This window comes from Schistocerca serialis, chromosome 5 (assembly GCF_023864345.2).
Source record: "Schistocerca serialis cubense isolate TAMUIC-IGC-003099 chromosome 5, iqSchSeri2.2, whole genome shotgun sequence".
Lineage (NCBI taxonomy): Eukaryota > Metazoa > Arthropoda > Insecta > Orthoptera > Acrididae > Schistocerca > Schistocerca serialis.
The window spans coordinates 694,360,067-694,504,245 of NC_064642.1; the positions used below are offsets into that span (position 1 = coordinate 694,360,067).

The following is a 144,179-nucleotide window of genomic DNA, read 5'->3' on the forward strand; positions in this document are numbered from 1 at the left end:
TTCCACGCCAGTCAACACGGATTTGGCAAACATCGGTCACCCAATCTGCACTTTTCTCACATCACACCCTTAAATCCGTGGGTGATGGCATAATGTGGCTACAGTATTCCTTGATTTCCGAAAACCAGGGGCAGCTTATGCTCGGAGATACTGACCCGTTTATACCATCCTAGTTAAGTTCTTGCTACTATTGCTGAATATTTCAGGCATATCCACTCTCGGCAGACAGCGAACTGTGACATGGTGTATTCTCAACAATAAAGAAGTCCATGCAACAGCCCACACCGTTGCTTAGCATCAGTATGGGTCAAGGCGAACGGTGAGCGTCACGAATGTTTTCGTCTCCATTCCGTCTACATTCGGGAAAATATCCGCGAAATGCAGTATCAGCACGAAGAGGATGAAGGCAATAAGAAAGTAAGTCAAAAACAAGCATCTGAGTCCTGATAATCGGTGCCATCAAAAATACGGACGTCATACCAGTTGTACACATCTGCTGGCGCATAAAATAAATTCTCAAAGTCATGTATGGTTAATGAATATGTATATCTTTGATACAGGTAGTACATTTAGAGTCCTTCGATTCTGCAAACCAGTCACATCAGTACTGTGGATAGTCTGAATTGTGTTGTGCTGGATAAATAAGAGTTATTTACATCCTGCAACAGCAAGAAAATCGTAATACTGCAAACTGTAAACTCATTTACGAAATTCGATGTCAAGTGTTCTCTGCATTACCTTGTGTACATAATGTTCGACAATTGAGTGCATCAACATTGTATCTTAAAATTCACGTTTCCCGTGAACATACCACAGATAGCAACATATCTGTGTTAGAATTTATGATAAATTACTGATGGTTTCCGTACGATAAGCTGCACTTTTAAACACATATCTATAGCTACATTACTGGCCTTTAAATTGCTACACCACGAAGATGACGTGCTACAGACGCGAAATTTAACCGACAGGAAGCAGATGCTGTGATATGCAAATGATTAGCTTTTCAGAGCATCCACACAAGGTTGGCTCCGGTGGCAACACCTACAACGTGCTGACAAGAGGAATCTTTCCAATAGATTTCTCATACACAAACAGCAGTTGACCGGCGTTGCTGGTGAAACGTTGTTGTGATGCCTCGTGTAAGGAGAATAAATGCGTACCATCACGTTTCCGACTTTGATAAAAGTTGGATTGTAGCCTACCGCGATTGCGGTTTATCGTATCGCGCCATTGCTGCTCGAGTTGGTCGAGATCCAATGACTGTTAGCAGAATATGGAATTGGTGGGTCCAGGAGGGTAATACGGAACGCCGTGCTGGATCCCAATGGCCTCGTATTACTAGCAGTCGAAATGACAGGCATCTTATCCGCATGGCTGTAACGGATCGTGCAGCCACGTCTCTATGCCTGATTCAACAGATGGAGACATTTGCAAGACAACAACCACCTGCACGAACCGTTCGAAAACGTTTGCAGCAGCATGGACTATCAGCTCGGAGACCATGGCTGCGGTTACCCTTGACGCTGCATCCCACACAGGAGCGCCTGCGATGGTGTACTCAACGACGAACCGGGGTACACGAATGGCAAAACGTCATACTTTCGGATGAATCCAAGTTCTGTTTACAGCATCATGATGGTCGCATCAGTGTTTGGCGACATCCCGGTAAACGCACATTGGCGTATCACCTGGCGTGATGGTATGGGGTGCCATTGGTTACACGTCTCGGTCACATCTTGTTCGCATTGGCGGCACTTTCAACAGTGGACGTTACATTTCGGATGTGTTACGACCCGTGGCTCTACCTTTCATTCGATCCCTGCGAAACCCTACATTTCAGCAGGATAATGAACGACCGCATGTTGCAGGTCCTGTACTGGCCTCTCTGGATACAGAAAATGTTCGACTGCTGCCCTGGTCAGCACATTCTCCAGATCTCTCACCAATTGAAAACGTCTGGTCAATGGTGGCCGAGCAACTGGCTCGTGACAATACGCCAGTCGCTACTCTTGATGAACTGTGGTGTCGTGTTAAAGCTGCATGGGCAGCTGTACCTGTACACGCCATCCAAGCTCTATATAACTCAATGCCCAGGCGTATCACGGCTGTTATTACGGCCAGAGGTGGTTGTTCTGGGTACTGACTTTTCAGGATCTATGCACCCAAATTGCGTGAAAATGTAATCACATGTCAGTTCTAGTATAATATATTTGTCCAATGAATACCCGTTTATCATTTGCATTTTTTCTTGGTGTAGCAATTTTAATGGCCAGTAGTGTATAAGGCAATGGAAACCACTGCATTAAAGACACGTGACGTGTATCCACAGGACATGTGGCATGTAATTGAAGAAGTATCAAGAAGTGTCATGATGATCTCTCCATTGGCAAAAGATTCCGGAATAGTCCCCCATTCGGATCTCCGGGAGGGGACTGCCAAGGGGGAGGTTACCATTAGAAAAAGATTGAATAATCAACGCAAGGAAAACGTTCTACGAGTCGGGGCGTGGAATGTCAGAAGCTTGAACGTAGTAGGGAAACTAGAAAATCTGAAAAGGGAAATGCAAAGGCTCAATCTCGATATAGTAGGGGTCAGTGGAGTGAAGTGGAAGGAAGACAAGGATTTCTGGTCAGATGAGTATCGAGTAATATCAACAGCAGCAGAAAATTGTATGACAGGTATAGGATTCGTTATGAATACGAAGGTAGGACAGAGGGTGTGTTACTGTGAACAGTTCAGTGACCGGGTTGTGCTAATCAGAATCGACAGCAGACCAACACCGACAACGATAGTTCAGGTATACATGCCGACGTCGCAAGCTGAAGATGAACAGATAGAGAAAGTGTATGAGGATATTGAAAGGGTAATGCAGTATGTAAAGGGGGACGAAAATCTAATAGTCATGGGCGACTGGAATGCAGTTGTAGGGGAAGGAGTAGAAGAAAAGGTTACAGGAGAATATGGGCTTGGGACAGGGAATGAAAGAGGAGAAAGACTAATTGAGTTCTGTAACAAGTTTCAGCTAGTAATAGCGAATACCCTGTTCAAGAATCACAAGAGGAGGAGGTATACTTGGAAAAGGTCGGGAGATACGGGAAGATTTCAATTAGATTCATCATGGTCAGACAGAGATTCCGAAATCAGATACTGGATTGTAAGGCGTACCCAGGAGCAGATATAGAATCAGATCCCAATATAGTAGTGATGAAGAGTAGGCTGAAGTTCAAGACATTAGTTAGGAAGAATCAATACGCAAAGAAGTGGGATACGGAAGCACTAAGGAATGACGAGATACGTTTGAGGTTCTCTAACGCTATAGATACAGCAATAAGGAATAGCGCAGTAGGCAGTACAGTTGAAGAGGAATGGACATCTCTAAAAAGGGCCATTACAGAAGTTGGGAAGGAAAAGATAGGTACAAAGAATGTAGCTGCGAAGAAACCACGGGTAACAGAAGAAATACTTCAGTTGATTGATGAAAGGAGGAAGTACAAACATGTTCCGGGAAAGTCAGGAATACAGAGATATAAGTCACCAAGGAATGAAATAAATAGGAAGTGCAGGGAAGCTAAGACGAAATGGCTGCAGGAAAAATGTGAAGACATCGAAAAAGATATGATTGTCGGAAGGACAGACTCAGCATACAGGAAAGTCAAAACAACCTTTGGTGACATTAAAAGCAACGGTCGTACCACTAAGAGTGCAACAGGAATTCCACTGTTAAATGCAGAGGAGAGAGCAGATAGGTGGAAAGAATACATTGAAAGCCTCTATGAGGGTGAAGATTTGTCTGATGTGATAGAAGAAGAAACAGGAGTCGATTTAGAAGAGGTAGGGGATCCAGTATTAGAATCGGAATTTAAAAGAGCTTTGGAGGACTTACGGTCAAATAAGGCAGAAGGGATAGATAACATTTCATCAGAATTTCTAAAATCATTGGGGCAAGTGGCAACAAAACGACTGTTCACGTTGGTGTGTAGAATATATGAGTCTGGCGACACACCATCTGACTTTCGGAAAAGCATCATCCACACAATTCCGAAGACGGCAAGAGCTGACAAGTGCGAGAATTATCGCACAATCAGCTTAACATCTCATGCATCGAAGCAGATTATAAGAATAATACACAGAAGAATGGAAAAGAAAATTGAGAATGCGCTAGGTGACGATCAGTTTGGCTTTAGGAAAAGTAAAGGGACGAGAGAGGCAATTCTGACGTTACGGCTAATAATGGAAGCAAGGCTAAAGAAAAATCAAGACACTTTCATAGGATTTGTCGACCTGGAAAAAGCGTTCGACAATATAAAATGGTGCAAGGTGTTCGAGAATCTGAAAAATGTAGGGGTAAGCTATAGGGAGAGACGGGTCATATACAATATGTTCAACAACCAAGAGGGAATAATAAGAGTGGACGATCAAGAACGAAGTGCTTGTATTAAGAAGGGTGTAAGACAAGGCTGTAGCCTTTCGCCCCCACTCTTCAATCTGTACATCGAGGAAGCAATGATGGAAATAAAAGAAAGGTTCAGGAGTGGATTTAAAATACAAGGTGAAAGGATATCAATGATACGATTCGCTGATGACATTGCTATCCTGAGTGAAAGTGAAGAAGAATTAAATGATCTGCTGAACGGAATGAACAGTCTAATGAGTACACAGTATGGTTTGAGAGTAAATCGGAGAAAGACGAAGGTAATGAGAAGTAGTAGAAATGAGAACAGCGAGAAACTTAACATCAGGATTGATGGTCACGAAGTCAATGAAGTTAAGGAATTCTGCTACCTAGGCAGTAAAATAACCAATGACGGACGGAGCAAGGAGGACATCAAAAGCAGACTCGCTATGGCAGAAAAGGCATTTCTGGCCAAGAGAAGTCTACTAATATCAAATGCCGGCCTTAATTTGAGGAAGAAATTTCTGAGGATGTACGTCTGGAGTACAGCATTGTATGGTAGTGAAACATGGACTGTGGGAAAACCGGAACAGAAGAGAATCGAAGCATTTGAGATGTGGTGCTATAGACGAATGTTGAAAATTAGGTGGACTGATAAGGTAAGGAATGAGGAGGTTCTACGCAGAAACGGAGAGGAAAGGAATATGTAGAAAATACTGATAAGGAGAAGGGACAGGATGATAGGACATCTGCTAAGACATGAGGGAATGACTTCCATGGTACTAGAGGGAGCTGTAGAGGGCAAAAACTGTAGAGGAAGTCAGAGATTTGAATACGTCAAGCAAATAATTGAGGACGTAGGTTGCAAGTGCTACTCTGAGATGAAAAGGTTAGCACAGGACAGGAATTCGTGGCGGGCCGCATCAAACCAGTCAGTAGACTGATGATGAAAAAAATAAGTGTATAAACAAACGATTACTGTTTCAGAAATTTGGATGGTTTATTCAAGAGAAAAATCTCCACAAACTGAGCAAGGTAATAACAATTTAATCCACCTCTGACCGTTACACCAGCAGTTATTCATCTTTACATTGATTGATAGAGTTGTTGAATATCCTTACGAGTGATATTGTCCCAAATTATGTCATACGGACGCGTTAGACCGTCAAATTTTTGAGGTGTTTTGATAACCCTGCTTATAATGCTCCAAACGTTCTCAGTTGGAGACAGTTCCGGCGACCTTTCTGGTCATGGTAAGATTTGGCAAGCATGTGCGGGTAGGCATAATTTTACTGGAATGTAAGCCCTTGCCGTGAAGGCCAAGAAAACGGGAAGCAAAATATCGTCGACGTACCCCTGTGCGGTAAGTATTCTGCGGATGACAACCAAAGGGGTCCTGTTATGAAAGTGCTTGGCACCCCAGACCATCACTCCTGGTTCTCGAGCAGTATGGCGTGCGACAGACGGGTTGGTGTCCCACCACTGTCCAGAGCGCTCCAGACACGTCTTCCGCCTGGAATCTCATGGACTGGCGTAATATTGTCTTCAGTGATAGGTTCTGCTCTGAAGTGATGACTTTGTGGGCGGGTCTGAGTCACGTGTCCACTTCGACCAGAATATCCATACATTCTATTACCCATTAGTGAGGTTTATCTCGTATTCTCTTTCCAAGATTCTGTCCACCCATGTAATGCTTTTCCAGGTACTGTCACTGCCTCTGATAGAGTTAAAAAGTCTTGGTCAAACCTCAAGAATTCTGTTTCATCTCCAATAATTTCTTATCTAAATATATCTTTGGTTTCCTTCACATCTTACTCGTTGTACAAATCGAATTACATTGAAGAGAGACTGCATCCATTTCTCACTGTCCGCTAAACTACTCTTTCTTTTGGAGTCCTTCAACTCTCACTAATACTCTAAGACTCCTCTATTGTTTGTAAATAATCTTCCGCTCCAATTATTTTACTCTAACCTTCGCTAAGTTCAAAATTATGGAGAATCTATTCCAATTAACTTTGCCAAAAGCTTGCTCTAAATCCACATATGCCATATACCCAAATCTCCCCCCTTCCTCTTATCTTCTAAATTAAGTCGTAGGGTAACCACTGGCTCATGTGATCCTACATTTCTGGGGAACCCAATCTGATCGTCCACAAGACTGGCCTCTTAACAGTATTCCATTCTACTGTAAAGACGTCGTGCGATTATTTGAATACCATGATTTATTAAACTGACAGTTCGATATTATTAATAATTGTCAACATGTGCCCTCCTTGTAATTGGCATTATCAGTTTCTTCGAAATATCTGACGGTATTTCGTCTACTTATGTACCTTGCGTAACAGGTATTGTGGCTAGCTGTCAGGAAGGTCTGAGTAGCCCTGAGGGAATAATATCGTTTGGTCCAAGGCACTTATCGTCGTCTAGTCCATGTGACTTGTGTCGTACTTTGTTAAATTCTCCTTGCGCCATCAAATCTCCATTCTCATTTTCCCATGTTCGTCTTCCCTTCTATGATATGCTCTACAAGTTCATTTGCTTTGTGTAACCCTTCTGTATGTTTCTTCCAAAGTTTGGTCTCCTTTTCTTTGGTATGTACTTACTAGTCATCTGTGTTTCTTAATATTGACACGTATTTCTCTTTCTAACAAGACTTAGTAGAGCTGAAGTCGAGGTTTCGTGACGTACAGTAAGTTCCACAAGAAAGTGTACGCCATAATTTTAAATGTAACTTCCCCAGCTGGTAGTTGTCTCGAATCTGCAATCAATGCGATTTTGCACAATGTACAGACAGACAGTGTAAGAGTTGAATGTTCTGTTTTGTCGGTTACATTTTAAAATGAGTGCAAAGTACCTGAAGCGTCAGGGGGCAGTGTTCCTTGTAAATCATCATTTTGGGCATGGTCTCCCCCTTTAAAATCATCGTGTACGAAGCATGAAAGTTTTATTCAGCTGTCAAACATTCGGTAAAGAAAGTGCTGGAATGGGGATGTTTCTCTAAATGCGGTTTTGGCTATTTGTACTAATTTACAGCCAATTTAAACGCCGAAAAAATGTGCAATATTTATCAGAAGTAGCTTCCGAGGTCGGTTAAGAAGCTGTTTGATTCGAACGAGGCAAACTGGGTGCGTCGAGGCGATAATGATTCAAAACATTGCAACAATCTCTGTACAGCGTGGAAACAAGATGATGGGGTGTCCGTGATGGACTGCCCTGTAATGTCTTCGGATGAAAACCGATCGCAAATGTTTTGTCTATGTTGAGATGAAGCTTAAAGGAAAGCCAATATATGCTTTGAAGCAGCTGTCATATAAAATCAGGACGATATGGAGATCGTTACCGAAATACCTGCAGAAAACCTCGTAAAAAGATTGCCAAAAAGGTGCGAACCTACAATTGATAATGGTGAGAGTTGAATTAAGTATCAGGTAATTGTGCAATTAGTAATAACATTTAGTGGATTTTGTTTCATACAGATACCGGCGTACACTTTCTTGTGGAACTGACTGTACGTTCAACCACCTTGAAGGATCTTATAGAACCTGTAGCTGTCGCAAACCCGAGCGTTCTTTTTACGACCTGAGTGTATTAGAGTTCAGCGTATATCAAAAATAATAATCCGATTTAGCATGTCTATATTTCTGAAACTAGTAAACATATACAATGAATTTTGTTTTTTGATGAACGTGAAACTCAAAAAAAGATTATTTTCGCGCATTTCCGTAAGTGTTCAATATGCCCCCCTGGAGATTCACTGCATATGTCAATGTGGTATTCAAATTGTTCTCATACTGCAGCGAGCATGTCTTGAGTTACAGCTTCCACGGATGCTGTTCAGTTTATTCATTGTTGTTGGTAACGGAGGCACATAAACAGAGTCTTTTATAAACCCCCACAAGAAATAATCATACACTGTCAGGTCCAGTGACCTTGACGGCCGGTAATGTAAGGCTGAATCATTTGGTCTAACGCGACCGATCAATCGTTCAGTAATCCTTTGATTTAAATATTCCCACACTTTATGATGACAGTGTTGCGGTTCCCCATCCTGTTAGTATATGAGATCGTTCGAATCAGTCTCCAACTGTAGGAAAAGAAAGTTCTCAAGCATTTCGAGATATGTGCATCTGGTAACAGGGATCTCGACAAAGAAAAATGGACCACACAGCTTTTCTTGTGAAACTGCACAAAACACATTAATTTTTCGTGAGTCCATCTCATGTTGTACAACTTCATGTGGTTGATATGTACCCCATATCCTTACATTATGGCGGTTCACCTTTCCATCTGAATGGGACGTTGCCTCGTCACTAAACACTAAGCGTGGAAGAAAATTGTCATCCTCCATCTTGCCAACCACAAAATTACAGGAATCCACACATTGTTGTTTGGCACCTTCAAGCAGGGCTTGCAGTAGCTGTATTTTGTATGGTTTCATGTGTAAATGTCGACGCAACAGACGCCAGATGGACATCAAGGGGCATGTTGAGCCGTCGAGCTGCACGGCGAATGGATTTCTGCGGACTTATTGTGAAACTATAGTGGATGCGTTCAACGTCTGTGTCAGACACTCGGGGATAGCCCGGTGATTTGCCTTTACACAAATAACCTGTTTCTCGGAATTTTTCATGGCTTCGTCGAATGCCCTGTGCTGATGGAGGATCCACACTTTACCGAGCACGGAAGTCACGCTGAACAGTTATTACTGATGCACACTGCGCAAAACGTAGAACACAAAACGCTCTCTGTTGTCCCGCCACCGTTTTTATTAGAACTGCTGCTGTCCAGCGGCAAACACGTAAAACTCTAGAGTTAGCTCTTTCCAACAGTACACTGTTCACACGCATGTCTCAAATAACATAATAGTTACGATTTTTTTAAAATCAGATAATTCATTTTGACACACCCTGTACTTACTCTCTACACATAATCGCAAGTGGTCATCCAGTTTTGCGATACTCGTAATTCGAGAATGGCGGTGTGAATAGTAACAGGATTGTTCGGCTGCTGAGGAGAGTAACAGAAATGTTGTAAAATTGTAACTAGCAAATACTCGAAGAAAGACATCATGTATCTCGTAGAGTGTGCTCTGAATACTTGAAAACCTGTTTTTCAGCGCACAAGCGACGAATGATTCTCAGACACACAAGTTTCTATGCGATGAGGACTGTGCCAGCAACGGGGACACACGGTGTAGATGATGCTGTAGTTGTATCGTTGAAAACTGGGGCGTGAAATTTTAAAAACGATACTGCGTTATCACGTCCGGTAGTTCACCTGACGTTGACCGGCCACTGGGTCCTCCTTTACCGTCTGGCATTATGCGGATGCGGTAAACAGAGGGGCGTGGCGTAGGCATACTTCCTCCCGGGCGTTAAGGACTTCCCAGACGCTGCGTACACACCGTTCTAGTCCTGACATGAAGGAAAAGTCGGTGGCAGTACCTGGAATTTATCTCGGGTTTTTCGCATGAGAGACAGACTTTCTGACCGCTACCGAGATGGAGCTAAGGAAATACTGACTTTTCTAAGATAAAGAACAGTTTGGCATACGCAGGAACGAGTAGAAACTGATTAAACACGACAATAATTTAGAACACTAAGCGAAAGCATCTAATTAGCAGTTTATATTTTTACATGCATATTTACACTTAAGTATTTCTTTGAGATTCATCAACTCATTCCGTGTATATCTTGGAATACGGTATCAGATACTTTTTTATTTTGAGACGTTATTCCATGTTTCACTTTGTAAATTTTCGTGTTCTTTTGATGGACGTAAGAAGAAAATGGCGTTACTAGTTAACCACAAATACTCGTTAGAAAGAGTTTGCGTTGCATTTAATTAAAAACGCAACTTTGGTCGTTTGCTGATTCCTTATTTGTAGTGATGTTGGGGTGAGTAGCTGTTTAACTTACTGATAAATTAAGAAAAAAATGTTACGAATCTATTTCGCTTCACTAAAGTATTAAAAATAATATATTGTTAATTTTTGTGTATTTTTAGGGTTCTGTATACCAATTGGAAATAACGGCATCACTATAGGATCACTTTACTGTTCGTAATATTTGGCAGTAACCGCGGTTTCACAGTATAAGTAAACCAAAGGTGTCAAAAATGTTAATTTGTGATTATATCACGAGACCCTTTTTTCTCAGGAACGGATAGGTATGAATTTACGTCAAATACTACGTTCTACGATCCCTTGGCGGTGTGAAATTGTTAACCTTTCAATTAATGTAGTCAAAAGGCACGGCCATTTATTTCACATATTTTGATACTCGCAAACTCATCAAAACCTGCACATGAACTGTCTACAGATAATTAAGTTTATACGAAACCTTCAGAGTGCGAGGTTTTTCGCTACCAAAACCATTTTCCAGCACAAGTCTGATGAGACCGATGAGAGCAGTCACGTTTATGGCGTAGTGCACTCGTGGCATGTACGTATGTCAGTGGATCTGGGAAGGTGACCGCAGCTGCTGGCTGTGAAAACAATTTGTGGGTTTTCTGTTGGGCTTAATTCACGCATGGAAGAGATGATGGGGGGCCCCACTTTATGAACTTACCACAGGGCCTCCATCGCTGTACTTATAGCTCTGAGGTAAGTGTTTAGAGGAGATTAAAGGAATCAAGTTTTATATTAATAAAAGTCATAGTTGCACCGTTTCCTCACGAGGATTGCGTTAAAGTTTTGACGGCTAGTGGTGTTCAGAGATGGTGTTCGAACTAATGTGTCGTAATTATTGTTTTATAGACATTGCTGAAAAGGTCGTCCAGATAATAGAATGGGACGTTTTGGTCGAGACTAATCACGATATGGAATGTTTTGTTTCGTAGGGGAGGTTCTGGTCTAAAGTTTTGGCAAAATGGATTTCTTTTCCACATAAACAGCTCGCAGAAGGATTTTTTTGATTGTGAAAGTACTTTAGAATAAAATTTCAAATAAAACAACTGTCTCAGTCACTTGTTTTATTGTATCCCACGATGGGTTTCGAGAGTTTACACTCTCATCTTCAGGTGGAACAACGATATTGTATTACGTATTTGCTAGCCGAAGATGAGAGTGTAAACTACCGAAGCACATCGTGGGATAAAACAAAAAAAGGCGCTGAAAGAGATTATTGTTTCATTTGAGCTTTTACTGTCACAAACAGTTGCAGTTTTTTGCAACAGTCCAGCATGGAGGACATTGGTAAGTACATTAGAAGTTGCAGCACGTTGAGTGGAACCGTGCGCCGACCGACATGTAGACAACTATACGTGATCGCTGAATTAATTCAAGAAAAGTTTCGACCAGTATACGAATTTTTGTGCAATGAAGATTTGCTTAAAAGATGTAAGGGTCCCAGTCAGCAATATGACAACGAGCGCTTCAAGGGATGCATTTAGAAACTGGTGCCGAACTATCAACACTGTGAGCTGAAAACTGTTGAAACAGCAACATATATAGCCGCAGGTATATCTAGCGAAGGCTGTTAATCTATTCTGAAAACCATGAACGTTTTAGGAATCGTCATGGGAACGATCACCAAGCCACAGCACCAGATTCAGAACCAGAGTATGTTTGAGGAAGTGGAAAGAAGCCTCTGTGTTCCTGGGATCTCATGTTTACAGTATGTTTCAAACAACGTTTCTTTGTTACTCCAAACTTTAAATACGTTTTCTCGAAACAATATTTTTCACCCCGTGAAGCGCTCTGGGCCTCGACAGATTGACCGATTAATTTGATTATTTTTATGAAAGGTAATTGTACTTAGGGGGCCTTAGCGGGAGCTTTTTTGGAATTTTAATTGTTTTTCAGACATTTGAAATTAGAAAAACATGCCAAAAAAGTGACATATTTATAAAATAACAGACATTTTTTCGGAGGAATTTTTCAAATTCCCATCGTGATGGTCCCGAATTCATTTAAATCTAAGAAGTTTTTGTTTTTACCGGTTTCAAAAATAGCCACGTGTCTGTACAATGCTTCGCACAAACCAGTGTGTACTTTGACAGTGAGATTAAAAAAAGTTTTTCATTCAAAAATGTATGTGTAATAAAGTGGCAAAACCCTCAGTTTAATTAAGACAATTCAAGTATGGAAAAATTTCGAAACGCCAACCGTTTTTCGTGCCTCTCGACCAAAACCTCCCCTTGATACCCAACTGTACTCTGCGTGGCAATGATTTGCTACAGCCGTAAGTTTCACAAATAATGTCTCTAGCTTCGATGAAAGGGATGTTTACAGTTTGCGGTAGATAGCATTGGCAGATTTACACGCACTGTGGAAAGACATCAGCTGATAGATGGTGTCCCTCCTGATACAAAAAAATAGCTCTGAGCACTACGGGACTGAACTTCTGAGGTCATCAGTCCCCTACAACTTAGAACTACTTTAACCTAACTAACACATCCCTGCCCGAGGCAGAACTGGAACCTGTGACCGTAGCGGTCAAACGGTTCCAGACATTAGCGTCTAGAACCGCTCGTCCACCGGCTGTTTCGTTTCCTCCAGGACACATCGGTGTTGTGGGTTTCAACAATTTAAGGAATCGAATAAACTTGTTAAATCACATGTTGGATGTGAGCGCTGACACCAGAATTATATCACGCTGCAGAGTTTTGACGCTTTGTCGATGTATAGGGTAAGAGTTCAAGTTTACAAGAAGAGTATGTAGAAAAAGAAAATAAATTTCACGTTGTTACACGCGGCTCCCGTGTCCCCATCCCAGTTTGCTACTTATTTGTCAATACTCGGTCGTACTAGATACCGTATTAGCTCCGAGACCCGGTAGATTAACGGGAGCGTAGCACCGAACAATTTTTGTCTTTCATGGCATACAGGAATATAGACATTTCCCGAGGGACTAAAAAACCTAAAAATACTGTACATATTTATTATCTGAATGACGGCAGCATAGAATCTGTGCAACCGAAGCACATGAAAGTTTTATTGGCGCGTCACGGTCGTATGATAAAGATCATCTCGTGTACTTAAAAAGAGTATTCGATATTGATGAGTTTAAAGTATTGGCATCATACCGTACATTACACAGGCAAAGTAACAACCACAGCATTTTCATATGTTTCATTCTTTTTTTGAAAATGAGTTTCATTAAAGTTCGTCGCTTAGTAATTAGACGTTCAGAAGCTGAAATTATATTCACCATCCCAGCAGGAACCTTTAGTGCTACAACTGTCGCCACCAGTTAGGCTCGTCATTAATTTTGAGTGCTGTATAGAGCATAAACATATGGGAGTATTATTTTGCTATGTATCGTCGGCAGGGAAATAAACGCAGCGTATTTTAATACCTGAGGACTACACGCTTATGACAAAAATATGAGACTTAAGACGAGCCATGTTATCTTGAAAATTTTCTTAAAGTCACAGGAGAGTGCCACTTGTCGTTTACAACTGCTAAATAATTTACATGCAAATAAATAAATGAAATTATCATAAACTTTTTGATCCTTTATTATTTACTGCAACATGTTTGTGTAATTTCAAATAACTTGCCCTATTTACATATTTCACACGTTTTGCTGCAACTGCAGACTGCTGCACCATCATCTGCAAGATAGTCCCAAAAAACTGAAGACGTCTGAGGCAGGAATTTAAAACAGACGTATTCCACATGTTATAACTAGCTGCACTACACTCCTGAGGGAGTAATAGGAGTCCTTTTATCCTTATTTTTCACTGTGAAGTACACAACTACTCGGCGCTCTTGTACATTCTAGTTCCTCAGGCTGTTGGGATGCGGCACAAATTATGAGTTCTGTACGCACAGTTCTCATCGGCAACTAGCACAATAATAAGTTGCTCAAACTACAGCTCTTTGTACAGACAGAAAATCCCGACTTTGTTTCATAGTATACAGTGTACATTAAGACGAAAATCTTGATTGACGCACTACAATGCCAGGTAACATTTTCTGTCATAATGTGTTTGCTTGATGTGTTGTTTTGATTTGTTTTTCTTTAAGTACCGTCTTTTCCAGCTATTCAATGAATCCTCTTATCATTAATGCGTTTATTTCAGTGAATCACTTAATTTTTTTTTTTAATACTGTATGCTACGACAGCAAATAAACAACGAAGAGATTGAAAGTGCGAAAAAATTATGCTAAAAGTAGGTGAATATCAAAACGATAAGCAAACATTAGATGACAAATGATAAGCTGCAAGACCGAAGAATGGCATCCGATTATATCTAAATCTTAAGTGGCATACGCCATACGTAAAATATTGAAATCTAAACACAATGAGATGTCATTGTTAGAAACTTAGTACTCCTGTCTTTAACTTACATATAAATCTGGAATGAGTGAGGATACTCGCAGTCAGCTTACTAAGACGTATCTTAAAATTAAAAGGCCAAACAACAGTTCATCACTTCATTGAATAGACTACACCAGTACTTATGGAGAGGACTGGTGGAAGAATATTATGGAGGGATATTATGGCATTTAATTCTGCCCAGACGACAATCTCATTAGAGATGGAGCTTAGTCGTGGATTGGACAGGTTCAAACTTGGCGAAAAGAAAGTAAAAAAGCAAATTTGAGAGAATAAATTTATGGTATTAAAATATTGATGGAAAATTTCGATTAGTGTAACAACAGAAACGAGAGAACATTTGCTTTAAATACGTTTGCAAGTTTTAATTTAATTAATAATCTTTCACTATGTGTTTTGCGATTTTTGGGTAACCAGATAGACCTAATTTACAGTGAAAAGTTATAATATGCTATAATGCCATATGCTATGTTAAAAAGGGCATAATTCTAGCGAAATATGACTTATATTTGCGGAACTGAAAAGTCGTAAAATCGAAGAGACCGAAAATGTGTTTAATACTCCCAACAAAATAAACTGAAATATATAACTGTGTGTGAAATCTTATGGGACTTAACTGCTAAGGTCATCAGTCTCTAAGCTTACACACTACCTAACCTAAATTATCCTAGGGACAAACACACACACCCATGCCCGAGGAAGGACTCCAACCTCCGCCGGGACCAGCCGCACAGTCCATGACTGCAGCGCCTCAGACCGCTTGTCTAAGCCCGCGCGGCGAAATATATAACTGTATGACAGGAAAACTCTAAATGTAAATCATTGTGATATTTTTATATAACTATTGTCAGTTTGTCTTTGAAACAGCATTTTCTTACATAATATCGTGGCACAACAGAACAAACAGGAGGAATATAGAACTGTATACATTTATCAAGCCCAATGATGTGTTATGTGTAAACTTCATTCCTTACTGAGTATTTGAAGCTATCACTGCCTGATTTTAAGCATAAAAATGTATATTATGTGTATTATACTTTTAATAATAGCATTATGGTTGGTTTATTCAACATAACTGCAGCTACTCACATATATTACAGGGGAATACGTACAGAAATAATTTATATGGTTAGAAATAGCTAGATGGTACGAGAGCACGAGAACAAAACATTCTGTTCCTGGTAGTTGTTGTGTTCACTTCTTCTTGCGTAGGATGAACGTTGCTTACAAAAACAGTACTACATTTCCAGACTTGTGTAAAACTACTAAATATCTTTCCTAATTGGTAGAGTTCCGAAGCAGGTGTGGAAAATTTTTCTGGGCTTTTCATCTCAATATATATTAAATAGAGACAGCATGATCAACGTTTTACACCTTTCATTTTGGTTCTCAGACCAAAAGCTGTAGCAAAATACTTTCTCCTTTCTATTAAGGGCTACTTGAGCTTCATTATACCCTACACAATATGTGGACATAAATGAAATTAAACGTGGTATACTATTAAAGCGGTTCCTATTTATGCACTCACTGTGTGGGGCTGCTGTTTTCTGCCGAAAGATACACCAGTATCTTACTCTGACACAAGTTTTATTGAATTTTTTGTCACTTGACGCACGTATGATGTTGTCGTATTAAAAAATGAAATAAAGGAAGAGAGGAAGAAGCATTGTGGTTCAGTGCAGAATCGACGACAATGTATTTTCAGATAATGTTTATTTAAAAAAAGTTTCACGTATAGAATACCAAACACAAAATAAACCGAACGGGCTAATTTTATGAAATCCTTCACAAGTGGCAAACCCTCTGCAATAATAATAAAAGCAGTTTAAACTAGTTTTCAGTTCTTACTTTAATTTAATGGGAGTTCGCGTACCTTATCATTTGCAATAATAAAACTGTTATTATTGGAACCTATTAATTTACAATACAGTATCCGCGAAATTCTAAATACGAGAAAGTGAGTTTAATAGCACGGTGTGTATATTTTAGACGATATGATTCCTTGCCATACGTATTTGCAAAAATATATGTAATAAATGCGGGCATTACGCCAAATGTCACATTTCTGCAGTAAGTCGTGAACTCAATATCCCATTGGAATAACTGTGAAATAAATTGTAAACACAAAAACACTAAACAACAGAAATGCTTCGAGATACTTTAATATTTATTTTTCACTTTTTTTATTTACACTGTGTAGCGAGAAAGGAAAATGAAATTCAGAACAAGCATGGAACTTTTGACACAAGACAAAGTTAGTTAGTACTAAGCAGCACTTTAACGTAATTTATCGACCAAAGCGAGGACCGAACCACAATCCAGGATGCTTAGCAGCCCTCTGGTCCCGCGTTGCGACTCCATCGTCGTACACATCCCCAGTCTGCTCCTGCTTGTCCATATCTACACTTCGCCCGGGACGGGGTCCGAACCATAGCATGTCGTCCACTTGGGCGTCACTGCGCCGACCAACCCGGGGTCCGAACCACAGACCGGGTGGCTGGGCACGCCTGTCTTGGCGCTGCGATCCACTGTCCTTGAACTCCCTCTCGTCGTTCGTCCAGACCGCGTCTTCACCTTTTGGCTCTCCGTCCGAACTGCGGCCCACCCGCGGTCCGAACCACAGTGCTGGGGACTTGGCCGCCCGCTTTTCCACTTGGGGCCGCCACTTCAGGGGAGCGTCAACACCACAGCTGCTTCGTCGTCCGTACCGTGGACCGAACCACACCCCAGGGTTTTCGTGTATCGTAGCTTCTCGCTGGACCATTTCTCGCGCCGACCCTGCAGGGATGTAACTCCCCTCTAGCATTGCCAACCACGGACCTTCATCTTTTCTCGATTCGTCACCGATCCCATTCCGTCCATCGACACGAGAATCGAACCCCGCCGCCTCTCTTCCTCTGCGAAACGACGCATTCGGGGCCTCACCATCGGGACGATCTTCCACGGTATCTTCATTTCTGTCGTGCGAAGCCACTCTGCTGTCCTGGGATGAGGATTGCGAATCATCTTCCGTCAGCGCGGATTCTGCCCTCGTGTCGAGAACTCGAGCAGCAGTCACCAGAGCCAGCAGCAGGAACAGCTGAGCACCTCTCGGCATGATGGCAGGTGAAGTTCTGTGGCCACAACACCCACTGCCGTGTGCTTTATACGGATCGGGGCCCACCCCGCTCGAGGCAGGTAGCTGTGGGGAGCTCCGATATTGCGGCTCCGGGCTTTAGTGGGACAAATGGCAGACGCCCCCTCCTTCCCTTCCAGCGCAATTACGTCGCCGTTCCTCATTTCGAATTCCTGGAGGGCACTGTTTCGCTACCTACTCTCATGAGCTCCCTTTCTCAATGGAGCCAGGAGCGGTTTGCCGCGATCACGATCTACTTGCAGAACAGTGTTGGAAAACTTCCACCAAGTCAATAATAACATTTTCAAGGCAGAGCGTTTTACCAACAGCAATCAGATCGCACTTAATGTTGTCTACGTTGTTTACCGTCGATCACGATCATACACATAAGTCAACGGATTCATAAATGACTACTACTATAAATACAATTCATAACCAATACAACCAGTACAAGCTAAAATCTATACCCTTATCTAACCTTATAATTAGTTTATGTCTACAGTTATTAGGTGTACAACTTCGCTTCCCCAGTTCTGCAATAGGTGGCTGAAACGACAAGTGGTGGTGTTAGTATTCACGAAAATGAACTTCACCATTAGATTAAGTCATTATGGCATTGGTCCACTTCTGGCCCTTGTGCAAGCAATTACTCCACCTAGCATTGACTGTTACAGTTGTTTGACTAGCTCCTGAGGAATATCGAGCCAAATTTTGTCCCATCGGCGCGTTAGGTCGTCATAATCACGAGCTTGCTGGACAGCCACGTCGTTACTGCTATAAACGTAGTCAGCTGGGGAGAGATCCGGTGACTCTGCTGGAAATTGTAGTGTTTGGCAATCACGACGACAAGACACAGAAACTCTCGCCATGTGCGAGCAGGCATTGTCTTGCTGAAATGTAAACTCAGGATAGCCTGCCATTAGGGGTAACAAAACGGAGTGTAGAATTTTGTTGATGTAGCGCTGTGATGTAACGTTGTCGTGATGACAACCAAAGGAATCCTGCCATGAAATGGAATCGTGCCCCAGAACATCACTCATGGATGTCAGACCTTATGGTGGCCGACATTTGGATTGATATCCCACGTGGAACTCTTCACTGAAGACAGTTCTCGTCTAGTCAGTGAGATTCTAGGTCAAAGACGTTTATGGACACTCCCAGGACAGCGCTGAGGTACTAAACTGCCTGTCGCCCACTATACCGCCTGACAGCCAGAAGCGATGGTCTGGGTTTCCAATTCTTTTCATAGCACCTCCCCTTCGGTTGTCTTCCGTGGCACCCTTGCTGCACAACGGTACGTCGACGATATTCTACTCCCCATTTTTTTGCATTTCATGGTAAGCCATCCTGTGTTTACATTTCAGGAAGATTGTGCTAGGCTGCACAAGGCAACAGTTTCTATTGCCTGTCTTCGTACCTCCCAAACCTTAACTTGGGCAGTAAGGTCGCCGGAACTCTCCTCAACTGAGAACATTTTGAACAGGGCCCTATAATCAGCTCGGGATACTGACGATCTAACGCGACAAATGGGCAGAATTAGGCACGATTTCCATCGGGAGGCTATCCAGCAACTTTATCAATCAACGCCAAGCGGAGTATCTGTTTGGATTGGGCCACATGTGGACCAACACGTCATTAACCTGCTCGATTTGCGAAGCTCTTTCTCATGAATTAATCATCAGATTTTTCTGAAATTGTAATCATTTGCTTGTCTCTGTATTTTCATCACATTCAAAGATTTCCGTCCCATTTGAATAATTTCGTCGAGATGGATCTTTCTTTGTCTTAGAATGTATTATGTATACCTGTGAAAACACTATTCAATGTAGCAGAAGCAGTTGTCCAGAGGATAATTCCTTCTTCTTCAGGCTGTCGTCCACTGATTTCTTAAACGACATATTTTCAATAACATCAAGATGTTGCTAGTAACTTTATTGTGCTGCTAGTAGCTCTCACAGTTTACGTATCATCTGACATATACTAAAGCATAAAATGGCATATGCCACATTCTCTTAATTTTAAAAAATATAATTTATCTGTGTAGTGCGCCTGAGGTATGTGGGCCTGGAGCATGTCACGACATCATCTAGCAGAGGAAACAACTTATTGGGGCAGATGATGTGCCTTACACCTCTTGTGTCCCGGGATGGAAGACGTGAGGGGCATACACATTTGATGTTCCAGCTTAAATGTTGTCATGCCATATACAAATTGTTTTCTGGCGTACAGGATGCCATGGTATTTACATTTTGTGTTCTGGACGTTTGTAAAATAGTCATCAGCAGTTTTCGTTGTTGTTTTTGGGGATGTACTGACGCTCAACGGCGATTTTATCAGTGCCCTACATAATGTGGTCATATACAGCTTGTGTGCTGGGCTGGCCGATATCATGCGACACACAAATTTTGTTCTTGGCTAGATGATGCGCATTTCACAAGTAGTGATCTGGTCTAGATGATGTCATGTCATATATAGCTTTTATTCTGTGCTATTCGATGCCATCTCATACACAACCTGTGGTCTGGCGAAGATGATGTTGTGACATACAAAACTTGTGATATGGGGGAGATGGTGTCGTTCACACCCTTACACAGTTTGTAATATAGAGTGCCAACGAGTACATATTTTTTAACGAAGAGCCAAGAGAGCACTTTCTAGGGTAATCACCATACATAATTGTGAGAGCACGTTTTTACATTCTGTAATCCTTGTCCCAAGAGTCGGGTAATCCCAAATATCATATTGTTACTGATTAATGACTTCGGATACGCAAAAAAATCAAGCTATTACATACAGCCTGACAAAGAAGATGACGCAATCAGCAGAGGAGAGAAAACGAAGTGAAACGTCAGGGGTTGACGTAGTATGTGATGTCATTTCATTGATACAAAATTAAGTGAAATGTACAAATAACTTGATAATATGAGATCATTTGTCAGTATAACGTTTTATTCCATCTGGCCTGGATCCACGCACTGATGGATAATATGACCATTTGTCAGTATTATGTTTTATCGCCTCTGGCTTGGATCCACGCACTGATGCTATTGAGGAGGTTGTGAGAAGCCGTTGATGATGTGATGGATGTGGTGGAACAAAACAAGCCCCCACCTCTTGGATGTTCTCTGAATACCGTCTAGCAAGAAGATCATTTGTATCTACAGGACGTATTGTCGGGATATTATTTAATACCCTTTCTGGCTCACACGTATAGCTATCTATTTTATCTTTGTTATGTTCAGTACACAATAAAATAACAGATTTGTTCATTCTGGGGACAGAGTGAAAAGAACTATGTTTCCCCCTTGAAGCAAATGGTAGACGACAGTTCAGTTCTGTTCTGTGTTGGATAAAGCTCAAGCGGAATTAGAACTTCGTTCTTCCAGAGCGTTGCACAGAATGTAAGTTCGTTCCAGAGAAGCTCCTATGTAGTGGGGCACTTGTAAAGTAATCATCAGTTATTGAAAATTGTCTTACCACTCATGGGCCTTGAATTTCTTTCTAGGGTTTGTTGCTTCGCCAAGTACGCGTGAAGATTCTTAACATAAGACGTTGTACAATCAGCGACAGCCCAAACGTTAATAAATGATATCCCTAGTTTTGACATGATGTATATCGTAAACGGGCATTTTCCCCTAACCGGGATTAGTTGTTCACCATTGTTAGATGACTGCGAGAAGTGTAAATCTTTTGACAGTGTTCCACGTTTCTCTTACAGGTGCCATCTCGTCATCTCGAATATTCTTCCACGTTGTATCACCGAAAGGTGGAAAAATGACAAAAAGTTTGAAATCAGCTGAGCTGAAAAACTAAAAAGAAAATCCTTCTGATTAGTGTGAAAAGTCGTGAGACCAACATTTTGCCATTAATACAAGCTTCGAAACTTTAATGTCACCTCTAAGGCCTTTTATAGATTTTTCAGGCCATACAGAAATTTACATTGCATTGGCCGTTGCGTATCTTGTTGAATAGTGTAAAAACACACTTCCTCACAAAAAAACTGAAGCACATTGATGGCATAGTCTGTCGGAAATATAACTTCTTACACGTATACACCATTGGCGGGTATATGAATATTTACAATTACACCAGTATAAGAGAGTTAGAATGGCTACCATGGTGCATTAGTTTTATTCGTGTTTACTGTTTTTACCAGTATGCAAGCGGTGTGAACCGAGTGAGGTGTCGAGCGAATATTTTGAAAGACACGGAGATGCTGCGTACTCGCGTGTCACAGTGCTATGAACACCTGACAGACACTGAAAGTGGCCTCGTTGGGGGTGTCCGTTAGGTAGTCTGTTTCAATCGCAAAATAGCTAGATTTGTGAGGCATTCGGATGAGACAGTAACCTAATTTTGGGCTGCATGGGAACGTGACGGGAGATATACTCGTCGTCAAGTTTCCGGTCGACCATGACTAAACACCAGGATGGAGAATCGGCGTGTTGTGGCCCAAGTACATTGTAGCCTAGAACACAACAAAAACGGCTGCGTTGGGCGTCGTGCCGTGACTGTGAAAGTTACGGAGAGGCATAGCGGTGTTATTTCTGACTTCCTGGTGTGTAGATTTCAGGTCGCTTCTGGTAGTTATTGAGGCACGTCTACCGGCGCAACGGCACTTCACAGACACCCTACGTCCTCGCACGTTTCCTTCATTGCGACAGGATCGTGGTGCCATTGTTCAATAATACTGCGCTGGCCCGCAGACGGCACGTATCTTTTTAAATGATATGTGTGAGAGTGAGATACTCCCGTGGCCAAGAAGATACCCCGAATCTCTCGCCGACAGAACATCCGTGGGAGTAGCTGTGACGTCAATCTTGTCCCTTCTGCAGTGATAAGTGTTGTGGCCCAGCCTGCCTCTGTGGGGGATGCAACAGCTTTATGATACCACTCCCAGCGGAATAAGTGCATATGTAAAGCCCGGTAGGGGTTGCAATTCCATACTGATGGGGTAAGTTCTGGAGAGTTGAAACCCTTATCTTCTTCAGCATAATTTGTGCATTTTTTACTTTTTGTGGTTCTGCCATCATGTTCGTATTTTGTGTCGTATGAAGGTAGATACAATATTCTATGGAGACATTGCCACTTAAAAGATAAGAGATATAATGAAATGAAAATACACGTGAGTGGCCCATCTCAGCCACAGGAGTATGGACGAGAAGCACTAGAGTGCTGGGAGGGATGGATCATGTAAAAATGGCTACAAATGAAGATAAGAGTCAATTAAAATTATACATTTTTATTTGGAATATTCGGAATGAGTATATATTTACAATATTAGATACTTAAGTTCAAATCAATTTCATCATTTCATTATAAAGTTTGATCGGTGATTTTTGAGGATTTGTTAGTTTTGTTGACGTATTAGCTTATCTTTCTTTTACCACAAGAATTACACTTATTACCAATTGCAGTGACACAGGCAACAGGAGCTCGTATCTTAAGAGGACCCCAACCAACAGGTCCTAGAGAGAGGACTGGAGTAAACTACTGAACATCATTTGCTATGAAGTAAACTTTAAGACAATTTACTAACCAACGATACAAGACTAATCTAAAAAATAGGCATTAAAGATTAAACTTAAGTTTTCAAACTTAAGGAAAGGCATTAAATGTGAAACATAAGAATGTGCAACAGTTCAGATGGTCTTTAAAACTCCTTCACGAAAACTACAATTCATCAGAACATTAAATATCAATAATTTGCATTGAAGGTCATGCCGAGATACTCCAGCACCTGAAAATTGAAATAAGATAAAAGACCGGCCCCACATCAGGTCAGGGCGCGAATCCGCAGACGACACAAGAGACCTCAGACGTAGAAATCAAGACCCAGCGCACCGTCGCGACGACTCTAAGTCGATAGAGGATACGCATTGCTCTACAACATATACAGCAAAGCTTTCTTAAGAAGTGAACAGGTTAAATGAAACCAAAGTCCTTACGCCGGCTCTAAAAAAATCCAATAAGTAATATTAGGTTAATATTAAAGCGCCACTCAGTTTTAACTTGGCTCGTGATGCTACACTGGTGTCCAAAATTAAAGCAACAAACCGCTATTTCCCGTCCCGTGTTTAATTCACGATATAGTCATACAAACCGTCAACCGATGTCCGTACGATCGTGTTGTGCATGGAAGATGTCATTCCGGTCAACGGACGACCACGACAACAACTACGTCAGGGAACCTTGTGGTGTCACCGCCAGACACCACACTTGCTAGGTGGTAGCCTTTAAATCGGCCGCGGTCCGTCAGTATACGTCGGACCCGCGTGTCGCCACTATCAGAGATTGCAGACCGAGCACCGCCACACGGCAGGTCTAGAGAGACTTCCTAGCACTCGCCCCAGTTGTACAACCGACTTTGCTAGCGATGGTTCACTGACAAAATACGTTCTCATTTGCCGAGACGGTAGTTAGCATAGCCTTCAGCTACGTCATTTGTTACGACCTAGCAAGGCGCCATTATCAGTCGCTATTGATATTGTAAAGAATGTGCAGACAAGAGCGACGTTCAACATTAATGGATTAAAGTTAAGTATTTCCACCATCTGCGTCGGTTTTTCTAAGTTCTAATTTCCTCGTCCTGTTCCAGACCTCACGCCAGCCTGCGTGAGCTTAAACGCGTGCCTTTCGGCTTCCTCTATAAGGGTTGACTCTCCTGCCAATCCACAACAAACCAATCAAACGGGGCAGTGTTTGCTGGGTAGTTCCACAACCACAATCGCTGTGTACACAGACGCCTACCAGACCCTCTGCAGTGGACGGCCGTAGGGAGAATGGAAGTCAGGTCAGTCGCAAACTGATGTGATCCGATGGCTTAATGTGAATCGCTCTGTTGTTTCTCGGATGTGGCGACAGTATCCCCAAGACAGGGAAGGGCCGATGTCGTGTGACATCAGAAAGAGAGGACTGTTATTTGCCTTGAAGACACGATGTTACCGCCTTAGTACTACACGGCAACTGGCATCTGACCTCGCAGCATACACTGCACATGTTGTATAGAGCAAACAGTCTACAGAAGGCTTCGACAAAGTGGCCTTTACTGTCCGACACCTGCTGTATGTTTGCCACTGAAGAGTCTTCACAGAACGGAAAGTCTAGACTGGAGTCGTCAACATTCCAGCTGGACGGTCGAACACAGGGCCAATGTTCTTCTCACAGATGAGTCCCGATTTGGTCTAGAGAGTGATTCTCGACGGATTCGCTTCTAGAGGGCACGTGGAACACGATTTCGGGATCCAAAAATCATAGAAAGAGACCGATATTATAGAGAGATAATATATTGCACGCCTGGCGTGTCCTGCTCGCTCTCCATAATTGAATTCCGTATAGTATGTATGGGATGCACTAGGAAGAGGGCTTGCATCACGCCAGCATCCACCACCCACTCTCCAAGTGTTGTGGGCAGCTCTGCAAGAAGAATGGGCCTTATTGCATCCGCTTAAGATTAATGACATCATTCACAGAGCACCGCGTCGTTGACAGGGCTGAACTGATGACAGAGGTGGCCACAGGCCATACTGAACATGTCGTGTACATAGTTCCACGTAGTCAGCGCGTACACAACTTTCCCACTAGAGCGCGCCCCGCTAAGTACAACAGCGCAGGCGCTGCACTCGTCTGTCTCCGCACTACGAGATGGCGCTATCTTAGAGACGGACCAAATTCTGCTTCCGCTGATCCGCGTACTAATATGTCACGCAGCCAATGAGATTGCTGCTAACGTAGAACCTTTTCTCCTCGCGGATCACACTCGCGCAGTGATACCTGAACGCTCGAGGTATTATAACGAGTGTACAGACCTCCGATTAGTCAGTCTGCATTAGCCTGCATTAGTCTGCATTTGTCTGTACCAGTCTATAGTCAAGTTTCAGTCTGCACCTAATAAGGTTATCATATTCCTGTACATAGCCATGAAGAGAAATGTATAGACACTTTATCAAGTGTCAGAGATATGTGAGAATAAGATTAACGTACCAAGACCAAAGGAACTTCAGATCGTAAACAGTATCCGGAATCGAGTTACGTAGTGTCCATGATTTTTATTATTTTAATAAATGTGTGTGAAAATAAATCAAGTTCTGTTTAAAGTTGGTCACCATCAATCTGCTACTCTAAGCGTGCAAGTGGCATTTCTATCATCTGACCTAACAGCAGAAGATAAACACGCTACGTTAAGACCACGAGACATATTACTGACACTCGCCTACTTCATTAGAGCGACAAGTCTAATAATCTGATGGTGTCTGTACCGAAGGTGTTACAGTACGCACACCACAGAACACATTAACCAGTTGTAGAAATGTGTGTGCAAACTCGTTAAGTTGGAACAAAAGAAGAACACTTTTGTGCACCGTTAAGCTTCTTGCAGTTATTTACTTTCTGTATTCTATACATTGTCCCAAATTTATTATCACCTGATTATAGTGTTGTGTGGCCAAATAAACGCAATTCTGCAAAATTTCCGTTTGTTACTTTCATTTTGACACCAGTGTAGTTAACGTTAACAGGTTCGGCCAAGATACACACTTAAAGCCGGATATGCTACCGGCCAAGGATCAAAATTACTAGTATCTGATATGTAGAAGCTCTACACCAAAATCTTAATAAATGCAGAAGCAACCTTCCAATTAGCATCCACAACTCAAAATATACCAGTTACCTATTATTAGTTTATTGATGAATTCAGAGTTACTTAAGAACTTCCGTTGCCCTCATAGAATTGTTTTTAGCGCAGTTTACATGTAATTTAAGAGGGGCAAGCATCATTTATGCATCACCTTAAAAAATTTCCCCTTCATTTTCTTAAAGGCTGTTGTGGTATCTAAGAGGAAAGAAAAACATTTACTGGCTGCAAGAAATAAGTTAGTGCCAGTAAATAAAGCGGATCTCTTTTCTAAAGACCAACATAGTCACAAGACGTGTTTCAGAATTAGGCACAGGCCTCTAAGCCTTGAAAGTAAATCACCAAGACGACAGCCGGCACTTTACTTATAAGTGGGAGCCCAAGCATTTCTAAAAACATTTACTCTAAAAGTGAGCCAATTTTCCCTCGGGAGAGAGCTAAGAAAGGAAACGGAGAAAAGGTAAGTGGGGGAGCGCAGTTCAACAAAAATTGGGAAGCCAAGCGGAAGGCCAGCGCCAAGCTGCTTCAAACACAAAAAAACAGCAGGCAATGGTGACAAGTCGCTGGACGACATACAAATGACGCTCACCACAAACATAAGGAAGAGGACCAGGGCTCTTTCCTCGACCGAGGAACCCGAAGAAGGTGTTGATCCGGTGCCCGGTTAAATCCCTTGGTGAAGACGTTTCGTTCGTCTAGTACAGAACGGGACACGAACCTTAGGCTTCGCCGAACCACGCCGAATTCTTTGGGAGGGACCAGGGCGCTGCGCGAACAAGTGAAGCCAGGAAAGAACTAGGCTGGCCCCACACGGCATGCCAACCGCTGTGCCGCCCTGCAAGGGAAACGGCGACTCCCAACTCTCGTGCCAGAAAAATAGTGTGCCGGTAACGCTGACTAATTGGTTTCCAGCAATCCCCTACGTTTCACCGGACACGCCATCCGCCACAGCCGCCATTTCCAACTGTTCCCTTCCTTTCCGCACAACCCACTTTCTCTCTTCCACCAGAGAGAGAGAGAGAACCAAAGACTCTTTAACTGGAAAGACGGTGCTCAACTCACTGGGCGCGAATAATCGAACCAAGGACACGGCTCATGTTGAACAGCACTGGTGACCATCGTGAACAGGAAGCATGCTGAATCTAGTCTACATCTTCAATTGTTTAGTAATAGGTCTCACCACACCCAACACATTCATCTTCTTCCCACTCATCAAGCTTCTTTCCTAATTTTCTGTAATGCCTGCAACACTGTAGCCTCTTGCCTCCGTTGAGCACGGTGAGTTGTTTTATTTTTCTTGTTTAGCTTCTTCGGTCTGATCTTCTCTCCACTAGTAATCAGCCTTGGAGATTTTTTGTCTTTTCTCCGTTTCCTTTCTTAGCTCATCAGTCCTTTCATTTACAATTTCAGTATTTTCAACAAAATTAGCAATTAGGATGCGACTATTTCCTTCTACTTGAGATTCGTAGTTTTATCAACAGAAGGAACAGGTGTTATTTCTTCCAAATGTTTTTCTAAGAGTTATCTTAGTTGTAGTCAGTGTCGATGTGGTAAACGGGGAAGTTTTAGGTTAGCAGCAAGAGTGCGAAGCTGTGTCAGTGAAGGAACTTGGCTTGTACAGGTAACTCTACTTCTCTGGTGTGCTTGGGATCAATAGGTATTTTGATGGAAGCCTGTCTTCTGACAAATAAACATAACCTGGGATAACGCCCACATACAGCGGGATTATCCCACATGGCTTAAAGTCACCGTCTTCATCGTTACCTGATTTCACTCAGGATGAGTTGAGCTGTTTCCTCAATTAAAGAGGGTTAATTTCGCTGGCAGGATCAGTCTTCATGAAAGAGTTGTCGGTGTTATAAGAATAACTTTCAAATTATTTGAGAAGTGAGTGGTCCATGAGCTTCAGTCTGTAGAATAGACGTGGAGTCAGATTAATCAAAATAATTTATTCCTTTGCAAACTCTAATGCTTCCAAACAACTTTTGTGGGACATGCTTCCATTAAGTGCAAACAATACCTTACCAGCTGGTTTCCTAGAGGTCAAGTGGGTTTTCAACCACTCCAAGAAAAATACCACTGTTTGGAAGATGTCAGGCAAATCCAACACCTTCCATGAAAGCCCTGACATGATAGCGAATCCGGCAGTATGTCACATAGCTCCAAATAAATCCTGACATTAAATTACCCAAAGTAATACGATCAACATGTGAGCAAATGGAATACCAAAGACCAACACAAGAACGCCTAAAAGCATGTCATACCTTCCCACCGTGAAACAGACGCAGTTCCGAGGGGAGAAACAAGAACAGAAGCCGAGAGCAGAGCTGTGTAGGCTAGAAGGCCCTACGATAAGGGATGGCCACCCACATCGCCTGGCGACCGCCAGGAGCTCCAACATGTTTAAAGATGGAGCCCTCCAGAAAAAAAGTATATATTTTACGATAACACTAAAAGGGCCACACCAGCTGCAAGTTTTAGCGTGAGACTATACGCGTCTTTGTTACGTAGCAAACACTAAAAACATTGCCCCACCACGAAAAGTATAACGTTTCTCATAGGATAGACAGAATTTTTGTAGGAGGAGCTTAAGGTCAACATTGAGATGCTGATTGGTCAGTTGAATACACAGCCAGATACATTTTTCTTAAACCAACTTCGGCAAATGGTAGTAGGGATAAGTTCGAAAGAGTTGCTACCAAGACGGTGAGATGTGTGGAGCTGCCCCGCCTGCCACCCATGACGCTGCTTAACCACCGACAAGGTAATGAACGCACGCGACGCCGCATAAGAGCACATAAAGCTTCACTCAGAACTGCGGAAGTCTCATCTGTTACATCCCCTTTTTACGTAATTCTAGTGTCGATCGTGGTATTCACATTTGCTACTTGAAGTTAAAATCTGAGAGGTGATGATTTCTCTATTATATAATTATTGAGAAGCCACATCAGCCACTGTAATTTACGACAAGTTAAATAAGTTATTAAGGATAATTGAGGGTCACTGTAGACCATTTTTGATAGTTTTCTCTTTTATGAAATTTAATTTAAACCTAGATTATATATTGATACGGCATAGGTCATCCTTCGATCCATTATAGAACTTGGAAACCCATTAAGGGAATATTCGTTCACATTTTTGTTGAACGCAGTTGGTTTTTATCATCCTGCATTAAAATATTTCCTTTTATCAATAGTGCAATTTATAAACAATGTTTTGTGAGTAAAGTAAAAATTCCAATGGTCAACTTAACTGCTTTTTCGACGTTATTTTACCAGCTAACCAAAATTAGGAAAGCCTTTTACTCCTTCCACTAAATTTGGTTGGTATTAAGATTATTTTACAGGGAGTGCAGTGGAGTTGACGCAGAAATCATTAAGTATTTGATTATATCATCGCTAGTCTCCCTGAACTCTTCTGAACTCTACATGTCATGTGTGGTCTGGCGTCTCCTTATCAGCAACAGGTCCCAGGTTCAAACTAGTCAATTCCCTAAAAAACAGCTGGCCTAAGTGGCCGAGCGGTTTTAGGCGCTACAGTCTGGAGCCGAGCGACCGCTACGGTCGCAGGTTCGAATCCTGCCTCGGGCATGGATGTTTGTGATGTCCTTAGGTTCGTTAGGTTTATGTAGTTCTAAGTTCTAGGGGACTGATGACCGTAGCAGTTAAGTCCCATAGTGCTCAAAGCCATTTGAACCATTTGATACCCTAAAAAACACACTCAGAGCGTCGTTGCGCGAAAGTGGTAGGGAGACACGACACAGAATGTTAGATGTTTACATAGAAACAGTTCTCGTGCGTCACAGTTTCAAGAAGTTTGAAACATTTTATTTATAGTGGGTTTACACTGATGAGCCAAACATTATGACTACCTACTTAAAAGCGTGTTGGTCCACCTCTGGAACGCAGTTCAGCAATGATTCTGCGTGCCATGGATTCGGCAAGTACTGGATAGGTTTCTAGAGGTTTGTAGTACCAGATGCCTAAGCTCAGGCCACACACTTCCCCTTAATTGACGGGCGGTTGGCTTGTGGGCGCGGAACAAGCTCCCGAGACTTGAAATAAGCCGAACATGATGACAAAGACATCAACGTGAGTTCACTATCATGCTCCTCAAACCACTACAGCCCGATTCTGGCCTTATGACACAGTTCGTAAGGTGTCAAACAAATAACACACCTTACATTGAACTCCTGAAACAATTCCGGTTAACTCATTACGTCATACGACATAGTTACGAGAAAATGTTCGAATTTTATTGATAGGCAACGCGAACAAACATACCGACATTTCGTGAATATAAACCACCATCACCCATGCTAGTAACTGCGCGGAAGTAATATCCCTGACCCGAGCTACGAGACACAGTTCTGAGGGAAGGAGAATTTTTGCTACTGCGTAGGCTGCTGGCAAAAGCAGCCCTTGTCCCTGCTTTTAACGACGACCTTTCGGAAACCCTTTCTATGTACGCCTTATTCGAGCCAAATAGCGTGTACCGTTCCAGTGAGCTTAGCTGGGGAACAATTACGAGTCTCAGCTTCATCAAAGACGTAGGATATGTGTCAGACTGGTGTTCAACAGACGAGAGAGATTTAGAATAGATTCTCAGGTTAACAGCTAGCGCCGACTGCAGCCACTGCAAACGTCAATCCAAGGTAAACACGCGCGCTCGCACCGCGCCAGGAAGCGATATTTGATTGATACTGAGGTCGTCTCCGTCTCTCGTAATTTTCGTACATTCAACCGTGGCCTGTAGTTAAACATATTCACGATTGTCAGGCCTAATTGAAGCTGAAACGCGAGATGTCGGATCTGACGAAAAAGGTTGACCAGCCACTGTAGAGTTATGAATTGTTTAAATTGTGTACTTCTTTTTGATTGCTCTTTACCGACCCCCATTCGGTTTTGGGTATTTTCATTGTGCATTTTAACGTGACCCCAATTGTACTTCATTTATTTGTATTTTTATATACCCCCAGACATTGTCACCAACTGTCTTACCATTAAAGAACCTTATAATAGCTAGAAATTTCGCTTCACAGTTGTGAACACCGTGTACCAATATTTTACCATCCTGTATGTAATTTTGTTAACATTTCTATGTCATTAAGTCACGCTTAGAGTAAAAATAAACCTTAAAAACGAAAATCTAATATTTTCATTTCTGCTAACGCGTAGTTACTCCCGAACCCATACACAAATTTCTGTTTGTAGGTTCAGCACCAAATTCCTAAAACACTCACAGAGCGTCCTTGCGCATCTGAGGTAGGAAGGTAGATCGGAACCAGTCTCACCACTGTTAGAAGTTATCCTGCTGGGGAAGACATAAAGCATAAACGGTTACACATGGTCCCCATTAATGTTCACGTAGTCCACAGCTTCCATGCTTCCTTTGATTACTACCGCATGTCCCGCGGAAGCCCAGGTGAATGTCCTCCATAACATAATACTTCTCCCACCGACCTGCGTCCGTGACACGCAGCATCTTTCACCTGGATGACAACGTATCCGGACAGATCATTGACCTGGTTTAACAAAAAGCGGGGATGATCCAACCACGCAACACGATTCCATTGATCCATGGGCCAATCGCGATGATTCCGTGCCACAGTAAAGACAGTTGACGATGTTGTTGAGTCAACATGGGAACACGTAGGGGTCTTCTGCCGTGAAACACCATGCTGAACATTGTGTGCTGCACGATGTGCTCCAAAACACTTGCGCCTGCCCCAGCACTGTCCTCTGTCGTCAGATCTGCCACAGATGACAGCCTATCCTGCTTTAGGGAGCGGACAAATCTCCATTCCGTAAGTTATGTGATGAGGTATGGACGTCCAACTTCAGCATTCTTCAACCACTTCCCACAAATGCTCACGATAGTAGCACACGAGCAGCCCATGAGCGTCGCCGTTTCCATGATGCAGGCTCCAAGGCACTGGGCCACAACAATCTCGCTTTGATCAAACTCGCCTAAGTCGTTGGATTTCCGCATTGCCGCCACTCATCGTCGCTAGATTGATTCCACATTCGTCTCCGCTCCGCTCATATACGCTACTGGCCGTTAAAAGGAGATGGGTAGAAATGCGGATGATAAACGAGTATTCATTGGACAAATCATTATACTAGAAGTGACATGTGATTACATTTGCACGCTATTTGGGTGCATAGATCCTGAGAAATCAGTACCCAGAACAACCACCTCTGGCCGTAATAACGGCCTTGATACGCCTCGGCATTGAGTCAAACAGAGCTTGGATGGCGCGTACAGGTAACAGGTACACTGTTCAATGAAGGTCCATGCAGCTTCAACACGATACCATAGTTCATCAAGAGTAGTGACTAGCGTATTGTGTCGAACCAGTTGCCCGGCCACCATTGATCAGACTTTTTCAATTGGTGTTAGATCTGGAGAATGTGATGGCCAGAGCAGCAGCCAAACATTTTCTGTGTCCAGAAAGGCCAGTACAGGAACTGCAACATGCGGTCGTGTATTATCCTGCTGAAATGTGGGGTTTCGCAGGGATCGAATGAAGGGTAGAGCCACGGGTCGTAACACATCTGAAATGTAACGTCCACTGTTCAAAGCGCCGTCAATGCGAACAAGAGGTGACCGAGACGAGTAACCAATGGCACCCCATACCATCACGCCGGGTGATACGCCAGTATGGAGATGACGAATACACGCTTCCAATGTGCGTTCACCGCGATGTCGCCAAACACGAATGCGACCATCATGATGCTGTAATCAGAACCTGGATTCATGCGAAAAAATTACGTTTTGCCATTCGTGCACCCAGACTCGTCATTGAGTATATCATCGCAGGCGCTCCTGTCTGTGATGCAGGGTCAAGGGTAACTGCAGCCATGGTCTCCGAGCTGATAGTCCCTGCTGCCGCAAATATCGTCGAACTGTTCGTGCAGATGGCTGTTGTCTTGCAAACATCCCCATCTGTTGACTCAGGGATCTAGACGTGGCTGCCCGATCCGTTACAGCCATGCGGATAACATGCCTGTCATCTCGACTGCTAGTGATACGAGGCCGTTCGTATCCCGCACGGCGTTCCGTATTACCCTCCTGAACCCATTGATTCCATATTCTGCTAACAGTCATTGGATCTCGACCAACACGAGCAGCAATGCCGCGATACGATAAACGGCAATCGCAATTGTCTACAATGCAGCCTTCATCAAAGTCGGAAACGTGATGGCACGCATTTCTCCTCCTTACACGAGGCATCACAACAAAGTTTCACCAGGCAACGCCGATCAACTGCTGTTTGTGAATTAGAAATCGGTTGGAAACTTTCCTCATGTCAGCACGTTGTAGGTGTCGCCATCGCCGCCAACCTTGTATGAATGCTCTCAAAACCTAATCATTTGCATATCACAGCATCTTCTTCATGTCGGTTAAATTTCGCGTCTGTAGCACGTCATCTTCGTGATGTAGCAATTTTAATTGCCAGTAGTGTGCTCGTACTTTCGTTACCGCGTCACTTGCCCTCAGCGTCACCAAGTGGTGCACAACCTCGCGGTCTTAGTATGACAAAACAAAACTTTCCATTTCAGAACAGAGGGAAGAGATGAATGTGGTTTTTCTCCAGAACTAACATGAAAATAACAGTAATACGTTTGCACCACGTTCGTTCACAAAAGAATTTCCTCACAAGATACGGTAGCTGTCCTCTGTGGGCACATTTGTAAAATGCGTCACTGGTCCTTCTCCTGCAATGGTCCAACTCTCCTGGACGTACAGAATGTGGTGTCATATTCCCAAGTTGTTTGTAAATTTGACGCAATTTTTTAATCACCGAAATTACATTACTTATCCTATCCGTAAAGTCGGCCGATGTGGCCGAGCGGTTCTAGGCGCTTCAGTCTGGAACCGCGCGACCGCTACGGTCGCACGTTCGAATCCTGCCTCGGGCATTGACGTGTGCGATGTCCTTAGGTTGGTTAAGTTTAAGTAGTTCTAAGTTCGAGGGGACTGATGACCTGAGATGTTAAGTCCCATAGTGCTCAGAGCCATTTTTGAACCGAACCGTAAAAATTAGCGTGTTCATTCTTCTTCACATTCACAAGTACTGTTCGAGTAATACCATAATGTGTTTCGTTATCAGAAAGAATAGAAGTACTTTAATTTTCATCACATACCTATTCATCATCTTGCTCATCCATTATTTCGAAGTCACCTTAAATCTTAACTCCCGTACCCATCCCGCCCCCAGATCATTGTCACGATCCAGTATTTCATTTAACTTACCCTCAGTTTCTTTTTCAGTTAATTTGTTTCATGAACCTGGGCCTTTTACATTGGCGCAACACCTTTAAGACATTGTTTTTATCTGATAAGCAGCAAAGGATGGTCTTCACCAGTTTCTGCTTAGAAATCTACTGACAACACGCTAAAATAATTTTCCTCCTCAATTTGGAGTCAATGCAGAAGCAGAAGATGGAAAAATTATTAAGAGAAGAAAACGAAGTAAGTAAAAACCAGGAATAAAAGTGTAAGCACACCACACACAGTTTTATCAAATTCGGACTTAAAATTCTATGTGAAATTACGAATAAAGTATTGAAAAGTCAGCAATGGCATTAAGGAATAGAGATATGGTGTGGTAAGGTTCTAATGGTTCTGCGCTCTATGGAACTTAACTTCTGAGGTCATCAGTCCCCTAGAACTTAGAACTACTTAAACCTAACTAACCTAAGGACGTCACACACATCCATGCCCGAGGCAGGATTAGAACCTGCGACCGTAGCAGTCGCGCTGTTCCAGACTGTAGCGCCCAGAGGCGCTCGGCCACTCGGGCCGGCTAGGTGTGGTAAGGTTTGACACCACTTGTTTGTCATAGAGTTCTCTGGACAAAGTCACGAGAGAATAATTTAATGTGCTACAGTGACGCATTAACTGATGAGGAAAGCTGCAAAAGCATTCTATTCTTTGTTAATGCACGTTCTCTGCTGTTGTCACTTGTTCTTTCTGATCTGATTTCATCTCAACGAATGTTCCCTTCAGTTACTCCATTATTATGTCACAATCCATTACCAGCTTGATCCATTATCCGGAGAACGAAGCAAGGCTCGAAACGCGAGCAGGCACACTGCCGTATTTTACGCTCCTGACAACGTCCGTGTGGACGGAGGATTAATCACGCACAGCCGTACAATTGTTTGCGACGCCGCGCGGGGCCCGGCTGCGGTGGCATACGGCGGCCGGACGCGTCAACGGTTTGACGGCAATCAGTCGGCGTCCGCCGTGATAAGTTGCGATGTGTACAAATGGCCGTGTTTACCTGCCGCGCAGTCCGATATCCGGCGCGCGAAGAGCGCTAATGTATGCGTGTTTCACGCCCGGCCGCTCGCTAATAACGCGTGCTGATCACACGCATCCGGCTTGCACGGCACGGCGGCGGACTGCACACGGCGCGCCTAGCGCAGGCCGCCGGAACCACCCGCCGGGGAAACCCCGCCGTCTAGACCATCGCAAACAAACGCCGACGCGTCGGCTTCCCCTGTTTCGCGCGTTGGCACCCACCTTTAGCTGTGTTGCCAACCGTATGATTTCGTCCGCGTGTATACGGTTACGTGACACCGCTACACGCCTGGAACCACACTGATAGTAAGTGAAGGTATTGCACGTTAAGTCGTAAATTAAACCATTCCCCTGGAATACCTTTATCTTCGTTTAACATATGGCCCCTTATCAGAGTTGCCAGGTGTCCGCCAAAATATGTTTAAGTCCGGCCTCCTTTAGGCTTTATAGCTGTGCAGTAGAGAACTCGCAACCAAGGTCTGTTCCTATCTGATGATGCAAGTGCAGGGAATAAATATAAGCAGATTTACCATCTGAATATACAGGTATGTTAACCAGTGTTATTCGTACGTGTGTAAGGTATGTTATAATTAAGTATAATCGACAAATAACGTCATAGGTGGGGCAACCACAACTAATGAACTTGTACATTATGTGAAGGACAATCAAATAATTTCAAGTCAAACATGTTAAAGGAGTCTATATTCAACTGAGTCAAAGTCAAAATCCGCAATAGCCTTTATAGTGTTTTTCCCTGTCTGGCAACCGGTTTCATACCCTGGAGGAAGATAGGAAGATCGTCAAGTCATACCTGTATATGGAATAGAAGTACACAAGTAAAAGCGCTAATAATCAACATAACATACCCAATAAAGCAGAGAGTAAAGGCATATACTCATATAACTAATAATTCATGTGCCACGACTTTCAAGGTTAGTAAAACATCTCCAAAAATCTGTCAAAAAACGTGGCCGGACAGCACATGACAATCCACGTTTGCTAGGATAAAACTACGAGCACAAAACATTGCAGAGTGACGTAATGTAAATTGAGACATATCTCGTGGTGTCGGTAGGGTATAAAAGAGAAGAAGCCTAACGTCCTGAAAATCCACGAGAGAAGCAAAGAATTGAAACACACGCAATCCTTGGGAGTCGTCAACATATATTGGCGGGCGTCGAATAGAACTGCATATTACAGCGCTAACCACACACTGAGTACGTAAAGCCGAGCACTCGCCAAACGAAATCTAATGGTAGGTACATTTTAGTATGTCGATGACTCCCAACGATTGTGCGTCTTTTAATTCTCTGTTTCTCTCGTGGATTTGGACGACGGTAAGCTTTTCCTCTTTGATATTCTACCGACACCGCGATGTATGTTTTAATTTACGTTACATGTATTCTGCAATGTTTTGATTGTCTTAGGCGGTACGGACTCGTCTGTTGACAGATTATTGGAGATCTTTTACTGATCATGAAGAGTTCGGATTGGATGCTCATCCGCCGGTTCATTCATGGTTTTGCTGACTAGTGACATGTTTACATTCACGTCTGAACCTTCAAAGTCGTTTAGTCGTTTAGTTTTGTGAGTACATCGCTTTACTGTCTACTTTGTTCGGTAGGTTATGTTGATTATTAGCGCTTTTACTTGTGTAGTTTCATGCTGCATGCAGATATAACATGAAGATGTACCTCAAAGATATGAAACATGTCGTCAGACGGGGAAAAACACTATGAATAGCAATTGGAGATTTGGACTTTCACTGAGTTTAACATAGACTATTTGGACTTTCACTAAGTTTAAAGTAGACTATTTTACCATCTTTGATTTGAAATTGTTTGATTGTTCTTCACATTTGGTATAAGTGTAATCAAATTGAAGAAGGCACGGTTTAATTTCAGTATTTTGTTCCAGAAGAACAGAAAATTCTATACTTTGTTTAATGGAGAACAATTGTTTTATTTTGACATGTCCTAGGAAGAAGACTGAGCAATTAATCAGACTGAGCACTTAGCTGCTATCACAATCGCTAAATTATAAGGCTGTTTGCTGACCAATTTGTTTACTTTAAGCAGTTTAAAGTTGATATCTCAAAAAAATTGACTGTAATTCATTATTAATAAACGACTGAAAATACCCAACTGTCTCTGTTCGAAATAGTTTCTCCTGCTTCAGGGCAAAATGTCCGGCTAAATATAATGTCGAGAGGGCCTTTTCTGTTTTTGGACCCGACGACCCTATCCCTCACCTAACGAGGCTGCAGCATTGTCATGGGTCAAAGCTATTGCCCTATGGACGTTTTGAAAGCAATGTTGTGGGCAGAACATCAATCAAGTGCGATAGAACATCGGCGAAAGACTGGACGTAGGCGGCGGATACAACGACTGACGTGTTGTGCATTGTGCTTTTCTGTTTACTCCTTACAGCTGAAGTACGCCTTCTGCAAAAATTTCGTATTTCTTTATGTCATTGATTGATTCCAACTACAAAAACGAAAAATGCCATTTAAACATTCTAGCTTAACATCATGTATGGAATAATACTGGCAATAACCTTTTTGTGAAAGACGCCATACAATCGCGCCATAGTAACCTAAACTGCTGGGATTGACTCTTCTAACAACGTGTTACGGTACAGAGGTGCGGGGATTTGATTGTGTACTTGCAAAGAAACTAAAATTTAATTTCGTAAATTCACTTTTCGAGTTGAGTACATTATTGTGGTATCCACCTTCAACAGTTAATATACGTTATTTACATTTCTTAACAACGCAGATGCAAACACACGCATCAACAGATAATGAGACTCTAATTAAAATAATGCATATGAAATCATATCTCCAAACCGCAATTGAAGATGTACTAACGGTAGTATTCCGACTCCGGTAACAATAATTTCATGGTCATTTTCCTGAACGTAAGTTATTTTCAGCTGAGAGACAAAGCATAGAAGTGCATCAGTTAATATGTTGATGACATGGACTGATGGGAAACCTTCATGCTTAGTGCAGACGACGATAGTATTTCTCATCTACATCTACGTCATTACTCTGATATTCACAATAAAGTTCCTGGCAGAGGGTTCAATGAACCACCTTCAAGCTGTCACTCTAGCGTTCCACTCTCGAACGGCGCGCGGGAAAAACGAGCACTTACATTTTTCTGTGCGAGCCCTGATTTCTCTTATTTTATCGTGATGATCATTTCTCCCCATGTAAGTGGGTGCCAACAGAATGTTTTCATAATCCGACGAGAAAACTGAAAAACGCCTTTAATGACTACCACTCCAATTTACGTATCATGTCTGTGGCACTATCTCCCTTACTTCGCCATAATACAAAACGAGCGGTCCTTCTTTGTACTATTTCGATGTCATCCTTCAGTCCCATCTGATTCGGATCCCACGCCGCACAGCAATACTCCAGAATAGGGCGGACAAGAGTGGTGTAAGCAGTCTTTTTAGTGGGCCTGTTGCACCTTCTAAGTGTTCTGCCAATGAATTGCCGTCTTTAGTTGTTATGTCATAGTTGCAATTTAGGGTATTTGTAATTATAACCCCTAAGTATTTAGTTGAATTTACAGCCTTCAAATTTGTGTGACTTATCGCGTAATCGAAATTTAGCGGATTTCTTTTAGTACTCATGTGAATAACTTAACACTTTTCTTTATTCAGGGTCAATTGCCACTTTTCGCACGCTACAGATATCTTATCTAAATCATTTTGCAATTAGTTTTGGTCTTACAAGACGGTAAATGACAGCATCATCTGCAAACAATCTAAGATGGCTACTGAGATTGTCTTCTGTGTCTCAATATAGATCAGGAACAATAGATGGCTTATAACACTTCCTTGGGGAACGCCGGATATTATTTCTGTTTTACTCGATGACTTTTCGTCTGTTACTACGAACTGTGACCTTTCTGACAGGAAATCATAAATCCAGTCGCACAACTATGGCGATATTCCATAGGCACGCAGTTTCGTTAGAAGACGCTTGTGAGGATATCTGTGAGTGATGGGGACTAGAGATGAGCAAATTCGTTCTTTTTACGGAACCATTCCTTCATATTTCAATGAACTAGTTCAAATGAACTATATAGCCCATTTTTGTTACTAATGCACCAATAAATAAGAGCACTTAGAAAAAATAACCTTAAACTAATAAATCAGAGGAAACACTTTATTGCTTGCAAAAACTGAACGATCTTTAGGAACAAATCCAGTGTGAATATTTCTTAGAACTCTTTTTTTACATGCAGTCTGTGACTCAAGACGGACTGAAACGTATTCAGTTTTAACCAATGCCCTTACTTCGGATCCTGGGTAGTGTGTACCACTAAACATTAAATGATTCTCAGTGTCACCAAGAGCGTTTCTCTGCTTTTCCTTATCTGATAGGGTCAGGAAAAAGAAAAAGTTAACTGAACAGCCCACAAAAATTAATGCTTAAAGATTGAAAATAAATATTCTGAAACAGGGAAAATATAACCGCATTCTTCTCAAATCCGATCTTAGCTCCAGCTCCAACGACCTCGTCGTCGACAGGACGTTAACACTAGTCTTTCTTCCTTCCTTCCTTTCCTCTACCTAGGCTAAAAATTACAGCTTGGCAAGAAGCGTCTCCTCCACAGAATTTCCAACTCAAACCATAATTTTTGGAGGGCTTTCCTTTGAATCTCTTTAATGCAAAATTCCCTGTCTTGTAAAGGTGGACCCTGAATTGGACCTGTTCTGCATACCTTGCATTACCAGTCTCCATCCATTGAGAATGCTTTGGCCCAGCACCTGAGAAAGAGCACCTCAGCAAATGGTGAATTTGGTCAGCGGTTAATGTGCGTCGAAAGTATTAGCTGAAAATACGTGAAGGACGGTGAAACGAAGAGTAGGTGAAGAGACAGTCGACGTCGTCACAAAACGTGCTGGTCGGAGGCTCGAGGGTTGATAGTCAACGACATAGTACAATTCTGATCTAAAGACATGTTTCGGAGCACACCTAACAGCACTTGTTGTTGAAGGTGGGGCCTCTCAACTGATTACACCTAGTGTAACCACGCTTACCAAACGACATCGTCAATTACGATTGTAGACTGCATCGGATCATCGAGAGACTGGACTGTGGATCAATGGAAACTCGTTGCGTGGTCAGAAATGTCACGGTACTTGTTGGAGCAGTTCGGTGGTCGTTCCCGGATACACAGTTTTCCATGCGAACTTCTGCTCACAACATGCACCGCCCCACGAACGACAGCTGACGCTCAGGGGACAACCACCTGCTCTCTCACGAGAACCATGGTTGTAATCGAGGACAGCACGAGAATAGTGGACTAAGTCAACTTTTGAACCGTAGGGATTACTTGCATATGTCGTCACTTAATTACCACCTTGGGGAATAATATTAAAATAAATGCTGTTAGCATTTTGACACACATTCGACGATCAGAAGAGCAGAGCAACGCATAGTCTTAGTCGAGTTTTTGTTGGAATGTCGACGAAAGATAACGTTGACTAAGAACAAATAAAATGTATGACAGGCAAAAACTGAAAGTAACGCCAAATTTTTCCATTTCCCGGTAATTAATAATACGAACTCAAAAAAGTAAGCTACTATTTGCCAAGTATGTCGTTGAATATGAAGACTGTCAGATAATATTCGAAACAGATTTCAGAGTTGAATACGATATCGAGTAATTTGACAAACTAAATGACTGAACGTAAGCAATGTAAGAAAAAAGATGATCACATTTAGGTGGAGAAGTTAAAGAGAACTAAAGGTATACGCAAACGAACTACACTTATTGTGAAGAACTTTGGAGCTCTAAACTTGGGAATGAAGACCAAAATGAGTTTCTCGTTCACCCATCTTCAGTGATAATGGACGTTAACAATTTTAGTTAAATGTTCCAATAATTAAAGTAACATTCTTGGAAGTGTATACATCGGTCAGTTGACAGTGGAAAGCTGAAGTGTCACAAATATACTTAAGACTTGAATTATGTGTACGTCTCTTATGCAGCTTTGCAAATTATATTTTTCTCTTTTCATCTAACCGGCAGATAATGGCTAGAATATACGATGCCTTTGAAGATAGGCCACGCTGTGTGAAACACTGTAGTAATAAGCCGTAACGTGCCTAAAGCAATCGTCCGTCAGAACAATGAACACGTATGTTTCCCGCTTTCCGCGATATTTTTGTCATGTATTCATAAGTTTATGTTAATTTAAGTGCATAATTTTAGGTCAGCTGCTATTGACATGTTAATTTATGATTATTCAACTTAACATCAAAGAGAATAAAAGCAGAAGCTCAGCGAAAATTGTTGATGACTATTCATAACAATTTATACATTAATAGAAAGTAATGTACAGACTTAATAATACTGTAAACAGTAAGTGGTAGTATTTGGAAGAGTTTATTTTATGTGAAGAAGAGAAACAGATTAATTAATTTGAACCGTATATAGTAGTTCAGTGCCGCTCAGCAATGATTTAATGAACCTTTTGGCGATAAGCAGATTCGAAGTTCATCACAGTCGACGTCTCTCGTCTACGTATCGTATTTGTCTTTTCATTCTCAGGCTGCAGAAAACCGAACCTCTAAAGACAGAAAGTTAGTATTCTCAGCCGTCGAAACACGACATAACCACGTCGATGTGTAGCGACATTTAGAAAAGTATCTTATGTTTCATATTCTAACCATGTGCAGTAGTCCTGAACGATGCTAACAGTTATACACTGATGAACTGAAACAGCATTACTACCTTCATAATAGCGTGATGGTCCAACTTTGGAGCAGAATGTAGCAGCGATTCTGGGTGGTATGGGTTTGACAAGTCCTTGGTAGTTTTCAGGAGTTACGTGGCACCAGATGTGCACGCACATCTAGCACAATTCCCGTAAACTGGGACCCACTGGTTTGTGAGCACGAAACTGTCTCCTGATATCATCCGAGATGTGTCCACTCGGGTACACACAAGGCGAATTAGGTGGCAAAGACAACAACGTGAGTCCGCTATCACGCCCGCAAGCGACTATAGCACTGTTCTGGCACAGTGACACGACTGTCCTGTCAGAAGATGCAATCACCGTAGTGGATGAAATCAAACATTTTGGAATGCACTGTCGTTATCAAATCTCCTAAGGCGTTTTTTCTCAGAATATCAACTTGATGAGAATATTGCAACTGTCTGTCCGCCCTCTCTTGCTCAGCACTAAATATGTACGTTACTGCCACCACGTCGCCTTAGGAATAACATAATGGACTTGTAGTGTCTCCTGGCCAGTCGTCAAAAAACCGTGTGATAGAATTTTTTCCGTGTGTGTGTAAGACCAGTTAACATATATCGATATAGTGCCACGCGCATGGAGAAAGAGAAATAATTTAAACTCGAATAAACACGACCAAGGGCAACAAGACTGTGTAAACATTTCACGAATGTATTATGTGTGTATGTAGAACATTCATAATTATTTGACGTGTTATGCATTTTTTAACTTGGAATCCATGACATATTATTATCTTGTTAAATGAATTAGTGATTATGATCTGTGCCTCAGATAAAAAGGACAATTCAGTACATGTTTAAATAGTAAAAAGCATTGTAATGATCTCGCTGTTCTCTTTGGGTTTCGTTACGAGTAACACCTGCGTGTTAAGCAAATGTACAGGGCTATTACAAATGATTGAAGCGATTTCATAAATTCACTGTAGCTCCATTCATTGACATATGGTCACGACACACTACAGATACGCAGAAAAACTCATAAAGTTTTGTTCGGCTGAAGCCGCACTTCAGGTTTCTGCCGCCAGACTGCTCGAGAGCGCAGTGAGACAAAATGGCGACAGGAGCCGAGAAAGCGTATGTCGTGCTTGAAATGCACTCACATCAGTCAGTCATAACAGCGCAACGACACTTCAGGACGAAGTTAAACAAAGATCCACCAACTGCTAACTCCATTCGCCGATGGTATGCGCAGTTTGAAGCTTCTGGATGCCTCTGTAAGGGGAAATCAACGGGTCGGCCTGCAGTGAGCGAAGAAACGGTTGAACGCGTGCGGGCAAGTTTCACGCGTAGCCCGCGGACATGCTGGAAAATTGGCTCATGCCACAACTGGAGACCGACAGCGCCGACTTCATCTTTTAACAGGATGGTGCTCCACCGCACTTCCATCATGATGTTCGGCATTTCTTAAACAGGAGATTGGAAAACCGATGGATCGGTCGTGGTGGAGATCATGATCAGCAATTCATGTCATGGCCTCCACGCTCTCCCGACTTAACCCCATTCGATTTCTTTCTGTGGGGTTATGTGAAAGATTCAGTGTTTAAACCTCCTCTACCAAGAAACGTGCCAGAACTACGAGCTCGCATCAACGATGCTTTCGAACTCATTGATGGGGACATGCTGCGCCGAGTGTGGGAGGAACTTGATTATCGGCTTGAAGTCTGCCGAATCACTAAAGGGGCACATAACGAACATTTGTGAATGCCTAAAAAAACTTTTTGATCTTTTGTATGTGTGTGCAAAGCATTGTGAAAATATATCAAATGATAAAGTTATTGTAGAGCTGTGAAATCGCTTCAATCATTTGTAATAACCCTGTATATTCTAGGCGAGAGTCTTTTGTTCATGAAGCTTAAGATCCGCCATTAGGCGAGTTGTTGTCAAAAGGTGTGTAAAATTAATGCATTTTTGTTTGAATATGAATAGTTTGAACAAATATGTTTTTAAAATAATTTGCTAAGTTGCCAACCATTCGTCCTGTAAATAATTTAGACATTTACAGCATTTAATTTAGCGGAAGCCGCTGTACCAATCTGCGAGGGCAACGGCCGCAGTCGCGGCACATTTAAAAAATATTTATTTCAGGCATCTTAGTCATCTCGCCGGTAAAGCAATGTAACATAATAATATTTAACATTTTCTTACAGCTTCCAGCAGTGTCGGCAGACTATATCAAATTATTCAGTGCATTTCTCAGTTTGATTTGGAAGGTTCTGTGCGACATGTTCTATGCGGGCGCAAAAAATATAACTTATAGATGTGTTATTACTTTATCATTTTCAGATTTTGTGGCAAGGTCTGCTCTGTGAAACTAAAACAATATTTTACATTTTTTCCCTGAGATTAATAGAACGCGGGCTAGCCGCGCGCCTATTCTAATTAACAGTATTCAAAAATCCACTGCATAACGTAAACAACGTTCAGTGCTGTAACGATCATTTCAATTTCATTACTGACTTTTCTGAATACGACGCAAGGTAGTGAGTTCAGATACAGTTTTCTTTCTTTCTTGATCACGTTACAGTAGAAAGTGAATGTTCCCTACATGATTATCCAGAGCAGATGTGGAAAAGCAATAATTTGATCCACGGTGTGCCACACTTATGGTAAAAGTGTTTATTCTAGCTCCCACTCCATGTCTGAAATTAACATATGTGTGCTAGTGTGACTCATACAGCCAAAGTGAAATATTTATTCAACATTAGTCAAAGTTACTTGCTTTTATGAAGAAAGAATTACTAAGTAAAGACAGTGTAATAACATTGAATCAGAACCATAGCAGCTTGTTACAAATAATTTTGTGTACTGCCATCAGCTCTCAGTTTCAGTTTTATATCAGTCTGAACATTGAAAATCCAAACTTTAATATCGTAAAGCAAAGGTACTATTTACCATGTACCAACTTAATTGCTGCTACGCATGTATAATCATATCTAAATAAATGAAACCACAAGCCGAATACAATTAACTCCAGTGGTAAAAAAAGTGAAGAGGTGGAGTAAGGGAGACGGAATAGTCTGATCACAGTATACTATTTTTCTTGTATTTTATGCGTTTAACCTGTATGAGACTGTGTACATACAATCTTGTGACACTACTTTTCAGTAGAGGTGGCGACAGAAGGAAGACAATGAAGGAACAATATAATGCCAGAAGGGAAGTCGTTAAAGGTATTTCAATAACCCTTCCCTTAGCCAGTAATTATGACCTCGAATAACTGGAACATAGAATTTTCGCTATCAGTCTTGTAACTCCAAATTTTCCAGGTTATGACGTTATCTACGAATTCATCTGTAACTTCCGGCTGCTCTTTGCGTCACTTCAGCTGTAATAACAATGGACGCCAATTAGCTATTCCTTATGGATTCCCATATACACTGCTGGCCACCGTAAATGCAACACCCTGAAGGAAGCATCCGAATCAAGTGAAATTTACACCATGGGTTTGCAGCGATGAGATATGCAACTGATTAGAATTTCAGCGCAGACGCACATCACGCGCGCCTGTGGCGCCACCTCATAGCGCCATTTAAGGCTTGGCGATTTCGACGAGTGTACGTTCAGCACGTGTGTTTACCTTGTGGTTGTTTCACAAGACGATCAGTTATGCCTCGTAGACAACAGCGAACATCGTTTGATCAAGTATCCGAGTTCGACAGAGGAAGGATAGTGGCTTACCGAGATTGTGGATTATCATACAGAGAAATCGCTAGTCGTGTTGGACGAAACCAAACAACTGTAATGCGGATATGTGACAGTTGGATGCAGGAGGGTACGATGGACCGACGTGGTCGATCGCATTCACCTCGGTGCACCACTGCACGTGCTGATAGTCAAATTGTGCGCATGGCAGTGACGGATCGCTCAGTGACATCCCGAACCATAGCACAGCACATTGCGTCTGTAACGCATCATCCAGTGTCTGCGCGTACCATTCGACGCCGTTTACAGCAGAGTGGTCTGTCCGCAAGACGTCCATTGCTTCGTCTACCATTGACGCAGAACCACAGACGTCTCCGTCGCCAATGGTGTGATGACAGACGGATGTGGACGGCAGAATGGAATGACGTTGTCTTTACTGACGAGGCACGCTTCTGTCTGCTGCACCACGATGGTCGGATTCGAGTGTGGAGACACCGTGGAGAGAGGATGCTGGACAGCTGCATTATGCACCGCCACACTGGTCTTTCACCGGGTATTATTGTATGGGGCGGTATTGGATATTACTCTCGCACGCCTCTAGTACGCATTGCCGGTACTTTAAATAGCCGGCGCTACATATCCGAGGTGCTGGAGCCAGTTGTCCTTCCTTACCTTCAGGGCTCGGCCACAACCATATTTCAACAGGATAATGCGCGACCACACGTGGCACGCATTGTCCAAAGGTTCTTCGTCAACAACCAGATTGAAGTGCTTACCTGGCCGGCTCGCTCTCCGGATCTTTCGCCAATAGAAAACATGTGGTCCATGGTTGCTCAACGAGTGACCCAGATTACATCCCCAGCTGCCACACCAGATGATCTTTGGCAACGTGTGGAAGCTGCTTGGGCTGCTGTACCCTAGGAACACATCCAACGTCTCCTTGACTCAATGCCGAGACGTGTGGCAGCGGTGATCTCCAACAATGGCGGCTACTCTAGCTACTGATTCTGCCAGGAACCACATGTCACAGACGTCTGTAAACGTAATCATTTGATACTTGGTCAACATGTTATCTACAAAATAAATTTTGTTGTGCTACCTCTTGTCTTTCTTGGTGTTGCATTTACGGTGGCCACCAGTGTATTTCGTTTATCACTGTTAAATTCCTCATTTACGTTATGTTGTGAGCCGTGCTCTCCTTCTTCTGGCGCATCGCCATAGGGTGGCACGGTGCTTAGAGTGCGATCGCTGGCGGCTTTCGGAGAGAGAGGACGCACTAGCGGACGGGCAGATAGTGGCAGGTTGCCCGCGTGGACGGCCTGCCCGTTTGACAGGTGGAATCTGCTTGTGGTCGCGCGTGTGTGTTCACCGTTAAACTGTATATGGCCAACCTGATCTGCAAGTTCGCGTCTTGCTGATTCGTGTCGTGGCTATTTTGTAGTGTTCCCCAAATTTTCCTGTTGTTGTTAACGTGCACCGTTGAATGACAATTTGTTTAGCGGCAAGCAACAAGAGGAGACTTTCGACAGAGAGCTGTTGAGTACTCAATGAGCGTACAATGGTAATTACTGTTATAACCAAATACGTCGTTGCTCTGTGATTATCAAATACTGGTGGCAAGGTTACTGCTTTTTGACACAGTGCCGTTGATATCAGTGTTGTTGTTAACGTGCATCGTTGAATGGCAATCTGTTTAACGGCAAGCCACAAGAGGAGCATTTCGACAGAGTGCCGTTGAGTGTTCAATCAGAGCTGTACTCTGTGCTTGTGACTTGGTTGATTAGATAGTTTTAGTTTTTTTTCAGTTTAAGCCCGTTTTATGTATTTATATGTTGAGTCGCAGCAGGTTTGGCGACTGATTGTTAGCGTTGTCAACGAGATAACATAGTTCTATTTATTAGTTTTATATATAAATTCCCTTATTTTTAATGTATGTATATGCTGGGTCGCAGCAGGTCTGTTGACTAAGTATTACTGTTGTCACTAACACTTGCTACTTGTTACTTCAACGATTGTCTTGTTGTAGTCCTTTATCTATGCCTGTTAATATTTAAAAGGTAAAATAATTTTTGACATTTAATAGTCTTACCCGCAGCAGGTTTACCTGGTAGCTTACGGCCATCAGCTGTAGTATCCTGGGATTGTTGCTTGGTTGATTACATTCTTCTAGTTTTATGTACATATGTACTGTTTTGATATCTTATATATATATTCTCAATAATTATAGGTTAATTCGCAGACCTGTGGCGACCAAACACACACACACACACACACACACACACATATATATATATATATATATATATATATATATATATATATATATATATATATACCGAGCGAGGTGGCGCAGTGGTTAGACACTGGACTCGCATTCGGGAGGACGACGGTTCAATCCCGCGTCCGGCCATCCTGATTTAGGTTTCCCGTGATTTCCCTAAATCGGTCCAGGCAAATGCCGGGATGGTTCCTTTCAAAGGGCACGGCCGACTTCCTTCCCCGTCCTTCCCTAATCCGATGAGACCGATGACCTCGCTGTCTGGTCTCCTTCCCCAAAACCAACCAACATATATATATATATATATATATATATATATATATATATATATATATATATGTGTGTGTGTGTGTGTGTGTGTGTGTGTTCGCCACGGGTCTGCGAATTAATCTATAATTATTGAGAATTGTGCCCCGGTTGTTAGTCTGATTGCGTAGTGACCATAATTATTGTATATCCTTTTATATATATTCTTCCGACTTAAGGTTTGGAAAGACAAGACACTTCTGTATTTATGATCACTGCAGGGCTGACATTGGTTTCCGATATTCCACACTTAACCGTGATCTTGTACCCTATACCTTGGGCGCGTATTTGGGTTGAGAGAGTTGCCTATTCTGAGGCGTGCCACTAGCTGTCTGTGTCGGAACCTGTATTGCTCGATCCCCCGGAACTTGGCCTAGCCCTCCCACTCTCATTCGTACTTAACGATAAATCCAGATTTGAGTAGGACCATATCACGTTGCACCATTTCAAATTCATTTACTGGATCTTTAAAATTATCTCCAATTTGAAATTCTACTGATTGCTGTATCGAATGTGAATTTAAAGTTTTTCTTTTTAACTCTCATGGTCCTTCAACACAAAACCCACATTTTCCACTAGTTAATTTCGAAGATCGTCATCGACCCGAGTTACTTTTTCCTGTGTTCCCTGAACTTGACTACCTTCTGCCAGAATATCCCATTGTCTCTTCTTAATATCCTGAGACTTATAATGTGAATCAGTTTGGAGCTGTTGCTTTAAATCGCTGATAGGACAGTCCTGTTGATCAAATCTACTATTCAGGTGTCTACCCTTTTGAACCAATAATTGCCGCTGGACTGTGCAGCTGGCGTAGCCCACTTCATTTATCTTTGCTAGTGAAAAAAAAAAAATTCCCTTCTATTATCTTATTCTTCATTGCTCTCTCCTACTCTTTATCGTCTCCTCACGTTCAAATTAGTTAATCTTTCTTTTGTGTAGACAAATCTGATGTAAGCGTACTTTTAAAACCATTTGTAATTAAATTAATGTAAGTTAGTTCTCATGAGTTCTCACTTTAACAGTTCTCCTAATAGACATGACATACATGAAATGTTTTACTGTTACAGCCAACGACCAATACCAGCTTAACTGATCGTGGCTCTAAAGCGCAATAGCCGAATGCAATTAGTATTCTGCCATTTATTCAATTTCAACTTGCCACAGCGTGCCCGAGATTAACTGCCAATCATCTTGAAGCGTTTTTAAAACTTGAATACAAGAGCGGAATCCTAAACGATCTGGGCACAGTCGCCAAGCTACTATTCCATTTCGTCCGTAAATAAAAGATAGCGACCCCGCCAAGTTGATGACGGCATTAAAAGATGTAATCTTCTACAAATTTTACAGCATTTTTCTAGAAGGCAATTTGGCTACTGTCAGAAATTCTTCTCCCATCAACAATGAGTGTCTGCTCTAGTTAATTTTAACAGTTTTTTTTCCATTAATTAACTGCAATTTCTACTTAGACCTAAATTATTATTACACAGTTTTGTAAAATTGTGCACCAGCAGACGCTTCAGCGGCTCAGAATCGCTAGGTAAATGCGATTAAAAATGGTAGGTGACATAGTTCTCTCACGTAAAATAAAGTCTCCCAGAAACAATTTCTTACTGTCTAAAATACTCTGCAACTGTTGACTCAAGCTTCTCAGTTTGTAAAAATAAAATATATGTTTCTAAAAAATAATCTTAGTCATATTAACAAATCAGTAAAGTATTTTCCATATATAAATTCATGTGAATAAACGCAACAAATTTCCACTCAACTTTAACGTTTATTCTCTTTGCAGTTAAGTTGCGAAAGTCACGTAGTTCAATTATCGTAAGTTTCCGAATTCACGATAATAGCCTCACGGAGAAAAAAAAAACAGAGACAATAAATGTGTGTTCCTCTGAGGGACGATGACCTCTGGTTTTTTGAGGTTTGTGACCAGATATTCGACACCGTGACCCTTCTTCAAATGTATCACACTTTCACCTCGGGATCATTCATTACACGAAACGATGAAAATACAAATTCGATAGTCACACAATACACACTGATATAATGCAAAACAATAAAAACCAGCACAAGTGAGTAGAACAAAGATTAGGTCGACGGTTGGGAAAAACAAATTAACTGTGACAATAAAGTTACTAGGTAGATATAGCGTTGATAATTCATCAGCAAAATTCACCGATATAAACAGTACTTTCACCAAAAGCACACGATCAGAATAATAAATGGATCAGTCGTTCAGTGTAAATGGATGAAAATTACGTATTGTGAGAAGTATATAATATAGAATGAGGTAAACCGGTACACCAAAATGGATCGATGACCAAATATGTTAAGACGGTGCTGATTTTTCTTCCGTTTCGTGCTCTGATATCGCTATTTAGCCAGTTTAACTGAGCGAAGTGTGAATGTTCTATGAATAATATTGGAACGTGTGTAGAGAAGGCGCATGACGGAAGACATTTTATGCATCAACACACACACATCTGCTAGTTGGCAGTAGCACTCACGGCATCCGTTTTAGAGACGGTGGCGCTACATCGTGTATTTAGCTTATAGTCCCACTGTAAGCTTAGACACTAGAAATGAGTTCGTTTATTTGGATTTGTTTTCGGGTTGTAGCCTATAGAGAAACAGACAAAGGAAACACCTAGACATGTCTATAAAAATGTGACGGTTCAAGCAAATGACTTTCGCAGTGTGAAAATCTCGTGTAGCAGTACAGTTTTTATGTTCGCTCCCGTTTCCCCAAGTTTCAGAAGACAAATGACAAAATGGTTACTTCTACAGAAATTTAAGGAATGCAGATGCATTTATTGAAGGTTAGAAACATGGCTGTAAACTTCTACCAAAATTAAAAATCTAGTATCATCTCCCATGAGCCAGTTCCGATTTTTGAGGCATTGCTATGTGGTTCTAGCATATAAATGCGAGGAAACAGCATTTATGCAGTGACGTTTGCGTTGTAGACGTTACAGTATTTTTTTTTCGATAAGTTCACTATTACAGACACCTAAGGTGAAGAATGTATTGAACTCTGTTAAAAGCACGGCCTGTGGGTGTTCTGTCATACAAGCTATTTAGCTCAAGAATATCGCTATTAACTGAACTGTAAAGGCAGTTTATCTGCAATGAATGAGGAAACAAAGACTTGTTGAGAACAGTTATTCTGTCCCCCAGATGGACACTTGATTACGCGATGCGATGACAGAGCAGCATGTTCGCCTGCTTCAGGCATTTGTGTGTGCGTACAACAATATGAGGCGCGAGGCACATCAAAGGCTTTTTCGGTAAACACTTTTCTTAATAACCTGCTCTCGCCATGTCGCGGCGCTTGATGGAGTATACGTCACGCGCTGCATAAACAGTCCTCGCCATAACACCTCCCATGACAGGGTTCCGGCGCTCGAGTATTAATTTCGAGGCTGAGAAGGGCAACGTGCTAAATTAATGGGCTCGCTGCCCCCCGCGGGGCATTAGGTAATTGAAAAGAAGGGTGATAAAGTCCGATATAATATCCGGAGAATTATACACACATGGCTTTAATTAAAGAACTTCCTTAAAGTGCAGTACTCGCCTCCGCTGTACAAGACACCGACACGTGATAGTGGAAGATGAATGAGATGCCCTTTCGAGATTCCGGCTCTGAATTGTTAACGATGAAAAATGAGTTCAGGCGAAGGCATACGTTCTCCAGATGTAGCGGGAAACGAAATAAGTTTTCGTGCACGAAAGATCAGTTTTCTATGCTTCAATGTGTGATCAATATGTACAACACATTCACAACCAAACAGTGTTTCGCTTATTACCCAGAGATCTTTACATAGCACATTTTTACAAGTGGTTTTGGTAATTCCCATGAAATAAACAGGGTGATCTTTACCACAATGTACAAACTCTAGGGATTGATCAATGAGAGGATATGGAACAAAATAGATCTAATGAACTTATGTCCGGAAATGCATGGTTTCGATGCTAGAGACCATTTATTCTATCATACAATGTTCTAGAGACGGCGGTCTAATGCGCTCTCTACCGTGCAGCCGCAGCTACAGTATGTGTTGAAAATGATTTCCATGTGTGACAACGCATGCCTCTACGTGCCGTAGCATGCTATGTATCACATGTTCATATTGACCAGGCTGCATCGGAACAGTGTCAAACGCAACATGAATACGCTGCGCCAGTGTCTCCACATCTGGAATGGGCTCTGCATACAGGACAATTTTGAGATGGTCCCTTAACCACAACCAGAAATCGCACGAGTTGAGATCCGGTGAACGAGCTGGCCAAGCAACTGTACCCCCTCGTCAGAGCCCTCGACCAGGGAAGACACGATTGAGATGCGTCCGGATGTTAACAGCGAAGTGGTCTGGAGCACCACCATGTAGCGGACACATAACCCTTCGAATCATCAATGGCACTTCTTCCAGCAGGGAAGCCAAAGTCACCCGCAAAAACACCGATGGTTCCGGCCTGTTACGCGACTTAGAAGGAAGACTGGTCCCAAAATAAATTCGCCAATTAAGCCGGCACACACATTCCGATTACACCGAAACTGATGATTCGCTGTCACCATACAGTGACGGTTCTGCCAACTATGCCACAGATGACTGTTATGAAAGCTGAAGATAGCACTCCGCATAAAGGTGGCCTCATCTGTGAAGAGGATGGATGACACGAGTCGCGGGATCGTGGTTGACTGATGAAGAAACCAGTGACAAAACTGCTTCCGATGCGGAAAGGCTGTCACTAGTAAGCCTTGCACGCGCTGTAAGGGTAGTAACAATTGTCATGGAGAATGTTCCACACGGCCGTTTCGTTTACCCTGTGCTGGCGGGGATAGATCTCGTGATACGATTTTGCAGAACCCGTCCGTTGCAATTTGCCTTTCCGTAAGTAAACACCACGTCGGTAGGCTCTCGATTCGAATACGGAACTACTGTGTACAACGCTCTGTCACGTTCACTACAAGGTGAGGACATAACATTACCAATTACTATGACAGAAGAGGGAGTTTAGGGCATGACGTTTGACATACAGTATATAGGTGGAAACTATGCTTGCTGTAACTGTGTCTGCATGCTACAGCGCGTATTAGACTGCTGTTTCTGTAGCAATGTATGATTGGAAAAACGTTCTCTAGCATGGAAAGCACCCATTTCTAGACATAAGTTCGTTAGACCTCTTTTTCCATATACTCTCATCGATCAATCCCTAGAGATTGTACACAGTGGAAAAAATCACCTTGGATAAAGAACAAAGTCAGAACTATTAACTGTGCTTCCCATACATAGCTTCACATCTCACCGCATTTTGTCAGCAACTTTCGTGGATGTCCGTAGATTCCTGTGATTTCATGCAGCAATAGAGTGTGACAAGTACACAACTCATTGCTGCGGAGAATTTAATAGCTTTACAGGAGAGGACATGTGGCTATTAAGTACCTAAATAAAACAGTTCTTCAGTTTATACCAAACATGTGATGCTAAACCAAGCATGTTATACACGGTGGGGCAAATACAAGTGTCCCGGACGAGTCGATGCAACTGGACGTGAATCTGTGGCAGCGTTAACGGAGGAGAAGAAGGCCTGCATTTACTTCCAATGGGTATACAGCAGATCGAATACTGGAGCACGTTTACACACTCTCCATACCTGTCAGAGTTGTTAGCAGAGGCCAGTCTGGTCGCGGCCCTAGCTGGCCACCCAGGTCACCTGATATGTCAGTGTGAGATTACTTTGTGAGGGAAGCCCTCAAGACTAAGACGTGTTGCAAAAAACGATCATACTCTTCAAGAACTGCAGCAGAACATTTCGGATGAAATTGCAGCTATTCCAGCAGTTCAGCTTCGATCCGTCTTCAGCAGCTTGCTGGCCAAGGATCTAAACTGCCAAGATATGAATGACGAACACTTTGAACATCTCTTATTGTCAGGTTAGTATTGTATTGCTTTTCCTCGGCTACTTTTATTTGCCTCACACTGTATTTAGCACAAAACGTATATTTATGAAAGCATTGCTAGCTTTCCTAGTTGTAAAAATGTTAAGTCTGGAAGGACGTGTAAAATATAAACTACATTTCTGTGTACAACCAATACCAAAAGGGTAAGTAACTGACCATATTACACTCCATAATTACCGTATTCTATCAGAAAAGTCAATGAGATAATACACTCCTGGAAATGGAAAAAAGAACACATTGACACCGGTGTGTCAGACCCACCATACTTGCTCCGGACACTGCGAGAGGGCTGTACAAGCAATGATCACACGCACGGCACAGCGGACACACCAGGAACCGCGGTGTTGGCCGTCGAATGGCGCTAGCTGCGCAGCATTTGTGCACCGCCGCCGTCAGTGTCAGCCAGTTTGCCGTGGCATACGGAGCTCCATCGCAGTCTTTAACACTGGTAGCATGCCGCGACAGCGTGGACGTGAACCGTATGTGCAGTTGACGGACTTTGAGCGAGGGCGTATAGTGGGCATGCGGGAGGCCGGGTGGACGTACCGCCGAATTGCTCAACACGTGGGGCGTGAGGTCTCCACAGTACATCGATGTTGTCGCCAGTGGTCGGCGGAAGGTGCACGTGCCCGTCGACCTGGGACCGGACCGCAGCGACGCACGGATGCACGCCAAGACCGTAGGATCCTACGCAGTGCCGTAGGGGACCGCACCGCCACTTCCCAGCAAATTAGGCACACTGTTGCTCCTGGGGTATCGGCGAGGACCATTCGCAACCGTCTCCATGAAGCTGGGCTACGGTCCCGCACACCGTTAGGCCGTCTTCCGCACACGCCCCAACATCGTGCAGCCCGCCTCCAGTGGTGTCGCGACAGGCGTGAATGGAGGGACGAATGGAGACGTGTCGACTTCAGCGATGAGAGTCGCTTCTGCCTTGGTGCCAATGATGGTCGTATGCGTGTTTGGTGCCGTGCAGGTGAGCGCCACAATCAGGACTGCATACGACCGAGGCACACAGGGCCAACACCCGGCATCATGGTGTGGGGAGCGATCTCCTACACTGGCCGTACACCACTGGTGATCGTCGAGGGCACACTGAATAGTGCACGGTACATCCAAACCGTCATCGAACCCATCGTTCTACCATTCCTAGACCGGCAAGGGAACTTGCTGTTCCAACAGGACAATGCACGTCCGCATGTATCCCGTGCCACCCAACGTGCTCTAGAAGGTGTAAGTCAACTACCCTGGCCAGCAAGATCTCCGGATCTGTCCCCCATTGAGCATGTTTGGGACTGGATGAAGCGTTGTCTCACGCGGTCTGCACGTCCAGCACGAACGCTGGTCCAACTGAGGCGCCAGGTGGAAATGGCATGGCAAGCCGTTCCACAGGACTACATCCAGCATCTCTACGATCGTCTCCATGGGAGAATAGCAGCCTGCATTGCTGCGAAAGGTGGATATACACTGTACTAGTGCCGACATTGTGCATGCTCTGTTGCCTGTGTCTATGTGCCTGTGGTTCTGTCAGTGTGATCATGTGATGTATCTGACCCCAGGAATGTGTCAATAAAATTTCCCCTTCCTGGGACAATGAATTCACGGTGTTCTTATTTCAATTTCCAGGAGTGTAAATGTTTACGGTTTTCATATATACTAATGCATAGAAGTAAAATTTGAATTTGGAAGGGAGCTGCTATTTTAACGGAGAGTTAGTACCATAGCTGTGCTTACTGCTCCTAAAAATAGAGACCTCAGCATTTAGGAAGAACTTGAAGTTTTTGGTAGAAAGGAAAATTTTTGGAAATTTGTGGTAAGATCCTATGGGACCAAACTACTTAGGTCATCGTGTAATCTCTGACACAGTGCTCGTTAAAGCCTGTGCTATGGTAAGTGAGCGGGATTCACCTTATGAGAGACGATTTTCGCGTAGTATTCGACCGCGTGCACCTGAATGGTGGCAAATCAGACTTACATCCACTCTGTAACAACAATGATCCGTCAAGTAAGTTCGAAATGCAATCACACGTCAGGATGGACCAAAAGCAAACCAGAAGATGCTACCAATGTGACAATAATACGGTCGCGAACCTAATTAGGCATTAACTGAGTTTCTTCCCTGTACAAGTTGGTATATATTCATGCAAAACAACAAGCTGTAACACTGCATAACATAGTAGAATTTTAGAACCAGAAAATCTATTGAACTGATAGTTTCACGTTCTGTACTGATATGGAAAATCATGAATACATAACACTACACTATAATGTTTACTACAAAACTTTATACTGTCTATTAATCTGATTAAAATCGGGCATAGGTTACCCGAGAAATTGTACTTTTATGCCACACACAAAATGTTAATTTTGATAAACATAAAACACTGATAAATTTTGGCTTTTATATTGACTTTAACTTTTGCTGGAGAAACCAATTTAGAACACTTCAGAATTCAAATGAATGATGGGAAGGGGGGGGGGACACAACCTGAAACTGTTATGATCGCTGTATTTGAAAAAAAATGATTACTGAAATTATTGTTCATTCAAGATTTCCAGTATATAAGTTACTACTCTTTTCATCTTATTTATTGCTCATTTAAATGCCTTTAAATCGGTCTCAAAATGATAAACTTCATTACTATTTGAATAATAAAGTTATCCTTCGACTTCGTTAGACCTTCGCTATTCATTTACTGGTTCATTAACAAAACAATTCTCTAAACACCATTCTAATATAGCTAGTTCTGCAAATAATTATTATTAACATAATTTTTAATTTTCATTTTGGTACACTCGGATTGCACAACGTTTGGAAAGGACCGTGTCTAGGTTAGTTGTGTGTATAATTAAATGATGGATAAGTTCTGGTAGAACTTAGGTTATTATTGCACCAAACACACACAGTTCACTCTCTGATCCATACGAATACAGTACTAAAAGTTTCAACCTGCTAGTATCGATGCTGCGGTTGGCGGGCGGCAAGATGGCGAGGCACAGAGCGCACGTACAACCACAGCTATGGCTCTTGACGTATCGGCACTTTAAGTCTTCTTAGCATAGCAATACTTTTCCATGTAGTGCCTATGGAATTTTGCCGTGCTGTGTGGGCGTTGGAACGGCATACCCGAGGCTCAGTGAATTTATGACTTCCAGGAGAGCCTCCTCGCTCCAGAAGGTGTTGCTCAAATTAGTGCCAAACTCCAACTTCTACTGAGCCCGTTGTGCCGTGCAGTGCCCGCGCGCATTTTCCCGCGCTCACCTACCATCCACCTTTTACCGCTCCCTGACAGACCGGGTATTCACCCGAGGTTTATCATTCTACATATCCAAACACATTGCCTACGTATGGACCAGACGCACAATTAAATTTTAAACATCTTACAACAGTTTCAACATTTGTTACATTTCAATTCTATTACAATATTACTTGACATTTGATATAAACATTAATATTCATATTGAAACTTATTTACAGTTTTCTTAACATAATGGTATGAAACAGAAAGAAATGAGATCAGAACATCAATTAAACAAGTTTATCGTAAAATCAGATGAAAGGAATTAATTATATGTACAATAGTACAGAGTCGTTGTTATTACAATCGGTCCCTAGGCTTACACACTACTTAATCTAACTTTAACTAACTTACGCTGAGGGCAACACACTCACCCACGCCTGAGGGAGGACTCGAACCTCCGACGGTGGGGAGCCGCACGAAGCGTGACAAGAGCCGATGACCGCTCGGCTACACCGCGCGGCTGATAGCATTGTGATCGTGTCGTTAAAGAACATATTGATTTCAGCCAAAACTTTTATTTCGAAATCTTCGAATCTTCCTGATTAGTGTGAAGTGTCATCGTGCAGCGGTCTACTTTGTCGCCATCACCTGTGGGTCTGTATGGAGGAAGTGCTCTATATCTTGCAGAGAAGCAAACTCATGGTAGTACGTGGAGTTAAGTATCGTGTTTTCTCCCAACTGCTCGGTCAAGAACAGTCCAACAGTGCGTCTGAGCATATGTTGTGTGCTGCTAACAACGAGAGTGCACTGTATACTTATGTAAAACATAAATGTTTAAATATCTTTCCAAACTTGATCAGATTATGTAAGACTGAAAATATTAAGTAGTGTGAATTTCAAAATGACTAATTAGTTACTTCAAAACTACACTTCTTTAAAAATTTTAGAGGTGCACTGTGTTACAACTGGGAAATTCTACTTTTGTATTCAGTTGCAGTTTACCATAAAACATGTGGTAGAAGTTTTCATGAACATACTTCATCAACGTTTTGCGTTATTTAGAAGAAACAAAACAATGAGTTAGATTAACCAGAGTATTTATTAAGTTACAAAGCTAGAGGACACCATGAGATATGGAATAATCAAACCATACCAAGGTTTAACGTAATATGGTTATTTTTAAGACACAGAAATAAAATTAATTATACAGTTCAGAGGCCACCATTTACCATCTATTCAGTTTGAAAGACTCTAGAACTCAAGACTTGATTTATGGTGCTAAGGTTTTTTTAAATATATAAATAATGAACACATTTCCATATAGAAAAATTCTGATCGTTGTTAGTTGAAGACTAACAACGATTAACGGAATAAATCATTTTGTAAGCATAAAGGGCACTGAATGCGAACCACTGCCAACGCGAGAAGCAGTTGTGGAGCAACTGTTCCCCTCGGCGTCCGCACTTGGCATATATAAATAACAATGCGTCTGTCCCCAAGAGATTAGTCGATCGTTGTCATTATTTCGACAATGTGCTACGCTCCGTGGTGAATTTGCTTGGCGGCCGCTTCGAATGGCGTTAGTAATGGCTGAAATTGTTGTGTTACAGTCGAATTACATATCGGATATAACTGGTGAAACTTTGTAGAACTGAACTTACTAGGATTACGAATTTTTCTGGGAAACCTGTGTTTCGTTCTCCGTTATCAATTTTGTATGCCGCCCGCTATGTTATAGAAAACTGCGGGGCAAGTGTCCGAGATTATGCTCCACCTCAAGACGAGCAATTAACTTGTCGTAAATGGGAAGAAAGAGAAGAAATTATCTGTGAACCGTTTCGAGTGGTGAGTACGATAGACATACCTTAGTGATTTTTTATACTTATTCTTGCACATGTGAACACTGATCATGACATACTGTTTCGTTCAACGACAGTATACGTGTATTTATCGTCGTGGTTCCCGACTCCTCTGCGTTATTCTTCGACAGTTAAACCATTTTATTTCAATTTAGGCGAGCTGAGAAGTGAGGCTGCGGAGTGAAGACTACGGACCGTGCGTTCTCTATAACTTTCTGGCTTTTGGCTCAAATGGTCTTCAGGTCGTTGCAAAAGGCTCTGGTATTAGAAAGCCGCACTAGACTATTCCGACTCATAAATTAGAGCAGAAATAAAACACCATTAAATTGTAACCCACAATGACTTCGTAGTTTGTTCCGTCTACTTCTCTTATAAATACTAAATTATATTCACAGCTATCTATTTGCTTTTAGTATAACCTCTTTCGTCAAATTTTACTTTTTGAACAATTTGCTACACTGCGAGCTGCTATAAAATACCAGAAAACTAATAGAATTTTATGTGGATAAATATAAAATTTTTTTGCCTACTACAATAAAACGGAGAATATTTTTAATTATACGTATAAATAAGTCTTTTAATTACTTGGCTTCTTTATCTGTACGTTATGCAAGCATCAAAAACCTGTAGGATTGCATTCACATGCTGTATACACTGCTTGCACGTGCATGACAGCTTTGACGGTGTTATTTTTATATATTTACGACGATTAGCATTGCTGCAGAATGAGAGGTAGTAGTGTTTATATTATTATTCCCATTTTGTTTTTTTACCTTTTAATGTAGTAGATAGTAATGTTTCCTTCTTTTGATTTTGTGGTAGATTCTGAAGATGGATATTACTTAACAAAATCCGGAAATGATGTAAAAATCTTTGCGATTAAAGTAATTAAGTAAAATTAAAATTATAGTGCTATATGTTGGCGAGACTATGGAAGTGGATCAAAATACATTCCAGCAAGAAGATATAAACGATATTCCTGAAAGTATTTACAGCGAAAATATTATTGTCTGTTGGATGTAAAAGATAATTTCTTTTTTTAGGCGTTTCGCTTGTAATCACGATGAATTAGTACCATTGCTATGATTTGACTACTCCAGTAACTAAAATGACATGGGCTAACAAACTCAACCTTAATTCTCTGCATCTGGTTTGCAAATGTTTTGGTCTACCGAACATTGTGATGCTGAATTCAGAGGTGCAACCAGTATTTCTCCACTACACTACGATTCTGCGGTACAAAATATAAGAGGCGATCAACGAGTTGCGTTTGAGGTGCTTGATGGAGAATATATTCAACGTAACGTCACTCCGATGCTGGTATATGACCACAGACGTGGATGCAAGGGCGTATGTGGCATTTGTATTGTTCCGATGTGTTCGCGGTAATTGCGGAAACGTCATCTCTGTCGACGTTACTACCAAATTTCGCCGCTCCCTCCGTCGGAGGTTCGAGTCCTCCCTCGGGAATGGGTGTGTGTGTTGTCTCTAGCGTAAATTAATTTAAGTTAGATTAAGCAGTGTGTAAGTTTAGGGACCGATGACTACGCAGTTTTGACCCATAAGACCTTCCTGCAAATAAAAAAAAATATCAAATTGGTCTAAGCACGACCAACTTGCTGTTAATCAACAACGGTAGACATCCGTCAGAAAATAAAGAATATTCTGGAGACAGCATGTCCGCCGACAACCGTTGTAGAATGGTGCACCAGAGATGCTGCTGCTTCATCGTAAAGCGCATCACCATATTGCAAATATAACATTCGGAAGCTAGGCCAACTGAAGTGGGAGACGTTCGAGCACCTTCCCTATGGTTCTCATCTCTCCCCCCGCGATTATCACACTTAAAGTCCTTTAATAAATGCCTAGAAGTGTCAATGATTCCTGTCAGCAGAGAATGCGCAGCAGTTGTTATGGACTTCTTCTCGCAGCAGGACATGGGTTTTTACCGTGCGAATATCTTCCACCTGCTGCATCGGTGGGATAATTGCCCCAATTTTCGAGACAATTCTGCCTGATTAGCATACCGATTCTGGACTCTACGGCCTTTGAAGGGAAGCATTTTGATCGCCTCTTACAATTACAAATTCATATCGAGTTCATTTTCAACACGTGGTCGAAATTTAAAAAAGTATTCCGGGACTTGGATAAAACATAACACATTTATCGTATTGTACAAAAAGTTTCCATCAAAATAGTACTCGTAGTTAGAAATTTTAATGTATTACAAAATTTAATGCGAAATAATTTTGAGAAGTGGGAGGAGGATTTTGTTTCTTGTAGCATGTCGTTTTACACCAAAACAATACAGAAGATGATATATCACTTTTTACATACGACCATTTCGATAATAGATACTTATCCTACTTCATGGTTGCACTGATTTCGACATAGTTTCCGAATTTATTATTTTTCTCTTTAACTTATATGACCACTTTCCTGTCTTCTTCTTAGTTACTCTTTCATTCTACTTCATTTTCCATCTTCCTATTACAAGTTATTTAATGGCACACCTCCTACGCATCGATTAGCCATTTCATGTAAAAGCAGTCTAAACTAAATCAGGGACGTACTTTCCCACACGTGGTTCATTCACTTAGAGTAGAACAGATGAATGTTACCTTTCGGTGTCTACATTACTCGTTAAAATATCGAGGAGTAATCTACATTGTTCTTAATTTTCATGATGGGCTGTTAGTAGTATATAGTAAAGAGATTTGCAAACGACGGTTTAAGAATACACTACTTAATTGTCCTTGTGTCACCTGCAATAATATGTCATGCACACTCCATGTTGTCTCTTTATCCTCATCATCTACACTTCTGTAAGTTATCTTATCCATGCATACTATAAATGAACATATATAAAACTGGCTTGATGACATATGTATTAAGTGACATAATGATCATACAACAGTTTCCGTTATTTAGTGTAACATTAATTATTTAAGTTTAAACTTCAAAAATTTGAAACAAAATCGTTTTATAATGTACTCTGATTGGATTACTTCTTCTTATACGTACAGATAAATTTTATAAATGCATTGGATAATTTTTATTCGCCTTATATGACATGATGCGTTTCTGTCCTTTACTACCACAGTGCCACCTGGTGGCTGGGTTGGTAGCAGCATTATTATTTACTTTGGAATTCCAGTCTTCATTCAGCTATTATACGAATATAAGCAGGTATAGTCGGTGCTATAAGCATCGAATTTTAAGTAAAAATTGTTTTATACCTGACATGCCGATGTACTACATTTTTCTGTAATGTGTACATATCGGGATTCATTGAAATATATTACATAAACAATGTGGTATGTACCCCTAGTATATAAAAATGTATGGCATCCATTATATCCGATCCCTTTGCGCTTACAGCATCGATCCAATACTTCACAGTTCCCAAGAGGTAACATACCTTGCTGAAACGAGTAATCAAAATAAATGATGTACCATAGCGATCTTGGCTGGATGAGGTTTCCAATTCTAATTTCATACCCTCGAGTAACTTGGGTGATGCCACATTTCTGAGGGTACGTTTTGGTGCTACAGCCAAAAACATCTTGAGCTGATATGTCACATGCAAAATGGTTGTCGATCAGTGTTATATGCAAGCACATTAACAATATAATGAAAGACACCTATTTATTATAATGCAGGAATCCCGTTCGAATTAAAGACACAGGTAGCGCTTTCCACTAGATCTCATAAGTGCTTGACACAGTCACGTCGTTTAAATATCCCTGGAGGAAAGGCGACGTCCTATTCAAGGAACACAGTTGAGGATATTTAGAGAACCGGCATTTGAAGCTGATTGTAGAACGGTCCTACTGCCGCCGTTAAACACTTCGCATAAGAATCACGAAGACAAGATACGAGACTTTAGGGCTCATACGGAGGCACATACACGGGAACACCAACTAGAAATTTGGTCTGTCACCCTATAGCCCTCCTACAGCCCCTCAATGTCGACGTCTTCCCTTACACCGCAGCATCATCAGTATCATATAAGTATATATAGAATAAAAGTGATCCTATCACACTTCCCAGAGGCCCTTTCGGTGATAGCCTTGGCGCTGACGAACACTCGCTGACGAGGAAAACATATTTTATTTATTTATTTATTTACTTAATCTGATCAGATGAGGGCCATCAGGACCTCTCTTACATCAGATCAGTGTTCCACACATGCAGCATTCCACACATCAGAGTTACATCATGACAATAGTTTCAATAACAAAATTAGATTTCTCTAGTAACAATATGAATAAAGAGCAATGACTAAGACCTAATAAAGTAAATGCTGGCACCAATTTTACAACAGGTGCTGTTCTTGTTGTGGTCTTCAGTCCTGAGACTGGTTTGATGCAGCTCTCCATGCTACTCTATCCTGTGCAAGCTTCTTCATCTCCCAGTACCTTCTGCAACTTACATCCTTTTGAATCTGCTTAGTGTATTCATCTCTTGGTCTCCCTCTACGATTTTTACCCTCCACGCCGCCCTCAAATACTAAACTGGTGATCCCTTGATGCCTCAACACATGTCCTACTAACCGATCCCTTCTTCTAGTCAAGTTCTGTCACAAACTTCTCTTCTCCCCAATCCTATTCAGTACTTCCTCGTTAGTTATGTGATCTACCCATCTAATCTTTAGCATTCATCTGTAGCACCACATTTCAAAAGCTTCTATTCTCTTCTTGTTCAAACTATTTATCGTCCATGTTTCACTTGCATACATGGCTTCACTCCATACAAATACTTTCAGAAATGACTTCCTGACACTTAAATCTATACTCGATGTTAACAAATTTCTCTTCTTCAGAAACGCTTTCCTTGCCATTGCCAGTCTACATTTTATATCCTCTCTACTTCAACCATCATCAGTTATTTTGCTCCCCAAATAGCAAAATTCCTTTACTACTTGAAGTGTCTCATTTCCTAATCTAATTCCCTCAGCATCACCCGACTTAATTCGACTACATTCCATTATCCTTGTTTCGCTTTTGTTGATGTTCATCTTATACCCTCCTTTGAAAACACTATCCACTCCGTTCGACAGCTCTTCCAAGTCGTTTGCTGTCTCTGACAGAATTAAAATGTCATCGGCGAACCTCAAAGTTTTTATTTCTTCTGCATGGATTTTAATACCTACTCAAAATTTTTCTTTTGTTTCCTTCAGTGCTTGCTCAATATACAGATTGAATAACATCGGGGATAGGGTACAACCCTGTCTCACTCCCTTCTCAACCACTGCATCCCTTTCACAGCCCTCGACTCTTATAACTGCCATCTGGTTTCTATAAAAATTGTAAATAGCCTTTCGCTCCTTGTATTTTACCCCTGCCACCATGAGAATTTGAAAGAGCGTATTCCAGTCAACACTGTCAAAAGCTTTCTCTAAGTCTACAAATGCTAGAAACGTAGGTTTGCCTTTCCTTAATCTAGCTTCTAAGATAAGTCGTAGGGTCAGTATTGCTTCACGTGTCCCAACATTTCTACGGAATCCAAACTGATCTTCCCCTCGGTCGGCTTCTACTAGTTTTTCCATTTGTCTGTAAAGAATCCGCGTTAGTATTTTGCAGCCGTGGCTTATTAAACTGGTAGTTCGGTAATTTTCACATTTGTCAACACCTGATTTCTTTGGGATTGGAATTATTATATTCTTCTTGAAGTCTGAGGGTATTTCGCCTGTTTCATACATCTTGCTCACCAGATGGTAGAGTTTCGTCAGGACTGGCTCTCCCAAGACCGTCAGTAGTTCCAGTGGAATGTTGTCTACTCCGAGGGCCTTGTTTCGACTCAGGTCTTTCAGTGCTCTGTCAAACTCTTCACGCAGTATCATATCTCCCATTTCATCTTCATCTACATCCTCTTCCATTTCCATAATATTGTCCTCAAGTACATCGCCCTTTTATAGACCCTCTATATACTCCTTCCACCTTTCTGCTTTCCCTTCTTTGCTTAGACCTGGGTTTCCATCTGAGTTTTGATATTCATACAAGTGGTTCTCTTTACTCTGAAGGTCTCTTTAATTTTCCTTTAGGCTGTATCTATCTTAACCCTAGTGAGATAAGCCTCTACAACCTTACATTTGTCCTCTAGCCATGCCTGCTTAGCCATTTTGCACTGCACTTCCTGTCGATCTCGCTTTTGAGACGTTTGTATTCCTTTTTGCCTGCTTCATTTACTTTATTTTTATATTTTCTCCTTTCATCAATTAAATTCAGTATTTCTTCTGTCACCCAAGCATTTCTACTAGCCCTCGTCTTTTTACCTACTTGAATCTCTACTGCCTTCACTACTTCATCCCTCAAAGCTATCCATTCGTCTTCTACTGTATTTCTTTCCCTCATTCCTGTCAATTGTTCCCTTATGCTCTCCCTGAAACTCTGTACAACATCTGGTTTAGTCAGTTTATCCAGGTCCCATCTCCTTAAATTCCCACCTTTTTGCAGTTTCTTCAGTTTTAATCTACAGGTCATAACCAATAGATTGTGGTCAGAATCCACATCTGCCCCTGGAAATGTCTTACAATTTAAAACCTAGTTCCTAAATTTTTGTCTATCTGAAACCTGTCAGTATCTCCAGGCTTTTTCCATGTATACAACCTTCTTTCATGATTCTTGAACCAAGTGTTAGCTATGATTAAGTTGTGCTCTATGCAAAATTCTACCAGGCGGCTTCGTGTTTCATTTCTTACCCCCAATCCAAATTCAACTACTACGTTTCCTTCTCTTCCTTTTCCTACTGCCGAATTCCAGTCGCCCATGATTATTAAATTTTCGTCTCCCTTCACAATCTGAATAATTTCTTTTATTTCATCATACATTTCTTCAATTTCTTCGTCATCTGCAGAGCTAGTTTTCATATAAACTTGTACTACTGTAGAAGGCGTGGGCTTCGTATCTGTCTTGGCCACAATAATGCGTTCACTATGCTGTTTGCAGTAGCTTAGCCGCACTCCTATTTTTTTTATTCTACTCCTGCATTACCCCTAATTGATTTTGTGTTTATAACCCTGTAGTCACCTGACCAGAAGTCTTGTTCCTCCTTCCACCGAACTTCACTAATTCCCACTATATCTAACTTTAACCTATCCATTTCCCTTTTTAAATTTTCTAACCTACCTGCCCGATTAAGGGATCTGAAATTCCACGCTCCGATCCGTAGAACGCCAGTTTTCTTTCCCCTGATAACGACATCCTCTTGAGTTGTCCCCGCCTGGAGATCCGAATGGGGGACTATTTTACCTCCGGAATATTTTACCCAAGAGGACGCCATCATCATTTAACCATACATTAAAGCTGCATGCCCTCGGTAAAAATTACGGCTGTAGTTTCCCCTTGCTTTCAGCCGTTCGCAATACCAGCACAGCAAGGCCGTTTTGGTTAGTGTTACAAGGCCAGATCACTCAATAATCCAGGGTGTTGCCCTTGCAACTACTGAAAAGGCTGCTGCCCCTCTTCAGCAACCACACGATTGTCTGGCCTCTCAACAGATGCCTCTCCGTTGTGGTTGCACCTACGGTACGGCTATCTGTACGCTGAGGCATGCAAGCCTCCCCACCAACGGCAAGGTCCATGGTTCATGGGAGGGGGGGGGGGGGAGGGGTGCTATACATACAAATTATGATAAAAGCAATAATAATAACAGTAAAAAATTAAATACTAATGATAAACATGAGAAACATTGGCAATAGTAATTAAGATTTGTGCAGATGTACCTTAATATCGTAGTGTGTAAAGTAGATGTTTACTAGTATAGCGAGTTTTGGGGAAGGGAGATTTAAGGAGGGGGAAAGAGGGAAGTAATGAAGAGAAGTGCATTATGTACGGAGGAAAGCATTACTGTTGCTTAAGTAGATGCGTCATTAACTAATTTTTGAAGCCGGACATGTTTTTAAGTTATCTAACTTAACGAGGGAGATGATTCCAGAGTCGGGTTCCCGCTACTGTAAAGGACTTGGAAAAGGTGACTGAGCGATGCAGTGGAAGAGAGAGCATTTTATTACGATGGGAACGTGTGTTTCTGTCATGTTGTTCCGACATAAGCGTTAAGGACGAAGAAAGATATGAGGTACAGCGTACATTTATAAGGCAGTAGATGAGACAGAGTGAATGGAAATCTTTGCCTTTGTCTGCACGCATTCAGGACAATTTTGCATATGCTGGTGAAATGTGATTAAAAAGTCGAACGTCACAGATATATCGGACGCAGGCATTAATGACCAGTTCCAGACGTCGCGAATTTTCCTGAGAGAGGCCTTGTAGGATAATATCGCTGTAGCAATGATTGGGAGTATAAGCGTTTGTACTAATTTCATTTTCAGATCGAAAGTGAAGAGTTTTTTATATTTTACTAGGACATGAAGGGATGCTGATGCGTTTTTGCACACTGCAGTTACATGCTCTGTCCAATTTAGATTTTTATCTATTATTACTCCCAAACTCTTTGCTGAGGGAGAGAAGTTAATATTTGTTCCATTTAGGATAAGATATGGTACGGATTCCCGATGCTTTGGGCTAATGAGCTTAGAGTGACCAACAAGTACCGCTTGGGTTTTGGATGGGTTTAGTTTTAGTCCTACGTCCTGTGCCCATTTTGATAGTGCATCGAGGTCAGTATTAAAATTTTAAATAGCTTTCTTAAGATTGCTTGGTTTCGCACTTAGATACAACTGAAGGTCATCAGCATACATATGATATTTGCAATAGGTCAGAACCGATGACACATCATTGACATACAGAGAGAAGAGTATAGGACCTAATACTAAGCCTTGGGGAACGCCTGAGACTACCTGCTGCCATTGTGATTTTATATTCCCGGACAGGACGCGTTGCTGAAGAGACGTCATGTATGAGCGAAACCAATGCACTGCACTTGGTGAGAAATTTAGACCGCTAAGTTTGGCTAGTAAGATGTCGAAGTTGACAGTATCTAATGGTTTGCTGCAATCTGAGAAGCAAATGATAGTCGCTTCTTGTCTGTCCATGGCAAGTTTCAGGTCATCTGTCACCTTTATCATTGCGGATGTTGTGCTTCGATGTTTACGGAATCCTGATTGGGCAGGTTAGTGGCAGCAAGATTAGACATGATTTAACTTCTAATGCAGAGGCTTTCGAGTTCATTAACACCGCAAATTTTTCTCTTTCCGTTTTTGGTCTTAACCATTATTCTGCCGTCATTTGTCTATACTTTCTGTAGCCCAAATTTCGAAATGGCGCTCTACAAAATGTTTAGTTGAAGGAGATCCGAAATGTGAAATAATTTGGGTGAAGGTCACGGTTAAAGCAGGCTCAGACATGGTAATTGGATGTCTCTATACGCCCCCTGGCTCAGCAGCTGTTGTGACTGAGAACCCGAAGGACAATTTTGAAAATATTTCGAGTAGATTTCCCTACCATGTTATAGTTCTGGGTGGAGATTTTAATTTGCCGGACATAGACTGGGAGACTCAAACGTTCATAACGGGCGGCAGTGGCAGAGAATCCAGTGAAATTTTTTAAAGTGCTTTATCTGAAAACTACCTTGAGCAGTTAAACAGAGAACCGACTCGTGGCGATAACAAATTAGACCTTCTGGTGACAAACAGACCCGTACTATTTGAAACAGTTAACGCAGAACAGGGTATCAGCGATCATAAAGCGGTTACTGCATCGATGATTTCAGCAGTAAATATAAATATTAAAAAAGGTAGGAAGATAGCAAAAATGACAAAAAGCAGATTTCAGAGTACCTGATGGCTCAACACAAAAGTTTTGTCTCAAGTACGGATAGTGTTGAGGATCAGTGGACAAAGTTCAAAACCATTGTACAATATGCGTTAGATGAGTATGTGCCAAACAAGATCGTAAGAGATGGTAAAGAGCCACCGTGGTACAACAACCGAGTTAGAAAACTGCTGCGGAAGCAAAGGGAACTTCACAGCAAACATAAACATAGCCAAAGCCTTGCAGACAAACAAAAAATACGCGAAGCGAAATGTAGTGTGAGGAGGGCTGTGCGATAGGCGTTCAATGAATTCGAAAGTAAAGTTGGCAGAAAATCCTAATAAATTTTGGTCTTACGTCAAAGCGGTAGGTGGATCAAAACAAAATGTCCAGACACCCAGTGACCAAAATGGCACTGAAACAGAGGATAACAGACTAAGGGCCGAAATACTACATGTCTTTTTCCAAAGCTGTTTCACAGAGGAAGACTGCACTGTAGTTCTTTCTCTAGATTGTCGCACAGATGACAAAATGATAGATATCGAAATAGACGACAGACGGATAGAGAAACAATTAAAATCGCTCAAAAGAGGAAAGGGGATACCAGTTCGATTTTACACAGAGTACGCGAAGGAACTTGCCCCCCTTCTTGCATCGGTGTACCGTAAGTCCCTAGAAGAGCGTAGAGTTCCAAAGGATGGGAAAAGGGCACAGGTCATCCCCGTTTTCAAGAAGGGACGTCGAACAGATGTGCAGAACTATAGACCTATATCTCTAACGTCGATCAGTTGTAGAATTTTGGAACACGTATTATGTTCCGTATAATGACTTTTCTGGAGACTAGAAATCTACTCTGTGGGAATCAGCATGGGTTTCGAAAAAGACGATCGTGTGAAACCCAGCTCGCACTATTCGTCCACTACACTCAGAGGGCCATAGACACGGGTTCTTAGGTAGATGCCGTGATTCTTGACTTCCGCAAGGCGTTCGATACAGTTCCCCACAATCATTTAATGAACAAAGTGAGAGCTTATGGACTATCAGACCAATTGTGTGATTGGATTGAAGAGTTCCTAGATCTATGGTCGCAGGTTCGAGTCCTGCCTCGGGCATGGATGTGTGTGATGTCCTTAGGTTAGTTAGGTTTAAGTAGTTCTAAGTTATAGGGGACTGCTGACCTCAGAAGTTAAGTCCCATAGTGCTCAGAGCCATTTGAACCAAGTTCCTAGATAACAGAACGCAGCATGTCATTCTCAGTGGAGAGAAGTCTTCCGATGTACGAGTGATTTCAGTTGTGCCGCAGGGGAGTGTCGTAGGACCGTTGCTATTCACAATATACATAAATGACCTTGTGGATGACATCGGAAGTTCAATGAGGCTTTTTGCGGATGATGCTGTGGTATATCGAGAGGTTGTAACAATGGAAAATTGTACTGAAATACGGGAGTATCTGCAGCGAATTGACGCATGGTGCAGGGAATGGCAATTGAATCTCAATGTAGAGAAGTGTAATGTGCTGCGAATACATTGAAAGAAAGATCCCTTATCATTTAGCTACAATATAGCAGGTCAGCAACTGGAAGCAGTTAATTCCATAAATTATCTGGGAGTACGCATTAGGAGTGATTTAAAATGCAATGATCATATAAAGTTGATCGCTGGTAAAGCAGATGCACTACTGAGATTCATTGGAAGAATCCTAATGAAATGCAATCCGAAAACAAAGGAAGTAGGGTACAGTACGCTTGTTCGTCCACTGCTTGAATACTGCTCAGCAGTGTGGGATCCGTACCAGATAGGGTTGATAGAAGAGATAAAGAAGATACAACGGAGAGCAGCGCGCTTCGTTACAGGATCATTTAGTAATCGCGAAAGCGTTACGGAGATGATAGATAAACTCCAGTAGATGACTCTGCTGGAGAGATGTTCAGTAGCTTCTAACGGGCTTTTGTTGAAGTTTCGAGAACATACCTTCACCGAGGAGTCTAGCAGTGTATTGCTCCCTCCTACGTATATCTCGCGAAGAGACCATGAGGATAAAATCAGAGCGATTAGAGCCCACACATAGGCATACCGACAATCCTTCTTTCCACGAACAATACGAGACTGGAATAGAAGGGAGAACCGATAGAGGTACTCATGGTACCCGCCGCCACACACCGTCAGTTGGCTTGCGGAGTATAGATGTAGATTTAGTCTTTCAGAGGTCAGATCCTCGCGTACTGTCAGACCCGACTTCGCACTATTCTTCTTTGCTCTGAAGATTTCAGATCTTTTCCTATAGGACACAAATTTCACTATTATAGGTCTTGGTTTTGTAAAACTTCTGTCAATGTCACTCAGAGTCACCTGCACGTCTAGCTTTTCTCGGACAAGGTTTATCACTAGTTCATCTGTGTTCTCTCTGCTGCCTTTTGGAATGCTGAACAGTCTGCGATTGTTGCGTCTCTGATATTGTTCGAGCTCGTCCGACTTCTCGGTCAATTTCTGTTCGAGCAGGTGCCTGACGAGCACCAGGGACCCGAGTCGTTGCCAGCACTACTTCCGTTTCTTTTCGTGCTGCCAACCTGCCTCTTCATCATTCAGAACTTTTACTATCTTCTTTCCTTCTTCTCCATCAGAGTAATATCTTCTTTCCTTCTTCTCTTTCAGAGTAAACTGAAAAGTGTGGAAATAAGGTAAGATACTATGTACTGTTTGTGGACAAGCAAATGAATCGTATAACACTTTCACCTGCTACTACTGTACCATAACCTCAATGCTAGAAACAGGTTGTGACATACAACTATTTTGTAAAAGTAATTATGATACAAAGCAACAGAGCAGTGTTACCCTCTGAGAGGAATTTTGTTATGTTGACCGTGTTGTTCCTAACGAAGGTGGCTTATCGGAAATGAAAGTCAGAATTACTTAGATGTTTGAACAGTAACAAACAAAATTTTGGCCTATCTGCACTGTTTAACGAATAAAGAAAACGGTCGCCAGCCTAACTAGGCAAGAGAATGATTAACATTCTCGTTTAAGAAAGTAGGTATAAGTAACTGTAACGGACAAACACAACCTAGACTTGGCCACACGCGAGTGCAATGAACTCTGACACACACATATGTTTTAAGATTGAAGCTAACAACTGGAGCAGCACAAACTACTTGCAAAATTATAAGAGTTACCGAAACACCCTATTACTTTCAGGCTTACATAAAGTGAATGGTCTTTATAACATTACTATTACTATGCACTTCTAATACACAAGATAGACAAACACTTAGCAAACATGAGTATATAACGTTTCACAACTGCAGCTTTCTCACTTTTACCACAGCGAAACACTATACTGACCAAATTGCAAGAAACTGACTCACCTTTTAGAATTTACTGCAGACAACAATGTGATCATTTGTTTTATAAGCCTCAGTCTTCAGAACTTTTAATTTTGAAGGTAGCAACAGCACTTTAAATAGCAGTTTTAATAGGAAATTTATTTTCAGCAAAGAACATTTACTTTAACTCACTCCTCACTCTCTTGCCACATTAACTTTAACTTTCTTTTTACTAAGTTCAAGAGGCATTAATTAGCAAAACTCTAGGCTTTAATTTCTTTTAGTAAGGACACTCGGATATCACTTTAGTTCAAACGGAGAGGAACCTCAGAAGTGTTATGATGAGGAGAAAAATCAAGGTAGGTTCATAAATTCAGATATAAATTACCTTATATTTGAGCACACTAATACATCCATTAAGCTGATCCTTCACTGTACATCATTATAGTATTACGTTACAGTGATTGCGCAACGTGGTGGCAACTGCATGCTGGTATGTGGATTAGCACACAGAATTGCTGGACTCTGTCATTTATTGGTGGCAACGACAGATACAAATTCCAGGATAGTTCCAGCTATTTATCCATCCATCCGAGGCATTGGAAAGTAGCAGTGAAAGCCTCTCTCGGAACCAGCACAATATGCATACTTTACATGGCAGTGCACAGTTTGGTAGCTCGTCCACGACTCGTAGCTCGTCCCCCACTGACTATCAGTTCCACCTTTTCTACATAGGTCAACCACAATTTGCGCGCGCTACACAGTTCTGTTCCCGAGGGGAACCAATACACCGTTTACATACAAACTAAGAACCCTAAGTGAGGATCAGCAATTTACATAACAACAACCTAATGCATTAAATAAAATAAAACATTTGCACATATATACATTTCTACAAAAAATTATTCACACAAAATTACAATTATATACAGTAAGTTTTGTTCCCTCCAAATGGGACAAAGCATTTAAACGACAGATATCCTAAATTGCATAGAACCAAACCATGTCATCAAAGTTTGTATAAAGAAAGCAGTATACAATTTTATGTTATCTATTCAATCAAACATATTTACAGAAGCTCAGCGATGTAACATTAAATAAAACAAAAGGCAAAATAAACCAGTAGAGTATTAGAGCTATGGTGTTACACAGTCGTGCTTTCTCCTCACTTGCTTTTGACGACGTGTCCAGTGCACGAATCTCGCTCGCATTCGCCTCCAGAGTTTTCTGTATTTTGTCCGTCACTGCTGCAGTGACAGCATCAGTGATGGTTTGAACAACGAGCGTCTCCCTAGCCTGCAGCGCGGCACACACCTCAGCCTTCACGAGTGCGGCGATGTCAGCGATGGCGCGCGGAGCGGCCGCAGCTCCCGGTGTAGACTCCACGCCTCCGCTGTCGCCGGCCTGGCCGTTGGCTGCACTGCGCGTTGTTCGGCGATTTTCCATTTTAAGTGCGATTCCGTGTAATTGGTGCTCAGTATGTGATGTAAAATACGACACTTGGCAGTAGATATACTGCTTTAGTATATGTAGACTAGCCTAACTGCGCAAAACACCTCCAGATTTCACGTAAACTTGCGAGCCAAGCTAAGGCACGTCACTCACTTGCCGCCATGTTACCTAATTCATAAGAAGTCTTCGAGGCATTCGCATATATGGGAACGTATTCCGTATGCTCGCATCTTTGTTCACGGTCTGCAGTTTGGTACCAAGTCAAACGCTTTTCGGAAATGTAGAGATATAGAAACCGTCTGTCGCCCTACATCCGTAGTTTGCAGTGTATCATGTGAGAAGCTGTGTTCCACACGAACGACCCTTTCTAAAACCATGCTGATTCATGGACAGAAGATTTTTATTCTCTAGGAAATTTATTATATTCGAACTGAGAATGTGCTCTAAAATTCTGCAACAAACCTATGTTAATGGTATTGGTCTGTAATTGTGCAGGTCCGTTCATTTACCATTTTCATACGCAGAAGTCACCTACGCTTTTTTCCAGTCATTTTGGAGTTTGTGCTGGGCAATAGATTTGTGATAAATTCAAGCTAATTGAGGGTCCAGTACCGTAGAGTACTCTTTGAAAAATCGAATTGGGATTCCATCAGGACCTGGTGATTTATTTGTTTTGAACTATTTCAGGTTTTATCTAGGTCAGGGGTGCTAATTAGTGTGTTGTCCATGCGGGACTCTGTGCGATAGTGAAAAGACGATATGTTTGTACACTCCTCGTGTGTGTACGATATCTTAAAAGAGGGATTTAAAACACCAGTTTTCGTTTGGTTATATTCAACTGCTATGTCAGACTAGTCAAGGTGAGACTGGATGGAGGCCTTAGGCCCTCATAGTGACTTTATATAGGACCAGAATTTTCTCAGATTCTCGGATAGATCTTTTGCTAATGTTTGGTGGTGGCAGCTGTTGTATGCTTCGCGCATAGATCGTTTCGCAAACGTACGAATCTCTCATAATCTTCGCCTGTCATCATTTCCGTGTTCTCTTTTGAACCGAGAATGCAACAGCCTTTGCTTCCCCATCATTTTCTGAATTTCGTTGTTATACCACGGTGGGTCTTTTCAGTCCTTAATCCACTTACTAGGCATCTATTTGCCCATTGTCCTATTTACAATCTGTTTAAAGTTTGTTCATGATCCTTCTAGATCCATCGTACTTGAATTGAATGATTTCAGTTCCCTGTCTACGTGAGATGGTGATCGTCTTCCCCAACTCAAGATTCTTATTTACGTAGATAATTCCTTCAGCCATTCTGACATGATATGTAAACTCTAGTTAACGCTGATGTTAATTACTGGCGCAGTGCACTCAAATAGAACTGAAAGAAAGAGAAAGAGGAAACAAAAATATGAACGGCCAGTAGGTTCTGGATCAATCAACAGCTAGTGATTTGTTGTGATGAAGGTACTGTTTGCCTTTGGGGTGCTACACGCGATGAAATTTACACTTGATGCGATAGTGGGTTCTTGTGTCGTTTGGTTGTGCTTTTGCAGTCCCACACTGCAATCATTTCATAGATAACAGTACAGCCATCAGCTAACTGAACGGTGGCCATCTGACCAATGAAGTAAAGCACTCCATGTAATTAAAGACGAATTAGTACCCTTCGATCGGTTTGCACCATCATGTTCCTTGACTCCTCTTTTAACATGACATTTTCCCACGCTTTAAATTTCCAGTAGTATTATCCTCTATGACGTAATGTGAAGAAAGTATCAGTCGTATGACAAATGCTCCTGCATCCTAAAGCGAGATGGTGCTTCTGGACAGCATAACTGTTCACCGTATATTATAGTCCAGTACCTAAACGGAGAGCAATTCGTTGACCTGGTACCCCCTATTTTTTGCTACAATAACCGTTAGTCGAGGGTGCTCTGTGTCGTCAAAATTTTGTTGTGCATGGGTATTAAATCTGGCAGCAACAATAATCACCTAAACGATGAACTAAGAGTTCACCCTCCACGCCTTAAGGGTAGGTCTGTGCCGTGGCGCTGCTGGTAGGGTTGGCTGTGACCTGATGGCAGATGGTGTCAACCAAATCGCGCCTCGACATTTGTCTTGCGAAGCACCATGAAAATGTGCCGAGAAACCGGAGGTAGGACGTCCGTATAGCGGCGCAGGTAGATGCACCATTAGCGCTGAAAAACATCTCCTCAATTGAACAAGTGCTCATACCTCTTAAGATATGAATTGCAGAGCCCGTGTTTACTGCATATTTTTTCTTGTTTTGGACCACACTACTACCTCTGAAAGTTGCCTACCCTACAGTCTTAGCAACAACAGTACCGGTCCATGTATTCCATTGTCAGAGGTATCAGAACAGTTTTCACTTATAACTCTCGACTCGTTCGTTTCCAGTACAGGGACCCTTGCCTCAAATTGGTACATTATCCTTCTTCATCATCATAGAAAGTTTGTAACATCATCACGGAATCACCTTCTATACAAATACATTTACAGGTGCCGCACCTATAACTCTGACGCTCTTTAGCGTCGTTCGATGACGTTACCGCACACGGGTTCTCATACCAAATATTATGTACTCACTCCCCTCTACAAGTCCAAGGAGTTTGTAATGAGATTTCGGAATACCCAGTATTTCTGTGAGCGCCGTTGCTGTATACGACGATGTGCGCAGCTGTTGTGGCAGCGGCATGATGGTGGAAGAGGCGGCGGACGCAGATTAGGAACAAGTCGCAGTCGTCGAAGTGTAACGTCCCCTCTGAACAATTTATACAGGACTGTGCTTAACCTGGCACACAATATTTTTAGCGCAACGCAATCTGACTTTCAAAAATCCCTATACGTTTCACAAATCACTTACCTCACCAAAATCTTCGTTACTCGAACTACTGCAGTACAGCGAGCGCCACTACTGCCAGCTAAATAAAAGATTCAAACTACGGAAGGCACTAACTACTAATAGGCATAGTTAGCAAATGAAAGATTTTAATAAAGAACAAACAATGTATTTACCTTAATAGTCTTAATATATATATAGCAGTTCATGACAAATTTCAAAACTCCGCCATCTCTCTCCCCACATCCATCACTGCTGGCGGCTCACCTCCAACTGCGCATCGCTACGCGCTGTTAACATCCAGCTGCCCAACACTACAATGGCAGACAACAATGCAAACTAGCCGCAGACTGCACACAACACAGCCAGTGCTTTCCATACAGAGCGCTACGTAACGTTGCCAATAAGAAAACATAAACAGCCTACTTACAGAAGACTCGTGCACTATCACGTCAGGCACCGGAAAGTGGTGCTCTGGGGCAGCAGGCTGGCTTGAAAGCAATGTGTCTGGAAAACGAACGTCTGCGGTGGGTTCACTATTATCACGGAAACGAAGTTAGTTTTAGTGCCAAAAATGGATGCCCAATCCGCCGTGAACGGTATAAAGAGCATGGCCAGACGTCCAACTGACAACGACGGAGTCTCTGTTGTGATAACTGTCAAGGACAGAATAGAAAACTTGGTTCATGCCGAGCGGTTCTAGGCGCTTCAGTCTGGAACCGCACTGCTGCTACGGTCGCAGGCTCGAATCCACCCTCGGGCGTCGATGTGTATGATGTCCTTAGGTTAGTTAGGTTTAAGCAGTATGTCTAGGGGACTGATGACCTCAGATGTTAAGTCCCATAGTGCTCAGAGCCATTTCCACCCTTTTTTTTTATTTTCTTCGTGCGGAAATTGGTCGGAAGTAGAGTGGCGAGACACAGCAGTGTGTAGTGGCGATGACGGTGTTACAGTTCTGGAGGCGAAGAGTTGGGAGAAGGTATAATATGATCGGTGCTCAGGAAGAACGACAAAGTACATTCTCTAGAGCGCGAAGAACTAAATTTGGACAAATAAGCCTTGAAAAGGCGAGCGATACTTTTGACTTCACAGTTGGGTTAAAGAAAGAATGGTGCCGTTCGGATATGTTGAAGTCCTTTTTTGTGGGAAAATTGTTGAAATTCCGACGAAGAAAACTACAGTAAATTGCTTGTGGCAAACACTGTAAGCAAAAGACTAGCTCGAATGCAATTAAAGGGAAAGCACTGAAATGACAAAGGATTATTTGCCGTGTGCATCGATGATGATGGGCCATCTTATGTCCCAAAAAAGAGCAGAGATATCAATATGAATGCGTTGCCAAGGACCGTCAGATAGAGATAGATTGAAAGATTCATCGTGTGGCACTGCCTCGTTATCCAGATACGCGCGGCAAAGAGCGTTCATACTGGTATCTTCTGTCTGTTTATGTAAATCGAAGTGGAGGAGGAGAGAGGAAAGGAAAGAGATTGTTGATGTCAGTTGCATTGGGACATTACTCGGAATCAGCGGCGACTACTGAAAATGCCCGTCGGGCCGGGGTTCGAATGCGAAATCTCCTGCATACTAAGCAGTGCCGTTAGCCACGGCGCCACCCGGACACAGAATTAACCGTATCTCCGCCGACTGTCTCAGCACACGCCTTGGACGATCAACACTCCGATCTACAGCCAACGAGAAGAGAACAATAAAATTACACAACTGTGGAGAAAAGTGCCAGTTGCATTGGACATGGAACTTACAAACTACAGCATCTGAGACTGATTTCAGATTATGATTCCAACCCTTCTGAATGCAGTACTGGAGCAGTGGTAGGGGCTGATTGTGTTCAGTGTCCTGTATGATCCACCGGGAATCACTGAGAAAAGTTTGCTGTGCTTGCGACTCATAATCAATTTGAAGACGAGAAACTTTTGATGTGTCGTCGAAATCCGGATCATTTCCCTCTGGTAAGCCATGACAGAATGTCTGCGTTTGCGTTCTGCGCCACAGGACCGAAAAGAACTTCATGTGGACAGTTCAAAGGACGTGGCGGCCATCATAGCACCTTATGTGCTATACAATCAGACACATCTCTCGCCAGATGGGAAAGAGCAGTCAGCAGCTTATGATAAGTGGTAAGAAAAAATTTTCCACCTTTCAGATACTGATGGAATTTTGTGACACCACTAATTATGGCTGATGCTTTCTTTTTCAGCTGACTATAGTTAACTTGTCTGTTCAATCTCCTAGACACGAAAAGTGTGAGGCGTTTCATGTCGCCACCTTGTGAGATAAGACTCCAGTTATTGCATGTGAGGATGCATCAACTGCAATCACTACTGGTTTTTGCAAATCAAAATGCATGATTCAGTTTAGGACAGGATTTTTCGCATTCTATAGTCCACTTAATGGAACACATTTACCTCGAAGACAGTGGAAATAAGTGACACATTGCGTTGCATTCGGAATGAATTTGATGTAGTACGTCAGTTTGCAAATAACAGCTTGGAGTTCTCTTACATTTATAGGAAAAGGTGCTATCCACATCGCTTCTTAATGCTTGGTCGACGGGCGAGCGCTGTGGCTGACAATGACATGTGCCAAATACTTTCTTTCAGTGTTACACTTGAGTCCTGCATGCCTTAAAACTTAAAAAAGAGGCTCCAAATTTTCGAGACGTTTTGGTGTTCCCATGCAGGCAATGATGTCATCTAAATGAATAGGATAGAAATTTCGAAATGACCTGTTGAAGAAAAGCTGGAACAGAGCAGGTACTGAGGTGCTTCTATACATAAGGCATTGGTATTGACACAAACAGATAAACATTTTAACTACCATGAATAATTATTATTTTTTTTTGTTTCCTTGTCCACGGGAAGTTGAAGATAACCATCGGTTAAGCTAAATCTTGAAAAGAATCGTTCTTCTACTAGACTATCCATAAGCTTATCAATAGACGAATGCTGGAAGGCATCAACCACTGTTTGAGCCTTAAATATAGCAATAAATTCTGCAGACAACCTGTTCTTGTGATCAAAAGGGAGATGCTGACTGACTGAAACTGGTTTCAAACCTCCAGTTTGAGCAAATTTGTTGAGTCCAGAAGCCACTTCATAGTGAATGGCGTGGGATACCAGATGATTGCTATAAAACTTGCCTTGTCCTTGAGTGTAGCATGTGCATGAAAATTCTGCAGTGTGATATGGATCAAATGTCGTTATTTTTCACGCAATTGATCAACACGGGCGTGGAATGTTGTGTATCAGTAGCAAATTCATTGCCCTGAGTATCTAAACCAAATACATCAGAGGCATCCATGCCAAAAATAGTGGGACTAGAACGTGACTGAACTGCCATGAATGGCACTGATGAAGTCGTATTTTTCTATGCCAAAAATAATGTGACTAGATCGTGACTGAACTACTTTGAATGGCATTGATGAAGTCGTATTTGTATATTTTGCTTACATGGTTCACGGTCCAGGAAGAGAGATGATTTTGTCATTGCTTGACATACGGTGCTGGTGTGATTTTTGCAGTTGAGGATGTCCCACTTACATATAAGTAATCTCTATACTCAGCAGGACTGAAGCACCGGTATGTAACTCAGATGAAACTGACCGATTGGAAATCTGCAGGGAGAAGTACAGACTGTGGTTTGTTCCTTGAATGTGACTGTCTGTTCCGAATCGAGGGAGAGTGTCTCTGTCTGAAGTCTAACAAATGACGCGTTTAGCTATGGAGGAGACCTGGTTACAATTAGGCAAGATTTGCACTGAGGATTCAGCTGTGCGTTTCTGTCGCTTCCATCCATCGTTCCTGTATGGATTCCCCGGAGAGGAGGGTACGGATTCAGAATCTGAAATCAAACCGAGGCAGTGTGAAACAGAATTTACTTTTCATCTCTTTTGCATGAGTATTGGCAGTTTTGGCTTTCCGCGTGACAGATGAAACAGTCCTTGCAGTCATTTGTTATGGAAAATTTAGTACAAGAGGTTTGCCTAGCCGAGAAAGCTGTGCTGTGTTTTGCGGTTGCCCGTATGAGTGGTTGTCATGTGCTCTGTGAAACTGGTGTCGATTCGAGCTGTCCAAATTTAGCGTTAGAACAAGAGTCACACTAAAGAGAAGTTCAGCGAAGTCATAAACTTCCTGAATTCCGATTACCTTAAGCAAGTCATTGAGACCCGGGTAGTGGTAGTTTAGAATCTCAGCACCTATGTGTTACGAGCAGTGTGTTGAACAATGGTATCGCAAAGCACTGCATCTTGAAACGAAGCTTCATAATAGCAGTTAAATTTAGTTTCTAACCATATCCTTATGTTCAACGCTCCATTCCTTGTAATATTTATTATTATAATGACGCCTACGAAAAAAAAATTGAAAGGAGGAGCAGCTACATGAATCTCAGCTTCGTTGAAGTCGTTAAATTTGCTAACAATGTACTTATAAGACAGGGTATGGGGCTTTAACTGAGGGAATAACTTGTATCACAATCGAAAAATATGCACTTCTACCAATGAAAAAAGAGACAGCATTGTGATTTCAGCTGATATTTTGTATGCCTGAAAATGCTGCTCTAATTGCAGGCCATACTCCACCCTTCTTTTTGTTCATCAAAACTCCAGAAGGCTGTAGCAGGCAATATCTGCTCGCTAGTGTTCTCTGCTTTAGTCGTTGTTGTTTGCTGGCTTTGTTGTGGGTCCCTCCGTCAGACGGTAGCTGCTAACAGTGATCCAGTGTGTTGCCACTGTAACTGAGGAAGTGCAGTGGAGGAATCTTCTTCGTATGTTTACACTCCATATAAAAAGAAAGGCACCTGAAATTGATTTGAGTTCCACACAAAAATTAGAAAAAATTACCTAGTTCCGAAATCTCATCTCTAGTTGATGTGGGAAAAAAAACCAGACTCGTTGACCGATGACGTCTGATATGTCGGTAATAGAGGTGGACAATATATAAAGTAAGACATCCATAGATGAATGATACATTAGTTAATTTATTTATACTGTGTATCCTAAATAACTGAAATATGCTAAATTTGGAAAGCTGTGGGTTCTTTTATTGTGCTGAATTACATAGTGTGTGAGTTACCTCGTTCATTGTAAAATATAAAATTGAATGCGGATACACTTTGATAAGACACCGTATATCAATAATTTTTAATAGCGTCCTGCAATGTAATTGTTACGTCCTCACTGCAATCTTCTGCACTCATTCTGATAAGTTTATTGATCCACTAAACGAGATGCTAAGCTCTGAACTGATTGCTGCTTACAAAGGTGCGCCAGCCAATCAGAGTCGCGGGCAGTGAGGCAATGCCAAATCACTGACCCGATCTTGCCCGGTGACGCGCTGGCGGAGTTATAAAGGAGCCATCTGGCGCGTCGCTACACCTCGGGTGCAGTCGAAGAAGATGCCGTCAGTGCTCAAAAAATATGCCGAATTGCTTTCAGACCAACAGATGTTTGAGAAGTGATATTTTTCGTCCATTATGCACTACTCCCCATTAAAATTGCTGCACTAATAAGAAATGCAGTTGATAAACGGGTAATCATTGGACTAGAACTGACATGTGATTACATTTTCACGCAATTTGGGTGAATAGATCCTGAGAAATCAGTACCCAGAACAACCACCTCTGGCTGCAATAACGGCCTTGATACGCTTGGGCATTGAGTCAAATAGAGCTTGGATAGCGTGTACAGGTACAGCTGCTCATCTAGCTTCAACACGATACCACAGTTCATCAAGAGTAGTGACTGGCGTATTGTGACGAGCCAGTTGCTCGGCCACCATTCACCAGACGTTTCCACTTGGTGAGCGATCTGGAGGATATGCTGGCCAGGGCAGCAATCGAACATTTTCTGTATCCAGAAACGCCCGTACAGGACCTGCAACATGCGGTCGTGCATTATCCTCTGAAATGTAGGGTTTCGCAGGGATCGAATGAAGGGTAGAGCCACGGGTCGTAACAAATCTTAAATCTAACGTCCACTGTTCAAAGTGCCGTCAATGCGAACAAGAGGTGACCGAGACGTGTAACCAATGGCACCGCATACCATCACTCCGGGTGATACGCCAATATGGCGATGACGAAAACACGCTTCCAATGTGCGTTCACTGCGATGTCGCCAAACACGGATGCGACCATCATGATGCTGTAAACAGAACCTGGATTCATCCGAAAAAATGACGTTTTGCCATTCGTGCACCCAGGTTCGTCGTCGAGTACACCACCGTAGGCGCTCCTGTCTGTGATGCAGCGTGAAGGGTAACCGCAACCATGGTATCCGAGCTGATAGTCCATGCTGCTGCATACGTTGTAGGTGTCGCCACCGGCGCCAACCTTGTGTGAATGCTCTGAAAAGCTAATCATTTGCAAATCACAGCATCTTGTCGGATAAATTTCGCGTCTGTAGCACGTCATCTTCGTGGTGTAGCAATTTTAATGTCCAGTAGCGTATAATTATAAAGGGACCGAGCACTCTATCTGTGTCGATCAATCTGCGGCTCTCACGCGGCGCACACGATACCCTCATATCCTAACACTGTGTGCTGCTTGTTTGTGGCTGCTCCCTGTGTAAAGCTAACTTAACGTATCTATCAGAAATAAGATATTTGGCGAAGGATTTCTATGGGAGCTGAGTGTGGCTGGGTATTGTTCAGTTTTCGACTCTTAACAAACTGTAATTTAACGTTATTAACAGCATGAAACAAACGCTTTCGAGTGCACATGAGACAGAGAAACGAGCGCAGTGAACTTTGGTTTCATGTTGCATCCACCAACTCGCCTATACAACCACTCTCTGGGGTGACTTCAGCGCCTGACCTACTCCGGCGCGAACAACTGGCTGAGGCGGGAATTAGAGGGTGCCGTAAATGGCACAGATGAAACACAATTCCCTGCGCCATATTATGCTCCTAGGTGACATCTCTTCCTCACAATCTTAATTCACGTTTAACGGTAGTTACTGATAGAGTCGTCGCTTTTGCACAAGGTAATGTCCCGACTCAGATAGCGCAAGACAATGAAGTGTCACATTTCAGTCACAGCTGCAACTTGACACCAAATATCGAAGTCTCCTCATTCCCTCAGCACCCAGCAAAATTAATTTTTGCTGTATTCTTACGTCCAAATGAGCAGATTTGATTATTCATCACTGTTACCAAATGCACTGCCGGGAAAGGAGGCTCTTATACCATGAACGTCTTGAGCGAACGCTATGTAATTTTCCAATCCTGGGGAATGATGGTTCAAAAATGGCTCTGAGCACTATGGGGCTTTACTTCTGAGGTCATCAGTCCCCTAGAACTTAGAACTACTTAAACCTAACTAACCTAAGGACATCACGCACATCCATGCCCGAGGCAGGATTCGAACCTGCTACCGTAGCCCTGGGGAATGATGTAGATTGAAATTTCGTCTCTATGTGGGATTCTTTCTGTACTTTAGGAAAAGAAAAAGAGTCACTTCTACAGTTGGACTGTGTGCAATACGATGGCTGTTGGTTGCATCTAGCGTTAACGGAAGTTTTCAAGTGCGGATCGCAACACAGTATGAAAAGAGGACGTCCGTGTGGAGCTTATAGACATTTTTCTACCTTTTAGACGCGACGAATCCTTGGCATGAGTGATGTGGACCACCATAAGTACAGAACGCTCATCAGTTGGCTTTAGTGCAATGGCTGCAGAACTAGCGCTAAATAGGTGGATTCACGAAAACAGAACGCCAAACTGAATAGGTACGGGTCCTCCCAGAAGAATTACATTACGGAAAGGACGTAGATGGCTCTGGCGAAGAAACGGATGGTAACAGGTAAAATCCGGCAATAGGTACTGACAGTCTGTCTCCACCAACAAGGAACTGGCCAAATCTGAAATGTCGAAATCCACCCTGAAATTTTTTACGCACGAAGAATACAAAGAAAGAAATGCACCGTCAAAATTTTAGCTACTATGACGCACTACGACGTCTGTTCAAAAAAATTCCGGAGCTTCGTCCACAAATTTTTTCTGTGCTTACGTTTTAGTTATTGTGCATTCCTTCAAAATACTCTCGTCCATAATCGATACACCGCTCTCAACGCCGTTCCCATTTCCGGAAGCAATCTTAGTAGTCCTCTTTCTGGATCGCGCGAAGCGCCGTTTGCTAATTTTCTGTTATCTCATCTATTGTTGCAAATCTCCGTCCTTTCAATGGGGTTTTCAACTCAGGCAAAAAAATGTCCGCAGGGGTCAGGTCTGGAGAGTACGAATCTGAGGCAGCTCAGTGATTTCATTTTTTGAGCAACAGTCACACAACAACAGGGAAGAATGAGCAGGTGTGTTATCTCGATCGAAGAGCTATGAATTGTCTCGCCGCTTGACATTCTGTCGTAGGCATCGCAACACTTCCCGATAGTACTAGCGATTAACAGTTTGTCCCTGTGGCAAAAAACCATGATGAACTAATGCTTCAAAGTCAAAGAAAACTATCAGCATGAAATCGACATTTGACCTTACCTGACGAGCTTTTTATGATCTTGGAGAACTTTTCCCGACCCATTGTTTAGACTGAAACTAGGTTTCAACATCGTAACCGTAGGCCTACGTCTCATCACCAGTTATGATTCTCTTAAGGAAAATATCGTTCTCATTTCTACGAGTCAGCAGCTCGTGATCTCGCAGTCGCGTTCTCGCTTCCCGAGCACGGGGTCCCGGGTTCGATTCCCGGCTGTGTCAGGGATTTTCACCTACCTCGAGTTGACTGGGTGTTTGTATTGTCCTCATCATTTCACCATCATTCATGAAAGTGGCATGATTGGACTGAGGAATGCTTGGTATTTTGTACGGGCGCCGATAATCGCGCAGTTCAGCGTCCCACACACCAAACATCATCATCATCATTTGTACGATCCAAAAGCTCATCACAGGGCGCGAGGCGAAGCTATTTCCGATCTAGACTCATGAGCCTGGGGACGAATTTGGCGGCAACACGATGCATTTCAAGATTCTGTGTCAGGATTTCATGACACGATCCAACTGAAATGTTAACGTTCTTCCACAGTCTCAAAGACAGTCAGTCTTTGATCAGCACGCCCAGTTTCGTTCCTGACGCACGCGTCGTCGGAAGAGGTTGAGAGCGTCCTGAACGAGGATCATCTTTAACTTCCGTCCGGCCATTTTTAATCCGTGAGAACCATTCGTAACACAAGGTATGGGTTAAGAACTCATCACCGTAGACTTCGTGCACCATTTTGTGTGTCTGTGTAAAGGTTTTCTTGAGCTTCACGCAAAATTTAAAGCAGACGCTTTCCTCCTCTAACTCTGCCATCTCTAAATTAGCAAACTGAGCGACACAACGTTCGAATCAATGCAGCACTGAACAGTAACTAACAGACATACAACAATGAAACTTCTGGCAGGGGTGCCAAACGCATTTCGCTCCAATACACTACTGGGACGAAATTACGAATGTTTTGGAATTTTTTGACCAGGCTTCGTACTCGATTGTTTAAAAACTGTAGAAGGTACTCGCTTTTGTCGCACGAAGAACCGCTTATGATAGCGGTTTGCATGGCCCTTCCTGCCCAGCGCGCGATCGGCCGTGAAAAGAGAGCACGGCACCATGTAGTGCCAATATCCAGAGTGACAAACAGAATATCAGGTGCATAAACCACACAAACAATGTCACGTATCGTTAATATTTTGAATACGAGCCAGAGCGTATCGACAGCGATTTCTTCCGTATGCAATTCTTGCAAGAGTAAATAGCATAGAAAATTAAACAAGGCAGTGTTTGATGTTACGTTACAGACAACTTTCATCAATTGTAACTTTAATTTATTGAAATGAAATATTTGTTACACATACGCTTACATCATTTTATACGATTTCCTGTGGCGCAGTTCGTATTACAATTTTTGGGTAACGGTACATTTTAGTAACAATGAAACTGTTCTTTGGTTAGCCCTCATAGTCCTCACTATAAAGGAAAGTGTCATTTGAATGATGAAGACACATATTTTCCTTACACCATGGATGTCATAGTAATTACACAGCGCGACAGTGAAATTTGCCATAGAACAAAAATATATGGTTGTTAGGTAGTTCAATGCCCTGATTACAATGGCGAAAAACATTGTTCGCTATCACCTAAGCTTTCATTTGTAAATAGAATTTCATCAGTCCTCGGCAGAGAAGGGAGGGGAGATAGCCGCTTGGGGTAGGTAAGGAGAAATTGCAGTTGCATCAGCCAGTCGATTATCGTTGATCGACTGTCTCACTACGAGATCACGCAGTACCGATTCTTGACGTGTGTATATCCACTAACGTGAAGAATACTGTTTGAGAGTGTTCGCATGTTTCTTACACTCAGTGATGCCTAGAAAGTGCGTTAATTTGCCAAATCTTTCCTGTTATGTGTGTGGATAGTTGTATTTTTTTAAAATCAATGTTAGATGATGGTAAGCATTGGGTACCACAGAACTGTTGCTCATATTGCTCCCTCTATTTAAGAAGCTGGTGCGTGGAACCCACCTATCTATGCCATTTGCCGTACTACAGTTGTGGACGGGAGCTAGGGAACAAGTTAAAGACTACTATTTTGTGTAACAAAAGTAAAAGGAATCACAAGTAAATCAAATTACACACTTCCTTATTCAAGTCTGGAATGTGTAGTTCGCCTAGTTCCACATTCTGATTCTCTCCCAGTTCCAAAACTACCAACGGAATGAACACAGAAGGATGCAACAGACGATGATAGCGATAAAACCAACAGACCGTGAAGATCTTGAGTTCACGTCATCTGCTGCAGCCACAGCCATTGTCACGGACATTAATGAACGATCTTTCAAGAGATCTAAGTCTTTCAAAGAAGCAAGCAGAATTACTTTGGTCTTACCTTTAAAAAAGGAATCTGTTACAGAGAAACACTAGCATTAACATTCCGTCAACATCAGTTTGGTCTTTCCACTTTTTGCTCAATGACATAAAGGTCCGTATATTATTGTCACGTAGAATAAGGTGTAATTACATGACTGACGAACACTAACTTCAGTTAACGAAGGTTTGTTCAGCACTTTCACATATAAGAGCGCGGAGCGAACTGCCTCCGGCGATAACACATACAGTATATATACGGCTACAGAACATTCCAGTACAATGATTCTTGACATTTGTGGATACTTCTAGAATGTACTCGAACCGAATATAGAAATTAAAATTCTACAGTTCAGGTGAGTTTCGAACTCCCTATCCTCTATGCAACAGTCAAATATCATAACCACTACACTACGGTGGTATTAAGCTTTTGCAGCGACATTATAAGGACAGCAAGCGCCTGCTTACAACATGTGGGGTGATTCACCATCCAGAATAATGACGCCTGTTTATACAGTCCTCAAAGCGTGGTCTCGGAGCTGTTACCTTACACAACGGAAACAACAAACGTTCGATATCAGTGGCACATTCCGTTCAGTTAAGGAAACGGTCGAGAACATTAGACTGCTCCTGAAGTATGCAGGCTATTCGAATCTGTGGTGATCTCAAAGTTCTGGGATTTCTTCTGGGAATGCAGGCTGGTTACATAATATATTGCTCTTTCTTGTGTCACTAGGATAGTAGGGCAAGGGAAGACCGTTATGAAATCAAAGAGTGGCCTTTGGGAGTAATTTTCAATTCGCTGCATGAACTCCTTGTTGGGACAGGCACTGTGCTGTTACCATCACTCCACCTGAAATTGGGCTCTCTAAAGAAGCAATAGACAACGATGGCCAAGGTTTTCAATTTGTAGTATGTAAACTTCCTGCGGTTAGTGCTTCGAAAGTTGAAGAAGGAATTTTCATCGGGCCTCGGACCCGTGAGTTAATGAAAGGCATTAGCGTTGAACAGTTGCGGACAGATACTGAGAAGTCAGCTTGGCTTACTTTCAAGGATTTATGCTGCAGTTTCTTGGGAAACGTAATGTCTGAGAATTAAAGGGAACTGACGGAACACATGCTGGATCTTTGCAAGGCGTGAGGTGCAACATGTCCCTGAAACTATATTTTCTTCATTACCATTTGGATTTCTTCCTGCCTAATCTTGGAGATGTGAGTGACGAAACTAGTGAGCGATTTCATCATGATGACGCTGGATTGGAACGTCGATATAACGGAAGATGGTCACCAGACATTTTGGCGGATTACTGCTGGACACGCCTAGAACAAGTTTCACCGTCCACCCAGAAACGGAAAGTTTCCACGAAAAGTTTCTAACTTATAAGTACATTTCAAGCTTTATATTTCGTAATATAAACAATTACTTTTTGTATGATCTGTGTATTAATCAACTAAAAATTCCGCCTGTTATGTTACTGAGTCGTTTCCAAGTTTCTCGAATGTGGTATACATCTACATCTACATCTACATTGATACTCCGCAAGCCACCCAACGGTGTGTGGCGGAGGGCACTTTACGTGCCACTGTCATTACCTCCCTTTCCTATTCCAGTCGCGTATGGTTCGCGGGAAGAACGACTGTCAGAAAGCCTCCGTGCGCGCTCTAATCTCTCTAATTTTACATTCGTGATCTCCTCGGGAGGTATAAGTAGGGGGAAGCAATATATTCGATACCTCATCCAGAAACGCACCCTCTCGAAACCTGGCGAGCAAGCTACACCGCGATGCAGAGCGCCTCTCTTGCAGAGTCTGCCACTTGAGTTTGCTAAACATCTCCGTAACGCTATCACGGTTACCAAATAACCCTGTGACGAAACGCGCCGCTCTTCTTTGGATCTTCTCTATCTCCTCCGTCAGACGGATCTGGTACGGATCCCACACTGATGAGCAATACTCAAGTATAGGTCGAACGAGTGTTTTGTAAGCCACCTCCTTTGTTGATGGACTACATTTTCTAAGCACTCTCCCAATGAATCTCAACCTGGTACCCGCCTTACCAACAATTAATTTTATATGATCATTCCACTTCAAATCGTTCCGCACGCATACTCCCAGATATTTTACAGAAGTAACTGCTACCAGTGTTTGTCCCGCTATCATATAATCATACAATAAAGGATACTTCTTTCTATGTATTCGCAATACATTACATTTGTCTATGTTAAGGGTCAGTTGCCACTCCCTGCACCAAGTGCCTATCCGCTGCAGATCTTCCTGCATTTCGCTACAATTTTCTAATGCTGCAACTTCTCTGTATACTACAGCATCATCCGCGAAAAGCCGCATGGTACTTCCGACACTATCTACTAAGTCATTTATATATATTGTGAAAAGCAATGGTCCCATAACACTCCCCTGTGGCACGCCAGAGGTTACTTTAACGTCTGTAGACGTCTCTCCATTGATAACAACATGCTGTGTTCTGTTTGCTAAAAACTCTTCAATCCAGCCACACAGCTGGTCTGATATTCCATAGGCTCTTACTTTGTTTATCAGGCGACAGTGCGGAATTGTATCGAACGCCTTCCGGAAGTCAAGAAAAATAGCATCTATCTGGGAGCCTGTATCTAATATTTTCTGGGTCTCATGAACAAATAAGGCGAGTTGGGTCTCACACGATCGCTGTTTCCGGAATCCATGTTGATTCCTACATAGTAGATTCTGGGTTTCCAGAAATGACATGATACGCGAGCAAAAAACATGTTCTAAAATTCTACAAGAGATCGACGTAAGAGATATAGGTCTATAGTTTTGCGCATCTGCTCGACGACCCTTCTTGAAGACTGGGACTATCTGTGCTCTTTTCCAATCATTTGGAACCTTCCGTTCCTCTAGAGACTTGCGGTACACGGCTGTTAGAAGGGGGGCAAGTTCTTTCGCGTACTCTGTGTAGAATCGAATTGGTATCCCGTCAGGTCCAGTGGACTTTCCTCTATTGAGTGATTCCAGTTGCTTTTCTATTCCTTGGACACTTATTTCGATGTCAGCCATTTTTTCGTTTGTGCGAGGATTTAGAGAAGGAACTGCAGTGCGGTCTTCCTCTGTGAAACAGCTTTGGAAAAAGGTGTTTAGTATTTCAGATTTACGCGTGTCATCCTCTGTTTCAATGCCATCATCATCCCGGAGTGTCTGGATATGCTGTTTCGAGCCACTTACTGATTTAACGTAAGACCAGAACTTCCTAGGATTTTCTGTCAAGTCGGTACATAGAATTTTACTTTCGAATTCAATGAACGCTTCACGCATAGCCCTCCTTACGCTAACTTTGACATCGTTTAGCTTCTGTTTGTCTGAGAGGTTTTGGCTGCGTTTAAACTTGGAGTGGAGCTCTCTTTGCTTTCGCAGTAGTTTCCTAACTTTGTTGTTGTACCACGGTGGGTTTTTCCCGTCCCTCACAGTTTTACTTGGCACGTACCTGTCTAAAACGCATTTTACGATTGCCTTGAACTTTTTCCATAAACACTCAACACTGTCAGTGTCGGAACAGAAATTTTCGTTTTGATCTGTTAGGTAGTCTGAAATCTGCCTTCTATTACTCTTGCTAAACAGATAAACCTTCCTCCCTTTTTTTATATTCCCATTAACTTCCATATTCAGGGATGCTGCAACGGCCTTATCATCACTGATTCCCTGTTCTGTACATACAGAGTCGAAAAGTTCGGGTCTGTTTGTTATCAGTAGGTCCAAGATGTTATCTCCACGAGTCGGTTCTCTGTTTAATTGCTCGAGGTAATTTTCGGATAGTGCACTCAGTATAATGTCACTCGATGCTCTGTCTCTACCACCCGTCCTAAACATCTGAGTGTCCCAGTCTATATCTGGTAAATTGAAATCTCCACCTAAGACTATAACATGCTGAGAAAATTTATGTGAAATGTATTCCAAATTTTCTCTCAGTTGTTCTGCCACTAATGCTGCTGAGTCGGGAGGTCGGTAAAAGGAGCCAATTATTAACCTAGTTCGATTGTTTAGTGTAACCTCCACCCATAATAATTCACAGGAACTATCCACTTCTACTTCACTACAGGATAAACTACTACTAACAGCGACGAACACTCCACCACCGGTTGCATGCAATCTATCCTTTCTAAACACTGTCTGTACATTTGTAAAAATTTCGGCAGAATTTATCTCTGGCTTAAGCCAGCTTTCTGTACCTATAACGATTTCAGCTTCGGTGCTTTCTATCAGCGCTTGAAGTTCCGGTACTTTACCAACGCAGCTTCGACAGTTGACGATTACAATACCGATTGCTGCTTGGTCCCCGCATGTCCTGACTTTGCCCCGCACCCGTTGAGGCTGTTGCCCTTTCTGTACTTGCCCGAGGCCATCTAACCTAAAAAACCGCCCAGCCCACGCCACACAACCCCTGCTACCCGTGTAGCCGCTTGTTGCGTGTAGTGGACTCCTGATCTATCCAGCGGAACCCGAAACCCCACCACCCTATGGCGCAAGTCGAGGAATCTGCAGCCCACACGGTCGCAGAACCGTCTCAGCCTCTGATTCAGACCCTCAACTCGGCTCTGTACCAAAGGTCCGCAGTCAGTCCTGTCGACGATGCTGCAGATGGTGAGCTCTGCTTTCATCCCGCTAGCGAGACTGGCAGTCTTCACCAAATCAGATAGCCGCCGGAAGCCAGAGAGAATTTCCTCCGATCCATAGCGACACACATCATTGGTGCCGACATGAGCGACCACCTGCAGATGGGTGCACCCTGTACCCTTCATGGCATCCGGAAGGACCCTTTCCACATCTGGAATGACTCCCCCCGGTATGCACACGGAGTGCACATTGATTTTCTACCCCTCTCTTGCTGCCATTTCCCTAAGGGGCCCCATTACGCGCCTGACGTTGGAGCTCCCAACTACCAGTAAGCCCACCCTCTGCAACTGCCCGGATCTTGCAGTACGTGGCGTATCTTTTCCAGAGTAACTGGTACGTGATGGAAAGTTTCTGATTTCGTTATAGCAATCAGCGTATGTAACTTAGTGAAGAACACACACTTTCATCTCATGTCAAGACAATCTTCAGATTTGGTGCCCCGTATTATTAGTTCTATTTAGACAGAACTGCGGTGGAGTAAGAAATGGTCATGGCCGTTGCTCTCGTTACTACACTGCGGAGTAGGCAAATTTCAGGAAATTCGTAAAATGTGCTAATGCAGACTGATAATGCACAAATGACTGAAATCTAAGAATACTGTTCTCTTGAAAAATCCCAAATGACGTGGAAGTATCAGAAATTATGTTCTCTGTCAGTTTCTTTAAAAATTATTTCTGAGGTCCAAAAAACTCATTATCGGTACTGGTTGTTCTGGGTGTAATGTGAATGATAACAAAAGTCTTTTCGTCATCCTCCTGAAAGACAGAGGCGACGTTATGTCGAGACAAAGAGTCCAACAATGTAATGAATTAATTTCTGCAACTGCTTAGAAAAAATTTCTAATGAGATGTTAGAAATTATTCGGTCTTATTACTCCACATTTTGAAAGGTCGATTATAAGGTTTCTGCTTCTAAACAGTCTTTTTTTATTTTTCGTCTTAATGTGCCTTGAAGTCGCTGAAGCCGCTGAAACAGTAATACACTCACTCTTACCACTGTCGTTGCTGGCTATGAATGTATCATAGCTTTGATCGATTGCACAACAGTCTCTGTCTGCTTTTCTTCTCGAACTGCCGAAATGCTGCTTGAATTATCTGTGTTAGACACAGCAGACGTGGGAACAATAGCAAATATTTTCTTCACGTCAGTCACGAATTAATGGCATCTCTTCTGCACATTTACTTGAAGTAAACTTGGTAGTTTTGTGGTTTTCTATGCTATATGATTTCTTGAATGTGCTTAACCGGGTAAAATTTGGAGTGCACAATCTCGTAGATCTCCACCAGTAATGGTGTACTACCTCACACCAGAAGCTCAGCGTGGTTTGTATCTTAAGAAAACTCCCATAAAGAACAGTTTTCATGTTATTAATTCAAGTTCAATGCCGGTTATTAATTGGGGGGAGGGGAGGGGGAACGGGAACGGAACTTTCTGGCCACCCTGTGCAGTAAATATTTCGGACAGTTTTTCTATCATAGTTTTGAGAGTTTCATTTTGTCGTGTATTTCTCTCTTCTTAACTTTCTTCTTTTGATACAGTTCATAGTAAGGTTTTACTGCTTAATATTAAGCATTGAACACAATGAATATTAAGTAAGTTTTATCTCCATTGTTAAAAGTTAGGCTAGCGCAAAACCGACTGGTAATTATCATGGATATTAAATGACATCTGACAAGCTACGAATTTTGCACTTTTCAAAGCTTTACTTTAAACCTAATTGCAGTGCGTCTTAGAAGCTAAAATTTTAATGTTCTCTTTGTGTGTGAAAAAGTCAGATTGGACCGTTCCCTTGTAAGTGTCGTGAGAAAATTACTGGGAGTTAGGATGAGATCACAATCAATAGAGACCTGTATGGCGATTGACCAGGGTCAACTGCGACATGGAATGGAATTATGTGGTTTTCATCAATTAGTTATCTGCTGTCAACAAAGTCCTTCAGAGTATGTGACAGCATTCTCAAAATGAACAGTTCTCCAACATTTCGGCCACTGTTGCAAATTAGCTTCCTCATGTTGTTGTGCTTCTCTCGCGTCTGTGTCTTAGGTCGACGACAACGTGTCAGTGCATGGCCTGCAGAGAGGTCACAGAAAGGCACCGTTTTCCACGAGCAGTACCTCTCCAGATCATAGAACCACACCGTGCGGCGTCACTAAATGTGACAGCAGGACTAATACGTTAATTTGTGAATGGAGGCTGTGACACCTCCTGGAAATCCTATAAAAGTTGAACTAGACCTATATCGGAAAAAATGGTTCAAATGGCTCTAAGCACTATGGGACTCAACAGCTATGGTCATCAGTCCCCTAGAACTTAGAACTACTTAAACCTAACTGACCTAAGGACAACACACAACACCCACTCACCACACGGCAAAGAAAATCCCCGACCCCGCCGGGAACCGAACCCGGGAACCCGGGCGCGGGAAGCGAGGACGCTACCGCACGACCACGAGCTGCGGACACATATATCAGACGTGTGAATGTGAAGTCTAAAGAAAGTACAAAACTAAGTGTATTACAGTCGATTAAAACAATTGCTCATACGACAGATAATTATAAAACCTACATCTCGTTAATATAAATTTTTTGTGATAAAATGTTAATAAAATATGTATTTTAGTATCAAAGAATAACTATACAATGTAAAGACATTCTTTGTAACCATGGAAATCTTATCTCATTAATGCAAAAAATACTAAATTCAGAGATCTAATCCTACGTTTGTCTCTACTGTTGAAGAATTAAGTCGCTTAGCTGTTCTGACGCAATAAGTGTTTGATGTACGTATTTTCTGTTATAATACATGGTAAAAAGTGAATTTCTCCTATTCTTATTCAAAACCTCTCCCTCCCTGTGGAAATATTTAAGTGGAAACAATTATTTAAAATTAATTCTCTAGAAGATTGCCTATCTGGCTTTATTATGTCGTGATTGCGCACAGGGAGCCATTACGTTGAATTTAATTAAAATATTAAACGTTGGGCTCTGCCTTCAAGTTAACATAATAAATACTTTGGATATTGAAAATAACTGTGGGGCATTAACATTCTAAAGTTCATTTCATCAGAACTTTAACGGGACTGCATAGATAAATTTAACTACAGTAGGCAACAAATCTCTGGTTTGCTCCACGATATCTTTGAATTTGCTATTACATTTATTTATGTCAAGTAAATGCTTCGCCAAACTGAAGCCAGCGTGATATAAATGACATTACCTACGGCGAGTACAAATCCTTACGCTACGTAGGTGGTTGTATCGCCTCTCTCTTCGCAACAATTAATTTATCGAGCAATTAGAGTAATAGTTTAAGGCTACTTCTTTTTGTCTTTGACTTAACCACGACTTTGTATAACGTAATTAAACCATTGCAAGTAAAAATTTACTCATTTTAGTAATATTTTTGCCTGCGTATCGTCGGCGTATATGTAAGCCATATTTACCAATTTGCAGAGTATACGCAGCGCCAACAGTGTATTAAATATCATTTACCTCTCTCCAAACAACCCTGACCACATCTTGCTTAAAATCGAAACACTTTAATACCAAATAAGAGAGAGAGACAATGCAATACTGAATGATAACCAGTAAGTGGCAAGAATGGTGAACCCAGTTCTAACACCCTTCTTGACGAAGTTATCGAAAGACGTATTCCTGTAGAAGAATGCAAAACCTCATACAGGAGGCCACATCAAAACTCATTGAAGAAAGTATAGATCTTCGACTGGCCTACTCGGTCCCCTGATTTATCATTTATAGTGCACGTCTATGATGCTATGGAAAAACGAACACTTTCATATAGACAGTATTAGTGTGCATTAGTACGCAATGTGTCTATCTACACCTCTATGACGGCTTCACCAATGCTTGGAGAGCTTTCAGAGAGGTGTTTTAATGTCTGTCGAGGAATGGCAACCGTACTTCATCGAGAGATCCAACCAGAGAACTTAGTGATGTTGGATACTGCAGTCTAGAGCGAAATCGACGTTCTAACTACTCCAAAGGTGTTCCATTGCGTTCATGTGGGGATGTTGGGTAAGTCAATTTATTTCACCCACGTTGTTGTTTACAAATCATTGTTTCACAGAAGCTGCTTTATAACAAGGTGCATCGTAATGCTGATACAAACAGCCATGGTATCCAAACTGTTATACCACTGTCAGTAGCATACGATGTTGCAAAATGTGTTCATATCTTTCTGGGTCTTTTTTCAGCAAAGTATGAGGACCGTGCTCAAACCACGAAAAACACTACCACACCTTTACATCAGCTCCTCCTCATTGTCGTCATTACACATGATGGCAGATAAAGATCTCCAGCCATTCTCTAAAGTAAAACCATTCCATCGGAGTGCCACAGGGTGTATCGTGATTTGTCACTCCAACGCACTCGTTTCCACCGTCCAGTGTCGTCACTATTTACACCACCTCAAGCGTCGCTTAGCAGTGACTAGTGGCTTTGTATCCCATTGCACAACATTCATTTTGACTACACACTCACAGTCATTGTGCTAAGTGGACTGCTGGTATTACTCACAAGTGATTTCTGCCGCCGATCTCATGTAACATCTTACAACCACCCTCCGCAATGTTCGACATTTCCTGTCCGTCAGTACACGAGATCTGCCTGGTCTTGGTTTATCTATGGTTGTTCCTTTTCATTACCAGTTCCCTACCACATCACCAACAGTCGACCTGGGTCGTATTAGAACGACGAAAACGTCCCTGGCAGATACATTACTCAGATGACATTGAGCCCACGTTCGAAGTCACTGAAACTCTCCTGACCAACTCAGTCTGCAGTTACTGCTTGTCCACTGACAACACGATAGTCCGTACCATCTCCTGTAATGACGGGTCCGATATCCATATCTAGTGGTTAGTTAAGCATTACGTATATGTGCCCAGATACTTTTCATCAAATAGTGTATTTTCTTTCTTGTGTTCTGCTTTTCCGGATACCGTCACTTTGAAGATGTATTACCTGAGTGGCCGAGTGGGGCTGAAACCATCGCCACTGTTCCACGTCTCTCGGTTGAACAAGAGCAGAATAAGGCTCGAAGCGACAGACTATTTTATCAGTGAACCTAATACAATTATCATGGGCTCTGGCTTTTTAAGACTCTGGTTCCCAAGCAGGGTGTTTGGCTCATCCATCACTCTACGGAGATCACCAAGCTGCGGCCATATTCAGTACATATCTTAATACTTGTAGTTTTAACTATTCTGCTACAGCTACCAGACCTCGCCTAATAAAAATTTCAGTGCGGGCACCTCGCTGTCGTGCGCCAAAAATCAACACATTGTCATCATCATCACCAACACACCAACGATTTTACGTTTTCCTTTACTGCCCTCTGTCAGCGCAGTGTGCACAAGAAGTCTCTGTATGTCACGCCTACATAGGTAGCGTCAGTAGTGACCCAGGAAAATTTGATAATACCGCTGATGTTCTCAATACACATAAAAGATTTGGCGGACAGGTTTAGAAGCAGAATTCGGCTGTTTACTGATGAGGCTCTCGTGTAAGGGCGTAGAGTGCCTGGGGGATGATACAATATGAGTTACACCAAGCCCGCATCTCGTGGTCGTGCGGTAGCGTTCTCGCTTCCCACGCCCGGGTTCCCGGGTTCGATTCCCGGCGGGGTCAGGGATTTTCTCTGCCTCGTGATGGCTGGGTGTTGTGTGATGTCCTTAGGTTACTTAGGTTTAAGTAGTTCTAAGTTCTAGGGGACTGATGACCATAGATGTTAAGTCCCATAGTGCTCAGAGCCATTTGAACCATTTTTTTGAGTTACACCAAATTTATCGTTAGTGTTATTGATGGCAGCCGGCTCTATATGTAGAAAAAGGTAATGAGGATGAATAGAAAAAACAAACCCATAATTCTCGGGCACAACATCAGTAGCTCCTTCACACAGTCACGTCGTTAACTATCTGGGCGTAAAGTTGCAAAGCGACATTAAATGGAACGTATATTTGAAGATTATGGTATGAAAGGCGTATCGTCGATTTCGATTGGGGAAGTGTGGATCATCTGTAAAGGAGATCGCATATAGAAGGCTAGAATACCGCTCATGTGTTTAGGACCCCACCAGAACGGAGTAAGGGAAGACATCGAAGCAATGCAGAGGCGGCCTGCTAGATTTGTTACCGTAGGTTCGAACATCACGGAAGTGTAACGGAGATGCTTGGGGAATACAAATGTGAATCCCTGGAGGGAAGGCGATGTTCTTGTCAAGGAAAACTATTTAGAAAATTTAGAGAACAGGCATTTGAAGCTGACTGCACGACGATTCTACTGCCGCCACCATGTACACTACTGGCCATTAAAATTTCTATACCAAGAAGACATGCAGATGATAAACGGGTATTCATTGGACAAATATATTATACTATTACTGACATGTAATCACATTTTCACGCAATTTGGGTGCATAGATCCTGAGAAATCAGTACCCAGAACAACCACCTCTGGCCATAATAACGGCCTTGATACGCCTGGGCATTAAGTCAAACAGAGCTTGGATGGCGTGTACAGGTACAGCTGTCCATGCAGTTTCAACACGATACCACAGTTCATCAAGAGTAGTGACTGGCTTATTGTGACGAGCCAGTTGCTCGACCACCATTGACCAGACGTTTTCAGTTGGTGAGAGATCTGGAAAATGTGCTGGCTAGGGCACCAGTCGAACATTTTCTGTATCCAGAAAGTCCCGTACAGGACCTGCAACATGCGGTTGGGCATTATCCTGCTGAAATGTAGGGTTTTGCAGGGATCGAATGAAGAGTGGAGCCACGAGTCGTAACACATCTGAAATGTAATGTCCACTGTTCAAAGTGCCGTCAGTGCGAACAAGAGGTGACCGAGACGTGTAACCAATGGGACCCCATACCATCAAGCCGGGTGGTACGCCGGTATGGCGATGACGAATACACGCTTCCATTGTGCGTTCACCGCGATGTCGCCACACACTGATGCGACCATCATGATGCTGTAAACAGAACCTGGATTCATCCGAAAAAATGACGTTCTGCCGTTCGTGCACACAGGTTCGTCGTCGAGTACACCTTCGCAGACGCTCTTGTCTCTGATGCAGCTTCAAGGGTAACCGTATCCATGGTCTCCGAGCTGATAGTCCATGCTGCTGCAAACGTCGTCGAACTGTTCGTGCAGATGGTTATTGTCTTGCAAATGTCCCCATCTGTTGACTCAGGCATAGAGACGTGGCTGCACGATCCGTTACAGCCATGCGGATAAGATGCCTGTCATCTCGACTGCTAGTGATACGAGGCCGTTGGGATCCAGCACGGCGTTCCGTATTACCCTCCTGAACCCACCGATTCCATATTCTGCTAACAGTCATTGGATCTCGACCAACGCGAGAAGCAATGTCACAATACGATAAACCGCAATCGCGACAGGCTACAATCCGACCTTTATCAAAATCGGAAACGTGGTGATGTTTGTGTATGTGAAATCGGTTGGCAACTTTCCTCATGTCAGCACGTTGTAGGTGTCTCCACCGGCGCCAACCTTGTGGGAATTCTCTGAAAAGCTAGTCATTTGCATATCACAGCATCCTCATACTATCGGTTAAATTTCGCTTCTGTAGCACGTCATCTTAGTGGTGTAGTAATTTTAATGGCCACTAGTATATTGCACGTAAGGTTCATGAAGAGAAGATACGAGAAATTAGGCCTCATATGGAGGAATGTAGACAGTCGTTTTCCCCTCGCACTGTCTGTTAGTGGAAAAGTAAAGGAGACGAATAGTAGCGGAGCACGGTACCCTCCACCACGCGTCGCTTGTGGACTATCTAAGTAAATATAAATGTGTCCCCTTCTCAACTTCTGCTACTGCATTACACTTTTCAAGTTTGAAATGCTTTGAAAAGACTGTGATGATATTGACATTGGAGATTTACAGTTCCCACTTAAAAAAAGCTGTCCCCCCAGCATCCGATAAAGAAGACATGTTGGATGCCAGAAGGTAATTTAATTTCAGAGACTAAATTGGAAGGATACCGAATGACAAGCGACTAATGTTAAGACTGGGGACAATAGATGGAAGACAGAGAAAGTGGGGCGAGATTGCAGAGAGGACGGGCGGAGGGGCGAGGATGTTGAAACAGGCAGTGAGGCTGCGAGGAAGAGCTGCCGCCTAGCTGCGAAGTAGGTAGGGAGCGGGGCATCGTCTTTCATCTGGTTCTTGATGGCTCTGTTAAATTAGTTTAAAGCGCTAGCGAACAACGGCTGGGAGCACGCCCGCCTTTTCCGTGTGTTTTCGCGAAGTTGGCTAAGTTAGTTACGCGTCCTCCGGCCCGGAAGTTTGCCGCCACCTCGACCTGGGGCCGCCTCCACACAAAAGAGCGCGCGCCGGGCGACGCGGCCCTTTTAAATAGTTGCGCGGCGCGTCACATACCTCCCGGCCGGGCTGGAGATTAACGCGTAGCAACTGCCTCAGGTAAGCGCCGGCTTATCTAGCCGGCGGCCGGCGGGGGAGCGAAACGAATTTTCACCGAGCTAAACAGGCGTCGCAGTGAAATCGCTAATGGAATCTGTACGCTCTCCAGCGCCACTGTGCCGACAGAGCATACTTTTTTTCCTTTCTTCAGCCTCGTTCTGTAACTGTGGGAGCTATCTAAAGACTCACGTCAGACGTTAAGGAGGGATTGTTGACAAATGCGTTACATATTTCATAAAAATATAAAGGGAGAGTAATTTGTGGCTAGAGAAAAATCTCTACAGAGTTTCGCACGAGGTTCAGCGCCAGGTCTTGTATTGTGTTTCGCAAACTGTAAGTGCAGTAGCACTCCGTCTTCAGGCCACGAGTGGCCTAGCGGAACCATCCGACCGCCGTGTCAACCTCAGTGGAGGATGCGGATTGGAGGGGCGTGGGGTCAGCACACCGCTCTCCCGCTCGTTATGATGGTATTCTTGACCGAAGCCGCTACTAATCCGTCGAGCAGCTCCTCAATTGGCATCACGAGGCTGAGTACTCCCCGAAAAATGGCAACAGCTTATGGTGGCCTGGATGGTCACCCATCCAAGTGCCGACCACGCCCGACAGCGCTTAACTTCGGTGATCTCACGGGAACCTGTGTAGCCACTGCGGCAAGGCCGTTTACGTAAGTACAGTAGAGCACCGATAATTCGAGTCTCCAAATTACGAATTTCCCATAAATCCGAACGTCGTAAAAAAAGGAGAGAGAAGGAAGTACTGTACGGCGTATCGAATCTCTGTCTCTCCAAGCTGCTCATTAACACCTGCCGAACCACTCAAACCGCTCAGTTGCGTCTACCTCATTGACGCCACACATATGCTTCTCCCACTTTTTAATTGTTTACACTATCGAACCTTTTGCTGAAAGTAGTGTTCTTAATTGTCGGTATAGTACAGTGTTGCATTTCGTTTTCTACCTTGACTGTTTTTTAAATTTATACCTTTTAAAAATTTGTGCTGTAGAAAAGAGAAGGATAATTCTGCCTCTGAATGTAAAGTTAGGAGCTCTGAAACTTCTTGAGAAGCGAGAAATAATAAAAAAATAAAAACTTCCGCTCTTATACCACGTCTGCAAAGCTATTGTTGGTGACTGACGAAGACATCGACTTAGACTGGAATAGCTTTCTTCAAAGAAATACCCCGGAGGATCTCTTAAACTAAAAACTGTAAAGAAGCTAGAATTTCAAAAAAGGAAGTGAGGCGTTCATATGATTTATTCTTTTCAACATCTCCACATAAATTTCGATAGTCAGAGTTGTTAATAGCTCGAGATGGTCCTGTTTGCGTTCGCCTACAACTATCGCGTCTGTATAGCACTCGGTTAGGGCATTTTTTGTTGCCAATGCTCTGTCTTGAGTCACAGTGTTCCCTTTCCCTGTATTAGTTCAGCGTGCATACGAGCTACAATCCTCTTTGTAAGGAGTACTCTGACGTTTGTTGTGCGTTCACATTTCCAGTCCACCAAATGGTCATTTTCTGCATCGGTGAAAAGTTTCGAAATTGGTACTTTCGCTGCAAAAAATGTAACAAATTTGTGTAGTACAGCCATAAACCTGTTGCGTTGTATGAAGTTTGTAGTGTGGTGGTGGTGGTTAGTGTTTAACGTCCCGTCGACAACGAGGTCATTAGAGACGGAGCGCAAGCTCAGGTTAGGGAAGGATTGGGAAGGAAATCGGCCGTGCCCTTTCAAAGGAACCATCCCGGCATTTGCCTGAAACGATTTTAGGGAAATCACGGAAAACCTAAATCAGGATGGCCGGAGACGGGATTGAACCGTCGTCCTCCCGAATGCGAGTCCAGTGTGCTAACCACTGCGCCACCTCGCTCGGTGTTTGTAGTGTCACAACTACATCTGCGGAGCTCTTTTTCCGCAGTAGCCGACCAAACGAATGTACTGCGCACTTTAATAAATGTTTTAAAGCATACATACAATGCAGTGAGAAAGCAAGGTGACAGCGAGTAGCATATACCAATACGGTGGTATTACCCTGTACACAAGGTATAAAAGGGCAGTGCATTGGTGGAGTTCTCTTTTGCAATCGGGTGATTCATATGAAAAGGTGATTATGGGTGCACGACGGGATTTAAAGAGTATAAACGCGGATTGATGGTTGGAACTAGACGCATGGGATACTTCATTTCGAAAATCATTGGGGAATTTAGTATTCTGAGCTCCACTATGTCAAGACTGTACTGGGAATACAAAATTCGTGGCATTACTTCTCCCCACAAACAACGCAGTGGCCGACGGCCTACACATAACGACCGGGAGCGGTGGTGCTTGCGCAGAGGTTCAGTGCTAATGGACAAGGTACACTGCGCGAAATAACAACAGAAATCAATGTGTGAAGTACGAAGACCGTGTATAGCAACAAAAGACAGACGCGCGTAGTAGAGACATATAAGCAGATTTACCAAAGTCCTTATTAGCAAGTTCTGCCATGTGGTAGGTACGATAGGCAATGATGTCTCTATCGACAAAACTTTCAAGTCCAGGAACACTAGGTACTCCTGTACCTCCACGTACAATGGCTACAGTGAGCCAACCATTACCAGGATCGAAAGTATCGTTAATGTCAATACTAAAATTAAGTCTGCAACCACAGAAAACACAAGGACCGTCGACAAGTGCAGTAGCAGCAACACCCTTAACTGGTATGCGGTTCTTCTTGTCTCCAGCTGTTGTGGCGAACTCGATGTTCTCGATGGTTTTATAGACTGTCTGTTTAGAACGGCGACGAATTCTCCTGTAAGGCATCGCGGCGGCGTTCAATGCAGTTACCTGTGCAGCAGCAGCAGCGCGAATGAGCCTCTACGGGGCTCTCGCTCGCTTATATAGTTTATGCAGTAGCTTGCACTTAGAAAATTTTCACAGTGCCTTACAGGAGAATTCGTCGCCGTTCTAAACAGACAGTCTATAAAACCATCGAGAACATCGAGTTCGCCACAACACCTGGAGACAAGAAGAACCGCATACCAGTTAAGGGTGTTGCTGCTACTGCACTTGTCGACACACCTTGTGTTTTCTGTGGTTGCAGACTTAATTTTAGTATTGACATTAACGATACTTTCGATCATGGTAATGTAGCCATTGTACGTGGAGGTACAGGAGTACCTAGTGCTCCTGGACTTGAAAGTTTTGCTGATAGAGACATCATTGCCTATCGTACCGACCATATGGCAGAACTTGCTAATAAGGACTTTGGTAAATCTGCTTATATGTCTCCGTCTGCATGTCTCCTGCTAACAACACGACATGGCCTGCAGCGGCTCTCCTGTGCCCGTGGCCCAATCGGTTGCACCATAGACAGGAAAACCGTGACGTGGTCAGATGAGTCTTCACCTGAGTTGGTAAGAGCAGATGGTAGGATTCCAGTGTGACGCAGCCCCACGAAGCCATGGATCCAAGTTGTCAACAAGATACTGTGCAAGCTGGTGGTGGCTCAATGACGGGATGGTCTGTTTTTGCGTGAAATGGACTGGAGCTTCTGGTCAAAATGAACCAATCATGAATTGGAGATAGTTATTTTCGGCTGCCTGGAGACGATTTGCAGCCATTCATGACTTTCATGCTTGCAAACCATGATGTCATGTCACCGGGCCACAGTTGTTCGCGACTGGTTTGGAGAAATTCTGGACTAATTCGGGCGAATGATTTGCCATCCAGGTACCCCGACATAAGTCCAATCGCACTTTCATGGGACATATCCCAGATGTCAGTTCGTGCACAACTTGGTGCACCGGCGATACTTTCGCAGTGAAGGACGGTTATGGAGGCAAAATGGGTCAACATTTCTGCAGGGTACTTCCTACGACTTGTTAAATCCATGACATGTCGGTTTGGTTCAAATGGTTCAAATGACTCTAAGCACTATGGGACTTAACACCTGAGGTCATCAGTCCCTTAGACTTAGAACTACTTACACCTAACTAACCTATCGACATCACCCACATCCATGTCCGAGGCAGGATTCGAAACTGCGACCGTAGTAACAGCGTGGTTCCGGACTGAAGCGCCTAGAACCGCTCGGCCACAGCGGCCAGCTCGTCGAGTTGCTGCACTACGTCGGGCGAAAAGAGGTCCGACATGATATTAACAGATATCCCATGACTTTTGCCATCGCAGTGGATGAAGTTACAAAAAATTGCGTTCTTTTTCTTTTTCATGAAAACTGGAGCGGCAATGTTTAATAGAAATCGCGTATATATTAGTGTTGTGTTGACTTGCTGTAGAGAGCGGTCATTTTTACAGTCTTAATAAAGGTATAAGTTAATTCTTATTTCTGTGCTGTCAGGTAATTTCTAAGATAAGCATTGATTTTAGGAAGAATATTTTCAAGTGTGGAGTAGATTTTACCACGGAGAATTTGTGGATGATTTTGAAAATTACATTTCTGCCAATGCAAGGATGCATTTGAGTTAAATGACGGCAGCATATGTTAAAGAACGTGGTTATATTCGTCATCCGCGCAGTTATCGTACCAGCTATTCGCTTTCGTCTTGGGTGGAATAATGAACCTGAAACAACATTTTTAAACGAATGTAGATGACATCATGAGTAGGAACTGAGTGATAGTATAGAACGAAATTACTGAGGTTCCTTGACGAACTGAAATCAGCTTCGTATCACATACAAGACAAGGTTAATAAATAAGTAAATGAAACTTAACTTGACACCGCAAGCGTAAGTGGAAATGTAGAAGTGTTTCAACGATGAAAATTTCACAGCGAAGCAAAGATCATAAGCTGAAGCAGAATATGGCCCACTGAACGTGACTGCAGTCTTTGAAGCTGGAGTTTAAGCTCCGAAACGCAATGGACTAAAATAGGGAAAGAAAAAGTTGTCGCTAAACATGATGCATCGCTAAGAAGAATGTTCCTCACATGAAGCCACAGTCGCGAAGAGCCCTTGACGAAACGTCCGTTAGTATTTTGGTTGTTATCTTTAGTCGGAAGACTGGTTTTATGCAGTTCTCCACATTTGCCTTTCTGTGCAACAGTCTTCATCTCTGAAAAATTGCTGCAACCTACATCCATTGGAATCTGCTTACTGGGGTGCATTTACAATTCTTACTACCCAGACGTCCCTCCATAATGAAACACACGATTCTTTGCGGCCTCAAGATGCATCCTATCAAACGAACTCTTCTTTTTGTCAAGTTATACCATAATGTATCCTCCAAATTCGAATCAATACCTCCTCATTTACTACTCGATCTACCCATACAGCCTTTAGTATTTTTCTGATATTCTTCTGTAGCAATACATTTCGAAAGTTTCTGATCACATCTGGCCTGAACTGCGTATCACCCACTTCTCAATTCCGTACGGGTTAGGGAAATACCTTCAGAAAGACTTCCTAGTGTTTAAATTTATTGCATTAATTGACTGTTCCGTTGGTTCTTGGTATAATGTAACATTTAACTCCCTGAACCCAATAAAAGAAATGTCCCACTCCATCCTGTAGTGTCTGTATGGTCAGTTCCATGCTACAAAATATCCAGAGAGTTAAATGACTTCATCAAAATCAAAAGAAAGTTTAAAGCGGTTCATCCAACTTTTAATTTAGTTGACTAGGTGAACAAGCTAAATGTATCGAAACAACCCCCCCCCCCCCCTGCGAAGACAGCGTGGTTGTGTCTTTTGATGTTAGGAGTTTGTTCATTAATATACTTGTTCAGGAGTGCCTAAACGACCTCACAGATTTACTTCATAAATCAGTAGTTAAACCATTTGTCACATATGTCATAAGCTTAGCAAGACAAACAAACAGATAAGTGGTCCACCTATGGGATCCCACTGTAATGCAATTCTAGCAAAAATCTTCAGGACTGCTAAAAAAAATCTTGGAAAGTAACCTATTTTATTTCAAGGAGGATACTGGTGTAGGTGTGTTGACGCTGTGTTGTGGTTGCAGACAGGTTTTACCAGATTACTTCAAACATTCCTCAAGCAGCTAAATTCCTAGTACAATAATATCAAAATGACAATGGGGCTTGAGGGTAACTCCATAAATCATTTAGACCTAACCATAGTTATTATTGTTCATATTTGTACTATTACACCACCATTGACACTATAGTACCTCCCATTTCTCAACACCCAGTGATCCATGAACACGTTGCCTTTCGTGCAGTATTGTATCCCTTAGTATCCATAACCATGAATGGGGAAATTTCCAGAGCGAATTAAATATAGTTAAAGAAGAAACATCAAACAGTGATTGCACCCTGGCCTTAGTTAACTCCATAATGCACAATAAACCAAAACAAAGGGTCTCGACTCTTCTTTCCCGTGTGGTCAACCCTCAAGACCCCATAAATGGTGCATAGTTCTGTTTTAAAGGAAAGTCTCTCTTAGTGTTGCCAGAAAGCTTAAATCCAAGTTAGTTAGTTTGTTACATGTTCCACTGATCATCTGAAAGATTATTTTCTCGAAGTAATGTAGAATGAGCCACTTTCTACTACGCGTTTATAACAATGATGTTGACATTGGTGAACACATTATTTTGTAGTCCTGCTCATGCAACTACAACTAAGAACAAGTTAGTTTTCTCAGGTTACTGCTTCTTCAATGAAAATTCGTTCACGAAATAGAAGTTGCCCAGAAGAAGTGATTTTAGTTTAGATTTAAAATTTGCTTTGCTACCTGTCAGATATTTTATGTTGTTTGGCAAATGACCAAAATTTTTGTTGCAGTGTATTGAACTCCTTTCTGAGCCACTGACAGCTCTAGCTCTAGCATAATGCACAATAAACCAAAACAAAGGGTCTCGACTCTTCTTTCCCATGTGGTCAACCCTCAAGACCCCATAAATGGTGCATAGTTCTGTTTTAAAGGAAAGTCTCTCTTAGTGTTGCCAGAAAGCTTAAATCCAAGTTAGTTAGTTTGTTACATGTTCCACTGATCATCTGAAAGATTATTTTCTCGAAGTAATGTAGAACGAGCCACTTTCTACTACGCGTTTATAACAATGATGTTGACATTGGTGAACACATTATTTTGTAGTCCTGCTCATGCAACTACAATTAAGAACAAGTTAGTTTTCTCAGGTTACTGCTTCTTCAATGAAAATTCGTTCACGAAATAGAAGTTGCCCAGAAGAAGTGATTTTAGTTTAGATTTAAAATTTGCTTTGCTACCTGTCAGATATTTTATGTTGTTTGGCAAATGACCAAAATTTTTGTTGCAGTGTATTGAACTCTTTTCTGAGCCACTGACAGCTCTAGGAATGGGTAATAAAGGCCACTTTTTCCTCTACTGTGGTTGGTATGGACATCAAAATTCTTCTCAAATTGGGTTGGATTACTTATGGCGAATGTAGTCAGCGAATATATGTATTGTGAGAGAGCAGCTGAAATGCCAAACACTTTAGTGAGGTACCTACATAACGAACGCATAGGAACACCATACATTATTCCTATTGTTTGGTTTTGTGCAATCAGTGGTTTCTTTCTAAGTGGTGAGTTACTCCAGAAAATTATTCCATAAGACATTGAAGCGTGGCAATATGCAAAATATATTATGAGGTTGGTGCACAGTTTCAGTTTCTGACACTTTTCGAAGAGTAGTAGTAGCTGATCTTAAATTTTGAGAAGTTCAGCAATAGGCTCCTTCCTCCAGTACAAGTTCTCACCAAAATGTACGTCCAGAAACATTTGGAGCAGTCTATCCTACTTATTGACTCCAGGTTGTGTCCTACAGCAATTGCTGGTACGTCTCTATTTTATGTACAGAACTGAATATAGTGTCTAATATCAAAATTTAGGAAGAGTCAATTTTCAGAGAACAACGTAATAATTCTTCAAAAACATCATTAACAATCTCTTCTGTTGCTTACTCACTAATGGGATTTATTTTAACACTGGAATTGACAGCTAAAAATACCAGTTCTGTTTGTTGAATGATAAGTAGAGGGTCATACCCATAAATAAGGAATAGGAGTGGAGTCAAAATTGAATCCTGAATGGTCGCCTTTGTAATTTCTGCCCAGCCCTTCAAACATTGTTTTAAGTATGTATCACAACTTATTGTATCATATTTGTGAAGTCTGATTAAGATCAATTGTATGCAAAGCTACCAATTCCATAGAACTTAAGTGTGAAACTACTCTTGGGTACACTACTTTCTCCAATATTTTGGAACATGATATCAGTAATGAAACCACATGATATTTATTCGAGTCTTCTTTGTCGCCTTTCTTATGAAGAGGTTGAGCAATTGCATTTTTTCACCTGTCTGGAAATATTCCCAGTGCCATTGATGCATCGTTATCACCAAGGCCATCAAGCAGTGAGCTAGGATATCTTTTCAGAATTCTGGTAAAATTCATTAACCACCAAAAGATAATTTGATTTTTGCTTTTTTGTTTTTATTTTCTGGAATTTTTATAATTCCATTACTTACAGCTAAGAGCGTTATGCTGCTTACAGTTGGTTAATATTTTGTCAGTGTATTCTCTTACCTCCTCAACTGAACCATTTAATCCTATTTTTGATGTTACAATTAGAAAGGGATTTTAAAAACTACTCGCAACTTGTGAGTTATCATTAACAAGGTTGACATTTAATTGCTGTGGAGTCTTCTACATTGACCAGTTGTCCTGTCTCCCATTTCATAAGATACCTTATGGTTTTAATCTTATTATCTGACGTGTAAATTGTTCTCAGGATGTACATTTTAATGACTTTCCTAAAACCATTACAGTATATTTTTGCAGAATTTATTCCAAGTCTGATCTTCGCTGACTTAGGTTTTTATATAAATTTCGCTCTCCCTCTTACAACACATTTTAATAGCCTTACTAAGCCAAGAGGTTCATTTTTTTTAATGGATTTTTTAAATAATTATTTAGTTAAACACCCTCAAATAATGACACAAATTTCCTACAGAATAAATCGAATTTGGCGTTAGTGTCTTTTTCTATATAGCTCTCGTCCCACAAATCTCTTTGACTCTCCCTTAAAATATTGTATCCTGTTCTCAATAGAATGCCTCACTGTTTTGTATGACATTTCCTAGGGCGCCGGCCGCGGTGGTCTCGCGGTTCTAGGCGCGCAGTCCGGAACCGCGAGACTGCTACGGTCGCAGGTTCGAATCCTGCCTTGGGCATGGATGTGTGTGATGTCCTTAGGTTAGTTAGGTTTAAGTAGTTCTAAGTTCTAGGGGACTGATGACCACAGCTGTTGAGTCCCATAGTGCTCAGAGCCATTTGAACCATTTTCCTAGGGGTTGTAAGGCCTTATATTGTTAATTTGTACTAACTGTGCATCAAAATTAGATGGTCAATTAATAACTGGATACACAATGACTGTGTCAGCTGGAACAGTGTCTATAATAATGTTAGCAATCAGTGTCTTAATATCTTGCTGCACATTAGTTGTAAAATTCACTACTGAATTTACTTTGAAACACGAAAATAATGATTGCTGTTTATTCGTCTTGTCTTTGTCTTTGAAGAAGTCTACACTGAAATCTCCACAAACTACCAACAGCGTCTTCTTGTGTGACAGATTGCTCAACAACGCATATAGATTTATCACAAATAGCTGAAAGTTTTCTAGAAGGTATCTGTAGACTGTTATATTTACCAGAGAAATTAGACTCACAAGCACATGCTTCTAGATTCTGATCTACACAAAACTATTTGTTTCAATGTTTTTGGTCTTTATATAAAATCTTTACTAATGTTTCACAACTCCTTTACCTAGAAACTTTAAAATGCCATTTCATGTGTGTAACACTACTGAACCATTTTGAGCGAATGGTAAAGACAGCAAGTCAGGTTTGAAAAAGAATGAAATACGCGAAATCACACATAAATTTGGAAAATTCCTTATAGGACAATCTGACGGGGCAATATCAACTCACATGTAGAAACACTGTAGAAGTAGGAGACACAGAAAATGAGAATCTAACTTTACAGTCTGTCTGCTTAAAGGGATCCACAGTTATAACGTCCAACGTGAAGTCTCACGGAACACCACGGAGGAAGGAAGATGAAGGACCTTCTAATAGTGGAAAATGATAAGCATAAGTGTACTTATTCAAGATTTATACGGAATGATCATCACCCTCTTACTCACCACTTCTAACTGCAGCTGCTGTGAATAACTGCCTCCAGACAACTTTGTTAATTACACCACCTACTCATATACCCTAATTCTTTCTTTGTTTCAGTTACTGTAGTTTCAATTGTTCTGTAGGAATTTTACTATGTGAATATATTTGTTTCATTTCCTTGTTTAGTCTCACTTATAAGATTTCACATGATTGTAATTGAGAACTTGTTAAGGTAAAGGTTGCCATGTCCAGTCACCCTCTTGGAGTATTCACCAAAGTTTGCTATTACTGCTCAACTTACTTTCCATCTCAGAACAAATGTTGTAATTTGACTTGCAGCTCATTTTACTGCAATAATTTCAACGCTTTAGCGCCAAATCAAATACTAATTACTGTCATGTCAGAAAACCTGCTGAGAACCTCTGTAGATGCGTTAGTTTAAAATTCTAGTTCCTGTAAAATTTCACAGCCATACATATTTAACTTTGTAACAACGCTAATAGTAAAAAAGATCTAGTGCTTTGACCGTCTCTTTTCTTAATCTAATTCCATTACCATCACCAGATTTAAATGGAATACATTCCCTTAGCCTTGCTTTATTTTGTTGATATTCATCTCATAACCTCTTTTTGTGACACTGTTCAGTCTGTTTACCTGCTATTGCGAGTTCTGTGTGTCTCTGACAGAACTACAATGTGACTGGCAAATCTCAAAGTTTTTATTTTTCTCCCTAACCTTTAAGGTCCTCTCCTAATTTCTCCATGGTTACCTTTCCTGCTTGTTCAAATGATAGACTGAACTACATCAGGGATCACAATCCTGTGCAAGTAGGAAATAAACCTTAGCCCTTGTACCTTATACCTGCTACTTCCATAACTTCAGCCAGTGTGCTCCAGGCCATATTGTCAAAAGTGTTCTCTAATTCTACAACTGCTTCGAACGTATGTTAGGTTTGCCTTTCTCTAACATATCTTCTACGAAAAGCAGTAGGGTTAGTATCGCCGTACGAATTCGTAAATTGATGTGCAACCCAAACTGGTCTCCTGTGTGGCTTTCTACCAGGTTTTCCTCTCATTAATAAGTAAGTTTTGCAGGTATGTCACAGCCACGACTTTCTTTTCGGTTGTATTCACAGCTGTCAGCATATTTCTTATTGAAATTAGATCAATTACATTCTTCTTGAAAGCTGAAGCCATGTAGCCCGTCTCATATCCTCGAACAAGCGCCACAGAAGTTCTGAGTGCATATCGTTCAGTCCAGAGACATAGTTTCAATTTAGTACTTTCAGTGTCGCATCAAATTCTTCTCTAAGTACTATATCTGCAACTTTTCTTCACTGACCTTTTTATTACCTTCCTACAATACTGTTTTCAACATCATATCCCTCGTATAACCATTCTACAGATTCCTTCCATCTCCCAACACCATCTTCTTTGTTTAGTATTCGCTTCCCATATGAGAGCTTGACATTCATTCACTCCTCTGATATTTATAGGCTTTGAACTTAATCTGCCAAGGAGATGCTGTCCAGCGGGAGTCACCGCATGACATTCCAGACAGCCTTCGAGGCTCTTGTTTTCGATGTCAGGCCCGTGCCTTTTCTGACAGCCACCACAGGCACGAGGTGAGGTATACCAGCCCAACCACCTAGACTCGCTGCGCCGCAGCGCCGATACAAGACTTCCATCAGCAAGGACATGTCAGGCCAACAGCCACACCAGTCTCAGAATACTTCGCGCACTCCCCATTAGACCGGTCAGTTTCCGACGGCGAGTAGCTACCAACTCAGGGGGTTGATTACAAGGCCTGACAAGTCCAGGTGTACCAGTCACCATACACTTCGCAATGAAGTTCGCAAGAACGAATGAGAGACAGTGTAGTGTCTGACCCAAAAGTAACTGCACACATTGCGGTTGTAATGTATCCGTTAAAAAAAGAGTAAATATTAAATGAGTTTTGTTTGAAATTGCTTTATTTCCGAGTTCTAATGAACGATGTCTCTTGCAGTAGGCATTACATCATGGGTCACTACAGGCTACTGGAACGTCGTGTTCGCCTGCATATCGATCTACGATGCTCTCTCACAAGGGGAGGCCGCCAATTGTGAAATTCAGATTCGATTCATACTGCGCATAATAAAAGCTCATGGCCAGAGGTGTAACGTGGCAAAGCACCAAGATGCACTTCTCAGCCGTTGTCGAGAAAATCGACAGTTAAAAGAAACCGTTGCGGTGAAATACTCTCGTGGCGCAACGGTAAGCGCTCGGGTCCGTAAGGCGAAGGTCACTGTGTCGAATCCCGCGCCATGCAATTTTTTTTTATTATTAGTTTTTTGTAATATATATATATATATATATATATATATATATATATATATATATATATATATATATATTGTTCCCGGCAATCAGTTGCAACAATTATGCATATAATAAGTTGTTGAAAGTCGTTTGTCGTGGAAAAACTGGCGACTTCGAACATCATTATGTTTTCCGCAAACAAAATTGTATTTCACAAACGTTATTAATTGTCATCATAATGTTAACCACGTATAGTTAACGGAAAGCGTAAAAACGAAACGGTATTCCGAAACGAATACGTATAGCGTAAGTCAAACGTTCGAATTACAATAGAGACCCCACGAACACAAATTTGCTGCGGCAGGTATGAAATATAAACTCCGTTACTCGCTCGTTACACTTGAAGGACAGATGTTGAATGGGCCGAAACGAGCCGCCGCATAACAGCGTAGTTGCCTGCTAACTTCGAAATAAGGTAGATGCGGTCCCTAGCGCAACTTATATCAACTAGTAATGAATTGCTTATGCATGTTGGTGAAGGCGGATCGCTCTCCAATTGTACCGCCTCCATTTTTCCGTTTTTTTTAACAGGGTGTACCAAAGCTCTGCCGTCCGCACGGATTTTCGGCGATGTTATAAGTTGCGCTAGGGACCGCATCTACCTTATTTCGAAGTTAGCAGGCAACTACGCTGTTATGCGGCGGCTCGTTTCGGCCCATTCAACATCTGTCCAAGTGTAACGAGCGAGTAACGGAGTTTATATTTCATACCTGCCGCAGCAAATTTGCGTTCGTGGGGTCTCTATTGTAATTCGAACGTTTGACTTACGCTATACGCATTCGTTTCGGAATACCGTTTTTACGCTTTCCGTTAACTATACGTGGTTAACATTATGATGACAATTAATAACATTTGTGAAATACAATTTTGTTTGCGGAAAACATAATGATGTTCGAAGTCGCCAGTTTTTCCACGACAAACGACTTTCAACAACTTATTATATGCATAATTGTTGCAACTGATCGCCGGGAACTATATATATATATATATATATATATATATATATATATTTGAATTACAAAAAACAAATACTAAAAAAAAAGGTTGCATGGCGCGAAATTCGATCCGGCAACTTTCGGATTACGAACCCGAGTGCTTACCGCTGCACCACGACGCTGTAGAAAGTTAGTAATCGTAGAGGGTATTTCACCGCAACGGTTTCTTTTAACTGTCGATTTTCTCGACAACGGCTGAGAAGTGCATCTTGGTGCTTTGCCACATTACACCTCTAGCCATGAGCTTTTATTATGCACAGTACGAATCGAATCTGAATTTCACAATTGGCGGCCTCCCCTTGTCAGTACAGGTCTTCGCAGTGAAGATGATGGGGAAACCAGAAAAATAACAGAGTCTCAAAGGAAACAACTGGGATAAACATAAATATCCAGCAAAACCAAAGCACATAATAAGGAGAAAAATAATAGAAACCTACTGATGATACTGAAACTTAAGCAAAACGTGTCTGGGAAATACTAGAAAACATAAAGATTGTGTTTATCTCAAGTGCAACCTTGGTAAAATCTCCTTGTTGTTTTAGTAATATACTTGTATTAAATGAAACAACAAGTTTACTGCTCCCAGTTACCGTTTTATTTATTTCCACGACGCGTTTCAAAGGTTTACATCTCCATCGTCGGGTAGATTTACGTTAGTTAGTATGACATTTGTGTATGTGTTGTGTTACGATTGCCGGCCGAAGTGGCCGTGCGGTTAAAGGCGCTGCAGTCTGGAACCGCAAGACCGCTACGGTCGCAGGTTCGAATCCTGCCTCGGGCATGGATGTTTGTGATGTCCTTAGGTTAGTTAGGTTTAACTAGTTCTAAGTTCTAGGGGACTAATGACCTCAGCTGTTGAGTCCCATAGTGCTCAGAGCCATTTTTTTGTTACGATTGTTTGGAGGAACTTGTGGTACAGCCTCCAGTGGTCAAAGGGTCCTTTCGCTGTCTTAACACATGGCATGTATACTGTCACATTTGCAAACAAATATGGCGTCTATTGTAAAATATGGCGTGTATTGTGTAATAAACGCGAATTTGAAACCAGACTTTTTGCGGACACCAGGTAAGTGGGACACTAATTGAAATTACAATAGTGCATGAACCATTGTAACTAACGTACTACTTCCTGCTATGAAATGTGATGAAACTGCTAAATGTATTTCTTGCACAAAGACACCTTGTCACACAAATCCATTTGGTAAAGTAATGAATTTTTTGTATTATTCAAAACAGCAGTAATCTGTTTTATAATAGCGGTGCCACATTGAGCCCTTCTCCCTAAGTTCTACTGCACCAATGATAGTAAAACTTTTTAATCCGTAAGTCAAGAAGACGATGGACTGGTGACGGAATATACTCCTTCTTGAATCAGTTCCCCTAACCATCTCCCATTTTCAACGCATTCTCAAAGATACTTTACCCCACTACCGCTTAGTACATAATTAAAAAGTATGCTTTGAATTTTGATACGTTTCCCTTAAGATACTAATGGACAATTAATGACAGTGTAACCAATTTACAGAAGCAAGGGTCAGTTTACTAAGGTAGTACTACAGCCTAAAAGCTAGTATCTATCTGCAGTGAACCGTGCTTAGTTTACCGAATCGTTGCTACCCTTTATCGACCATGTGATGGGATTACAGGGAAAACGGCGCAAGGGCAAGTGGAAACTGAGGAAAGCGGCGGTTGCACCCCGGAAATGGTCGGCGCGGTGGATCGGCCGTGACCGACACTGCGGGCGTAATCTCATAAACACGTGAATCCGGTAACTTGCCTAAGTGAATTACTTCAAATTGCATACTAATGTTCCAGCTAGCGGCCCGTAAATTGAATCTGGATAAGTAAATTAAAGGTCCCTAATGAATGTGGCAGAAATGCCGGATTACAGGGATGACAAAGCACTCGAACGGCGCGGGTATTTATTTTCATTTACCTGTAACGGACAGAGTGGCCCTCCGCTGTCGGAGGGCAGAGTAGCTGAAAGCACCTCGCGGGATCCGGCTGCCACATTAATGGATGCCGACTGCATTACATCCTGTTCAGATCAGGAATTAATGCCCTGCTGCTCCCGCTTCCATCGACTCCACATGCGCCGTCCCACGAAGTCGATGTCGTTGTGTTCAGCTGGAGTCTTTGCAGTGTTTGACCACAGGAAAAGCAAGAATTAGGCGACGAGAAACTTGATGTTTCAAAATGAATCATCAGATATCATACAGCGGTATCTTCTACATAAACGAGACAGAAACTTGGGGCTATTTCTAGCTTATGCACAGAACCGCACAGTTCTTATTTACTTAGAATGAAGTATTACATACACGCACATATATTTTTGGGCTCCCTCTATACTGTAAGTGGGTTGTTTAGGTTTTGATATTGGTAACGCCACGTAGCGCTGTGTATGAAAATCTCTGGCTGTGCTGTGTGCAGTCTGTGGCTGGTTGGCATTGTTGTAATATTAGCTATTGTGGTATTGGGCAGTTGGATGTGAACAGCGTGTAGCGTTGTGCAGTTGGTGAGCCGCCAGCCAGCAGTGGTGGATGTGGGGAGAGAGATGGCAGCATTTTGGGAACGGACGACCGGGATATATATACACTCCTGGAAATTGAAATAAGAACACCGTGAATTCATTGTCCCAGGAAGGGGAAACTTTATTGACACATTCCTGGGGTCAGATACATCACATGATCACACTGACAGAACCACAGGCACATAGACACAGGCAACAGAGCATGCACAATGTCGGCACTAGTACAGTGTATATCCACCTTTCGCAGCAATGCAGGCTGCTATTCTCCCATGGAGACGATCGTAGAGATGCTGGATGTAGTCCTGTGGAACGGCTTGCCATGCCATTTCCACCTGGCGCCTCAGTTGGACCAGCGTTCGTGCTGGACGTGCAGACCGCGTGAGACGACGCTTCATCCAGTCCCAAACATGCTCAATGGGGGACAGATCCGGAGATCTTGCTGGCCAGGGTAGTTGACTTACACCTTCTAGAGGACGTTGGGTGGCACGGGATACATGCGGACGTGCATTGTCCTGTTGGAACAGCAAGTTCCCTTGCCGGTCTAGGAATGGTAGAACGATGGGTTCGATGACGGTTTGGATGTACCGTGCACTATTCAGTGTCCCCTCGACGATCACCAGTGGTGTACGGTCAGTGTAGGAGATTGCTCCCCACACCATGATGCCGGGTGTTGGCCCTGTGTGCCTCGGTCGTATGCAGTCCTGATTCTGGCGCTCACCTGCACGGCACCAAACACGCATACGACCATCATTGGCACCAAGGCAGAAGCGACTCTCATCGCTGAAGACGACACGTCTCCATTCGTCCCTCCATTCACGCCTGTCGCGACACCACTGGAGGCGGGCTGCACGATGTAGGGGCGTGAGCGGAAGACGGCCTAACCGTGTGCGGGACCGTAGCCCAGCTTCATGGAGACGGTTGCGAATGGTCCTCGGCGATACCCCAGGAGCAACAGTGTCCCTAATTTGATGGGAAGTGGCGGTGCGGTCCCCTACGGCACTGCGTAGGATCCTACGGTCTTGGCGTGCATCCGTGCGTCGCTGCGGTCCGGTCCCAGGTCGACGGGCACGTGCACCTTCCGCCGACCACTGGCGACAACATTGATGTACTGTGGAGACCTCACGCCCCATGTGTTGAGCAATTCGGCGGTACGTCCACCCGGCCTCCCGCATGCCCACTATATGCCCTCGCTGAAAGTCCGTCAACTGCACATACGGTTCACGTCCACGCTGTCGCAGCATGCTACCAGTCTTAAAGACTGTGATGGAGCTCCGTATGCCACGGCAAACTGGCTGACACTGACGGCGGCGGTGCACAAATGCTGCGCAGCTAGCGCCATTCGACGGCCAACACCGCGGTTCCTGGTGTGTCCGCTGTGCCGTGCGTGTGATCATTGCTTGTACAGCCCTCTCGCAGTGTCCGGAGCAAGTATGGTGGGTCTGACACACCGGTGTCAATGTGTTCTTTTTTCCATTTCCAGGAGTGTATATATATATATATATATATATATATATATATATATATATATATATATATATGACTTTTGAATATTATCAAGGTAAATACATTGTTTGTTCTCTATCAAAATCTTTGATTTGCTAACTATGCCTATCAGCACTCAGTGACTTTAGTAGTTAGAGTCTTTTATTTATCTGGCAGTATTGGCACTCGCTGTATTGCAGTAGTTCGAGTAACAAAGATTTTTGTCAGGTAAGTGATTCATGAAAGATATAGGTTATTGTTTGTCAGGGCCATTCTTTTCTAGGGATTATTGAAAGTCAGACTGCGTTGTGCTAAAAATATTGTGTGTCAGTTTATTGATGATCTGAATAAGTAAAGAGAGAAATGTCTGTGCACGTTCAGTTTTGCTCTGCTGTTTGAAAATAAAATAACGTAAGAGGTTTATCAGCACAGTAATTCATTAATTTTTCTAAGGAGAGGTTTCACCTCAAAATTCGGTGTACCTTGCCAATTTCTTTCATAACTTTTGAAGTGCCCTGTGTTATTTTTTGTGGTTGTTCCGTATTTCTATGTCCCTCTTCCCGTATTGGAGCGCGACTGTCCTCTGAAATATGTAATTCTTGTATTACCTGTGGCAACTAGTCTTGTACTTCCCGCATTTCTCTTTTGTACTGTGTATTGAGTTGATTTTGATTTTGTTTAAATTTTCTAATTTGTTCATACTCTTCTGTGTCAGTGAAGGCTACCGGCCTTGTGTCATTCAGATCATCATCTACCTTTGTAGATAAGTTAGTGAACTGATGCGAAAGTTCGGCTATTTTCTCCGATAATGAACTGACTTCCTCAGTGTGTTATTCTGAACCCAGTTTCAGAGTGTCCATTTGTGTTGAAAGCGTATCTACCATGTCCTTTAAGTTTCATTGAGTTGTTGCAAGTTGCTTAACCGAATCGGTAGATGCAACTGACTCAATTTTAGCTTGCAAGGTGTCGTGAGTTTTATGAACAATGGTTTGCAGTTCTTTTATAGCTGCTTCGTGATTCTGTAATGCATTTTCATGACGCAAAAAAATAGGTTGAAAATGCTCACAAATTTATGTTTTTACGTCATTACAGTCTTTTTGACATTGCGATTCGATTTTAAGTGACTCAGCAGTAAAATCATTACGAGTTTGTTCAAGCATTTACTCAGTTGTGTTTAACTTTTGAAGATTTTATTCCATTGTGCCTAACTTGTGTAGCTTTTGCTGTGTTCGCTCCTGATTTTGTTCCATTCGTTGCATGAATTTCAATAACAATGTACTAGTGTCTGGAACTTGTTCCTTTATGCTTATTGGCAGTGCATAACAGGCAACATTCGCATTCTGAAAGGTAGAAAATGCGTCATGACTTGATTGAGAAACGGGTAATGACGCAGAACCTGAATTTGCAGTAGTTGCAAAATTTTGTCCTGTCATTTCGGATTCCTGAGGCGAGCTGTTGCCGACCGATCGAGCGGCAATGTTTCCTTTTAACTAATTGTTTCACTGTCTACACCATTATTTGCCGCACGGTCCATTTCCCTATGCACAATTACCAAATTACTACTTTGAATGTCTGTTTATTCATTACGCGGTGGTGCTGATAAGCTACGCTCATCTTCACTGTCATTTCTTAATTTACTTTGGAGCCTAGTGTTACGTTTTTCACACCCCATAATTATCACATATTTCACACGATAACAACAAAATCACCATTTCAAGAGCAAAAATAAGAAAACACATTAACATAGCACTAAAAATAATATCTAGTTAATCGCAAGCGCAGCTGCGAAATACTTGTTGCAAATCTACATGCATGGCACAACTGTTTTACTGTACAACAATGAAAGACTACAACTACAAAGGAGATTCTCTCTACAACTACGCACTAGCAATAAACAAAAGCTACACTAATTACACCAACTACAAGGAAAAAATCAGAAGTGAGTTGTCCTCGGCTAAGGGTCGACTAATAAAACATCCCCTTAGAAAAATTAATGAATTACAGTGCTGATAAACATCTTACGTTATTTGATTTTCAAATAGCTGAGCAAAACTGAACGTGCACAGACATTTCTCTGTTTACCTATTCAGATCGTCAATAAACTGACACACAATATTTTTAGCACAACGCAATCTGACTTTCAATAATCCCTACAAGAGAATGGCCCTGACTAACAATAACCTATATCTTTCATGAATCACTTACCTGACAAAAATCTTCGTTACTCGAACTACTGCAATACAGCGAGCGCCGCTACTGCCAGCTAAATAAAAGATTCTAACTACTGAAGTCACTAAATACTGATAGGCATAGTTAGCAAATGAAAGATTTTGATACAGAACAAACAATGTGTTTACCTTAATAATATTCAAAAGACATCATATGATATCCAGTGTTATAAATTTACTCTTTCTGATGGATACACGTCCAGATCGTCCGCTCTCAAAATTCTGCCATCTCTCTCCCCACATCCACCACTGCTGGCGGTTCACCTCCAACTGCTGAACGCTACGCGCTGTTCACATCCAACTGCCCAATACTACAACAGCGAATATTACAACAATGTCAATCAGCCACAGACTGCACACAGCACAGCCAGTGATTTTCATACAGAGCGCTACGTTGCGTTTTCAATATAAAATCCTAAACAGCCTACTTACAATACTTGCGATTAGGATCAAAATGTTCATTTATCTTTCGCACATGTTCAATGTGCTCTCCACCCGATGTATGATCAAAACCCAGACGGTAGTCAGTTTCACAGCATATGTACTATTTTTAGCATGTCTGCAGTTACTGTAATCACTGATGTTGATATGCAATTACTTTTGTGGTATGTCTGGAATTATTGCCTCTACTGCTGTGCTACGTGGTTGCTTTTCTGGGTATGTCTGAAGCTGCTGCATCCATTGGTGTTACTATGCAGTTACATTTGAGGGTATGTCTGGAGCTGGCGCATCCGCTGCTGTTGCTGTGGTTACTTTATGTGAGTAAGTCTGCAGTTGCTGCATCCACTGCTGTTGCTGTGTGGTTACTTTTATGAGTACAACTGGAGTTAGTGTACGTATATGCTTTTTTCTTCCAATGTGGTGTCGCCATTCATCCAATGTTATTGGAAGCGCAGACACGTTACACTGTGTCTTTCACAAATAACCACGAAAAAACATGACATACCTTGAGATTTGGTTTGCTTGATGATCAACAGCGCAATAGCGTCAGTACACCCCTTATGGACGATCCGTGGTTGAGTTAGTTCTTTCTAAGAAACAAATAAAAGTCTGGTGGTTTTAAGAACCGACATCCCATCTATAAAATTGTTTTAAATTTCTGATTACGGATGAGTCAAATATTCGGCGTCAAGTATGTCAGCGTAAAAGTTAGAAATTGTGTTTAAAATTTGTAGATTCTATCATTATCAAACTTTGGGTGGCTATAATGTCGATAATTTGTGCTCTGTTATAAGTAAAAACTATTGTTTCTAGTATTTCAATGTTTATGACATCATATCTCCTCACTTATGTGTCGCACCACGATTTAGTTTTGCAGATGTATTCATTGCTATATGTGGACACTGTCAGAAAAATTTGTTGCGAAAGTAGTAAAGACGAAATAAATTGAAATGTCATGTCTGATGCGACTCCTTTACTGCATGAATAGTGAATGCGTAGTAAGCAATAAACATTTTTACTTTCCATCATATTGTAGATGGTGTCAGGGACAACAATTTCGTAAATATATTAAAATTATGTCTAAATTTTGTTGCAAATTCTAGTACAAATTGCATTTTTTATATTTTGAAAATGATGAGATATTTTATGATGTATATTGCTGATAATAACAAGAATACAATTTACACTAGATTCTGTACTCATGGAAATTATGTTTTACCAACATTGGCACGGGTTGGAGAGAGAGGAAAAGTAGATGATCTGCGTTGTATCAGTTCTCGATTGTGTTCAGGAGGAATAATATTTGATTACGCGAAGATGGGTTCAACCCAGATTGCCTTCATGCAATCTGAATCATTGGTACAAATACCTAAGGGACCTAACTGAATGTTAAAAAAAGGAAATAAATGCACGAAAATGAATTTTTTTGGTAATGGTTATCAAATCTGAGATTGAACACATTAGTCGCCTCCCGAAAACAATCAAGATACCCTATAAAGAGCTAACCTGTGCCATAGCTTTCATGCATCGGAAAATCACTCAGGCTAGTTAAAGAAAAGTATAGCAAGGAGAATACTTCGATATGAACTATCAATACATTCTTAAAAACTCCATACTACAAAACAGGTACAAATATTCAAGGAGCATGAAACTTACATGTGATATTGCTTTCGAACATGGCGATTTTCAACAGTGTCTTTTCTTGTCTGTCCAATAGTTTTTAAAATTAAATGTCCTGGCGTGAGCGTGAGTATATCATTATGTCACACGTTTTTCGAAGAGTCTGTTCGATGATTTACATACTTCATTACTCAAACTAAAATATAACTTGTAGCAATGCAACACAGCACTCCTCAACTTGTCGGCGATCAAACAGTAAAAGGTAATCAAGTCTGTAGAACTATAAATAACAAAAGATAGATTTTTATCATTCCTGTGTTTCGCACTTTATTAGGATCGAGCGGTGTGGCAATGATTTAAATATCTGCGCCCAGCGGGTCATAGTGTTTATTTGTAGCAGTTAATGCTGAACGCGCGTCTTTGTGTAGAAGCACATTACAAAAATATAACATTTTACCAACTACAGCTCAATGGCTGTTCTTCTCTTTTATGACAAATATTCCATGTACAGAGCATCGGAAACCCAATAATATTACAAAAACACTACGTGCTCTTATTCTCAAATGCTGGATGAAATTTCGTGGGTATTTGGCTCTAGACAGACAATTTCTAAATGTAAAAGCTAATTTTTACGCAACTTTCGTGGGTATTTGGCTCTAGACAGACAATTTCTAAACGTAAAAGCTAATTTTTACGCAACGTTTCTCTAGTCGTACCTCCTAAACCATGTCTCGTATAACGATATAACTTTGCACGTACGTTTGCTGGTATATGTGTATGAAAAAGAGCTCCTCGCAAGCCCGTAAAGGCCCAAGGGTTGTCTACCGGCCGCCGTGTCATCCTCATCTGCATGCGATATGGAACGCATTTGGTTAGCACACCACTCTGCCAGCCGTTTTCCAATTGCCAGACCGTGGATACGCTACTGCTCTGTTACGTAACCCCTCAGTTGGTGTCACGAAGCTGTGCGCACCACCTAACAGTCCCCCCCCCCCCCCCCCCCCCCCTAGCAGGTCCTGTGCATGGCAGCCATCAACACTGAGCAAAATACGTTGCGAATCGAGTTCATAGTATAGATGTAATAAATCATGATGTGGCAGTTTTACTTCTTGCACGGCGAAGAGGTAGTAAGCGAAATTGTGGTGAGGGAGAGGAAGGGAGTTGGGCAGTGAGAAAAAGTTTCACAGAGGTTTGAAATTATGTCTGAAGTTTCCTGCAAGTAACATAGTACTCTCACTCTCAAATACTACATGTATAGAATGTAGGTATTTTCATGCTATGAGTTACGCTGCCTCAAGATATGTGTACAGTTCCTGACATTCATAGATTCCTTCCTGTTTTGAATCTTTCGCAAAAGCTTAAACCACTTAATTATTAGACACATCAAAATTCTAAAAGTTTATATTCAGTCTCTAATGATATCAAATACTGATAATCAAAGTTTTGTTGGCCCAGGAAGCCGTTGTGAACGCCACATGGTGGTGGGACATATTCTGCTGGCCGGCGTAGTTGTTAGGAAATACAGACATTGTTACCGCTGCGGTGATAACCTGTCCAATTGGAAAATACCATTTTTAGTATTTCTTCACAGTAATGGAGACCATGTGATCTGCCGGCCGGTGTGGCAGAGCGGTTCTAGGCGCTTCAGTCTGGAACCGCGCGACCGCTACGGTCACTGATTCGAATCCTGCCTCCGGCATGTATGTGTGTGATGTCCTTAGGTTAGTTAGGTTTAAGTAGTCTAGGGCACTGATGACCTCAGATGTTAAGTCCCATAGTACTCAGAGACATCTGAACCATCATCGGAAGTGTGTGATCTCTTAATACTCTGGCGCGTGACTCCTGTAACAACCTTTCTCGCCAAAAAGCAGACGTATGTGTTTCCTCGGAAAATGGTGCTAAGCAAATGACTTTTCAGAGAATCTCCTTTGTTCTGTACTGTTGTGTTGGTTTGCTGCATTCCGCTTGTGCTACGTTGTGTTGGTTCACTTTTACACTTACGCGGAACGTGAATACATCACTGAATACTAAACATGAAAAGAAATTACGGTCCATCTTCACAGCTAGAATTAATTCATAAACCTTTACACAATGTTTATCACGGTCATGAAAGACTTGAAGCTTTTAAGTCCTTAACGTAAACGCTGCCACAACATATGCCAGAGCGTCAAAAAATAATGTCAAATTCTCTGCCGATGAATAGACTTTTGGGGACTACGTAATACGAGCTCTACGTCATAAACGAACATAGGGCGGAGACTTGGAGATGTCCCCATACGTAAACAATAAATGTCTTGACACTACCATTGCCATGCACTGCTTGCTGTAGGAGGTGCAAGGACATCACAACGGTCCTTTGTAACTGAATTCCTCCTGTGGGAACGGAAACCGCAAACGTCTGTCATTGCTGTTTTATTACCAGATCGGCTCGAGGATCTTTCGGTAATGAATAAGTGAACGAGCGAGTTAGCTACGACGCTATATTAGTAACATAAACAGGTCAGTTAAAACCAGAGCCTAGGAAATACTTCCAGTTTCCACCCATGAGATAAAATTCAGCTCAAGTGTTATCTACGTTCGTATAGAAGATAAGGTATTGTGGAATCGGGTGAATGTACTGTCATGGTTTGTTTTTGAGAGTTCTAGCAGCCGAGTTTTCAGACCAAAATTTGGGAATTCACGTCCATCTATTATGAAAACAACTGATCTTTCTGGATTACCACACTTGTTTCCGTAACTGCGTGCGAGCATCAGCGGGTAGGCCCTAGTTTTACTTAATTTTGTGAAAAGCAAACACGTTTTACGTAATAATTATTATGTTGAAACTAAAAATAAAAATAAAATCACCTAGCGAAAAAACTCACAGGAATATACATTACTTGCTGATAGCAAGGATCTTCTTATGATCCACTACACTACCTTCGCCTTCGTTTTATTTGATTTTAACAAAACCTTTGTGCCAATTAACCTGTCGGTTTCATTAAACATTTTTTCTGTGCCGTCTTCCATTTCTTCAATAAATAGACATTTTATTAGCAATCTTTAGAAATCGAAAATGTTCCCTATACATTTTTCCGTTTGCTCTGAAAAAAAAATGCTTTACTTCTTAAGTCTCTTGTTTAAGGTGGGAGGCATCGATTTAATTGTGTGCCATTGTGGGAAATGTTTGGTTCACGTAATTAACAGTTTGTTCTAGAGCCCTCTAGTGGAGGGCATCGTTCGCCGTCGTTGTTACCCTATGTGATTAAAAGTATCCGGACACCTGGCTGAAAATGACTTACAAGTTCGTGGCACCCTCCTTCGCTAATGCTGAGATACAGTATGTTGTTGGCCCACCTGCCGGCCGAAGTGGCCGTGCGGTTAAAGGCGCTGCAGTCTGGAACCGCAAGACCGCTACGGTCGCAGGTTCGAATCCTGCCTCGGGCATGGATGTTTGTGATGTCCTTAGGTTAGTTAGGTTTAACTAGTTCTAAGTTCTAGGGGACTAATGACCTCAGCAGTTGAGTCCCATAGTGCTCAGAGCCATTTTTGTTGGCCCACCTGTAGCCCTAATGATAGCTTCTAATGACGCAGGCATACGTTCAAAGTTTTCTTTCGGAATGGCAGCCCATTCTTCACGGAGCTCTGCACTGAGGAGAGTTATCGATGTCGACGGGTGAGGCCTGGCACGAAGTCGGCGTTCAAAAATCCCAAAGGTGTTCTATAGGATTCAGGTCACGACTCTGTGCAGGCCAGTCCATTACAGGGACGTTATTGTCGTGTACCCACTCACCAAAGGCCGCGCGTTATGTACAGGTGCTCGATCGTGTTGAAAGCTGCAATCGCCATCCAGAAATTGCTCTTCAACAGTGGGAAACAAGAAGGTGCTTAAAACATCAGTGTAGGCCTGTGCTGTGACAGTGTCACGAAAAACAACAAGGGGTGCAAGCTCCCTTCCATGAAGAACACGACCACACGATAACACCACCGCCTCCGAATTTTACTGTTGGCATTACACACGCTGGCAGATGGCGTCAAAAGCGCATTCGCCATACCCACACCGTGCCCTCGGATATCCACATTGTGTACCTTGATTCGTCACTCCAATCAACGATCGTCTAATGTTTACGCACCTTACACCAAGCGAGGCGTCGTTTCGCATTTACCGGCTTGAGATGTGCCTTATGAGCAGCCACGCGACCATGAAATCCTAGTTTTCTCACCTCCCGCCTAACTTTCATAGTACTGGCAGTGTATCCAGATGCAGTCTGGAATTCTTCTGCGATGTCTGCCTATTACACATTACGACCCTCTTCAACTGTCGGCGTTCTCTCAGTCAACAGACGAGGTCGGCCTGTACGCTTTTGTGTTGTTCGTGTCCCTTCACGTTTCCATTTCACTATCACATCGGAAACAATGGACCTAGGGATGTTTCAGAGTGTGGAAATTTCGCGTACAGACGTATGTCACAAGTGACACCCAATCACCTGACCACGTTCAAAGTCCGTTAGTTTCGCGGAGTAGCTGGCCGTAGGTGGCAGTACGATGCACTTAATATGAAAAACGTATGTTTTTGGGGGTGTCCGGATAATATTCATCCCACAGTGTGGGTGTTTGGTTTGAGGCACGTCAAGTAGTACGTTTTGTCTTTCTGCCGACTCAAGATTAACGCTCCATTGCACAAAAGCGTTTTCCAACTACAACTTTTATGAGTGATCTACATCAGGTTAGCAAAATGCAGCCATAGCATCGCAGGTGATAGATACAAGAAATTTCGAATATATCGTGATGGATAAAATTATGTATCTCGCATATCAAGATCGGTAGCGTAACACGGTAGCTCGGATCTTATTAAGTGACTCGAGGTCTTATCTTACCTAAGAAACGGAAACGTATTAGTACAGCTGTCACGGCTGTACCATGTACGGTAGGGAAAGACGTTAATTTTTTTGATACTAAAAGCTAAAAGCTAAGCTTGCGACCCGCTGCAGAGAAACTGTACTACCACGGCCTTACTGAGTTTTCTCGATAACAACGTGGTATAATTACTGCGTAAGGTCGATAAACCTGTTGTATGCGCAGCCAAAATCACTTTAGGTGGCTGGAAAATTTCCTTATACGGAATGTAGCGCGTATTAGGCAACCCTTCAAAAATATGGCATGTAATAATATGACGTCTTCGAGAAAAGATGACAATGATGTCTTCCTGCGTACAAAATTTCAAAATCGACGCATTACGCGGCGTATTACTCAGCCCTGAGGTTAATAACTTGCTGACACTGCCTTAGTTACTGGTGCACTGAGTGGACATTACCAAGACGATGGCTATTTAAGAGACCGCTTCTTCCATTTTCTGTTGCAGATTTTATACAATGGCTTGTGTATGACTTTCATGGTCCTTTGTAATAGTATTTCCCATTGCACATTGCGGTTTTATTGTGAATTGTGTTCTCGAAACGTTTGGCAATCTGGTTATTGCTATTCCTTTTTCTCTAACTTGCCTACTGACGAGCATAAGTATTATTCCGCTGCACAGTCTACTATAGTGAAATGCATTTGGAACAATGACAGAATTAACCAACTTGAAATCATTTTCGGAGATTCGTGTGGAAAATTTAGAGGCAGGTTGTATCAGCTCAGTAACTCCGTAAGAGATATTCCGCGCATGTAACGTTTCCATCACGGTTTCATTGGTTACGGAAAACAGGTTATAACGACTCTAAGGCTATGAAGTGCAGTGAAACCTGTGGAATATCGACTCCTATGAAGCAGTACTTGCACCCATAGACGGAAAGCCTTCGGCCACCACTTGATCACTTATGCCTGATATGGGTGTGGTGCATTGCACTGCAGGAAAAATGTATGGGCTCAGTAGCCACAGTCATAAAATTCACAGAAAGTGAGAGCACTGCTGCTGCTTACATCGAACCCCGTGTCGTTTTGCAACGTTGTCAGTGTTTTCGATGTTGACTACCGGTAAGGTAACAGAGAAGCTATCATGGGTTTATAAATATTGCGTGTGATTTACATTTCATGTCTAGATGGAGGATTGGATGAATCTTTGCGAGGCGTTTCCCAATACAGTTTCAAGATTGATATGTTGACAGACGGATGTTCGACGATTGAATTGCGAAGTTTAATAATGTTTTTGCTTCTAAAGGAAACGTATCACCAGCTGAAGTTCATCGCCATTTATTGGAAGTTTACAGAGCAAGTGTAACGTCGTGAAAATATGAGTTACTTTGACGCAAGGAATTTGATGAATGCAGGACAAGTGTGCTAGATGAGCAAAGGTCGGAGTTGGCAGTCATGTCCACCTCAGACGACCATCTGCGTGGTATTGCTGGCACGTTTAGGGTGGGCTGCACTGAGTGGAGCCACATACCACTCATGCACAGTATATCTTCCAAGGAGCGTGTTAATATGTCCGATGGAATGGGACTGATGATGTTCAAGTCTGACTTGTAGTGCATTGCTTGACTTACGTTGAAATATCTGCACTTACGACACACCTAGGTAACCTACTTCTGTTGCAGAGGGAGACAATTTAAGCCCCTATGTTTCAGATGTTGGGAGAGATGAGGCAGGGTGATATATTTGGTACCCATCATGCTCAGAAAAGTACGCCAGGGAGCTATGTTGGGACAGGCTCTTCAGTTTAGTAGACAGCTTACAGCTCCAGCTGTTGTACTTCTGTACATAGCAGCTCACTTAACAACTGCAAATAAGTACTGATTTAGCAAACAGAAAATAACTCCTCTATACGAGCACGAGTACAGTGAAATTACTTTCTCTACTCGACTAAGGGAACTTGATAGGAGATGCCGTAAATATATATAGTCCGTCCGTAAATTGAAAAGTGAGCAGCACGCCTCCTGTGGGAAGTGGCCTTTTCCGGAATAATTCTACAGCTACTATATAGGATGACTAATTATCAGTTTCTTATTTCACAGCGTAGAAGTGTGGGCGGATATTCCTGTCAACACGCGTTTCTTGCGCTTGTGTTATTAATGGCTCATATCAACAGTCCAAGTAATGTTAAACACTCCCCGTGTATATAACCGCACTGTTTCTCAAGTGATTCATATGGTGCTCTGTGGAGGATCGGCATAACTTTGTAAAAACATCCTGTTGTTGTTTCTTGTGTCGTAGCAGAGTAGAGAGATTGGATACTCGTGTGCTCGCTCTTCAGTTTGCAGATCTATGAAAGAGGGATTTACATGATCACAGTCCAGTGAACTATCTTGTCACACGTTTATTCCCTCCAAACCCACCTCCTCCTCCATATTACACACACGTTACACAGTTTGTTCCTTAACACGGCTCTGCTGCACTTACACGTGGTAAGCACATTTAATATTTTTTCGTAGCCCAGTTTGTTTAACAGTAATTTGAAACCATTAAAACACTATTGTAAATAATTTGCTATTTTCTATCCCCAACAATGCGGGAACTACTACTCCTAGTGAGAAAATGAGTATGACCGTTTCTGCAGAAAATTTAAAGCAGATTAATTTTGGATCGGGAATATCTTCATCTACAAAGATAATCCATAAGCCATTTATGGTGCATAGCAGAGGGTATCCTGTATCACTGCTGGTCACCTTTCTTTATGTCCCACTGACAAATAGAATGAAAAAACACGACTATCTATATTCCTTCGTACGAGCCCCAATCTTTCAAGTCATATCTTAATGGTCCTTACGCAAAGTGTGCATTGGTGGCATTTTCGTCTGAAGCCCAAGTTTTTGTGTTACTATAGAAAACGTAAAAATGTGACTTTTAAAGACATGCCAACCCTGCCACCCACCCCCCCCCCCCTTTCCGTTCCTTCCTTTAACCTTTTACATCCTCTAGCACGCTCTTCATCATATTTCCTCCCACCACTGTAGAGAAAGTTGCGGCTACACGAATAATCCCCAGTCTTATTTGACTGGGCTAACAAGAAAAGCTACTGCAGGGCACAAAGCAAAACTACCGAGTTGAATATCACAAAAGTATGGAACAAATATCTGCGGATCGGGTGTACTGTAATCTGAAATGTGAACTGAAGTACGAAATCGCTAGAAAATTGAAAAATATGTTGTCAGGCGGCACGATATACAGCTGTGTTACCATGAGTCTGACACCATGTTCACCCATTTCAACCCAGAATTCGTGATGTACCAAAAGGAGATAGAAAGGTATGCCCATTGAGACTTAATTTGAGCGTGTTATTTAGCTAGACATTTTTAGGGGAAAATGAAGGATCTTTTTCACAAAAAAAGAACTCTTTTGTGACGGACTAAAATCATTTTTAGGAAATATTAGGCACAGTAAAAGTATCCGTAACTGACATTCTGGTAAGATTCGACGTCAAATCAATAATTTTTATTATACCATCAGTAGATACCATGTAGATCATTAGGTCTAAAATTGCTCCATGAAGATGCGGTATCAAATTATCCTTGTGATCTAGTTCTTTTCAATACAATGGGGAGTATCCAGTGCGATTGCAATGATTTCACCTTTGTCACTTGTACCAGCTGACACTTCAATGGAGCATTTCGAACTAAAGTTATTAAGTAATATAGACCTAAAAGCAACTTGCTGGTTCCTCCATGTGGATGACGAGTTTGTTGTATGGCTCCACACCTGAGATGTTCCTCGATAGTACTGAGATAAAGCGGTTTCTTGCACATTTTGTTAGTATGGGTTGCACACATTCAGGGACAAGCACACATTCAGGGGCAAATTATACACATCCAATTGCTTTTTGAACCCCTGAGGGTTGGTTTACGACCCTCTGGGGATACCTCATCATTCTGAGAACTCCAATCAATCCTCTCCTCTCCCATACCTTTAAGAAATCCCCAAAACTACGAACCATCCCCTACCCCTCACCGATATCAGCACGCTTCTAATATCAAATTAATTGAGAAATTAATTAAATTGATTCGTTAATCAACCCCTACCCCTCCTGTTAAATCCCACAGATATCCACTCCCTGACTTCCCTCTCCCCAATCCCATCTGGAAACTGGCAGTAAAATAACTCAATCTGTGCTGGAGAGGAAGGATCTCGTAACAAAAAATTCAAATCAGTGTCAATAATATCTTGTTCAATTCAATTTCCATATTCTGTATTTAATCAATTTCTAGGAGATAGGGATCATCCCACTTGGCTCGAGCTCATGTTTGCACTTCACAGCTTTACTTTTCATAACATAATAGCTACAAGCACCAAGGAATAGAAAGAAGTGCGATATATTAGCCCCCATTTTGTGTCACCCATACACGTGTCTGTCGTCCTGGTATAGCCACCGACTTTAAAAATTGTCCAATGGATCAAATGGCTCTGAGCACTATGGGACATAACATCTATGGTCATCAGTCCCATAGAACTTAGAACTACTTAAACCTAACTAACATAAGGACATCACACAACACCCAGTCATCACGAGGCAGAGAAAATCCCTGACACCGCCGGGAATCGAACCTGGGAACCCGGGCGCGGGAAGAGAGAAAGCTACCGCACGACCACGAGCTGCGGACAATTGTCCAATGCCCTAATTACAGATCATGATAATAATACCGTCGACAACAGACCAGAAGTCGATGTGCTTTGAATTTCGAAAGCCGGCCGGAGTGGCTACAGTCTGGAACTGCGCGACCGCTACGGTCGCAGATTCGAATCCTGCCTCGGGTACGGATGTGTGTGATGTCCTTAGGTTAGTTAGGTTTAAGTAGTTCTAAGTTCTAGGGGGACTGATGACCTCAGACGATAAGTCCCATAGTGCTCAGAGCCATTTGAACCTTTTTTTTAAATTTCGAAAACGAGAGAACCACCTCCTCTCTCCCAAGCAGCTACTTCCTGTTGTAACACCTCCACCTCAAACCTGTAAACCAAGGTGAAGTGTCTATCTGCCTGAGGAACCTCCATTTGTTCTCGTGGCTTCCAAAACAGAGCATTAGGTGGTAGCATTCCCACGACTAGGAAATTCCGGACTCTCTTCCTGGCTTCGTCTTTCTCAAGTGGTTACTTCCTGTACATGTGGACACATGTGTGAACCAACATGTCGAAACAACAGAAGTGTTCATCCTTCCTGAGAATAATGTATACCTATAGGCTAATACTGTGGATAAAGGGAGAGCTGACGCAACTGGGATATGAAAAATGGTGGGAAGTACTCCATTAGCACTACGCTTTCAAATTAATTGTTCAACAATTTACAGGAGTGGAACAGGTTAGTTGAAAAACTCACCACCGCCTTTTGAAGGTTCTTCTTTATATAATACATATTTTAGACTTTTGAGAATCATGCACAAACATTTTGCAAATCAAGGAATTATGTTTCTACAACATACAGATAGTAGTGTTTAATATATCAGAGGTCAATGCATCAATGGTTGAGAACACAAGCCTCATCCTTCACCACCACGTTTCCACAGCATATTTTTGGTGTAAAAACGTTCTGACCTCACACACTCACCATTTTCCAGCATGCACCATCCACCAAGTGCCAGGATGCCACTGCCGCACTGCTCGGGAGAGGCCCTTACATACATCGGCTACATAAACAGTTGTGTGCACATCTCCAGCCATATCAGGCCACCAAGCAGTCAGCTGATAAATTTACTTGGGGGAATAACTGTCCAGCACAAAAACGCCAATTCGAATCTTCTCCCACAACAAACATGTACATTTCTGTCGCTAGCAACCAGAATACTGATTTCTTTGCTATTCAGCAATCCAGATGACGTCACCACCAGGACTTGTACCTTTGGCTGCAGGTTAGAGCCGATAGGTTGGAGTAGTCTTGTTAACAACCGTCATCAGAGGCTAAGCTCTGGCTTCTGGTTGGCTGAGCCCCCGTGAGCACGCCTGCCCCTGGCTGTAGCACACTGTGAGACAAGCAGGTGCAGCTTGGATAAATAGTTCTAACTGCAGCTCCACCCCCAACATAAAATCTCCATTTAAAAAATATGCTTTACCAAGTCTGCTGTTGTTTTGTCCATACACCTCCTTTTCTCACATGAAATTAGAATTGTCCCTTTTATACTCGAAGATCATCAGAGCATACATGCTTGTTGACATCAATAAAATGCCATTTTATATTTCCTCTACGTATTGTCTCATCAGGTGGCAAAATCTGTTCTTATCAGCTTAGTATCTCTTACGTCGAGTATCATAGGACTAGAATATTAAACTCATTCTTGTTTCATGACAGAGTGCTAAGAGCATGTTCTACCTCTGTCACAGGACGCCTCCTCACTTTCGAACACTCGTAAAGTAGCCAAATGACTCATCACATGTTAATATGCTTAAGGTAGCAGCTCAGAGGAGTGTTAATATCAAATTACGTTTCATTAGTAATCAAAATGTCCTCAGTCCAACTATGAACAGATTCAGTGAAAGGGATGTTCGAAACCCATGAAGACTTATATTTGGAATTATAAACATCAGCATTGGTGGCCAAAGACATCCGGCATGAGAATTCACCCTCACCCTGCCAATGGCCTCTTCGAAGAGGCTAGAAGAGTGGACAGAGGTTCAGGGCACTCTCTTGCCCTTGAGGTGGGAAACTTCCCCAATGCCGAAAAAAATCAGCAGTGATGAACGGCATGAGAATACAGAAGCCAATGAAAATCACTGCGTTAAAGACACATAATGTGTATCTACAGGATACAAAGGCCTGTAACTGAAAAAAACGTCATGATGATCTCTCCATTGACAACAGATTATGGAATAGTCCACCACTCGGATCTCAGGGAGGGGATTGCCACGATGGAGGTGACCATGAGGAGAAGATTCAGCCACCAACAAAAGGATAACATTCCATGAGCTGGGGCGTGGCGTAGAAGCTAGCAAATCTGAAAAGGGAAATGCAAAGGCTCAGACTAAATATACTAGCGGTCAGTGAGGTGAAATGGAAAGAAGAAAACGATCTCTGGCCAGATGACTATAGGGTATTATCAACAGCATCAGAAAGTGGTGTAATGGGGAAAAGATTTGTTATGAGAAGGATGATAGTGTAGAGAGCGTTTTAATGTAAACGGTTCAGTGATAGTGTTATTCCCCTCAGAGTCTGCAACAAACCCACACCGACAACGATAGTTCAAGTATGCATGCCGACGTCGCAAGCTGAAGATGAAAAGATGGAGAAAGTGTATGAAGATATTGAACAGTCGCTGGGAGGATGGAAGTGAGGGTAAAAGTACCACAGATACTATTCGCAAGTTGGAGCGGTAATCAGGCATTTTTTCGTTGCTTCGAGATCTTTCAATGAAATTTCTGCCACCGTAATAAAATCAGCTATATTACCAATTTTATAAAGCGATTCATAATATTAACCTAGTATTTGTAACTTCTCTGTGCTGCTACCTTAAGAGACTTCATAGGTGACGAGGGCTTTGGCTGCTTCAAGAGAATTCGAAAGAAAGGAGGCGTCTTGTGACAGAAGCAGAACATGCTCTTAGCAGTTCGTCAGAATCCAAACTTAGTTTAATGTTCTGGTCCTATGATGGAGGATGTAACAGATATTAAAGAGATAAGAACAGATTCTACTACCTGATGAAAAGGTATTTAGAGGAAATATAAAAATGTTCAAATGTGTGTGAAATCTTATCGGACTTAACTGCTAGGGTCATCAGTCCCTAAGCTTACACACTACTTAACCTAAATTATCCTAATAACAAACACACACACCCATGCCCGAAGGAGGACTCGAACCTCCGCCAGATCAGCTGCACAGTCCATGACTTCAGCGCCTAGACCGCTCGGCTGATCCCGCGCGGCGAGGAAATATAGCCTACGCCATATTATTCTACTGCATTTCCACAATAAGTAACAGCACTTTAGCGATGTGAAAATGTGCGTGTGCTCCGATTCCTTCTGCCTTCGAAAATAGCTGCTGTTATAGGGAGGAATCTGTATTTCACGTGAGAGATTCAAGGTGTATGGACAAAACAGCATCTATGTATCAGACTGGGTAAAGTGGATATTTTAAATGGAAAGTTTATGTTATTTGTGGAACTGCACTTAGAACGATACATCCAACCTGCACCTGCTTCTCTCGAAGTGTGCTGCGGCCAGCGGCAGAAGCCGTCATGGGGGCTTCACCTACTGGAAGCTGTGGCTTAGCCAGTGACGACTGGTTCGTTACAAACACTGCTCCGACGTGTCGGCTTCTACCCATAGCCACAGGGGGAAGTTCCATTGGCGGCGCCCTCATGGTGGCTGAATAGCATTGTAACCAATATGCTGGTTGAATGGCGACAGAGGCGGCCATATTTTTTGCTTGGGAATATTCAATATGGCGAGTGTTTTCACTGCAGAAATATTCCCCCCATGTAATTTGGTAAGCTGACTGATTGATGGTCATGGTGGCAGTCTGTGTGGCCTCTGAGCGTCTGGCATGACTGGAGATGCCCCCACAACTGCCAGCATGGCCTATGCGTGTGCTGGCCTCTCCCGACCGACGTGGTCACAGTTTCCTAGGAGTCACTGGATGGCGTGCTCTTTGCGTTGGTGAGTGTGTGTAATGTGAATGCTTTTTGTGCTACTTTGTTTTACTGGAAACGTTGCGGTGGAGTAGCATGTTTGCGTTCTCAACCTTTCGTGCATACAAGACCTTGGATATATTTAGCAGTATGATCTGTTAGTGGCGGTAATTGAATTACCTGATTCGACGAATGTCTGTGTGTGATTCTTAAACGCAGAAAATATGTTTTATTACGAAGTAGGACCATTTTAAGGTGGTGATGAGTGTTTTGAGCTACTCCTGTAAATTGTCAAACTATTAATTTGAATGGACCATTGCCCACCAATTTTCATAATGCAGTTGCGTCAGCTCTCCCTTGGTCCCCAGCATTAATCAACAGGAACAGAGTATTCTGAGGAGGGATGGAAACCTAGGTCAGATTCATACATGTGTAACCATTTGAGAAAGGCAGGGAAAGGAAGCGAGTCCCGAATTCCCCAATCAGGCGAATGTTGCCTCCTGATACTTTGCTTAGGAAAACGAGGAAAAATGGAGGTGCAGATGTGAGATCCACACAAGTGGGGGAAGGGGAACTATGTGACACAGAAACTAATGAAATAAAAAATATGTAAAGTGAACTGAAGTATATTATTGATATTGTGAACTTTGTCTTGGGATATCCTTCCTATCCAGCAGAGACAGTGTTTGCCCTACCAATTTTCAGATGGGTGAAGGAGGGTGGAAACAGAGGGTGGGATGGGAGGTGGAGTGGGATAGCTAGGGAATTTCCCAGGAGGGATAGGGGCAATTAATTGATCAATTTAATTAGCTAGCCAGTTATTTTGGTATCAGAAGTGTGCTAGTATTGATGAGGATGAGGAGGGGTGGTAGAGTTTGGGATTTCCCATAAGAGTAGGGGAACAGGAGGAGAGAGGATTTCTCAGAACGATAGATGACCCACAAGGGGCTCTACATCAGTCCTCAGTGGTTTATTATCAATCAGTGTAGCAATACTTCAAGGGGAGTTGTATAATTTGCCCCTGAATTATGCATGCCCCTGAGTGCATACAACCTGCAAAAAAATTTTGCCAGAATCTATTTTAGCCCAATACTTACGATTTCCTGAACAACTTTCTTCTGGAAACCAGCTTCACCATGGACTTGGGCAGTGAGGCCAGCTTCTTGTTTTTAGGTGTGTGAATCTATAGAATACTTGACAATATTCTGGAGCACATACTCAATAGGAAATCTATTAACAAAAGCAGGTATCTAGACGCCACTTCACACGATAGAAAGAAGCCACTTTGAACACTCTTCTCTCATGTGCATCCAGAAACAGTAAGAGCTTGCAATAAGAGTTATATTTCCTTAGGGAAATATTTATAGCAACAAACGTAATGACAATTCCATAAACAGGTCCCTCACACATGGCAGTAGCAACAATAATAGTAACAAAATTGAGAACAAGAAGAACGAGGAAAATTTCCGGTTCTATGTAGAGTTACCGACCACATAGATAGAATTCTTCGCATTAATGGTTTAGGGACTGAATGCGTCACTCAATATAGCTACAACGGACGTACGTCCTTGCTTCAGAAGTGATTTCTGGTCGTGACACAGCAAATATGTGCTTAACTGAAGGAAGGGTAAAAAGAGCGTTAAAGATGACGAACGCCACACGCGTATCAGACAAAATGTGAAATCTGCGTTAGAATAGCACCAAGACTAACGTGATCAGGTTTTACGTTTTAGGAACATAAACATGCTAGCCGTAGATGGTAGACTGTTTATAGAAGGAACAATCGGGCAATCGAAAATTCGATGAATGTGTATAGTTTGAGTGCAGACAACGGCTACAGCTTTCCGTCTACGTGGGCGCCCGTTTCCACGGAAATAAACACCCACACGCAGCATGGCAGAAACGTAAACAGGTCCACAAAACAATCTAGTTGATACAACAACAATAATATTTTGTATTCTCTCAGTACCTGTCTTTAGTATTTACCCACTGGCCAATGTCTATCGATAGCAGCCGGTAGACTGTTGCCCAGTAACTCCACCTCTCTGAAAAAGGGCGGAGAAAGTGCCATTTTATAATTATAAGTCTACGATACCGTCTTTCGACAGTGTCTAGCCATCCATGGCCACATGGCGAATCCTGAAGAATATCCAGGAAGAGCGGTCGAATCTTATATCGGTGGAAAAGTTTGAAGAGGAATACAATGTGAACAAACTACTCAGAAGATATTACAATCACAAATGATTAATATAGCGTTCGATGATACAATACAGCTATAGCTCGTTGAGGATTTGATGTAAGCAAGTGCTGAAATCAGATGATTCAAGTTGAGTTGCACTCGCATTTAACTCATTGCATAGTTGAGTATTTACACTGGGGGATGAAGCACCAGATGGTTGTAATTAATGTACAGCTATTAACGGATGCACGATGTGGGCTGTAATAACCGTATGTCAGCGAAATTTAGTACATATGCCAAGGTGTTAATGCGGAAACAATTTACACTGGAAAACAAGTTAGTTCCAGTTGTGTCCATCAGGTACAAATCTGACTCTGAACACTGTATGGCGATATGACATCCAAGATGTCGCGACACGCCATGAAGTGAATAAACTGTATGGCTATCGTGGGGAGAAAGCATTTGCTGTTACTCAAACTGTATTTTGTGAACGACAAAAATTGCAATGCTGCTTTGACAGAGCGTTGCCGACTCGAAGATCTAAGGAGATATCCAATGTTATTAAATTGTCTAAGGGAAATAAAAATGAAATTCGAAAATATGGGTAGGCTTAGTGTGTCACCTGGAAGACGAAGGCGTTCTATCCCGGTGGAAGCTATTGACGACGTTACTGTTTCTGTAACTGACCGAACTGACCATGCAGCACGTGTAATGCAAGTGCTCGTGAAGTGTCACGAGAATTGTCCATCTCATGGCCAATAATACGGAAAGCTTTGCGATCTATTTTGCACTGGTATTCGTATAACTCCAGGCGGTGCAACAACAGGAAACTTGTGCTTTCCAGCAACAGCAAGGTTCTGAATTTGCTGTCCGGTTTGTGCTGCATATCGAAGCTGATGACATGTGACGTGACGAGGCTTGTTTTACCCTACTGCGTGAACTGAATACACAGAACTGCCGAATTTGGGGAACTGAAATACTTCGTGTTGTGCACGAAGAGACATTGCACTTGCCGTACGTGAGTATGTGGCGTGGATCCACAAGCAGCTTTATCCTCCGTCCATTCTTCTTTGAAGAGAATACCTCCAGAGAACCCGGCAGGTGTACTATGACGTCTGCGTATTTCGAGACCTCCTTGTACAGCGTGTCATTCCTACTTTAGTAGAGTGCGACTATGTGAAAATCACTGTTTCTATGCGTTTTTGGGCGACACCTCGCATCACTCGCCCAGGGAAATATTTTTGCTTAATGCAATCTTCCACGAAAGTATTATGTCCTCAGGTTTTCCAGATGCATGGCCTGCTAGATCACTTGCACTGAATCCGTATGACTTCTGACTGTGGAAATACACTCCTGGAAATGGAAAAATGAACACATTGACACCGGTGTGTCAGACCCACCATACTTGCTCCGGACACTGCGAGAGGGCTGTACAAGCAATGATCACACGCACGGCACAGCGGACACACCAGGAACCGCGGTGTTGGCCGTCGAATGGCGCTAGCTGCGCAGCATTTGTGCACCGCCGCCGTCAGTGTCAGCCAGTTTGCCGTGGCATACGGAGCTCCATCGCAGTCTTTAACACTGGTAGCATGCCGCGACAGCGTGGACGTGAACCGTATGTGCAGTTGACGGACTTTGAGCGAGGGCGTATAGTGGGCATGCGGGAGGCCGGGTGGACGTACCGCCGAATTGCTCAACACGTGGGGCGTGAGGTCTCCACAGTACATCGATGTTGTCGCCAGTGGTCGGCGGAAGGTGCACGTGCCCGTCGACCTGGGACCGGACCGCAGCGACGCACGGATGCACGCCAAGACAGTAGGATCCTACGCAGTGCCGTAGGGGACCGCACCGCCACTTCCCAGCAAATTAGGGACACTGCTGCTCCTGAGGTATCGGCGAGGACCATTCGCAACCGTCTCCATGAAGCTGGGCTACGGTCCCGCACACCGTTAGGCCGTCTTCCGCTGACGCCCCAACATCGTGCAGCCCGCCTCCAGTGGTGTCGCGACAGGCGTGAATGGAGGGACGAATGGAGACGTGTCATCTTCAGCGATGAGAGTCGCTTCTGCCTTGGTGCCAATGATGGTCGTATGCGTGTTTGGCGCCGTGCAGGTGAGCGCCACAATCAGGACTGCATACGACCGAGGCACACAGGGCCAACACCCGGTATCATGGTGTGGGGAGCGATCTCCTACACTGGCCGTACACCACTGGTGATCGTCGAGGGGACACTGAATAGTGCACGGTACATCCAAACCGTCATCGAACCCATCGTTCTACCATTCCTAGACCGGCAAGGGAACTTGCTGTTCCAGCAGGACAATGCACGTCCGCATGTATCCCGTGCCACCCAACGTGCTCTAGAAGGTGTAAGTCAGCTACCCTGGCCAGCAAGATCTCCGGATCTGTCCCCCATTGAGCATGTTTGGGACTGGATGAAGCGTCGTCTCACGCGGTCTGCACGTCCAGCACGAACGCTGGTCCAACTGAGGCGCCAGGTGGAAATGGCATGGCAAGTCGTTCCACAGGACTACATCCAGCATCTCTACGATCGTCTCAGTGGGAGAATAGCAGCCTGCATTGCTGCGAAAGGTGGATATACACTGTACTAGTGCCGACATTGTGCATGCTCTGTTGCCTGTGTCTATGTGCCTGTGGTTCTGTCAGTGTGATCATGTGATGTATCTGACCCCAGGAATGTGTCAATAAAGTTTCCCCTTCCTGGGACAATGAATTCACGGTGTTCTTCATTCCATTTCCACGAGTGTATTTAAAAGAACGCCCTTACAGGACATACGTTTGGCCTCTACAAGATTTGAAGGCCTGTATTCAGAAACACTTTGATCAGAGGCCACCACAACTACAGCGAGCAACGGTTGATCAAGTCGTTTCATAGATGCAGCATCTCGTCGGCGTCTGCAGGACTCATTTTGAACAAACTGTGTAAGTGTCGTTTAGTAATGAAATCAACGTTAGGTATTTCTCTCTTGTTTGAAATTTTCTATCCATGGCCCACTCATAACCCATTACTTACGGAATCATTTCTGTACATTATTCTTGCATTCACGTCTCCAGATTTGCGATTGGTGATCAAAATTGGAACTAATTTTTATCCAGTGAAAATCGGTTCCGTATTAACGCTTTAGAATGTCTACCGAATTTCACTGCCATACGCTAAATACAACCCAGACAGGACCTCTGTGTATAGCTACACTTCAATTATTAGAACCACCTAGTATAAATGAACAACCTATCTTCTGCTAAGGATACCACCCATGAATTTAATTCTATGCAGTACTTACGCTTTCAATTATGACAGCCTTAAATTTTGTCAACATCAACTACGGTCAAAACCACTGACAGTAAAACCGGTCCCACTACTCTGGGGAATCGTAGTTTCAGGAGTTTTACGTGTATGTGTCTTGCGTAAGTCTGTCTGTCTATTTGATGCCAGTGAGGTGGAATAATTGTGGACACTTTGAACTACTTAATCCAAAACTCCACTCGAATATATCCGTAGTACGCAGGATTTGGTCTTGCTTTGCCTTCTGCACATTACTTAATTGAAACAAGCTTCTTGTTCTAAACTGTTGCTATTCTTAGAAATTCTGTTTGACTTAAAATACTTTCATAAAAAGTGTAGTAATTTTGTACTTAATCGAAATTAGTAACACAGGTCAGGAAAGAAATATTTTTAATAATTTAGATAAACCTCAATTTGATGGCTGATGGTTTTCGGACACTCAATATATGTTTGACCTAAGTATATCTCTCTCACTTCGTTGTAAAGTAGAAAACTGGACTACTTGCAAAGGAAATGAAATGATTTATCGAAGTTTAAATACGAAAACATTCGATTATCTCGTTGCAGTTATGTACCCTTCGCCGTTGCGTCCTTCCTCTCTTCCTGTTAAATGATCTGATATACCTTCGAACAAACATATTTACTTATCCGATGAACTGTTGCACTTCTCGCTGAAGTCACTAACGGTAGTTCCCTGTCGTACTGGTAGCCCAGCGACCCTAATGCCGACTTTCCGTAACTTTCTGATAAGGCTCCCATTGTTCATCACTCAGACCAACCCAATTTTACAGATAATATGTCAAAGTGGCTGTTGGAAAACTGACTTCCGGCGCTCAGCAAGCAGCTGAATTTCTCTGACTTCCGCAGTGTGTTGGCTACAACACATATACGATGTGGACCCTTGTTGTTGCTTAAGAAATCAGTAAAAATATCGCTGACACATTAAAAAATCTACTGCTTTGCGTAACGTCTCAGAAACCTATTATTCACTGGAACAGAGGATGATATGGCTTTTTATTATAATTTTAATACCTACTACACCCAAAAGATTTAAGGTCAAGTAGCTTTAGACACAAAAGGACTTGTGTTCGTCGTTGGCCTCGGTAATGCTTGTCGACATGTTAAAAGCAGACACAGAACATGGAGCCACTTCCGCTGAGAATGACCGTCGCCAAACAGAGGTAACAACTTCTCACCAGTCATCTGATATCCACAAAAATCCATCGAGATGCACAGAATCTCGTCAACCCGTAAAACGTACTGATGATCTTTGGTTTGTGGAACGTACTCTCACTATTATACAGCTGTAGACTGGCGCCTTATGCACAACAGTCAGCGCTTTCAGCCTTGAGATCAGTGGCCTCTGTGGAGTAATATGATCTTTGTTCCAAGAATAATTCTCTCAGAACAAAAAGAATAATCCAACAAAGATATCTTAAAGACAAATATATTCGAGGGTCATTTCTTATGAATGATTGAATCGAATTCCTCACTTGCATTATTGGCTTTTAGTTCCCATTACAATTATTATTCCACTACACTAATTTGAAAGCTTAAAAGTAAAATTGCAGTATTCCTAAAGTATACTGTCTCCTATGCAAAGTCTTGGTAACCTTTTCCGAACGTCACTGAAGATCCAGAAAGGGAAGTTCACAGGCCACGATAGGAGATGTCTGTTAGCATACATATAATGTACTTCATGAATCAGGAGTCTGAAAGAAATTAGATCCAAACAACAACATATAATTATAGTTGACCTCTAGAGCAGTTACAAGAACGCAAATATTCTACGAGCTGGGAAGTTGGAGGCATTTACTTTTCAGATAACTGCATCTTATGAATAATTTGGAAATTTCTAGTCCCTCGAAAGCGGAAACTTCCATTCCCAATGAGATCAAAGAAAAAACTATAATGATGAATAAGGGACCTTTAAACACGTTGGGATTGTTGTAATGCTTACACATTCTCGGAGCCTTTGCCTCTCGCGGGTAGGTGGTCTAACTGAGTTCGAGTCTTGGTCCGGCACACAGTTTTAATCTGACAGGAAGTTTCATATCAGCGCACTCTTGAAACATCCCCCGGCTGTGGCCAAGCCATGTCTTCACAATATCCTTTCTTCTAATAGTGTTAGTTCTGCAAAGTATGTAGCAGAGCTGCTGTGAAGTTTGTAAGGTATGAGACGAGGTACTGGCGGGATTAAGGCCGTGAGGACGGGTCGTGGTTCGTCCTTGGGTAGCTCAGTTGGTAGAGCACTTGCCCGTGAAAGGCAAAGATCCCGTGTTCGGATCTCGGTCCCACACACAGTTTTAATCCGCCAGGGAGTTGCATATCA

At 42.3% G+C, this 144,179-nt stretch overlaps 1 protein-coding gene across 1 annotated transcript; it reads right to left on the reverse strand.

The window, feature by feature from the left end:
* Positions 1-16,883: 16,883 nt before the first annotated feature.
* LOC126481548 (uncharacterized) lies at positions 16,884-17,781 on the reverse strand. Its single transcript, XM_050105383.1, has one exon. The coding sequence runs from the start codon at positions 17,777-17,779 to the stop codon at positions 16,970-16,972; it is 810 nt and encodes a 269-aa protein (XP_049961340.1). The 5' UTR covers positions 17,780-17,781; the 3' UTR covers positions 16,884-16,969.
* Between the last annotated feature and the right edge of the window lie 126,398 nt (positions 17,782-144,179).

Bases quoted from the DNA above. Each gene is read 5' to 3' on its own strand.
- LOC126481548 (XM_050105383.1), bottom strand. From the start codon at position 17,779: ATGCCGAGAGGTGCTCAGCTGTTCCTGCTGCTGGCTCTGGTGACTGCT.